The sequence below is a fragment of the Electrophorus electricus genome, chromosome 10 (assembly GCF_041902795.1).
Source record: "Electrophorus electricus isolate QZ-2024a chromosome 10, ASM4190279v1, whole genome shotgun sequence".
Lineage (NCBI taxonomy): Eukaryota > Metazoa > Chordata > Actinopteri > Gymnotiformes > Gymnotidae > Electrophorus > Electrophorus electricus.
The window spans coordinates 15,870,936-15,992,831 of record NC_137506.1 but is presented as its reverse complement, the minus strand read 5'-3'; the positions used below and the strand labels follow the sequence as shown (position 1 = coordinate 15,992,831).

Here is a 121,896-nt window from a genome sequence, read left to right as displayed (position 1 = left end):
TAACACTGTGTGTTTTTTTTTTTTCGATATTTAGGTGAAATTTCCAGAGCTCTTGTGAGGCGAAGGTAAAAATACAGGAACCACCTGGTTTACTGTTTTGCCCTCTTGTTGATATTCATCAGTAGGGACCCATGTAAAGTTCTAACATTTCGAACTGCATCTTTTATTGAGATGTTGCCCGACAAGACAGTGTTACTCTAATGTTACGGAGCATGCTGTCTCTGTTACTACTTTTCATTGTTTTCTTCTTTCTTGGTTATCTGTTTCTCATAGATCAAAGACTAAAAACAACCACAATAACAAGAAAAAACCCCATCAAATCAGTATTGTATCACCAGTATTCTCTCTCTTGGCCCAGGCAATGATTTCAATTATAGAGTCTGTTCTGAGTAGTTTATATTAACAGAATAGAACAGTGGGTGTACCAGCCAGACAAACAAAGTCTCCATATACAGAGGCAAGCTCCCAGATGAGCAATACATGCCAGGTTTAGCAGGTAAACTGCTCATACAGAACAGTTCTACTCAGCCTGCCCAGTCTGAAATATTTAGAATGGAAAAGCTTTTTTCCTGAGCATTTTCAGACTTGACAGCTCAGATGGAGTATGCATACCAGTATTAGCTCAGGCTTGCTATTATTGTTATAACTTTAACTGAATAGAATGCAATTTTGTGAACTATTCATTGAACAATAAGGGCATATTTCATGCATATTCCATAAAAGTTGGGGAAAGGGATCTTTTGTACTCTGGCAATGTTGCAGAACTTTGTTGTTCACTGTAGCTCAGTGATGCGACTTACTGTTTCAGTAAATTACTCCATTGCAGCATAAACAAAGTTAGGTTCTGGAAGGACTGACAGCATGACACCAAAGCATTGCAGTTTGCACCAGAAATAGTGCAGCAGTCTTTTAATATTGTAGATCTTCTCCAAAGTTTCAGAAACAGGTTCCCCACCCACTCCACTGTATGAAATCAAAACCAGCTTTTTACTTGCTTAATGAAATATTTCTCATATTTTCTGAATTCAATGAGAGATTGAATCCGAATGCAGAGAGGGATCAAAAGACTTGAAGTCATTGAGAACTTGAAGTCATTGTGGTTTATCTCCGGTCATCATTTCACTGGAAGATACCACAGAGCAGAATGTGGACTAAGTAGACATACGTTGCTTTGTTTCTACAATGATCAGGTTCTACTTTCAAATGACAAAAAGAATCAAAACAAGCAGAAAGGTTTGGGTCTCAGGAGGTGTGCTCAGGTGTGCTCAGGTGGTTCAGGTGCAGAAACGGACTTGGAGCTGCAGATTTGTCATTTGTCAGATTTGTCACTGTGATTTCTAAGGCTGTTAACTTGAATCCTACCTGCTCGACAGCACTGCTGCCCCCTCCATCACGCTTGTTAGACTGTGTGAAAGAGAATGATAATGTCAAGAAGAGAGAGAGAAGGCAAAAGAGTAAGGGAAGGAGGAGAAAGAAGTGCCTCTTGTGCATGGCAATATAGAAGCCTCAGTAATGTATAATGTTTTCCAGTGCCACCCTTGTCAAGGTCTGCTGGATATGTCAACAAGATAACTCCGCACCCGGTAGGGAGCCAAGGCCTGCAACAGGCAGATAAAAGACGATTCTGAGGCACAGCATCAGTGACTGTTCATGTTCTTTTGCTTGATTTGAAGCCCTCCCCCGCACTTGGCAGGCTCCCTCCTGGGCGTGTAACCAAGGTCTGGGTCTGCTCCGAATGCCTCGGCCCATCCAATCAGACTGCATTGCCCATCCCAACCCCCACTCTCTCTTTCTTCTTCTCAGGCAGCCGGATAAGTAAGCTGCGGCTCTCACTCTCCACGCTGCCGCGCATTTCAGCCGATGTCGCTTAAACCCGCTTCAAAGGAGTCTGGAGAGCACCAGTGCTCTTTATGTAAGTTGTTGGGCTTTTCTAGTCATGAGCTCACTTTCCTGCTCATGCATGGGACTGCATCGAACCTGAAAGGGATTGCCTCACTTCCTGCAAATGGCACCTGTCTGGATTTACGCATCTGAAGAAGGTTGGAAGTAGAAAGGGAATGAAATGACAAGCTTTTGGTTTTTGTCTGTGTGTGTATGCGAGCTTTGATCTTGTAGGCTCACAATTCAGGGTGCAGTACCGAATGCTTGGATTGTCCTGCTGTGACAGAGACCGTCATCCCCAGAAACAGAAGACAGTGACGTAGACTGTCACTCAGGAAGGTAAAGGTGTGTCAAGGCTCACATGTCAGTGTAGGTATGTCAGACTGTAAGTTTGTGATAGTGAAGCGCAGGAGTTCATACTCAGCATGGGACATTTGAAAGAGTGAGAATGTTTGCAATGAAATCTGTAATAATTAACAGAAGGTTCTTTGAGGTGGTCCATAGTCATGCAAGTCCACACTGCGAAATCACATACACAGTGCTGATAAGACCTGGGTTGTCTGTATGTTTGTCTGTTTCTGAAAGCCTGTAGGTTTGAAGCTGTAGAGCAGTATTCAAACACTATTCAAACACTATTCAGTGTTACTTTTTGCACACTTTACTGTGTTGTGGATTTGATTTTGAATGGATATAATTGTCATTTTTACTCATCAATCTACAATCAATCACCCATAATAATGAAGTTAAACATTTTTAGATTTGAAAATTAATTAAAAATCTAACGCTGAAATCTCCTTTTCACAAAAGTATTCAGATCCTTTTATCAATACTCTGTGGAAGCCTCTTTGCCAGCAATTATAGTTGTAGGTCTCCTTGAACACGTCTCTACAAGCTTTGCACACCTGGATTTTAGCAGTTTATCCCATTCTCCATGGCAGATCCGCTCTATCAGGTTGGATTTCAAGCGTCTGTGAACTGCCACCTTCAGGTCTCTCCACAGATATTTGATGGGGTGTAAATCTGGGTTTTGGCTGGGCCACTCAAGGATGCATGCTTCAGGTCATTTTCGTGATGACAAGTGAACTGTTGCCATGTGCTCTGGAGATTTTCTTCAATGATGTTCCAGTATTTGGCTGCATTCATTCGTTCCTCAATTGTGACTACTTACCACTGTCCCTGCTATTGAGAAGCACCCACATAGCATGATGCTGCCACCACTATATTTCACAATAGGAATAAAGCCAGTCATAAGAATTTGCCAGATGATGTCCAGTAACTGTCTACCACCAGATATTGTGTGGTTCTGCCCAAAGAGTTCCGTTTTCTGCTCATCAGTCTTTTACACACAGTTTAACTCCAAGCAGGTGGTCATATGCCTTTTTTTAAATCAACAATGGCCTCCATGTTGCCACTGTGCAATAATTGCCTGATTTATGGAGTGCTGCAGAGATGGTTGTCCATCCAAATTTCTTTAGGTTCTTATATCTCTGCACAGCTCTTTTTTTTTTTTATGTCTGTAGGGCTCTTTTTTTATCTACCTGACCAAGGCCCTTCTCATCTGGATGCCCAATTTAGTCATACAGCTAACCCTAGGAAGGTTCAAGGTTGTGCCAAACTTTTTCCATTCTTACATCATTTCCTGGGGCTACTGTGGTCCTTGGAAAACTCAATGCCTCAGATATAGTTTTATATCATATCCTGAATGATCCCTTGCCCCAATCTGATTGAGATAATCCACGGACAGTTCCTTGAAGGGACTACAAAATGTAAAATCCACTGTCCAGGATGAGACACAAAGCAATAGATACCTAGAATGAGCTAAAGAGAGCGTATCTAAAACAAAATTGAGTCATGGTCATCATGGAAGCAGAGGAGGTGCACAGCACTATAAGCCCTTCCATGGAAGGTACCACTGACAGAAAGAAGGGGTAGCTAAGACAGTCCTACTACAGAAGGTGGCTGGAAAAAGGTGAGACTGAAGGACATCACAGTGGTACTAATGCTGGCAGCACAGGAACAAGCAGTAAGCACTATGTCAATCAAAGCAGGAGTTTCAAACCAAACAAGATCAAAGATGCACACTGTGCCAAGGAGCCCTTGAACACAATCCAGCGTCTAGGAGGAGGGAGATGCAAGATGCCAGCAGGGAAAGTATACATTGAAAGACAAGAACACATGCAAGATATATGAGCTGGACAACCCCAAGTCCAAATGGGAGGAGTCACAGAGAATAGTGGAAAACAATGAAGCTAAGATTCTGTAGCTACCTCCAGGTCCAGACGAACCAGCAAACAATGGCAAACCAAACAGACGTTGTGTCTAGGATAAGATGCCGAACAGCAGTGGTGATATACGTGACAATCACAAGTGATAGAAACAATGAAAGAATATGAAATGTTGGGGAAATACCAGGGACTGAAAGAGGAAATAAAGTGTGACAGTGACAGAGACATGCACACAGAGACACAAACATACATATATGTACACACACACACACCCACACACACACACACACACACACACACACACATATATATATATATGCAGTTCACAACAGTATGTGATGTAACAACATGACATATGGATTCTCACCACATTCTATTTTACTGTTTCTTTCTCTCCCTATCTGTTTGTTTTTTGTTTTCCTCCTTCTCTCTCTGCCTCTCTCTCTTCCCATTTTACTACACTGTATCCCACCGATAAGGAGATTTGTTAACATATAGCTCAGCTCAAGCCTGCAGAAAACCAGATAATGCAGATGAGGAGGTTATAAATCATTGTGGCTATTATCTTTTCCATGCTTGCTAAGGATGTGTGGTGCTCTACCTCTCTTCTGCCCATCCATCATGCAGGTGAAGAATGGGCACCACATTTATATCCCTGTCATAGGAGAGGTTCTGTTTGCTTTGCCCTGGCATGTGTGTGTGAGATCTACTTGGTAGACACTCTCTTCACATGTCAGTGGCATTAGACAAAGTGCTGGTGTGATGAATTGTCTGTTTCCTTGTATCCTAACACCTTTCCTGAACACGATTTATTGTTTTAACCTTAACATTTTCACACTTCCTCTGTACCTGTCACGAATAATGAAGGACTATATTGATTGTATTGAGTGAACCTATAAATATCCCACAACATATGCATAATAACCACAACATGCTGTTATTATCATTTTAGTTTAATGACTATATGGTCAGATTCAGTGTCTCATGAATGTAAAATAAACTGCATGAAATTTTAATGTGATGATATATTAAAGCCATATTTCTGTGGCATTTGGCGATCACAGATGGAAGTTTAATATAGCTAATATTATTGTGAGAGTGCTTCACCCATTGTACTTGGGTGTTGGAACCTGATGTTTCTCTATGTAGTCTGAAAAAGGAAATATTCAATTTGCCAGTGCAATCAGTGGTCACTTTATTAGGTAATTTATACTTTGAAGATCTAATTTATAAAAATTATGTATTAAGATAATTATAATAAGATAATGCAGAAATATTATAAAATGTAACCACATCTCTATTCTTATGTCTAACCTTGTTATAAATTTGGCTGTTTGTTGTCTTGACAAATCCTAGCATTTGCAACTGATTTGGAAAAACTGCAACAGATCCTAACAAAGACATCCTGGAATTTAAGAGATCCAAATACTGATTGGACACAGATTGGGATTGATTCAAGAGAATGCTGAGGGGAGTCTATTCTCCTCTGGGTGAGACTAGCAGGTCAGATTTTATATTAACCTCATGATGAATTATAAAAGCAATTATAAAAGCATTTATGGAGGAGTACTGATAAAGTTATAAGGGATGTTAATTGTGAAAACATTGTTAATATGAAACGCTTACAGGAAATGGCAGACTTATATTTAAACATAGAAATGCCTGGCTTGTATTTGAAAAAATACACAAATGGGACAATTGATTTCATAGCTAGGACTTGCTTGTGCCAGGTTACCTAGAAATCTTCTTGTTACTGTGACAGGACAAGTAAGGCCAGACGCTCGCGGATGTAGAGAGATAGATTTATTTTGTTCCAACTTCATGATGGGTGAACAAGCCAGGGTCGAAACCAGGAAAGCCAAGACAGGGGTAATCCAAATCATATAGGTAAACAGTCCAAGTCCAAAAACCAAAGAGCAATAACAAACCAGGCAAACTATACAAAAGGGGTAGGCAAAAATCAGTAGTCTGTAGAGCAAAAAACACAATCGAAACACGGGAAAGCAATCAAGGAAATAATGCTCGGTATGCACAGTCGAAACTAGTGGCAATACTTTGCAATGCTGGTGAGGTCTAAACAGGTTTATATACAAGAGGGAAGTAGAACACAGGTGCTGTCAATATTCCGGTGATAAGGATCTGAATGAATGTGTATGATGGGATGAGTCCTTGGCCTTGTGACAAACAGCATGTTGGGTGTTATAGTGTGCTTGGAGTTCAGTCGACGTGACAGTTACCTAGAAGCCAAGGCCATTGAGCCCAGAACATCATTAGGTAAAATGTAATTATGAGCTCATGTTAGACAGTGATTCAATGATCAATGAGTACCATTGATGATATACATTATCTCAACCTTGCCTGCCTCTGGTTTCATAGTGTTATAATGTGGCCCAGGAAAGCAAGAAAAAAGAATGGTCAGTAGACACACACGTGAACACACATACACTCACAAAACACAAACTTGCGGGAAAGGAAGGACAGCAGCCTGTAATTAATATAGTGGCAGTTTGGTGAATACAATTGTGGCGAGGTGGGTGTTATGGCCTCTGGGGCTCATCTGTAGCCCTGTAGCGTCTCCTCAGTAAACAACATCTCAGCCTGGCCCCGCTCCGTGTCTCCTCAGTGAACGACATCTCAGCCCGGCACACCTCCTCCATGCTTGCAGAACAGCAGCTATCCGTTCCTGATCTCTGGGGCTCGCACCTGCTGAAGAGGTAAATGAGCCCCACTGACAGCCATAACACAAAACGAAAGGTTAAACATGTGCTTCTGGCCAAGTATGAACACAAGGAAACCTGCTGGAAGCTTGTGCTTGCCCGCTGTAATATAACACAAAATGCAGCTCAACCCTGGCACAAATGTGTTTATCAACCCCACTGCTATGGGGGAAACATTTGTGACTGCAAACACAGCCCGGCCTTTGGATGCCTGCTGGCCCTCTGGGCCGGGTAGACCCAGCTCTTAGATGCACTCACTCTTGTGGAATGATAATACAGGGCACAGAACTTGGTAATGCTGCAGTGCTTAAAAGCAGAGCAGTATTGTATGTGGGTTAGCTGCAGAGATGCTAAGTTCTTTGCCCTGTGGGCTGGATGTTTTGGTACACCGCCCAAACAGCTTCTCAGATCTCCTGTGCTGCAAGGCGGTTTTGCCTTTTCTGAGCTGCAGCCAACTCCAAAATGAGGTGACGTGGAACTCTGATGACCCTTTGGTGGACAAATGTCTTGAACAGTGTTTTATTCATCCATGCAAACGGCATCATGAGTATGCAAAGATGGGCTCTCAATATAAAACTTTATGGATTATGCATATATTTTATCATCAAAATAAAAATGTAGGCCGGGCCTTTCAGAATTTGCAAGATAAGATTTAAGGGCTGGAAAAAAAAAAGATCTTGGGTCAGTGTCCACCTGCTCTTTGCTTGCCTTGTTTGAACATCTTCACATATGAATTGCCCTGCAGCTTTCTCTTAAAGCCACTGCTTTTTAGCTCATGATAAGAGCCGGGAAGGCACTGTAACATTCATGAATCTGGCCTAAGAAGGGGGTGTGTGTGTACACCCACACACACACACACTCTCTCTCTCTCTCTCTCTCTCTCTCTCTCTCGCTCTCTCTCTCTCTCTCTTTCACACACACACACACACACACACTCCAAGCACATACCACTCACTTGTTGCAGTCAGCCTTCTTGCATCCATTGAGGCCATGTGCTAGAAGAGTGTTCAAGAGTAAACAAGAAGCAGATTACAACTGAAAAACTGATGAACAGATGTGAAAGCATCACCTAGAGAAGATGGGAAATGAGAGAGAGAATGAGGCAATGCTGCTGTGACACCTAGGGGTGTAACCAGCATGAACAGCACATAAGGCTATATTAGACGTGGCCATGGGACATATTATCTCCTAATAAGCAAATGTTTATGAAAGTGACATTACTATATCATTATTGCAATATGTGCACTTTTAATGTCTTTCGGTAAAAAGCCAAAATAATAAAAATAAAGATATTTACTTTATTAACGAATTAGACTAAAAACAGTAGTTGTGTGGCTTGTTGAATGGATCAGTTTAAACTTCCTTGTTCTGATCATGAAAATAAAGAAAAGATCCTGGCTCTCTCATGCCAGGTCTTGATGATCATCTAATGCCATTTCAAAATAACATGTCGGTTACTTTTTTTGCTGTCATCCCAGTATAGTCAAGAGTCTAGCAGAAGTCAGTGATATCGATGGTCTGAGGTGTTTTCTTGAAATTACTCTGAACTGCATACCACAGGGCTGCACTGAACATGTTTTGTGCTATTAGCCTAGAGTGCTGCTCCCATTAGTCAGACAGCAGAAATGTCCACTAGAGATTTATTTATTGATCCACTTACAGACCTTTTGGCTTTTTCAAAGTAAACTTTAGGGGGAAATGTTATTCACTGTTGAGAGAGACACTTGCTAGCTAGAAGTCATTGATTAATGCAAAACTATGTGATGTACATTCAGTGGGGCTCCTATGTTTTATCTGAACAGGGACAGTGTGCTAACTATCAATAACTATGGAATATTCATAATTACCTTCTGTCTGCATCATTCTGGAGCCATTAGTGTACATTCTAGCATTAAAGTACATGCACCACATTGTCTAGGTCATCCCACAAACATAAGGATGTTTTTATCGTCAAGTTGAGCATGTAGGTGCAGACTGTTCACTGCAGGGCTCTATATAGACCTAGTATTTATGTTAAATTATATCATATTCCATCTGTTTTGGTACAAAAATCATAATTTGTGGTCTTTTGCACCTTTGAAAGTGTCTTCTGAGATTGATCTCAGCTCCCTCTTCAACGTCAGGCAGAAAATTTTACATCTTGTAAGACAGAGCATAATTAAAATATGTTTCTGTGAAAGGGGACTGTCCAAAAATACAGTACTATAATGATGATGCAAGTAATAAATTGTTCGGAAGCCAAGAGAATGCAACACACCTAGCCGAACTATTTCTTTGTAAAAGTCCTCCCCTTCATCTTTTAATAAATGAAATGATGGAGTCAATCTACTAAGTGCATGGTAGCTCAGTGGTTAAGGTACTTGATTTGTAATTGGATGGTTGCTAATTCAAGCCCCACCACTGCCAAGTTGCCACTGTTGGGCCCCTGAGCAAGACCTGCAGTTAACCTGCAGTTTCTCAAGTTATACTCAGTCAAAATTGTAAAAAAACGTTTTTGATAAAAGCAGCTAAATGCCATAAATGTACTGTTACTTTTACATAAATGTAAAAGTAAAAAGTAATTTTATCATCTACTAAGCTGTGTAATAAAGTTTCTTTCAAATATAAGTGTACTTTTTAAAATTAGATTCTTGAGGAGTATTTTGTGTTTTAGATGTAGAAATTGTAATGACTGTGTTTCATAGAGTTCACCTTGTTCCATACAGGTGCTGTATACTTCAAATTAAAATTTAATACTATATTTTTCAGTGTCGTTGACAAAGAACTATCTGACTCAAAAGATTACCTCTTTCACTAAGTTCTTTTTTAGCTTTACAAAACACTCTACTTAAACAGTTCTATTTAAAAATAAAACAAAACAAAATCTTGAGCAAGGACGCTAGCTCTGGAACCTGGAATCTATGGCCTGACATCTCAGAGTGCAGCGGTATCAACTGAGCCTCAGGCGCTTTTTGTATTTCGATCTCCTTTATTCTCAGAGCCTCTGAGAGGGGCAGTTAACTCTGTGACCTGCGCCGCCATCTCCAGCCTGCGCTCTAGTCCGACCGCTTTTCTCATAAAGCCGGTCTGTCAAGACTAGCTAGGACCGTGTTGGAATCAAAGAGCAATGTAAAGCGGAGCCGGAGCAACAGGAAGCGTGCTCTCTGCCATTCCCAAGAATTCCCTCACTGCATGTAGGCTGATGAAAACACATCCGCTGAACTGACACTGTTCGCGGGCGTTCCAGCTCTTGCAGTCGTCTGTGCTGTGGTGAATCAGAAAGACATGCATGCACACGCGTTCTAAGCCTATTGCTATTGCGTGTCAGTAGTTTAAGCCCTGTGGATGTAGCTTTAGCTATTTTTTTTTTTTTTTTTTTTTTTTTTTTTTTACTGTTGCAATAGATGTGCAAAAGGGAAAAAAAGTGAAGTTATAGATAAATTGTGTGTGTGTTGGGGGGTGGGGGTGGGGGCAGTGTTGCCTCATTGAAGACCCTCATGAATTATTTAGAATGCATTCTCTGTCATGAGCTAGTGGGACTAGGTACAGTTGTGATGTGTGATGTGTGCTGTGCCTGTGTGACAAGCTTGACATAGTGACATGCATGACCTGCTGCGAGCTCAAATATAACCTAAATGCATTTCAGATTTTCCTTCCTGTCAGTCTAAGTAAAATTTTAAGTGATTTAGGTGGTTTCATAAATTCAGATATTGAAGACTCGGACAGGGTCGTGTCACCCTGCTTGAGACAGAACAGAGCGTACGTAACACACTTGGAGTCCAACAGAGAGAGTACCTAGTGGACACGATACATGACCATACCCTTTCAGTCTCTCTATAGCTCTACTTTCACAAAGCTAAATAGTCCTGATTTAAAGAATTCAGGCTCATCTGAGATACAACATAGATACATTTTCATACTCACCAGAGTATTATAAGACAGCAGGAGGATTTCATGGATTTGTTAAATACCCATCTAACATTATAGCCCTACTGTATTATTATTATTGCCCACAGTTGATGTAGTCTGTTGTTGTTTTTTCAGTAATGCCTTGTTTATTTGACTAATGTGCTGGTTCCACCGGGTCTTGGTTTCTGGAGCTGTGGTCCCCGTTTAAATTCCATATGCTACTACACCTGGCCGCCTCTGTTGATGTACATCAGCATGAACCGATGACATGCTCTGGTTTGCGTAGCTCAGGTTGCATACTAAAGTGTTCAGGGGTAGGAACGGCTCTAAGTGTCCCACTCTCTTTAGCTTTATTTTTTTCTGTGTGAAACATTTCACCTATGAAAGGCTACATTCATATTACCAGCCCGAAAATAATCAAATCCGATTTTGTACCTCAAATCTGACTCAAATCTGATTTTTTTCCCCCCCCAGGGCAGTGTGGACACACAATCCGATCTTTTCAAAACATATTTGAGTTACTTTCATGGCCATGCGACTTGAAGGAGAACGGGTAGATCTGTTTCATGTGGCTTTTCGCCCATTCGCTTAGCACTGTCGTCAAAACAACAATGGAGGGGAGCTACGACGGTGGCATTAGCAGCTGCTAAAACAGCTAGTTAGACGTCTGGCTTTTTTTCGCTTGCTGGACCTGGTAACCTAGGCTATAGCTGACCGTTTGCCATCCTCCAGAGCAAAATGCAATGCATATATGAGCTACTAGCACATCAATTTTGTCAGTTTTGTAGTTTTATTAGTAATAGAGTCATGTCACAAAGATGACATTTTCTTGCTGGCGGTGACACAGGTAACATTTGCAAAAACGTGTCAGTCTGCGCGTGCGTCCCATTTCAGAGGACAGATGCATCCAACATACAGACAGACAGAAGCCACTTGCAATTATTAATGTGAATTGTCAAGATAGGCAAATCGGATGTGAGCAAATAAGCGTAATTAAACACTTGTTTATAATGTGAACGTAGGCAAATTCGCACAAAGTAATGTTATAGTGTTCTGATCAATCCAGTTAGAACTTAAGTTCACTTGATCTCAAAACAACCTGATAACTGGTTCTTGTATATTTTAAATTTGCTGATGATTTTATTGTACTGTTTCCAGATAAGGAGGTTCTGGGTCCATTTCAATAAACTAGTTTCTAATTTAGTTCAATGGGTTGATGAAAACGCACTAATTATTAATGCATCATTAATAAATTACTGTCTTCTTGTAAGTCTGTTGTCTTATTGTCTTATCATCTGTTCATACAACTGCACTGTAGTATAGCCCTACAGTGTCTCGTATTGGTATAATGACAATAAAGTCAAATTAAATTGAATAAATCATTTTTGTATTATGCTGTTTTAGCTTTGAGATTGTATTTTGTAAAACTGCCCGGGTGTAATTTCAGAAAAAATCTGATAAAGTTAATCTTATCATATCATCTCGTATTGGATCCTATTACTTAATTATAGCATTAGTAAAGCTGAATTGACTTAGCAGTTCAGCAGTAATTTGATAGTGTAGGAAATTACAGCACCCCTGCTGGTAAATATATAGCAGTTTTGCTTGTCCTTGCTTGTCTTGTTTATTGCCATGAGATTGTGCCCAGATGAATTACATCATGTGTTAATAGGTACTGGAGTATAGTACATCACAGCTAATATGATCTTGCTCCACTCTGGCTTTGTCAGTTTGCACAGGGGTGTTTGATACCTCCAGGCACCAGGACTTCTGTGTCATATTAAACTATGCCCTGCTGGGCACGGATTGCTTCTGGAAATTCATTTACCTGCGCTTCAGTTGCTTAGCGATTCACACGCTGCCATTTTGTGAACTTCATTTGAGGCTGCCTTTGTTTCGTTCACTGCAGGCTGTGGAAGCAGAGCTTTAGCAGGGTGCCATAATGAAGGCCTTGCACTTTTCCCTGTGCTCCTGTCCTTTTAGTTTGAGTTCCACTCTGATACTAATGCTACTTTGCTCTGGCCCATTAAAGCCTGACCTTATGGAGCTGTTTGGATGAAGTGGGGGATGGCTGGGTGGTGCGCAGGGCTCGGGGGTGGGTGGGTGGGTGTGGGGGTGTTTAGGCCAGAGGGGCGATGCTGCTCTACTTGACCTACTCCCTATACACATGGAGCCTGAGCAGGATGTAGTGAGAGTGCAGGGCCAGAGCTGAGGCAAGGAGAGTGCCCAGAGCCCTGCCTGACCCTGGAATGGCCAGAGTCAGTGAACCTCTTTAGCAGAGTGCTAACGAGGACATGTCATAGATAGAGGCACATTCTCTGACCCTATGTAACCCTTCCCAGGGCTCAGGGACTCTCTGCAGACCCATATACAGGAGGGGTACACAAACGTATAAATCTTGCAGTTCAGTGGGGGTTGGTTTGGCACAGAATAAGCAAAGAATTTAAATAAATGGAACAGTAAGTCCTGTTCACCTTTGCATTCTGGGCTGCATGTGTTTTTGGCCCAGGGTGTTTTTTGACTTTTAAGCAAACAGTGCAGCAAGGCAGTCAGCCCCAGCAGTGTCTCATTTCAAAGGGAAATTTTGCAAGCTAATCCATCTCCTGAATCTGCCAGAGCTAGGCAGGTATTTTCCTGGAAGCTTAGAGCTTCTCACTAAGAACTGGAACACGACAAATGGTTCATGGTTCGATTCCTTGTTTAACATGATGTGTTGTAATGTTAATGCATTGCATGGCATATTGGGGGTGCAAACTTTATTTGGCACAAGGCTCTCCTTCTGTCAGAATACGGCCAGGTGTGTTGTGCTTACTGAGGTTCCCTGTTTTGCAAGTGTTTTATATATTTTATTATTATGGGATGCTGTTTTCTTCTATAAAGAGTTTTTCACTGTATACACTGGATCATGTTTTTTTTCTTACATGTGTAAGTAGAGAGAGACTTTCTGTCCCAGTGGTAATTATAGGCAACATTTTGGACCTAGTTTACATTGTGCCTGAAATAATGCTTTGGGATATGGTAATAAAGGCAGTATCTCAGAAAATCAGTCCATAATTTATGAGGAGTTTATAAATCATTAACCATTATTCTACTGAAGATGCAAATGGGGAGAGTGGTGGTGGAGTAATGAGGTGGATCTGCATTGGTGGTAAGTCAGACTCTGCATTCATGCTGATTGTTTGTGCATATGTGCCTTGCCCAGCTGACTGCAATGTTGCCCCTTGCTGTATATACCTTCTTCACTACACTACACACTTCCACCCAGCTCAGCATGTTCTGCTGCTCTCCTAATGTACCCCCCCATCTTGGCCACCCCGCCCTCTCTTGGCCCACCCCATCTCTCCATCTCTTTCCACTGTTGAAATCAGAAGCATAGCACCCTGGGTTGGTGCCCTTTTGCCTGAGGCTAACTCAGGGAGATCAGCAGGCTGAAGAGAGACGGCTCTTGTGCATCAAGATGGATAGAGAGAGAGAAAGAGAGAGAGAGTTCTGCTAGCTCTGCTGGCACCATAACAATTTTGCATTTTGTAGACAGGTCTCAGCTAGAAGAAGATAGTTTTCTTGAAGAACAATTACAATGAGATATAATTGTTTCCTACATTTTCTAAACCCAATTAATCCAATGCAAGGTCCCGGTGGGCTGAGTTTATCAAGCCAGCACAGGGAGCAAGGCAGGAAACAACGCCGGTCAGGGTGCCAATTCATTGCATTACAGAAATAATTTAATTCACTTCAGTTTAAGGATCCCAAACAGGAGTATTCGAAATGGATGAAATGAAATGCCATCAAAAGAAACTCTTTCTCTTATTGTATTTGCATTTTTCTTCATCTTTTTTTTTTCCAGGTAAATGTATGAACCCCATTAGGAAGAAAAATAGTCGAATATATAGAGAAAACTGTTCAATATTTGAAAAAGCGAGACACTTTTGCGTGAGTTAAAGATAAAATGGTTTGATGCACATAATGGCGCACTTATTTCGTGACAGTCGTTCAGAGTTGCCAGGAAGCTGAACGGCAGGACACAAATGCGCTACTGAGCCAGAGCGTAATGTTTCATTTTTAATGAGAATAGAGGCTTCGGCGAGTCAGCACTTTCATTTTGACTCTCAGCTTTTGGAAGCTGAGATAAAGCTGAAATAAAGCAGATCAAATCAACCGAATCCACTCTGAAGCTCGTCAAGAGAACGGACCCTTTTTCGGAGCTGTTATGTCTGTACATTTTCGTCTTTTCCAGGCTTCAAATGTACTTGACTAAACTCATCAGATAAATAACAAACCCTTTAATAGTTTTAAATGACCATATAAGAGCACGGAGAAACCCGCAGTGCAGTGTATCGAAAGCTTTACTGTAGACTATTTGGAACACCGTTTCTTTCTTAACTACATAACACGCAGACTGACACTGCGTACGAGATCAAGGTTATTTACCCAGAAAAAAAAAACCGCATGAGGGTAATTACAACATATGTGGAAGCTATGAAAAAAAAAGAGATTCCTTGTCCTCTCTTTGAGTAGCCTGTGGCCCTTTACTGTATTGGTGCTTGTGTGCCAACGTCAGGCATTTTTTAGCAAGGTATGTAGGTAGGAGAGCCTTGGATCGCATTCTGTGTGCGAGGAACATAAAATAATTAACATCAATTCTTTACAGTGCTCTTTAATGCTGCAATTATGAACCATCTGTCCTTCCTACATTTTTCATGAACCAACAGCTGCTGCTTTTCTCTATTTCTGTATCACATTCTTCATCTGTCTCTTTCTCTTGCTCTCTTTCTCTCTGTCTTTCTTTTCTTCTGTCCTCTCATTCTCCCTGTACCGCCCTTCCCCTTCCTGTATCTCTCTCGCTCTCTAATCACATTTGTTTGCTGTGCTCCAGTAACGTCTGGCACTCAAACCACTGTGTCCTTAAAAACATCCTGCTCTTTCAGAGGACAAATGTCACAGTGCAGAGAGACCTTTTAAAAATGCTTTGCATCGTGTTGGTAATGAGGCGGAAATTCAGCTGTTCACCCAATTTATAGAACAGCGTGAGACACCACCATGCACACACTTCTATCCACAACCACACCCAGATGCTTACTCACTGTGTGGGCTGCAGAGAGACTGGTAGCATATTTCATTCAGAAGTGTGATAATGCATGTGTGATGTCAGGGGCAGGCAAGTATGGGGTTTATGGCTGGCTCCGTCTCCACTGCATCTGGCTGGTGCAGTGGGGCTTGATCTGAGACTGAGGATGGCCTTCTTATTAGCGATGTAGGGGAAGACATGCTGGATGAGCTGCTGGAAAGAGAAAGAAAGAGAGAGGGGGGGGAGAGAGAGAGTCAGGGAGAAAGGGTGAAACAAGGAAGATTAACACAGAAATGTCACTCTCAAATCCAAGAGGGCCACAGTCATTACAATACATGTAGCATTTTCCCTGCAGTTTAAGTCATGAAGAGGATGAGTCATTCTGGAAAATATGCAGCTCTGCACTTCACTGCTCTACACTACTCTACACAGCGTTACTTTACACTACTCTACACTGCTCTACTCTGCACTACTCGACACAGCTTTACTCTACTCTGGTCTACTTTACACTGCTCTACTCTTCTCTGCTCTACTCTACATTGCTCTGACTCTTTGGATCTAGGTTAAAGAGTCACAGTATGTATCTTCTGTGTAGAGAGGGTTCACAGGTGGACAGGATCTGCAGCTGCCACCATCTTCTCACCTTCTCAGAGTGCAGTGAGGGCTCATGGGAGCCTCCCAGGGTCATATGGGTCCCTGCACCACTGGTAGGCGTGTCTCACGGAGAGTGTATATCATTAATGTACTATCCACTGCTATCACCTCAGAGAGCTTTTCCCCTGAGGCAGCAGGTGCCTTCTAGAGTAACCCTGAGACCAGGGGAGTCATGCCATTTCTGACCACCTTTGCTTACAATCCCTTAAAGGAAGAGAATAGAGCTACCCAATAGCAGTGGGGTAGAGGAGGAAAAAAAGTTCCAGTATTCTTTCAGACTCCTGCATTCTCTGTGTGCTGTCTTGTGTCCCCTCACACACAACAGTTTTGCATGGAAGCCCATGTCCCTGGGGGGAATTGGGAAGAGAGCACTGTATGTGGAAGACAGCTCATGCCTGTGCCTCTCCTCTCCTCTCCTATCCAGCTGTTCCTGACTCAGTCAGTGATCCCAGCAAGGCAGAGGTCTGTGGAGCTAAGGGCCAAGTGAATGGTACACCTGCATTGCTTGGTGCCTGTTCTTGAACTTGCCGCCCCACTTCGGCCTCCCACCTGACTCATCACCCCATTAAGGCTCACGGCAGGTCTTCTCTTCTCCTCTTAATGCTCGGAATCATCATCTTTACCTGCACCGTGCTCCTGCCATCCGACACTCTCTCAGCACCCAGATGAGATACAAGGCTCCCGCCTGGCGAATGCATCACCGTACATCATTGTACTTGAAGAATCATCCGTTTCTGTCTCCCATTTACAAGAAGAAAGCATTAGATTGCATTGCTCACTGAAATGGGAGACACGTCATCAATTATTCATCGATAACTACGTTCATTTATTCTCTTTCTGCTTAGGCACTCTGGGCTAGAGCTGAAAGATCGAGACAGTATCAGCAGCTATTTTTAAAGCCCTCTGTTACTGATGGCTTCGGGTTCCAGGGAGCATGGTCATGTCTCTGTTTCCATGTTAAATGTATATTGAGCAATTTGTGGGCCATTGTGCCCTGACAAAGATTAATCCCAGTGTTGTACTAAATTACACTGTCAATGTAATGGAATTCTCTACAGAAAGGCGTCTTTAGGGCTGGCTTCAGTCTGGGGGAGCAAGCCCAAAATGGTCTGCCTGAGGTGTGCATCCCATTAGCTATAAAAGAGTTAATTACCTTGCTTTTGGATTCTTCAGGTGGCATAAAAATAATGTTTGTAATGGTCTGGTCTTCTAAAATATGACCTAATTCACCAAGGTGCTTATGTTAACCTGGCGCTTCATTGGTCTTTAAGAGTAGCAAATGCGCATACGTGATTAATGACAACTGTGGGTACTGGAGAAGAACCCCCCCCAAAAATATATGGACCTATATGAGAAAGGCTGTATGAAAAGAACTATACAGGCTGGTCTGTATGAGAAGATTTATATGAGAAGGACTATACAAGAAAGTCTATATGAGAAGGTCTATACGACAAGGACTATACAGGCTGGTCTGTATGAGAAGATCTATATGAAGAGGACTATAAAAGAAAATCTAAATGAGATGGCCTCTATGAGATTGTGGTACTATATTTAGCCTCTCATAAAACATCTACATCCGGGGAAGTAGCAGGACTGCTCTGTTTGATACACTGCTATTTCCTCTGTACACTTCCGCAGTTGAGAGGCAGGAGCTGCCACCTGGTGGGAATGCCTTCCTGCTGTGGGGATGGAGCTGCAGGGATGTGGGCCTGTCCTCTTTTAAACCTGATTTGATGGAATATGATGCTGAACTGGAAAGAACAGGTGCTGTATTTAATTTGCACTTTGGAATTATTATTGTTTATTACTTTTCCCCCTCCTGTTTATCCCAAATCAAGCATATGGATCTTGGTTCATTTTAAGGTTCTTATTAAACGTCTGCAGACTGGTCTAGGAGAAAAGTAAAACTGTCACTTCGATTGTTCCGTCAAACTGGTTGGTCAGTGCTCTTTGACATAATGCGCTGCTGTTATCTAAGATAACAGCTGTCTGTTTATTGAATTGACATTTGCAAGGTAACTTTAGATGATTATATATTTGATTAAAGCTAACTCAGGGAGAGAGAAGTGGTGCAAAATCCTAACTTTAAATGCTGGCAGTGTGCAAAAAATTCCCATATGGCGAAATCACACATTAGATATCAGTAACAAACAGCTCCAGAACAGAACACACACACAAACACACACACCCTAATATACGTGCTCACACACACACACACACACACACACACACACACACACACACACACACACACACACACACACACACACACACACACACACACACACACACAGAGTCTCTCTCTTAGTAGTAAAGATGCTGTTATTGACTCTGAAGAGTCTGTGTTGATCAGAAGATCCAGCTTTTGCATCTGTGAAATCTAAAGGTGATGTCTAAGAGTAGTGGATAGTAGTGAGAGCTTCTGTGTACTCAGTGTTGTACAAAGCCTATAAAGAGGACCAGCTGACTCTGTCTGCCGATGGTATCAGTAAGCATGTTGCCATGTTTTCACACGTTTCTCCTGCCAACTTTCACTTTATATAAACTGATTTGAAAATTAAACTAATGTCTGTGATGAAAAGTTTTCGAATATAAGATCATGTTGCTTTGTTTTGAGTATGAGGAATATTGCCCACAAGCTTTTTCAGTGTCGTGCATGACTGATATTTTAGATTGGCTAGGAAACTTAATAGGTTGACCTTGAGCTTGCAGTTCAAATGGACTCATACAAAACTCATTATTGTAGGAATTCCTGAGTTGCTTCATGCTGCTTCCATGAAAAGATGAAGCAGTAGGTGAAAATCCAGCCCCTCTCTACCCCAGCTCCCAGCCGCTCTGCTATCTGCTCCTCTAGCAGAATAACCATCCTTTGCCAGAGGAAAAAGGGGGACAAAGAGGACCCAGATTTCACTTGCTCTGGGTCCCCAGGCAGCTGGGGACCTGCTTTTGTTAATGAAAGTCACACGACAATTCCAGTGTCCAGTGAGTGAACTTGTGTTTGTGTGCTAGTTTCACAGGCTTCTGCCATGTAGTGCTGGGCCCTGGTGCTGGGAAGGGGTTGACTATTGTGTGTGGCTGAGACAGAATGTAGCTGTCTGCGGTAGGCACTGTGGACGTGGGGACCCTGCCTGTTCATGTTGCTGCAGAGAGATGTAGACAGAGAACCTCAATCGAAACAGATGAGCGTGTTTTTCTGAACCCAAAAAGGGCAGCAGAACACATTATTCCTTTGGGAACAACTGGGAAAATAAGGATGAGGGCAGGGAGAGAAAGGGAGAGAATGTGAATGGGTGAAAGAGAGATTATGAGGAAAGGATGCTTGTGGGCACAGGGGAGAGGGCACTGCAGATGAGAACGGAACCTCTAAGTATGATGGAGCAGGGCAGTTTGTAAAGCACACTGCAGTCTGGGTAATTTATCGGGCTGATAATGCTCAAACAAACACAGTGAGCCCACGGGTCAGCCTGCTAAACCACACAGCCTCTCACACAGTCTGCTCATAAATCGCTCCCATTAAACTCCCCTCCCTCGGCTAACATATGACTCTCTGCTCGTCTCATGGCATCGACTCATTCTTGGCCTTCTCTCACACACCTATTGCCAAACACTTTTGGTTTGTGGAGCTTTGTTTGAGCCCAAAAGGCCACCTTTTGAGCCCAAAAGGCCATGAAAATGTAATTTTCATTAACAGCATGAGCATGAGCATACAAAAGAGTTGCTAAAGGCAGAGTGTGATGGAATATTCAGCAGCTGAATTCTGTTAATATGAGTGAAATGCTAATTTGTATTTTAAGAGTTTCCATACATGTACTTCATATTTTTGAGCTCATGGGCTCAAAACTGTAAAAGTGAAGGAGCTGGATTAAAATCCAGTCAAAGATCAGAAGTACTGATATACTTCACCAGCGAGATCATGAAAAAACTCAGAGTATATGGTATCCTTGCTTCCTGAACTGTTTAGAGAAAGGTTACATCTGTGTACATTGTGCTAATCATCTCTGTATTGATCCCATTCCCATATGTGCACAGTTTAGCCAAAACTGAAAGGACAGTCCTTATCATTTGTTTAATAAGAAGGGATGTTCTCTGAGGTGCATTTCTAAACCATTATTTTTCTGACCTTAATCAAGTGTCAGATCATGCTCTCTTGTAAGACACAACACAGGAATATCACACAGGTGATTAAAAACCTGTTTTATTGACAACCATAAAAACGACCACTGTTACCATAATTTTTTTTGTGGAGAACACTTTTATAAGATATTTTTTAAAAGATCTAATTAATGCAATGGCTAGACTAAGTTGTCTGTGTTCTTAAATAATGCCTTTCGTAACACAATGTTTGGTAAAAGAAAGTATCATGTGTTGGGCCATGTTTTCTGGATGTTTGCGCTTGTTTAACAGCAGAGAGCCTTGAACACTTTGTCCTATTAGAGGATTAAGTTGTCTGAAGCACAGATTTGGCAGAAGTGACAGCAGGCCTAAGATAAGAGATGTGAGATGCCCTGGAGATGCCCTGGAGATGTCCTGGAGATGTCCTGGAGATGTCTTGGAGCTGCTTGGTTCAGTGTGAGCTCCCGGCCCCACTATTGGAAGGGGTTCGGATATTAGCCTTCCTCTGCAGTGGTTCCAAGAGTTGGTCTTGGCCTAATGATGAAGCATTATGGTATGTAAGACCACAGTCAATTTGCTCTTCCTCAAAGTCATGTCACTGACTCCTTAGAACTCCATGGCACTGACTCTTTAGAACTTCATGGCATTGACTCCTTAAAACTTCAGGGCACTGACTCCTTTGAACTCCAGGGCATTGATTCCTTAGAACCCCATGGTATTGATTCCTTCGAACTCAAATTAATTTCTGAATCTCATAACCGATGTGCTTACCTCTGGGCACAATAACAATGAATCCTGAATAAAAAGTTTTAATTATCTTTGTGTTGTCTGTGTAATATTTTAGTATGAATTTCATTTCTTTATTCTGAATTGATTTTTTGTGATCCCAACAGGAAAACCTTGGCGGAATATAAAAATGACCTTAATACTGATGTTGAGAAAAAGGGTATTGAGAAAAGCCTGCTGGACAGAGCATTCACACCAGTGAAAGCTTTATGCAGATATGAGTTATTGATCTGACTCTTGTTTATAGAGCACAAAGCTGATATGAGTACAGGAAGAGATAGCTGGGGTAATAGCTGGGGTAATCCAATATTCACACATATGGATAAAAGGGTTCCACCAAACATACAAAACAAATCATAGCAATAACTTCTTAAGCTTCTTTGTTGTTTTTTCCCCTTGCTCCCCAACCCCCAGGCCTCCAAAACACAATGCATTTGTCTGAGAAACAGAAAAAGCAATGCGATCCAATGTAATTCCGAACAAAATATTGATATGACCGGATATGAAAGCATTTTGCTCACATTACTACTAACACTACCTTGCCAGAAAACAGAGGGGATCAGTAGACAAGAAGAAACATATACACTATCACTTCCTGGATGATACTATGTGAATGTTATCAGAGAGAGAGAGAGAGAGAGAGAGAGAGAGAGAGAAAATTGAAGACAAAAATCCCCCCAAATATCCCACCAAAACAAATGGAAAAATGGTTTGACAATGAATGTTTAACATCCAAGAAAGTATTATGAAAACTGTTCAACAGAAAACATAGAAATCCAAATAACACAGACAATTATAATAACTCCAAGTACTGAAACAAAATAAAAATTAATTAGATAAAAATCAGTATATAGAAAATATATTAAACATAATGGAAACGCAATTAATAAAAATTCTCTTTTAAATGTATGGAAAAACACGTTACAACAACTTCAAAACTACCCCAAATAAAAATGGAAAAATCCAGAAAACATCTTTTGAAGATCTTTATAAAAATGCACTATATTATTCTTTGAATTCAGATCAGACCAAACTCATAGAAAAATCTAGAAATTAGCATCAAAATCAAAGATAACCAGTGTCCTCTAGACTACCCTGTTAATGTTAAAGAATTCAAGGAAAGCTCAAAAATCCCCAGAAACACTAAATAAATGGTAAAATATAGCGACCTCAAAATACAACTGGCCATTCTAAAGTTATTTAACTTAATACTACCAGGTGGAATTTTCCTGGTGAGTTGGAACAGAGGCCTCACTACCCTGACATATAAAAACTGATTGATTGGAGACAAGTATCTACAGGGATATTTGTGTAAAAAGCAATCTAGACAAGATTTTCTGTAGCATCATGAATACTAGACTATTAATAAACTTTATAATTAAACATCAAACTATCAATGAAACTATCAAAAAGATCAGATACTTAGCAAAACACTGAACAACAGATCATATTTAAACCTAGCATGCACTCATACAAAAGCATGTCCAGCAACAATGCAAAATTCTAATATTCGCTTCTTTTACAGACCTAAAACAAAACTGATCAAGTTAAGCATAATACACTATTCTTCCAGGCAATTCAAAGTGATATATGAGGAAAAGGTTATGATTTCATTGACAATAAATGTGCAATTATAACTGAGAACAGAAGAACTGATTTTTTTTTTCTGCACAGGGACACAGAGTTAACCATGGTTGTTACCTATCCCGCACACTCTTCAATATTTACATCAATAAATTGGCCACAACCCTTGAGCAATCAACAAATGTAAGATTAGAATTAAATGAAAAAGAAATAAAATTCCTTTCATTTACAGATAATTTGGTACTGCTAGCTCCTACAGCACAAGATCTGCAACAAAGGTTACACATACTACAACAATAATGTGACAACTGTACATTAGATATTAATGTCAATAAAGAAAATTATGATTTGATATGAAAAAAGCCAGGTCACAGAAAACAAAATTCCAGTTTACTTTCAATGGACCACATTTCAGTTACCAAGGAATATAATATTTATTTATTTATTTATTTATTTATTTATTTATTTATTTATTTATTTGTGTGTGGGGGGGGGGGGGGGTATTAATTAGTGCATCTGACACCTTCAACAAGACCATGAAACGCTCTGGCAGGGATCCTAACATGGTTGCAGCTGTGGGGCTACTTCCATTTGAACACTTGCTCTGCATGGCCCTCAATCTACAAAGAACAGTCATAGTTCACTTCACTTAGAAAGGGTTCAGGCTAAACGGTGCAACACTTTAAGCATCGTCTATCTAACACACCTGAATTAAGAAAACAGCAAGAGACAAGAGACAATGGGCCAAAGGAGGATGCCCCCCCCCTTGAGTCTTGGTTCCTTTCAAGGTTTGTTTCTCATGCTCAAAAGAGTTTTTCCTTGCCACTGTTGCCCTTGGCTTACTCACTGGGGCCTTGGACTTGAGCATTTGTTAAGCTGCTTTGTGACAACAGCTATTGTAAAAGTACTATATAAATAAATTTGACTTTGACTTTGAAAATCTGTGTTCAAAGTATAAAAGATACAATTAAACAGAATTATTTGAATATAAATTTAATTCAGTTGTGTTAATCTTACAATAATTATTTTATTTTACATTTAAATATCCATTATTAAAAGATTCAGCCATTAAAAGTAAAAATCAATTAATCACAACAAATTTTGTGATTAAATAGTTGAATCTTTTTTTTTTTTTTTTTGTAAATCAACAACAGAAAGGGACAGTTCCATCAAGCTACTTGCCGATAACCTGGCATCATTGTGGCTAATGTAGGCTCAATACATGTGTGGGGCCCAGAAAGGCATTAGCAAGAACATCAGAGGAGCCAAGCACCAGCTATTGGTGGATAACAGACACTTGAGACTGTAAGACCAGATTTACCAACCTGTTCACTGCCTGGATTGAGTACAAGAAGGTATACTGTATGTTTCAATGCCCCACACATGTATTCTGGAATGCTTGAGACTATATAACATCAACAGGACTCCAAGAGCCTTCATCAGGAACTCAGTGGGGCTGTTGAAGATGACCCTGGAGGCCAACTTCAAGCCAATAGCATGAGTCACCATCGAGTGCGGGATTTACCAAGGAGATGCCCTGTCCCTGCTGCTGTTCTGCATAGGCCTGAACCCCCTCAGTGAAATCACCACAGAGTGGCAACGTGTACCTGCTACAGAATGGAGCAATCATCAGCCACCTCCTCTACATGGATGACATCAAGCTGTATCCTAGAATTGAACGAGACATCAACTCACTAATCCACCTCACCAGGATATATAGCAACGACATCAGAATATCCTTCATACCGGATAAGTGTGGTCAGATGGCCACGAGGAAAGGGAAACTAGCTAGAACAAAGGGGATCATACAACCAGAAGGTAACAACAGATGTTGAGGACAGCTGCAAATACCTTGGAATTCCACAGGCAAATGGGAATCATGAACCAGCCACATGGAAAGCAGCTACAGCCAAATGATTACAAAGAGTGAGGCAGGTCATGAGAAGTCAGCTGAATTGGAGGAACAAGATCAACACCTATGCTCTACCAGTCATCAGATACCCCACTGGCATAATTAGCTGACCTAAGGAGGAGACAGAAGCCACTGACATCAAGACAAGGAAAATCCTCACAATGCATGGAGGGTTTAATCCCAAATTCAGCACTCTGAGACTGTACACTAAGCAGAAGGAGGGGGACAAGGACTAGTGAGCATCAGAGCCACTATTGAGGATGAAACAGCCAAGAGCCAGGAGTTCATCAGGATGATGGCCCCAAGTGATGAAGTGCTTAGTGAGTACCTCAGACAGCAAAAACCTGAGAAGAATGTAAATGAGGGACCATCAGGGAGGATAAACTCCTGCACAGTACAAATAGTGGAAGTGGCTGTAAAGGAGAAATCATACCAATGGCTGAAGCTGGGTTGAAAGACAGCACAGAGGCACTAATCATGGCAGCACAGGAACAAGCTTTGAATACAAGATCAATAGAGGCTGGGATCTACTACACCACGCAGGAGCCCAGACGCATGCTATGCAAATAATCCCCTGATCCAGCACATAACAGTGGGATGCAAGATGCTAGCAGGCAAAGCGTATATGGAATGCCATAAGCAAGTGACAGGCATAGTATATAGAAACATCTGTGTCCAGTACAGGCTGGACATTCCAAGGTCAAAGAGGGATACATCCCCAAAGGTGGTAAAAAATGACCATGCTAAGATCCTGCGGAACTTCCAGATACAGACAGACAAGATGATAATGGCTAAACAACCAGACACAGTAGCAGTGGATAAACAGTAGAAGAGGGCTGTAGTGATAGATGTGGTGATCCCATGTGATAGCAAAATAAGGAACAAGGAACATGAAAGGAACATGAAAACTTGAGATATACCAAGGGCTTCCAGGGTTAATCAGAGCACTAGGGGCTGTGACACCCAAACTGGGAGGATGGCTCCAGCAGATTCCAGGAACTACATCTGAAATCTCCACCCAGAAGAGTTCAGTCCTGAATCAGCTAAGATACTATGCAGTATTAGAAGTAAAAGAAGGAAAAAGACCTCCTGGGGAGGGCGTTTGGGGAATTTTTATGTTAAAGACAAGATTTCTTAAACTCATAAAAAAAATTACATCTTTTCAAGAGAGTATAAGAAATACAAATATCTTTCATGTGTGTTTAAGAGAAATAGCTGAATGTGTTAAATAGCACAATATATTTTTAACTGCCACACTCAGTGAAAACAATCAACCTGTATCTTAAACTAATACAATATTTATTTAATTGTATGTGTGTTTGTCATATGTATTACAGTGTGTTTGTGTGTTTACATTAAGTCTATATTCAAAGCTTTATTCTATATTTTTAAATTATTTTTCTTTTCCCTCTTTACATATTTATCACTTTTAATATTAATAATTCTGTTACTTGCTTTGACAACAGATGCTATTCATTCAACAGGTGTTCTTTACAGTCCATTTGAATTAATTTGAGAGAGAGTGAGAAATACATGCAGTGAGAGAAAATGTTAATTTTAGAGGTCTCTCTAGATTCCTGTACTAGTAATGGGTACCCCCTCAGGAAAGACAATTCTTTCACTCTGACTATTAACCAGAGTCAGGATACCTTTAAAAAAAAATTAAATTTTACACAAAAATTAAACACAATTTTCTCCCACTGTTAGTAAGTTCCAATTCCACTCACCAGATAACTAAGTATCCCTCATCACACAATGCCACCAAGCCAAGGGGGAGAAGGCTAGCATGTGCTTCCTCCAATACACATGTAGCCAGCCATCTTTTTGAGCTACTATCAGCACAACATCGCCATATAGTTCAACATGCTTGGAGAGCACCAACAACAAGCTCCACCCACACCAGTAAGCAGATGTCTGGATTGGGTGGTGCCGTGTTGAGGGATGGGTGAGGGGAAACAATCTGGCCCAACCAGTAAGTGAGGCCAATTACACTGTCTTGCACTCCCAGCTAGATCTATACAAATATTTACAGGTTGCGTAAGCTGATATTGATCGGTTTCTCTTAGAGGTTATTTTAGCTTTTTAATCATATATTTATAACTGGAATTTAGTAGCAATAATAATTTCTGTTGGAGCCAATATTAATAATCACACTGTCATTAATATAAGCCTTAATAAACTGCCATACAAAAGGAATGATTATTTTTCAGCAAGTGGGCTGGAACAGAATACTATGAAAAAGATGTCATTGTCAGTAGTGGGGGATTAAAGATTTTTAAGAGTGCAGGGAGCTCCACTGCGGCATACAGGTAATGAATGTCAGAAGAAGCCAACAAATAGTAATCAAAAACTTTATACAGCGCATTTCACCTTAAACAGAGTTTGTTATTAAGGCAACAGAGCAGAAGCTAATTACCGAACCCTGTATATTTGCTTAAAGTGTCATTGTCGAGGCAGATCACCCTATGTAATGTGAATTTCATCTTTAATTTATACCAGTGGTACATGGCGTACACATTTCCCTTTAGGGAATCTGTAGTCATTCTCAGCATTCTATACATTTTAAGGGTTGACGTCAGACTACACTTGTATACACTAAAGACCCCATGTGTACATGAGCAAACACACACACACACACACACACACACACACACACACACACACACACACACACACACACACACACCTGATAAAAATATAACATTTTATTTATTTTTATTGCTTTTAAATCTTGTGACTATAAGTTTTATATAAGAAGTATGTCTCATAAATGAAGGAATTTAAAACAGTAAATCTTCAACCATCTTTGTTGATAGGGGTTTACTATCACTTATTAAGTTTTATATATCAGAATGACTCTTTGGCATTGAGTTGCAGTGACTGCTTTAGTGGAATTATTTTATAATTAGTTTTTCAGGTTATTAAAGACCTTCTCTTGTGAAAATCATGAAAATCATGTTTAACTTTGTTAACATGTCCGCGTGATGTTTTCATATGCTAGAAGAGAAATCATGAGCAAAATAAGCAGTCAGAACCATGGCTGAGCATTTAATCTCTGTGCCAGTGACAGTCTCAAAAAAGCCAGGGTTTCATACATAACAAACCTAAGAAACCATCCACTATTTATGTCTTTCGTGGTGGGGCTTTCCATATCATTACCATACTTCTTTGGTGAAATGAGCGTAGAGAAGCCAGGTATTATAAGTTTCACTAGTTTCAAAGTGATAGCAGAGACGTGTTCGGATGCAAAGTTATAAAAGGAAAATGTGAGCCTTCATGTATTTCCAAACAATCTGAAAATCAGAGAGAAGTGGGTGCAGTTAATTTAGAATAATTGAACTGTCCCAGCCAAACTTTGGTTTGCAGTACCCATTTTACAGAAAACAGTTTGGAATATGTTATTCAAAAATAGGTTTTGTCATAAAACTTAAACTGAAGCCCAATACTGTTCTATCCATTTATATTGGTTCACAGCAAGTATCAGCCAACATGTTGGTTAGTTCATTTTTCTTGTGTTTTATCTGCCTTTGTACAACAAATCTGCAGTGTGCTAGATAATGTTACAGAGTTTTAGCTTGCCAAGTTACACAATGATTCATGTCAAATGCTGACAGCACCTTTTATACAGCTTGGAAATGTTGGCAAAGAACATTAGGACAAATGTTACTTAAAATAATTTGTCCAGTAGCTAAGCTGTTGAATTAGATGATAGTTATATTTACTTCACATAACTTTAGGGTTGTTCATGAAGAAAGCTTATCATGATAAAGGTTGTCCTCACAAGCTGCTTGTATAGGGTTAGTAAGATAAAGTTAATTCAAGTGCATATAACATGGAGAAAGATGCTTTCTGGCAGAAAGTGCTAAAGGCAAACCTCTCCCACATGCAGTCATATAAAAGATCTGTGGTCATATCCCATGACATGGATATGAGGTTGTTTGTTTTGAAATATGTTTTCAGTATGGAATTCTAAAATGTGTCTTGTTATATGTACATATCATGCAGTCACTGTGAATAGAGTTCCTGCATGCTGTATACAGTATATTGTATATAGTCTGTATATTAGTTATGAATTAGATTACTTACTAGTCTCTCCAGAGACCTTTAAAGGCAAAAGTGAAAAATGCAAAAGTGTAGAGTTACATCTAAGCCACTTTTAGGACATTATGGCATTTCTGCCCCATTTTATTTCCAAATATGTCATTTTTAACAGAGATGAGTCTTTTGGGGTTTAACTGATGACAGGAGAGGGTTTTTAATTCAAAATTAGTTTAGCTGTTAATACTTCAGTTAGAATAAACCAAACAAATTATTTCTAGAACCTTCCACCAAGGGTGCATACTTTTTGTCTTGAGACACAGAGCCTGCTCTATAGACTACATGTGCTCCATGAGAACTGTTTAGGCTGGAGTTCAGTAATATATTTTGCCAGTTGAACACTCTCACTGGCACTCTAAAAAGTCAATTTGCGAACTCTCTGGGAGCAATACTTCCTTCAAATATGTTCTGTAGTGTCTTTTCTACCATCTTTGGCTAATTGTGCTGCAGTATATGACCCAGTAGTGTATTGTGGTGTGAGAGGCATGTTTGTTTGTGAATACTGTGTCCATGATACCCATTCCTCTGTACTGGCCATTAATTCCTCTTATTTGCTCTTGGTCCCAGCTATGCACAAACTGGGCTTCAGTTGATTTACCCTGTGATAAATGGTGGTTATGTGGTAGTTATGGGGATGTACAGAATGCTGTCTGTCAGTGTGTAAAAAAAAAGTGGAAGTGAAGGCATTGGGTTTTGTAACATGAAGTGCACCGAAACCCCATGAAGAATTAATGACCATCCATTTCTTTTCTGATTATCAATTTACTTAACATTATTATTATTATTATTATTATTTTTATTATTATTTATTTTTTTTAATACTTCTTATTTTTAATTAGTTTATAATATAAAACAGACATCTTCTGGTTAATTGCTTCACTTTATTTGTATTTTGAAGATTTGGTTTTAATGCTTCTTTCTGCCCAACCACTCACTCACATACATTAACCCTTATATGCTAATACAGGCAGGAAGTATAGAAGCATAGCCAGTGTCACAAAGTTTCAGTGACGCCCTGCAGTTTTTTTGACACATGCCAGTGTCAAAAGGTGGAATGAAAGCCACACATGAAAGCTGCTTCTGCCCATCGTCGCTGCGGCAACCATGAGAGGAAACCAGCTTGCTCGTCGGCTCGGAGAGAAGCAGCAGGAGAGGGGGGAGGGAGCAGAGACAATGAGAGGGACTTAATTGGATAATGACAGGCTGCCGTGATGTCTCTGCCACCGGTCCCTCTGTTGGCTGGTGGCGGGCAGTAGTGGGGCGGAGCTCAGCCCTGTCGTACAAGCGGCCCAGGAAGCATGCCAAATTACATTAGCCAGCCGCTCTGTGATCAGCGTTAAGCAGAGGGGGCAGGACAACGTGGCGGAGCAGTGCTCTCAGATTACAAAAAAAAAAAGAAGGTCAGAGCGGACGGCTACCGATCTGCTCATGCCTGATTGGTAATCTCTTGCTCTCACTCTCTCTGTTCTTCTCTCTCTCTGTCTTTCCCTTCTCCTCTTTCTCTCTCTCCCTGCCAGAGATGCTCTGACTGACCTGCCCTTCTGCCTAATCACGGCCTGCATCTGTGGGTGGAACGCCTTGTTTCCTGCCAGCCTGCCACAAGGGCATGGCACATACACACAATCTGGCCTCCAGAGCAGGTTTGACCTCTTTTTGAAGGACTGGCTCCAGATTGTTTGTTTGTTTGTGTGTGTGAGTATGTGTGTGTCTGTGTGTGCATGTGATGTTTGCATGTGGTGCGGGCACTTGTGTGTGCACATTTGTGCACACACATGTGTGGGTTGTACATGCGTGCATGTGGTGTGTGTGTGCTAATTGCAATAGATACATGAATGCCTCTGCAAGGCATGTGAGAAGCCATATGAAAATTCCCACTCCATTATTCATCCATAAATCTTAATGTGTTAATCTTTCTCTATCTCTCTCTCTCTCTCTCTCACACACACACACACACACACACACACACACACACACTGTCACTAACACTCAGATACACAGATGAAAGAGAATGAGTAGAGTACACTACCCCAGAGACATGGGTGGCAAGCTCTCTTCATACTCCCCTCTGGAGATGTGTAATTTGTCACATTATCATTTATGCGTTTATATCAACCCTGATGTATGGGTCACATGTTAGACAAATATATTTTTAATCTCTTCTGGATCCATCTGATCAAACCCTGTGTATTCTGCATGGTTAGAATATTTTTTGTTACAACTTAATATTTAATGTAAGTACGTGTGCATTTGGCTCTTTATAATTTAAAATAAGGAAAAAAACAACAACATTCTTATAATCTATGTAGTGAATAAGAGTGTGTGTGTGTGGGTGGGGGGGGGGGGGGGGGGCATTAGTAACTACCCTATCACCTCTACAACATTTAGATTGGTTTACTTGTGCTGAGATGTGAGGTTTTCAACAATCTGTTAGTATTTCCACAGGCGATGTTACTGGACCTCTGTTTAATGTAGGCTAGGTGTTTGCTTATGTGTAATTAGATTCAGGCTTAGGTTTATATGAATAAACACAGCTACACTAATAATTTTATTTGGTGCCGATTACACATTTAGACTCAATGTAGCTTTGCATTTACACATATTCCAAAGCTACAATCCCAATCATGTCTTGCCCAAGCACTCTTACTGGTATAACATGGAGAGGCAATTGAACCCCAGTCCCCCATGGGAAATGTGCATTAGCCAAAGTTAACTGTTAACTTTAACTGAGGTCAAAGTGAGGTGGCAAAGACAGTCTTTATCCAGTAAATTGGCACTGTGCTTTAGCACTATGCTTACTGTGATAATCTTGAGTCAGTGTGACATGTTGGTTTGGTAAGGGGACACACACACACACACACACACACACACACACACACACACACACACACACACACAAACAAACCGTGCCTCAAACTAAATGAAATTTAAATACATCACTCACCATTTTGTTGTAAGAGGCCAGCTATAATTGCTATAATTTGTTTTATCAGCATTCATTTTGATAAGTGTAATGCTTCAGTTGGAGATAGTATTGGCTATAGGACAGTATCTTTGACATTCAGGGTTATTGTTCTTGTCAATGTCTGTGGCATATTGCTGTGTAAAGGTGGAGACAGTGGTGGTTGTTATGGGTCGAGGCCTAGCTGTCTGAGGCAAGGAGACTTTCTCCTGGTGGTGGAGTGAGACTTATCTGTTACTACAGCCCCTTCTGTGTCTTAGACATGGAAAGGTCAGCTTCGTTATATTTACTCATCTACACTGCTGACAGCATGGGCCTGACCAGTAATGGATCTCAGAGTGAATTTTGGTGATGACACTCGGACTGACAGGCATAATTAGGGCTGAAAGGCTCTTTCGGAGGAGACAACAAAATACATGAGATAAGGGTTGAAAATGAGGGTTAATGTCCAGTGTCACTAAAGGTTCCACTGGTACAGAGGCATAAAATCACTACCCACACTCCTGAATATCACGTAAGAATAATGAATAGTTTGTGTACGAATATTTGAACATTGTGAACACAGGCCTGAAAGACAACAGATTCCTTTCTAATATTATTTCTTTTGTGACCAGTTATTTTGCTTAATGCAATTCTCAGATGAGTAGATAGGGCAGTCTTAAGTGACTGCTGTAGTCAGCATTATGGCCTGTTTACAGTTAAATTGCAGTGTGTGGTTGTGTGTGTGCAACACACATGCAAGTGTGTGTGGTTCTTTATGGAGCTGGAGATGTCTCTAGAAATTGTTATAGAGGAAAAAATGGTTAATTGGAGTGGAATATTTGCCAGTTTGCACTTTGTCTGAAGAAGACTGTACATATGTCACCCTTGTTCAGCAATAATTGTGTTTGTGCATGTAAATCTCTAATTATAATCTAATTATGTTGCAGTTCCCAAAACTGCTCTGCTTTCCTGTTTGTAGATGTGCCATTTCCTCGATGTGCACTCATTCTTAAAGCAGTATGGTTACAGTAAGAATAAGCATCTTTTTATGTTTATTTTGAGTGTAAGTGCTTTGGGAAAATAAAGAATCATCCTGTGAAGAGAAAAGAGAAAAGTTCAAATGTTGCAAATCAGCTTTTGAACTCTAGCCTGTAGGGCAGAGCCTGCACACTGGCAGTGTTGCAGTTTTTATCACAAAGGAAATTCACAACTTTGGACAGAGACTCTATTCAGTTGGGATGCTACAGCTGTTGAACAGGTTGCTTTTGCTACTTTTCTGCAGCTGCCTTTGGGTATGCAGAAGCATCAAAGGTATGCTTTTTATGCAGAAGAACTGGCTGCAGAAAGCCTGGCTGTTTTTTTTTCAATCAGTCTATCCATTTTTTGATAGCTTAATTTGCCTCTTTGAAGTAACCGCCTAACCTGCTTCTTTGTCTGTGCTGTATCATCTTTCCACCAATTATATGTTCAGGGCCAAGTGGTGAGCAGATTCATCTGACTTGCTGTATGTATGATTTGGCTTATGTAAATTTAGTGTGGGCCTTTCCAAAATGAGTTAAGTGATGTTTATTTTCTAGCCCATATGTACACGGTGCACCACAAGGTGGCAATGATATACATATTTATGCCATTATATTTAGTGTGCATAATATGTTATTGGGATTTGCACTATAAATAATGAATAAAACAATAAAGGATCATTGTAACAGTGATTGGTAAGGAGGCAGACGCATGTGTGGAGAAGAATGAGATTTAAAGGCAAATCCAGAGTTGTAGTCGCAAGGGTAGTCTAGGGTCAGCGCGCCAATACGGAGATTACGGGGATGCATGATCAAACAAACAAAACACACAAAGGCAAACAGGGGAAGCAGGCTATAACAAAGGCTAGCAAACAAAGGCACACAGTACAAACTTAAATACATGCTTAAATACATGTTTTTAAAAAAACAAACAAACATTCACCAAGCAAACGCAATGAAGCTCATCACCCACACTGAATGTATAAACGCAATGAAGCAAACACAAATGCAATGAACAGCAAAAGACACAGGGACCAAGACAGGGTTTAAATACCTGAACTAAACAAGGGACAGGTGTGGAAAATCACATGAGGGGCGGAGAAAATGAAACTATGGTATGGAACTAAAACGCAGAACATGGAAGCTAGGACGGACTGATCGTGACAGTACCCCACCCCAAAGCGTGCAATACCGAGGCGTGCGCAAACAGGAACCACCAAAACCAAAAACAAAACAGGACTAGGACGAGACACCAACAGGAACAGAACGGGCAAGATGCAGAGCAGGGACAGGACCCAGACGAGATACAGGAGCAGAAACAGGAGCCAAACAAGGGGCATGACGAGGAACAGGCCCTGGAACAGAAGCAGACACAGAAACTTGGGCAACAGGAGAAGACCGAACAGGACAAGAACATACACAGGAACTGAAGGAACAGGAATGACCAGAAAAGATGTAGAAGCAGGAACAGAACGCACAACAGAAACACACTGCGGACGACAAAAGTGTCGGGAGGGAGGACAAGGAGTACAAAAACAGACATGGGCACAGGGACAGACAACACAACAGAAGCAAAAACAAAACCAGGCAACGGAGGGAATATGAAGGGAACATGAAGCCTTCAAGCCAGGAGGCAGGTTGAGAACACGGAAAAGACTGGAGAAATGGCAGTGGCAGCCTTTTGGGGCACAGGAGAGCTTAGAGAAGCAACCACTGGGACAAGTCTAACACGGGGACAAGCCTGGCATGAGAGCTCATGGAGTGGCTTCTTCCACTCCAGGAACAGGAACTTGCGGGTCCGGGGGTGCGGCGAGTACAGATGTTTGGCCACAGGAACAGACCTGCTAACAGGATAGGCGGCGTCTCTCACGCCGGGAACCGGATCAGGATGGGCAGTGTCTCACGCTGGGAACCAGAACAGACTGGGTGGCTTGCAGGATAGCCACAGGCACTGGTGCGGTGACCCTGGAGGAACACACAGACACAGAACCTTCTCGGCAGCTCCCAAGGCTCACGCGAGCGATCGGGAGCTCACAGTTGTGCTTTAGTGCACACCGAGTGCCTAGCCATGAATTGTCTATGCATTCACTCCACCTACTCACGTCTTGCGCTGCAGGATGCCCCCCCTGCAGCATTGGTCAAGACGGGCAGACTCTTGGCGCTTACCCGGGATCTCATCATCAAAATAAGCGTGATCCTGCTTTTTCCGGGAATGACGAGATGCCCGTGTACCTGCAGCGACAGGGGATTTGCTGTCTCTGGTTTGGTGACGCTGAGACGTAACGAACTTGGACTGTGTGGAAACAGCCGGAGTTTCGTCCCAGAGGAACAACCACCTACTAGAGTCTCGCTCTCTTGCTGCGTCCTTGTTTGGCTGTTCATTCTGTAATGGTGAGTGGTAAGGAGGCGGACGCATGTGCGGAGAAGAGCGAGATTTATTAAGGACAAATCCAGAGTCATAGAGCCAATACGGAGATTGCGGGGATGCATAATCAAACAAACAAAACATATGAAGGCAAACAGGGGAAGCAGGCTATAACAGAAGGCTATCATAAACACAAAGATACGCAGTACAAACTTAAATACATGCATATACGGGCTTTCAAAAACAGTCACCAAACACAATGAAACCCATCAACCACAATGTACATATAAATACCATTAAGTAAACACAAATGCAATGAACAGCAAAAGACACAGGGCTCAAGACAGGGTTTAAATACCTGAACTAAACAAGGGACAGGTGTGGAAAATCAAACAAGGGGCAGAGAAAACCAAACTATGCATTGGAACTAAAATACACAAGACAGGGAAATCACAGAACATGGAAGCTGCGAGGGACTAATCGTGACAATAATTTCTGTACAATTCCATAAAACACAATTAAAGGACAATGCACACCAATCAAATATTATGTGTGATTCCTAATTCATGATTAATGTTATAGGGTAGTAGCTCACACTCAGTAGGTATTCTCAGCTGGAGAAGCTGGGTTATAATTGAACTTGCCATGTCAGTTGTTTACTGTGAGATATACAGTGAATGACTGCTTTGAGGGTTCTGAGTGGATTTAATAAATAAAATGGAAAACAAAGGTTAAAGATCAAGAGAGTTGTAGATAAGCTGCAAGGTTTAAATATCAAGGTTTATTCTTGAAACACATGTTTCTGCAGTTGGTAGCCATTTGTGTTAATAACGTCTGATATTTGTCAGCTTGCGAGACAGTAGCATACTGCTATTTAAGGATTTGTCTGTTTCTTCCCTCTTAGCTATCCCAGGGCTTTCTCTGTGCGACACCTGCTTGTATCTGCAAGCAACAATGCATGTGTGTTTATGCTGGCAAAATCTTTTGCTGCAGCAACCTGAGAGCTTTCAGTACTAAAGCTCAGTTGCTAATTTCAAAGATGCTACTGCATTTCCTACATGACTTCAGATGTCACAAGTTCTGAGTGTCCATTTGCTTTCTATCATTGTTCTATGCTCATGTTTTTATTACTGCCCATAATGCAGCACCTTACACAGACATGTGGACACAGCTACCACAAATCACACTAACTCACTTGTAATGCATTGACTTTTCCTGACTCCCATGCAATTCAGGTTTCCATACAGAAGTTGCAAAAGGATGCTTAGCAAAAGTTTGAAGTGGTTTTATCAGTATTCGCTGCAGGATATGCCTAGCACAAGTGATCCTTGGTATATGTTAAGATAGCTTGGTCAGATTTGTCTGAAAATATTTTGCTATGTTAAGAATTCTAGATTGATACTGCAGAAACAATATAGTAATATTTTCAGATTCTGTACAAAACTAGGCCTACAACAGATCGATTACTCTTCCTGGATTACCTTGTAAAGTTACTGAACATCCTTTAATGAACCATAAATGATATGAGTCAGCAATTAAAAGTCATGCATCATATATTGCTTTATTTTTCAATTGGTAATCCTGTGAAGGTATGTGGCATAGCAAGGTCCACTTTTACGTTGAGTGGTAATTATGGGCAATTCCAAAATCAGAGTTGTTAGAATTGTCCAGAGTCATAGAACCGATATGGAAAGTACGGGAATACATGACTACAAGACAAGGGCTAGGATAAATGAAGGCAAACAGGAAAACTACAAACTAACACAACCATACAAAATAAATATACAACCATTCAAATGAACAGCAAAAACACAGGGCTCAAGACAGGGTATAAATGCATGAATTAAATGAGGGACAGGTGTTAAAAATCAAACGTGGGGAGGAGAAAACGAAACTATGGAACGGAGCTAAAAAAAAACAAAACAGGGAAAATACGGAACACAGAACCTGGGAGGGACTGATCGTGACAGCCACAGACAGGGCCTCTCCACATGATTATTTAATTAAATGATTTAATGTTGTTAATGTGATTTTATTGTAATTAAAAGAGCCTTGAAAATAAAATTGTTTTCCTTAGAGCAGCAATGGCAGTTCCTAAGTCTGCTTCTTCAGCGACACTACAGTATTTTCAAACAGTTAGTCATTACAACTTGAATTTTTTCATAGTAGTTAAAGAAATTCAGCTTGAAGCTAAAATATGTCTCAGACTAAAAGAAAACTACTGATTATTTGCTTTCTGATCAAGTCCAAAAGGAGCAGGGCTAGATTAAATGGTAGTTCAGAAAGTGCATCTCTTAAAACAAGCATCACAGATAGCACTGTCTCTGTGACCTGGTTGCCATAGAAACTTTCTCTGACTAAACAGCTTGCATTGTTCACCACCCATATTTTTTCTGTTCATGTTTTACAGAGACAACAAACAAACAAAAACAAAGTTGGGTAATGCACATCTCACACATGCATGCCACGGTATTCAAATCCTATTTATGGTCCTGATTTTTTTTAATGAGGGTAATTCATTGAACAGTTAATGTAACTGATGGGTCATGCTGTCATTATTACACTGGCTCCTAGCTAAATGTAGGGTGGAAAATCAGCAGTTCCTAGACCTTGATGGCACTTAATATGAATTGACATAAATTAAACATCACTTGACTTAAAGAATTAACACAGCAGTAAATTATACATCACAGTTATATATGGTACATGGACAGAATCTAGAGAAAAAAAGTTTACGTTATGCTGATCACTGATTATGAGCGCACTTTCCTTGGCTGGTGGTCAGAGCTCATCGAGACTGCTGGATTATCTCCAACATTGCTTGTTTCTTTTGACTATGCTTGCCATTTAATTTTTTTTTTACACCTTTGTGTTTTAGAAGCATTTGGCTTCTTGGCCTGACAGATTAAGAGTGTGTTTTATTTGCTCTGAAATTGGTTGGAGAAATGAATTCTGGCAGCATGTGTGTAGTGTGGCTAATTGTATAGGCTCAGATCTCTGGTTTTGATTAAGCTCTGGTTTTGATTATTTCTCAACTCAGATAAATGATGAAATTGCCTCTTCTGGATCTGATTAAGATCAATGTGGATTATATCTGAAAAACACAGTTTATTGTGTTGAAGTTTATTGAAGTTGGAATTTAGCAACCAATTGCAATAGAATGTGTATTAGATGTATTTATGTCTCTGAATAAACTGTTTTGACTGCAAAAGATTTTTTATCACAGAAAATCATTGCATCATTGAATAATTGAGTGAAATGATGAATGGTTATATAAAAGGCATTTCAATCAAAATACTTGAAATGCCTATTCTTGTGCATTCATTTCTATGATTTGTTGCTCGTTAAGATTTTGTATCATTTATTGTCAGCTCATATTTTGGCTTCATTCAATTCAAACTCCATTCAATTCCAACCTCATTGAATTCAGATATGAAAATATCAGCTACAATAGGATGAGGAGTGTTGGATTGCACAGCCTGGCGAACAGCCACTGAGCTGTGATGCATTGCTCTTCCTGTCGAGGTCAGAGTGACCTTGCCGTTTGAATCCTGTTGCAGCTGCATAGTGTCTCTGAGATTGCAAAGCACATCTCCACTGCCTGGCTGAATGTATCCTACCAAGTGAAACAGCAGCATTGAATAATTGTGTTAACTCATTGGTTCTGTTATTGTTTTGCATGTTTAAATCAGACTCCGTTTCTGCCGGTGTGTCACGGAGATGCTGCTCTTGGGCACAGCTGTTGATATATTCACTTGCATGTGAGTTCATCTCAATAGATTACCCTGACATATACTGAAATCTGGTCATTAACGACACACAGTATCACTCAGTCACAACTTCAGCTTGGATCGTAAAATCTCTCTCCTATATATCACTTTCTGTGCTATTAATCTACACAGGTGTGAGTCACCTCTACTTTCTATCTGCATTGTACTCCCTGATTAACTCTGCCAGTGTGTCATGAAGAAACACAAACACCAAAGCCCAGCCCTGACCTTCCTGCTCTGGTCTAAGAAAGTGATGCTGTAATTCTACTAATTTTTCACTTGTTTACATCCTGTAAGGCCCAGAGTCTTGGATTTGTTAAAGAGTAAAGAGTGTTTCTAAGTAGAATATCTGTGAGTTGAGCCAGAATACCCGTAGGAGAAGGAGTCTTGTAATAAGGATAGTGTGTTGATTTCAGCTGAAGCGGAGCATAGCTTCTCTTTGCAGTCTTGTAACTTGCAACTGGGGGCAGGGCCTGGAGAAAGACACTGGAGGTCTTTTGTTGGGTTCTAGTGGTGCAAGGGAGTCTTGCATCCCTTCAGTTTTACTGATGGGACAGTGAAAAGCTTACTATAAGCACAGCCAACACATGTTCCTCTCTGCTTGGTACAGAAATCCAATGTGGAAATAAGCAGAGTCAATGCTAAAAAAGTCAGTGTCATTCAATGGTTTACATGTAAACTATGTTTCTCTTTTGCCACTCTCTTTGTGGCAAAATGAAAAAAAGATGATTCTCTGACAACTGAAGGATGACGTACTTTTGTAAAAATACTATAAAGTCCAGCTATTCTGGTCAGAGTAATATGTTAAAAATAATTCAAGTTTGTCAAGTCCCTGTAATTTATGGTAAGTAGTTTTATGCAAATTAAATTAAATGACCCACCATGCCAGTGGTCAGTGTAACATAATTTTACCACTAGCTAAAAAGTCTACTCAGTATCTCTCTTTACTGATTATTATTTTGTGGTCTGCTTTCTCATTTCATTTACTGTATCTCTGTCATAGATAAAGGTTTGTTATGCCCATGCTGTGAGTTGATTGAACTTGCTTGAACGTAGCTACTGATTTGGTGTGATTTCTCATCACCATACTCGAAACTTGATTCAAGATTTGAGTCTCCAAATGTGCAAAATTCCACAACTTCTTAGGGCCACTGAAATATTTTGTAAGCAGAGTATAACTAGTCAACACACACTAAGTATGTGGAAGGAAACAAACAATTCATATGGCATCTGGGTAATTACAGAAATTAAATACATGTAGGTAATTAACTGAAAAAGTGCAGGTAACTTATGCCACACAAATTCAAGAAATCTGATTATGGTATGTTTCTATTTAAGGGAGTTGTTAATGTTCCCTAATCATGTCTATTCGACTGTAATAATGAGAGAATTTAATTAGTTGCCTTATATGGTGTGTGGTATGTGTTCCTACAGAGACCGCACATTTCTGAATCATGGGAATTCTTTAGTAATTACACCCCCTCTGTTTCTCTTCTACCCCATACTGAGTTCATTACATTTGATTGGCACATTCACTTCTTGGTTGGATTAAAGCATCTTTTTTTTTTTTTTTTTTTTTCCTTTCCCACTATTCATAGCTTTCATTTGTGTTAATTTATTCATAGCATTTCAGAAAATGAGGTTTTGAATGAAAGAGAATTGGCTAAAGGTGATGCTTTCGACATAAATAAATGTATGTCTAAATATGGCATTCACAAAGTCATCCTGTATACATCTGCACTAAAAGCAAAGCCCTTTCCCTCATATGCTGAACTTTGCTGTGATGTGTGCTTCACAATCTCCCCTGTCAGCCTCGCTGAGTGATTTTCTTGCGAAGATGAACACCGTGCCCCTGTCTTCTGGCTACTGCCACACAGTACATTTTGGGCATTGTTTACTGAGCAATTAGCTTAGGCTTTTCTGCTCTGACAGGTGCGAAAGCTTTGAGGGGGATCCCTGAAGGGATCTAGTCTGAACTGTCCCTGCCGCAGCGGGGATGGGGAAAGTCAATGTGGAACTAAACTCCTTTTTTCTGGTTTGCCACTCTCAAATGTCAGCAGGTTGTTAATACAGCAACTCCCTTTAATTCCAGGTGGTCCCAGAATACCCGGAGGATAAGCCTCGGAGGTGCTGATGCTCTGAATGCGCTCCACAGTGGGAGCCATGCACATGATAACACAGGCTCCCATTTACACTGAGCGCTCAGCCTAAAGCTCAGGTATACTAAGTAATTACATTGGTGAAATGACTAATTAGCACAGCAGGCTTCACTCTCTGGACCTCACTCACTCCATCATGTCATCTGATAATTGTGTGATCTGTATTCTGCTGTACTACTGGCACTTTTCAGGGGTGTTTATCTGACCCCAGCGGCTGGGCTGTTTCAGGGCCTAGGCCAAGTTCATGATAAATATGCAGCCTTTTATCTGCGGGATTGGGAGACTGCACTGTTCAATAGGGCCCAGTTTACTGTGGTCAAGAGACAAATCCTATACGACTTTCTCCTATGCTACTGCTCGGGACAACACACTTTTACTGAGACAATATGTTTTATTTTTTTGTGCGGTCCAGGGAAATGTCTGTGTCCCCAGTGTGAGTACATTGTGGCATTTTGCTACTTTTTTTTTTTTTTATTGTGTTTTGGTGTGTTTTCTCTGGCATTGGAAGAGTCACACACACAATTCTGCTTTTGGTACTTTATCAGTCTGATAAAAGTATGATATCAAACTGCCCGAGGCAGCCACACTAAATAAAAAGAAAACAAACAGTCATATAGATGAGCTGATTTATGAGGTGGAAAGGAGAGAGAGAAAGAGAGTGACTGAGAGAGGGCTAAAAGGGAACATGATTTTGATGATGCTGATGCAGTCTAACATGAAACAGATCTAAATCATCAAATCACAACAGCAGGAAGATGTTTGCCTGTTTAAAGAGAACCTCTCCCATCCTGTTAGCGCTATTCTGTTATGGGGCCTTTCTTAATGGCTTTAATACATAAAATATGGCTGGAAATACAGCTGATGGGAGGAGACTTAGCTTTACTTATCAAGCTCAGTAATACCTTAAAGAACAAACATTAAAGCCTCTTTTTCCCATTGCTGCACAGGATTGAGTGTGTTCACATCCTGCAGGGAAGCTGATTTGTACCAACAGAGTGCTAAGCCAGGGCTTCACTGGTGGCAGTACCACGTGGCCCTTGCGGCTGGGTGGCATTTCTTGCTCACTGGCTTCTTAATTAGTGTCCAGAGGAAACGGAAAGAGAATGCAATGCGCTGAATGTTAAGTATGGGATTTTGCATTTGAGCTCAGTGAATGGTTTTGTGCTGCACTACAATTAAAGGCCTTTTTGAGTCCATCGACTGTTCCGGGCACAGATGGCAGTCACTGGCACCACAGTGTGCTCCCGCCGCACCACGCACAGTAAATGTGCTTAGCGTCGGCACTAGATAGGTCCTCCCAGACCTTGCCAGAGTCTTTTTACAACACACAGAAGAGTACAATGTCTGTAAAGTGTATCTTAAGAGTAGGAAAGTGCCTAGACCAGATCAAAGGTGGAAATGATCCATTGATGATCCGTTGGTCTGTTTCTGTGAACTGATACGTTTCTGTGAATGTGTCGCAAAGCCTTATTGTCAATGTTGCTTGGTTAAACATGTTGCTTAATTTTTATTATTCTTAAACATGTTTCTCCAGATATTTTGTGTGATATATAACCATACATATGTTCTGTGTACACAACACTACACTGATACTAATCACTATTACCACTGGGAGCAGCATAGGGCAGAGAACTTCTACTCAGCCTACAGTCCTCACTCTCGCTGAAATGTTCTGTGCATGTATGCGCTTAATGCAACACATCAATCTCTGTTGTGCCATATTATTACAGGATAGAGAGATTTCCTGACACAGAGAGGCCCTCTCAACAGCATCTTTAATGGTGAGTCAAAAGCCAATGAAGAGAGCAACCCAAGAGGAACAGATGCTGCACAGTGCTAGTGGTTCAGACCCCCAGATGGAATTTAATCACGGCTCTGAGTGCAGCTCTGCAGCAAAGCAGAGACCCGGCCACTTATTTATGTGACACCAGGCGGTGAGGCCGTGACATCTGCTAGCTTGAGCATGGGTATCTCAGGCTGTGGTTGCCTTGCACTTCTGTTCCTTTTACTCTGGTGACACTAATAAGGCTTTGGACTGTCCCTGATCAGGCATCACTTAGGGCTTATTTTGTATATCTCTGTGCTTCTGCTAGTTGTTATGTGCGGCATGGGTCACGGCACCAGATCCTCTACTTCAAGCATTGCCATGGAGATTGTTGATCTTCAGATATCACAGGTCAAAAGCAGTTGTGGGGGTTTCGCTTGATTGTAATTCTGCTCGTCACAGATGAGTGGGTACATTAAGAATGTGTCTGGATGGTCTGATGAAATGACTGACTATATACAATGATTTTTTTATACCTGTTAGTTTTTATATATTGAATAAAATATTTTTTCAGGGTCACATGAGTTAAAACAATGATTTTCCCAGAAGATATTTATTTAAAAAACAACAGATTTATGCATTCACTGTGACTTATTTAAATTAAACAAACAATACTCTAGCATCCTCCTTTGAATTATGACAACAGGAGAAATGCCCTGAATGCATTGTTATTGGCAGCTTTGATTGGATTTCTCTGTATAAAAGAAAACAGTTCCTCTAACAATTTATTTGCTCAAACTATGAACATATTTTTGTATTATTGCAGAGGAATAGCGAGTGATATTCCTAGCAACTATGTTTCCAAGGTAACTGAAATGAAATAAGTGCATTAGTGAATGAAGTCTCTTAAATGTGGCATAACTGGCACTTTTGTGGGGCCCCACAAATTGAGGCAGAGAACAATACAATTTGTCCCTGATGCTGTAGAAGAATGTCCCTTTTGATAGCTTGTGAAAGAATCTTTGGCCCAACAAATGTTTGCCCAGAACAACAGTTGTGTCGTTATACATAACATGCCACTCGGTATTAAAGCTGGGTAATGTGTTTATGCTGAAATTGAGCCCAAACAAACTCCTGTCCATATATACATTTGGATGCTGCCCAAGTGTTTCTAATGCAGCATCATTATCATAACTATTCAGAGCACTGGGCAATTGGTCTGCCTGGGTGTGTTGGGTGTGGTAGTTATATACCTGGCTTCTGCGGACACCACATGGTGTTCGAGGGAAAGACCATAAGCCTGAAGGTATGGAATTTATTAGTGTCCATAAACTGTGCTCACACCATCTGGCAAAAATATGGAAAGTGTTTGGTCTGCCGTGGCTGCTATTGCCCAGAGACAGGTTTAGGGACTGCTGCGTTTGAGCATTGGGACATTACCGGTAGGCAGTTCTGACCTGACTAGTGCCCCATCCCACTCCACCGCTTCTAGCTTCTGCTTCACCAGGTCGGAGAGGGTCTTCTGAAACCCAGAGCCTCCTGCCTGCCTCTTTGCCGCCAACACGTTGTTGCCATGGTGACTGCTCACCGGTCGTCGGGTGCAGGATGTGGCTCGTGGGCAGCCCGCCGTCACTGGCATGATGAGGATGTTGTCAGTTCGATTGCGGCGTGTATTCATTCATAAGGTGTCCTCCTTAGAAAGAGAGTGGGGCTACCTCATGTGGCTGCAGCGACACTTTAGGCAGACACATCACACCAGGGCAGTGCTCACAAACTTTTGGTAGACTTTTGAGATGATGATTCGGAGGAGTTGCAGCTCAAAGAAAGAGCCGCATTGCTGTTTGCTTTTGATGTAATGAAGCGTCCCCGTATTTGTCTAAGCAGAGTGCCTGAACACAAAATGACCCAGTCTTGCTGCAGATAAGCATGAGAACAGAAATTCTTTTCTTCTATGTACCGGAGCACTCCCAGTGGCTTATAGAAAGACTATTGATCTTCCCCCTTCCCCCCTGGAATTATCCCAGTCCATAACTCCCCTTGGAAAAATGTGACTACTGATCAATTAATAATTACTAGCCTTTTAGCAAAAACTAAATTTGCCACTCTGGGCTGAACAAACTCTCCAAGCTTTGTAGGACAACACTTGGCAGCTAAGGAAAAAAAATCCATCTAGAATAATTGCTGTTAGTATACTTGAATGTACTCCCCACTGGTCTGTAAAAGACCAGCTTAACCATATCATTATGATTAAAATTCTCTTTGGGTTGACTTTCCTTACTTAAAACTGATTTTGTTTTAAAACAATGAGGGTAACATGAAATGTAATAGCATATACGTTGTTTCCTGGTGCACCACACAAATGGCTTGAGGCATTATTTGCTTATTTTTAAGCCAGGGGGTGTACTGAGGCTAGGTATACATCATAGAGGATGAAAAAGCAAACAAAATTAAAGCAACAACTCCAGGAAATGTTGGCTGTAGTGCCTTGAGGTAACTACCAGAGGAGGTGTGTCTCATTGAGGACTATAACAAATAGAAGGACCCAGTGTTTGGCTATAGGGGACATCACCTAAACTAGCGCATAGAGAAATCAGCACATACAAAAGAAGTCTATGGATCATCTCTGTTCATAAAGTCTCCACAGTCCCCTGTAGCTGGACCATGTGGACCAAAATCTTTTTCCTTCCATCTGTGTGTAGGACCAAATGTCAAGGGCTCGTTTAAAAGTAACAAGAGAGGAAAAAGCTATACTTTTGGCTTCCTTCACTGGACACAGTAATCCTTATGATTAGATGCTACTGCAGGGCACTCTGGCTGTGAGCATTTTGCCTGGGTGCCCAGTGATCTCTGACTCCAGCACCTTCTGCTTTTCCTGATGGGCTTTATTCTCTCAGTTTGATCTTCGTCCAGCTCACTGCTTTCATGCCTCAGGGAGCAGTCTGTGAACATTCATAACCACACCACATATTTCCTACAGTCAGGAATCTAGTGAGAGCTTCCTTAAAACTGGCTCTATGGTCTAATTCAAATAAATCAATTGGCAGTTCTCGGCACTGCAGAGAGGTATTTTAAAAGACACAAATGTAAAGTACGCATTATTATGGAAAACATACCTGGGGACACCTGTGTGTTTCAGATACGCTGTAACAGTGATGAAGGCCTGAAAAGCCCTCCAGTGGGGGCTTCCTTTGGCAGAACACCTGGGTCTGTCGGATATTCCGGAACACTGAGAAAGAAAAATGCTTTCCCTTGGGGCCGAAGCTAGAGGAGAATGTGGGCCCAAGAAAAAGAGCAGTGCTGGATAAGGACTTAATGCACTCTCAAGTAAATACACAGGATTAACTCATTGTTTCACCAAGGACACTGCCTTCTGCCTCTTTCATCCAGTTAAAGTGTTAAACTCAAAGGGAATCTTAATATAAAGCTAGTATCCAAATTATATGCTCAGCAGGCTGCCTTAGGCACTCTGCCATGCTAATGTACTGAATGTATGTATAGTTGGATAGCTTCTGCTACACATCTGTATTCAGTAGAGGTGCACCTACAAGGGAAGCAGAAAGTTCTGGAACAGTGAACAGTGTGAGGATCAGTCTGTAATTAGGCTGTAATTAGACTGGATTGAGTGACCTTTGATTAAAGTGCAGAAGACCACTCTTTCCTGGAGAGTGGAGGATGCTGTGAAGGCCATCTCCGCTCTGTATTATAAACATAAGTTAGGCTTAGGGTGTGTGTGTGTGTGTGTGTGTGTGGGGGGGGGGGGTACTGTTCTGTAATTAGTAGAGAGTGCCTGTAGTGCATTGGGATGGCAGGCTACTTCACTGACCCGTCCACAGAGAGTGGGCAAGGGACTCAAATCTCCAGCTCTCTCTCTCTTTATCAGAATCTGTTGCTCCTTTTTCTCTTTTTCACTCTGGCCTCTTTTGTCACTGCATCCCACAATCTCTCCTTCCTTTTCTCTCTTTTTCTCTCTCTCCCCTCTTTCCCTTTCACTCTCTCTGCCTCTCCTCTTCCTCTTCCCTTTCTCTTGCTCTCTGTCCCCCTGTTCAGTCTGCCAAACTGTGGGACTGAACAGACCCTCTGACCTTATCACCAAGCCCTGTTCTGCCTTTAACTCCACAAAACAGCTGGACCTAGCTTTATCCCATTCACACCAGCTCTCCCTAATGAACAGCTGCATTCACTAGTGTTTGGGAAAACTTTGCAGAGGCTTAACAGCAATGAAAATTATAGGTTAGTGATGATACTAGCAGGTCGTTTTGAGGTTTTAACATTGGCCAGAGAGTGTTTGTACAACTCAGATAAAGAATTTGGAAGTGGTATATTGCAATATTTCTGAATTCTTTCAGAAGAGTTTAATAACATTTTGCTGTGAATCCAAACAAATCTTCTAGGGAAAATGGGAAACTATTAAATGAAAAATGTATTACACTTTTTTTACACTTTTTTTTCCTTGTCAGTACTCTACAGATGCACAAATTGTTAAACTATCATTTGAATCTCAATTGATTCTCAACACAGTTAATGATAGCGGTTCAGAGATTTAGGTTTCAGTGTAGGTTTATGTTTTGGGTTAACGATAAGGTAAGGGCTAGGGTTATATTTAATATATAAGAATCTGTTGCGTTTCATTTATATTTCAATTGCATTTAACATTCAGGTGAATGTTAGTTAATCATCTACAAACGTACAGCAGACCATTAAAATAAAGCGAAAAGTGAATAAACAAAAAATTTTTACACTCAAAAACTTTACAGGCTCTTCCACTCAAATGAGTAGTCTCTACTTAGCTGTGAATAAGTCAGTTATGAGTGTGATTATGAGTGTGAAATATCAGTGATTACTTCTGTTCTACTAATGGGAAATTCCAGCCTTGCAATTTTTGTTTCCCCCCATTGTTATTTGTTCATTGCGACTGTTACAGAATTTGTTTGCAATGGGGAACATTAGCGAGACGCAGAAATAAATACAGGCCAAAATAAATTCCACAATGACCTCTGGTGTTAAAACAATGTCGGTCTGAGATTTGAATTGGCTGTAGGAAACTCTCAAGATGGGGGGCGGGTGTTTGAGTGAGAGCAGCATGACTTGTGGTCCATGTTTGCTGATTTAAGGTTAGACCAGTGTTTTAAATCTATTGTGTCCCCTTCTTTTATAAGAAGGTCTGATTCTGGTTTGAGAGGGCTATAAGGTACAGTTGTTCTGTGCCAACACATGCATATAGGAGGGTTTATCATTTTGTATACTATTTTTTTGACGATGCTAGCTCTTCAGTCTCAGAAATAAGAAATTATTCTAATTCACTGTGTGCTCAATGTAAGCAGACTGATGACTTATCAAGTAGTAACAGACACATGGTTGAAATCCATCCGTATTTAAACTAAACTATCAGGAGAAAAAGAAACAAAATAATTTCTGATTTTCATTAAACAATTGGTTAACAACTGGTAATAGGAACTATAGCACTATAGAACTTTGAGGTCAGTACATGTAATTTGGCTATTAATTTTGCATCAAGTTTCAGATGAGATATTCTTTGTCCTGTACATAATTATGTGGTAGTTCCCCTTATCATGCTGACAAACCCCACTTTTACCTCCCCATGTCTAGAATCTGGATACTCCAGTGGACTGCAGTGCCTGTCAGACTGCAGTGCCTGTCAGATTACAGTGCTTGTCAGACTACAGTGCCTGTCAGACTACAGTGCCTGTCAGACTACAGTGCCTGTCAGACTACAGTGCCTGTCAGAGTTTTCAGAAGGTGCCACAAGTTTGAGGGCACAAACCAGACACTTATTATTTGGTGTGTCACATAATCAGGGATATGTGACATTAGACACATTTGCAGCACATACTTCTAATTGAAAATGATTTGTATTAAGCCACCTCATATGAAAAGTTACATTTAAGGTTAGATGTAGGTGTGGGTGTACCGGTCATATCTTTCCTGGATCTTTTGCATGAAATCCAGTATGAAATCCTTAACCATCACATATCCTGTGAATTTTTTAGGAACTCTTCAGCCAAAAAAGTGCCAGTATCTCATATATATATATATATATGGGTGGTCTATTTCCTTCAAGCTCAGGTCCTCTACGAGAGGCCTGGGAGCTTAAGGGTCCTGCATAGAGCTTAAGGGTTCTTTACCTGATGTTGCAATCACTTGGGATAGTTACATCTATCACTACAGCCCTCTTCTGCTCTTTGTACATCACTACTATGGAGTTTCAACACCTATCCCTCATTTAGTTCGTGCATTTAAACCCCATCTTGAGCCCTGTGTTTTGGGATGTTCATTGTGAATGTGTTTAGTTCATTGTGTTTGCATGTTTATTTCGTGTGGTTGTTTATTGACTCAGTGCGTGCATTTATATTTGAATCATTGTGTTTGTTAAGTTTGTACTCCGTGCCTTTGTGATTCCTAGCCCAGAGTTCTCTTAGCATCTTTTGTTTTAGCCTGCTTCCTGTGTGCCTTCGTGTGTTTTTGTTTGTTAATCATGTATCCCCGTACTCTCCGTGTTGGTAATATGACCCTGGACCATTATATACACTCTGATTCTGGATTTGCCCCTATTAAATCTCGCTCTTCTCCACACATGCATTCACCTCCTTACTGCTGACTGTTACAGAATGAACAGCCAAAACTTAGGGAACAAGATAGGGTTTAAATACAAATCAATTAAATCAGGGACAAGGGTTGAAAAGGGGAGGAGAAAATGAAACTATGGAACTATGGAACGGAACTAAAAAACACAAGACAGGGAAAACACAGAACACGGAAGCTGGGAGGGACTAATCGTGACACTACATCTATCATTACAGCCCACCACTACTATGTCCAGTTGGTTATCCATTACCATTTTGTCTTTCTGTATCGGGAAGTGTCCACAGGATATTAGCGTGGTCATTCTCCACCACCTTCAGGGGTGTATTCCACTCTGACCTCGGAACTTCCAGCCTATACTCAGCACAGATATTTCTGTATACTATGCCAGCCTCTTGGTTATGGTGTTCCATGTACAGTCTGTCTGCTAGTGTCTTGCATCCCACTGTTATGTGCTGGACTGTCTCAGGGGCATCATTGTACTGCCTGCATCTGGGGTCCTGTCTGGTGTACTAGATCCAAGCATATACTAATATTGTATTCAGAGCTTGTTTCTGTGCTGTCTTTTAGTCCAGCATTTTCCAGCCAATGGTATGATTTCTCCATATCAGCCACTTCCACAGTTTGTCAGTGGTACATACCGTGCAGGAGTTTATCCTCTCATGATGGGTCCTGCTCCTCCTCATTCCCATCTTCCATGGGTTTCACTTGGAGCCATCTTCCTAGCATACTCTTGGATCTTTAATGCTTCATCCTGGATAGTTGCACTGATACTCATTAATCCTTGGCCCCCCTCCTTCTGCTTAGTGTACAGTCTTAGAATGCTGGATTTCAGATGAAACTCTGTATATTGTGAGGAGTTTCCTTGTCTTGATATCAGTGGCTTGTGTATCCTCTTTTGGCCAGCTATGGCTCCTTTGCTTGTGGTTTCTTCATGGTTCTCATTTGCTTGTGGGATTCTGAGGTACTTGTAGATGTCCTTAACATCTGCTATGTTGCCTTCTAGTAGCACGATCCCCCCACCTCCCACCACCTTTCTTCTCATTTTAACCAGCTGACCAAACAGTATATGTATATGACAGATGCACCTCAAGTATATAATCTGGGGTGAAGTAATAGAGTGGTTTGTTTGGTCCATTTGGTCATTTGTTGACTTTATTGTTTGTCACTGTTTATATGTCTGTGTTCAACAAAGCCATCATATATCTTAAAGCACAATACTCAAAGGACTTCATTATTTATTCACTAATGCCAGTGTTTGTCAATTAATAATTTAGCAGCTCACTGTTATGGCTACTCAGACATGCAGATGTAAGATCTATTTCTGCATTCTCTCTTGTTGACAAGAACACTCTGGATGTGAATGAAAACAAAGAAGCTATAAGTTCAAGTTTGGTTTATTTGTCACATACATAGTCATACACAGTATAACTCGCAGTGAAATAGTTTGAGAGTGCTCTGTCCAAACTGACAGCTCAAAGTCAAATGTTCATCTATTTTGCAAGCTTTAAGTAATCCTTGTATGATTTGCTGTACTTTAATTGTATTCTAAATTGTCTGCATGACAGACCCATGGGTCTGAATGCTCTGAACCGATGTCAAAGCCCCATGTTGTGGCTGTAAGTGGATAATTTTGCAGAGCTAAGCTAAGTGTGGTTGTTCATGCACTGTATGAACGCAGCCATTCAGGTGACACACAAACACACCTGCACTGAACCCAAGATCCCCAGTGCTTAATTAACAACTACAGTTTTTAAATAACATCGTCGTGAGCTGGAGAAATGAATAAAGCAATAGTTAATTCAAAATTGAAAATTTTACTGTGTATTAAGAGGAATGAGCATAAAAAAAGACTCCAGACACTGTATTTCTCTGTAGTCAGATTGACATGCCTTGTTTTATGTAGACAAAGAAGGGAGGGGTAAATACTGTTGGACTATCATATTCTGAGGGCTTGTTTATGGGAGTGTGGTAAATATTGCTGTTTTTCTTAGTTCTTTTCTCTCTGCGCAAACTAAAGCACAAAAGGGAACAAGGAAAAAATACAGTATTATACTAATTAATGGAGCATTTAATTCCACTCTGTCTCCAAGCCACTATGTGTGTGTGTGTGGTCTTTTCTGGCTGTCTCCTTACCAATAATATCCACTTCCAAAGCATGTTCAGATGGAACATTGCATCTCAAGAGCACTTAGGCTGGGTTTGAACCTGAAGTACTACTGCACTAAAACCCTCAGAATGAAGACTTGAATTGGTCTGTGTAGAGGTTCACAAAGAACCCAGGCTCTGTATCCAAATGTGAAGTCAGTATGGTAATGGCCTTGCATGTGCCTGTTAGCCTCCACCAACACGAGGCTGGCAGTTCGGCGAGGACCTGGCTGAGCATCTGCATTACACCGTAACAGCAAGTCCTAATTGGAACAGCTATCACACTCAAGGCTTTCAAGTTTCCCCCTCTGGCAGATTCGCTCACCATACCACCCACATCATTTGCTTTTTATGAAACTAAAACCCAGAAAACCTTATAAATAGTTATTGCACATGCAGTGATGTAACACAAGAGCTAAGATTCCGGTGTCGCCAAACCTATTTAAAGAATTCATTACACAGAGTCTTGGCTGGACAGGAAGAGAACTTTGGCTACTGAGCAGGGGAGAACATAGGTTTTCTGGATTGTTTCCTGTCATGAGGGCCTTAACAGAACTAAAATGAGAAGTGGCTTATTTGAAATCTGAAGCTGAGACATGAAATAAGTGTTCTCTCCAATATGTCTCACACAGCTCTTATTTTATACCACATATTTAGTTTCAGAAACTGAGTCTATGATACCCTTCCCCTCACATCCCTTATAGCTTCTCATGTTGACTCTAATCTTTTACACTAATGATCTGTATTTAACCCGTTGGATCGTTTTTATACCAAACAGACGACCCAGTGTTATTTGTGGGTCAGAGCCATTTACACCAAGACCTGGGTCAGACATATTTTTAATTACCGTTCATTGTGTACATTATTGGAAGGGGTAGTTGGCTGCTAACAATAACTGCAAGCTGCTAGCATATAATGTTAGCCTTGTTACACCCAGGTTGACGGTTTTATATCTAGTAACGGAAGCCATCTCTAGTGTTTAAAATAAGGGTTTTAAAAACTTTGACAGTAACTGGAAGATCAAGTTTTCAGTGACTCAGGTTGTGGCAATGAGCTTATTATTTAAACCCTACAGCACAAGTTTAAATTAATAGACTTTATACTGAAAATAGACTTTAAACTAGCTAAGATTTGCACCCTACATACAACACATTATTCAACTACCTCAATCTTTGGAGCCTGTTGTCATCACATGAAACAATTTTAACATAACTTATATTCTAATAATATTAAATAATTAATTGTAATTAATATTTTTTATATATATAAATATATATTTATATATAATCCGCTGAGTACATTTCAGCTGTTAAATATATATATATATATATATATATATATATATATATATATATATATATATATAATATATAAAAAATATATATATATATAAAATAACTTTTGCTTGTATGGCCAACCTCTGTCCGAAACGTTGTTTCTCTGTATTGTACTGTACAACTGTACTTTGCTACAATTTTGAATCTCTCTCTCTCTCTCTCTCTCTCTCTCTCTCTCTCTCTCTCTCTTTCTCTCTCTCTCTTTCTCTCACACACACACACACACACACACACACACACATACACACACACACACACACACACACACATATATTGTGTAATGTGCTTACCTGTCTCTGACTTTTTATTTCATCTGTCCTGTCTTCATCTTTCCTCTCTTCTGCTATTGTCCTGTTGCTTTTTATCCTCTACACAAGTCCTCAGTTGTGGTATCTCTCCACCTTTTGCTGCTCTTCTCGTCTTTTGTGCAGCTGCATCTGTATCTTGTTTACTGCCAGATCTTCTTCCCTCTTTTCTCTCTGCTAATTTACACATTCTCTCTCCGGCTTTGTTATTTGTGTGTCTCTTCTCGTTTGTTGGTCTTGACTTTTTCTCCACATGGCACTCCTCTGAAATGTTTTACTGCTACTTTTTACCTTTTCTCTCCTTTCCTGTTTCTTATATCTCGCTTTTTGTCTTGGGCTGGTTTCTTAAAGTAGGCTAAATATCATTGTTCACAATCCAGCACATTGAGGCCACCTACTTTGTACATTTTTGTGTTTCCCTGCTTTAACACACCAATTTCAACTCAGGAATGGGGCTTACTGATGAGGTAATACTTAAAAGAAAAAAAAAAAAAGGTGTGTTAGAGCAGGGGCTACACTAAATGTGCAGAGCAGTGCCCTACACAGTTAAGTGTTTTCCTACTCTAACGCATTCACTTCAACTCAGGAAAAACTGTTTAATTAGTTGAGTGGTTGGATCAGGTGTGTTGCAGGAGAATACCGAAATATGCAAACAGTAGTATGCCAGGACCAGGGAGGTGTTGCAGACAGCGGGTTTAGCAACTAATCCGGATCTGTAGACTTTTCTAGCCTGTTTGCTTGCGTAAATATGTGCTTTATATCATGTGCTTACTTTCCTAAAAAAGCACACCAACCCACAAATCATTTCTGTTTTAATAACTGAAACCAATGGGCTATTACCAGTGTATTATATGCTGATAAATACAGGCATAAACTACAACAGGCAACGAAGCATCTGCTTCGACTCAGGAAAGGTTTTGTTTGGCAACTGCTGTAACTTCTGCAGTAGACGCATTTCTGCTTGAGTAACTGTATGCGAATACAGAATTATACAGATACAGATCCATTTACACTTGTTTTAAATTTTTAAAAAGATCTATTTCTGACCACCTCTGAATGTGGTTAGAGTGGTCCGATTGCAGGTCATCTTGGCTCGAGACAGAGGTATAGATGAGTGGACTTGGGTCACCCATGAGAAAGCATTAGGTTTTAATGTGAACTGTTTGGTAGTATAAATATCTTTCTATACCGCACAATAACCCACAATAAGGAAAAACTACAGCTATGGCATGGATGGTAAAGTCCTAAAGATTAATTCTCACTAAATACTCAAAATCACTTCGGTTAAGTTAAATTTTCTCAGTTGACTGAGTGAAATTTTAACCAGCTGTTGTGGAACCAGTACATCTGAGTGTGTTAGGTCGAGTAAGGTCAACCTAGAGTTCAAAGTTAAGTATAAGGTTTGTGAAGCTCGCTTTCTGCAATACTCTCTAGGACCGGGAAAGACAAAAACACTCTTATGTCTTGTCTATTGTCAATGATTCTCTGCTCTCCTACTTTTCTGAAAAAAGTGTCAATTATTTTAGCAATACTTTACCATACTTTAGCAAACTTTACCATTATTTTACCATTACTTTACAACACTGCCAGTTCACTGAGACTTTCCTGGTTTATAGTGCTCCTTAGTGAAGTATGTAACTGAAGGATCGTTCACAGCAGCAGGGATGGGCTGTGCCAGCTGGAACACTCCCTTCAAGGATAGAAACATGTCAGCATCAAGAAGATTGCACATGCTAAGAATATCAAGAATATCTTCCTTCCCCTTTCCAAATAAGAAGTGTTTTGCAACTTCAAAATGTAGCTAAATACTGTAACTAACTTTCCAAGAGATTCCACAGAAAGGAACTATTCTAAGGCTGGGTTCCCAGATTCCCATTATTATGTCTACTCCATCAGCCAAAAATTGATTGTCCAGTCATTCTGTCTAGGGTAGAACAACTTCTGTTTGAGATGGTCTGAAGTACTTTGTAAATCTGAGCTTGAGCCAAGTGACACATCCACCACAAAATCTATCCTTTTCTGTTTTCTTCTGGGGCCAACATTGGGCTCTTGGATGTTACTTGATGTTCACATAAGGCCTTTGCACTTACATATCTAGTGGCTTTTCAGAGTGTCATAAATTGCATTTTAAAGTGCACTGCCTGGGCCAATTCCACAGCTTCCATCTGAAAGAGCAATTTGTAGCCCCTCTGTGACATTGTGGAACTTTTAAACATGACCACTATGTAAACCACTGAGCACTTTGATGATTTAGACAGATTCCTACTGCTGTTTCTATTTTGAAAGCACTGAATGACAGCAAGAAAGTTGTTCAGCATAGTGCTGACTGAATGCCTTTGACATGACCATCAAGTTTTTGAAAGCTGGACAAGCTCTCCTTTCTCCACCTCAGGCTCTTTCTGGAGTGCAGACAACTTGTCATGATTTACAACAGACAAACTGAAAAACAAATATACGTTTTCCAATAAATTGAAGAACTCACTGTGTTTTGGAACTGCCTTCCAGGTATGGCAGAGGGCTGGCATTAAAACATTTGGGGCTTTAGCACCGAAGGCCCACCCCTAATGAACCCCTGAATTTGCCCATCAGATGGGAGAAACTATGCAAATTTTGATCACCTTAATGGATTAAAAACATAAATAAAAGAAGTTTGTATGTTACATGAGTCAAATGGTAAGAGAAGTTTCTAAATAATTTTTCTGTAGGCTCTTCTTTAAGGTATGAACAATTATTTATCTCTTCTGCTATCTTTTTATCTCTTTTATCTTAAGGAGAAGTAAAAGAGGCTCTGTTGCATTGCCAGATGTGTTCTGTTTGTATTTTTATTGAAAGCAGTAAGATTTCAGATCCATTAGCCTGGCAAATGAAGAGTTCACTCCATATTTCTGCTGGCAATTCTCATTAGGTTCACTTTTCAATCCAATCTTTATGAATTTTGAATTTCTCATGACTGAAAATCAGCTAAATATAGTAACATATAATCGTTTGAGCTTCTAGAAAGAAATATCTAGAAAAGTCAAATCAGTTTAATTGCCCTCACATTGTACTTACACAAGAGTAAGGTGAAAGTACTTGTGTGTGTGTGTGTGTGTGTGTGTGTGTGTGTGTGTGTGTGTGTGTGTGTGTGTGTGTGTGTGTATATATATATATATATATATATATATATATATATATATATATATATATATATATATATAGAGAGAGAGAGAGAGAGAGCGAGCGAGAGAGAGAGAGAGAGTGAGAGAGAGCAGTGGTAAATGGATGAACTTCTATCTGAAATTTCCTTAGTGTTTATTATTTACTCTTTCCTTAGTGTTTATTTCCTTTGTTACTTAGCTCTCGCCCTCACCCAGTTAGCCTGTTTGTTCGTCGTTCTATTTTGTATTGCTAGTCTGTTTCTTTTATTAAACTTATTATTTATTTATTCTATTTGACCCATCCCATTCCTTATGGCTTCCTCATTTAGTTCCATTTCTTATCATGTCCAAGGCGCCGGCACTTTGCAAGTGTGTTCGTCCCCTTCACCTCCTCAACATTACATTACCCCTCATACTCCTCTGGCTGGTTTCCTTTTTTCTTCAAGCTCCGGTCTTCTACCAGAGGCCTGGGAGCCTAAGGGTCCTGCATAGAATCTTAGCTGTTTTCAGGACTACCCTCTTCTGTGTGGAGATCTTGGATGTTGTTCCTGGGATATGCTGCAGGAACTTAGCCACTTTGGGGGTCACAACCCCTAGTGCTCTGATTACCATGGGAACCACTTTTGCCTTCACCTTCCACATCATTCCAAGCTCTTCTCTCAGCCCTTGGTATTTTGCATGTTCTTTGATCCTGATGTTGCAGTCACTTGGGATTGGTACATCTATCACTACAGCCCTCTTCTGCTCTTTGCTCTTTGCCCATCAGTACTATATTTGGTTTGCTAGCTATTTTGTCAGTTTGGATCTTGAAGTCCCAACAAATCTTTGCTGAGTTATTCTCCATCACTTTCAGGGGTGTGTCTCACTTTGACCTTGGAACTTCCAGACTGTACTCAGCGCAGATGTTTCTGTATACTATGCCAGCCACTTGGTTATGACGTTCCATGTACACTCTGCCTGCTAGCATCTTGCACCTTGCTGTTATGTGCTCGATTGTCTCAGGGGCATCTTTGCAGTCTACATCTGGAGTCCTGCCTGGTGTGGTAGATCCCAGTCTCTATTGATCTGGTATACAGAGCTTGTACTGCCATGATTAGTGCTTCTGTGTTGTCTTAGAATCCTCCTCATTTTGCATCCTCCTCTGGTTTCTACTGTCTGACGTACTCACTAAGCACTCAATCGCTTAAGGCCATCATCCTGGGGTACCCCTGGAACTGTTTCATTATGGATAGTAGCTCTGATGTTCACTAAATATAATAAATATTACAGTAAATATTCCAGCTAATTCATCTGCTCACTCTATAGGCACATTTCCAGGAATGCTATCTGATCTGGCTGCTTTGTGGGTGTTTTTTGCTCAGCCACAGAGGCAGCAGAATTTTCCTCAGTGTGGGTGGAGTCTCTTTCAATGGTGTGAGCATGATAGGCCTCAAGACATGTGTAAAAACACATGTGTAGCTTGTCTGGGAATGAGGTGGTGGTGGTAGTTATGAGGCATGGTTTCCCCTTGAAATCTGTTAAATTGTTCAGCCCCCAACACATACTCTGCATACTGGTGGTGTTAAATTGTGTAGCTATTCATGTATGAATGAAAAAGTACTGGTAAAGATTCAGTTTAGTGTATGCCTTTTCTTTCTCTAGTCCTATACTATAGTATTAATCTTCATGTTTTCTGCACAGTAGCACAAAGTTCATGTTTAAACAAATAATCAAAGAGGCTGGATAGTTACTAACATGCTGGCTCATTCCTTTTTGCCAATTCACATATTTGAGAATATCTATTTTTTCATATCACATTCATTGTCTTTTAACCAGCTACATGCCAAAATATAGAGGTCTTCTGAGATTCGAAACAAAACAAATGTAACCCCAAATTACCTGTTTTTAGATTGCCTTGATGTGATTTCAAGTTTGATAGGTTACATCGAAGATAAAACATAGGCATAATCTTTGGCTGAACAGTATATAATAAAAAATAGCTCAGTGAAGCATGTGGGTTATTCTGGCTTTTGGTAGATTGACACATAGGTGGAAACACAAGGTGATGTTATTTCTTTTCCTTTATGGTTTTTCCATCTCTGAAGAAAGCCTGGTATGACTGCCTGATGAGATCAGCCTGCCTTCCTCTGGTGAATAATCTGTCCACTAACCCATCTTTGGATAAACAGGCACACATTCCCTGTCTGGTCTTTGGAGGTGCCTCCCTGTGCTCTGCAACGACCCGTAGGCCCCATCACTGTGTATGAGTGAAACCTGCATGTGGTTTTAAGTCTGCGTGTTTGCACGGCTTTACCCGCCAGCCATGGCAGGATAGAGGAGGCGATGCAGGGTGACCAGAGGAGCCCAAGGGGAACAGTAGAGGCTCAGCAGGGCAGATGGCATGTGCTGGGGCATGTTTGGGGGCATGTGTGGGGGCAAGGCCAAGCTTACTGTGAAAGAGAGTTAGATTTTCCATGGGCTTAGGGCAGTCTCGCACAGCTACTGCCGCTGAGTCGCAGTCAACAGCCACACAGCTGAGCCTACAGACTGGGAAAGGTCACAAAAGAGTGGCAAATAACTGATAAAAAAGAATGATATTGAATATGAGATAGACATAGAAGGAAAAGAAGATGGCAAAATTTTGGAGAGTGTGACAAAGATTTTCTTCTTTGAGCAGGGGCCAATAGCAGATGTCAGATTTTGAAATTCAGTCTGATACTCAAGTTCAAGTTCAAGTTCAAGTTCGGTTTATTCGTCACATACAGTCATACACAGTATAACACGCAGTGAAATGGTGGAGAGTGCTCTGTCCAAACTGAGGAAGAGAACCAGGGGTGCATAGAGAAAAAAATATATATACAGATAAATATATATATATATTCTATGTATGTACAAAAATATATTAACAATGTATGTACAATATATGTATATTATGATTATATATACAATGTACAATGTATATGGTTGGGTATATATGTACACAATCTACAGAATGTACAGATCCATTTTGTATAATACCATATCTACAGTTGTTGTGTAACAGGTTAATTGAGTATAAATCTAAATCTATATATACAGATGTACAGATATACAGTCATGTTACGTGGTGGTGGTGGTGGTGGTCCCCACAGTTTATCAGTTTCCCTGATTCAGGGCCCGAATGGCCTGTGGGAAGAAGCTCCTCTTCAGCCTCTCTGTCTTGGCCTTCAGGGAGCGGAAGCGCCTCCCTGACCTCAACAGAGAGAAGAGTCTATTGTTGGGATGGGTGGGGTCCTTCACAATTTTCCTGGCCTTGGTCTGGCACCGCTTGTAGTAGGTGGTCTGCAGGTCAGGAAGTTCCGAGTGAGTGATGCGCTCTGCTGAACGCACTACCCTTTGGAGTGCTTGTCTGTCCTGCTTGGTGCTATTCCCAAACCAGACTGTGATGTTCCCCGTGAGGATGCTCTTGATAGTGCAGGTGTAGAAGTTCCGCAGTACCTTGGAGGGCAGTCTGAAGTCCCTTAGGCGTCTGAGGTGGTAAAGACGCTGACGAGCCTTCTTTGCCAGGGAGCTGGTATGGCGGGACCAGGACAGGTCCTGCGAGATGTGAACACCAAGGTACCTGAAACTATCTACTCTCTCCACCGTGGTTCCACTGATCCTCACAGGTTGGTAGTGCTGCTCCTGCTTCTTGCTGCAATCCACGATCATCTCCTTTGTCTTACTGACGTTTAGGAGGAGATTATTTTCCTGGCACCAGTTTTCCAGGTGTTTAATCTCCTCCAGGTAGGCCCTCTCGTCATTGTCCGAGATCAGACCCATGACAACGGTGTCGTCAGCACTCTTAGGTTCTACTAGTGCCTTAGCAGAGGTGATATCAGCCAATGCATTCAAGACAATTTGTATGTATGGGATATATAAGCAAAGCTCACAAACGAGAGCTTATTGACTATTATCCAGTTTATACCGAATAGGTGTAATGAACATGATTCAGTGGAATTCATTGTTATTCAAAATTACCCCCCCCCCCCAAAATAAAAGAATGCTGGAGAATGGGTGTATATGCCAAACTGCTGTGTCTTCTTCCAATACTGCTGTACAGCACTGGTGATATTGATTGTACCCACATGAGCTCCTCTTTCACAGAGCTCAATCTAATTACCACCATTTAAGGCAGGACATTAAACAGGCTGTGGACTTGAACAGGAAATCCATGTGATTAGAAATCAGCTATAAAATGCTAGTGTACAGTTGTGGTTAAAGAGTTTGCAATTAAAGAGAAGCCCACATAACATTTCCCAAGACAAGGCAGTTAAAAAAGTAGGGCTACACAGCAAAACTCTCTTTTTCCCTGCATGAGTTTTGGAACTCATGTAAAAGTGCACATGCTTGCAGCATACTATTGGCCCATCACTGCAGGAGACTACAGGGAGGTTTGCCTGTGAGCATTCACCTGTGGATATGATAATACACTTTGATAGGTTCTGCTTCTCCAGGACGTGGCCACTGGCTTCTCCAGTGAGGTGATGGGCAGTGAACTGGAGCTGCTTTAGCAGAGCAGATGTGATCATTTTCCTTCCCTGCCTTGAAGCAGACCAAAGTGCAGCTCCTGAGGTTTGCTCACTAAGTCTGAGTTGCATCTGTCTTTGTAGCCAAAGGGAATAGGTATTCACTTTGCAGATGCTAACCGTTCGCCAGCTGCCGTCGGCCTGGCAATGTACCTGTCTGCCTCCCGAAGGGCAAAGTGATGGGAAGAGTGCACTGAAGAGACCCCATCACTCTGCTCCTGATTACAGTAATAGAAATGCTCTCAGTAGCCTTCTGCAGTACATCATAAGTTTTTCCTCTATCCATCTTGGAAGTGGCTTCATCCGAGCAAGAGAAAAGGAGAAAGTTGCATGTTTACACTGGCAGGGTCCGAGAGCTGTCATGCAGCTCCTTGTCGACTGGGCAAAGCAGGTTGAGTGGACTCGTCTCAGGCAATGATGGACGGACATGTGATGTCTCGGCTGAGAGGCAGGTGCCACTATTCTTGATAGTGACTGTCGGCCTTACTCAAGGCAGGATGTCAGTGTGACCAAATGTATCCTGCTAAATGAACAAGACACACCCACACACACCACATGGCATAATCAGATCTGCTGAGACACCGACACTCATGAGTAATACTTTTTTTTTTTTTTTTTTATAACTTTTAGAACTTTTGGGACAATACATTTGGCTTTCTTTTCCTCTGGTTTGATGGTAGGTGGGGAAATGTTTGCTTTTGGTGATCACATCATTGCATCAGCTCTCTGTGGCTTAAATAATTTACAGTCTGAGAGCAAGCAAGCTAAATCTGATATATGTGATGTGATATTGGAGTCTGGAGGCTTACTGACTAAGTGAGGGACTGTAGTCAGAGAGAAAAGAATGACTAAGAGGGAGAAAGAGAGACAGAGAGGGTGAGAAAGAATGAGAGAAAGCTTTCATGACATTCCTACCCCTTCAGTAGCCTGAGCCCGTGCACCATGAAAAAGGCCATTTTTGGTTGAGATGTTTTGGACAAGTCCTTGTAAGCTAAAAACCTCTGTCCTCTGAGCTACAGCATTACAGTGAATAAAGATGGCCAGGAAGTACACCAAAGTCCTTGCCATTGTGAGTGTGTTTTTATGATTGCACTAAATGACTGGAATTATTTTTAAATTGATCTTCTCTTTGGCATGGTTAACCACAGGGCATTGGCAGATCACTCCTGTCCTCATGAAATTTTGACAGAAGGTTTCGTGTCTGACTGCAGGTTTGGACTTGGCTATTAGTAAGTCGGTGAGCTGGTGGCACTGAAGTGCAACTCAGCACTTTCATGGATGAGTGGCTCCTAGGACTGAACGGTTTGAAGGTGCCCTGCTCGGATGACAGATGAATCCTCTGCTTTTGTGTTCAAGAGTAGACAGGAAACCTCTGATTTTTAAGGAAAGGAGAAAGCATCACCGTTAAATTCAAACACATGACATTACTGTCTGTGTGGTATAGCTAGAGGAAATGTTGGAGCCTAAGGGGGATGGGAGGTGGGAATGACACACATTCTCTTCTCAAAATGAAAGCTGAGTGGATTGTTTTGGAGGTGTAAGAAAAGTGTTAATTTAGCTGTAAATAAAATCTAGAATTTTTTTTTACAGAAAGTTTTCTTTAGAGTTCTCAAAAACATTGAAAAAGTAAAGAGCATTATTTAAAAGTATACAGTATATATTACCTTTTTTGTGAAACAGGTTTTGGTTTGTACCTTCTCTTATGTGGACTGTAAATTAATCAGTCAATTCATTGTACTCTTTTCTTGGTGTACTTGTACAAAACAAACATAACCTTCGAAGCAAAAGTAAATAACAAAAATTGAAACAACAGAAACCTGCTGAGTATATTTATGAGTGAAATTTACTTCCAGAAATCTGCTTTCGGCATGGAAGAGAAAGAAGGAAAAGAGAAGATCCCACTACAGAGAAACTGCAGTTTTGTTTCTTCTGCCACTATCCTAATATCTGATTTTAGTCCTCATAAGCCAGTGGTGACCTGAAAAAAAAAGGATATTCTCAATGGTGTCATCCAAAATGCTGGTTAAAGGTGTTGGTGCAGCCTGTGAAACCAAGCAGGACCATATACTGCCAGGACGACTGCTAGGTGTCCTGCCCCAGATAGTAGGAGAAGATGGGAGCTAAGCGTGGCACAGAGGGGGAAAGGTTCAGCCTCCCATAATACATCTGCGGTTTATGAGAAGAAAAAAAAAAGGCTTAAACTCTGAAAAGGTCAACAGTCAAAAGTATATAACTGGCTGTTGGATGAATCTCTAAGTAGAATGCAATTTAATTAATAAGGCTTATCTTGACTGGCTTTGTGCTGTGAACCCATAATCCCTCACATTTATCAGATGGCTATCAAGTAGATCGTGGTCAGATTCACCTGACGGTTATGATCACAGCTGAGCAGGGTTGATAACAGAGGTGACCACTGTAATGACACACCGCCATGCCTACTTTTAAAACCTGATCAAAGTGAGGCACTAAATGCTCAATGCTTATTTATCATGACCAATAGATATCTGACAATATCTGCTCCATAATACATAATAGGCTCTATTGTAATTTTACATTCTTGTGGTAGTAAAAAAATTAGATCTGTTGCAATGGTATAATGACCATATATTATTTTTGTGACATTCAGAGGCTTAAACAAGATGCAGGGACAAGACACGTTGAAACAGTCATTTCTTGACACTCTTAACAAAAAGGACGTAGCACTCAGGCTATCATGGTCAAACACTACCAACATCCACGATCAGACAAGAGACTTTTCTACATGCATGACAATGACACAAACAAGGATCAGGTGTGAAACATGAGGGCATGGCAAAACAGATGAACACACACACACACACACACACAAACACACACAGAGATGTTTGCGGGAGGGGGTGCCGTACCGTAACAGAGCCCCATCCCCAATGGCGTGACTCCCGGCACGCCAGCCTATTGGGCTGCGGCCCTAGACCAATGCCAAACGGCGAGGCAAGAGGACCAGACAACCTGCCACGGGCCGGTGTGAGCAGGACAGCGGGGGAAAAGACAGGGACCAGGACGATGACAAACACAGGGATGCACACACTAACGGGGACAGGCAAAGACACAAATGGGAACAAAGTGATCGGTACATTTAATGTAATCGGAACAGGCACGGTGACGTGGACAGGCACATGAACAATACACAAAGGATTGGCTAACAGCCTGGAAAAGGGGGAAGAAGCCCCAGCCAGTCCCCCAGTCATCAGCTGGGTCGGAGATCGATCAGCCTGGGGGGGATTCTCTTTTACTGTCTTGGGTAGCGGTGGCTGTTCTGGTTTTGGCGCATGCGTCTCGGGAAGTGCACCGGATTTATTGTCCTTTTCCGGAGCAGGCACTGGTGCTGCTGCCTTTTTGCCTCTACGAGGCTTAGGTGTAGGCGCATGCGCCCTGGGGCTGTTCGCCTTAGGGGGAGGAGTGACCTCCTCTTGCAACGACACCTCCTTCCAAGTCACCTGGAGCAGCTTGCTTGCTCCGGGGCGGCGTGCCCTGGGCAGAGCCTTGGATGCTGGGGGCTCATCATTCTCGGAGCCTGTAATGTCGCTTTGAGTGGGAAGATCCCCATGAGGGACCTCCTCCACCTCCATTGCAGGGTCCTCCTCACGATTGGACCCCCTGTCCGACCGCAGAATGACATCGCTATACTCCCCACACCATATATGGGACCCCCCCCCAAAAACATCCAGTGGGTTCTTCCCCTGTTGTGGACCCATGGAGTGAGGCCAGGATGAGTGAAGGTCTCTCCAGCAAAGGGGAGGAGTCCACAGAGTCAGACTTCGAGGATTGGAAATCATTATACCAGTCTTCGTAGCCAGACATGGTTCCGCACAACTTCCCCGCTTCCGCTCCTGGACCAATCTCCCCTGGACCACTCTCCCATATTGTGGGAGTCTGGAGGGTGCCCAAGAACACGAGAGGGGGTTCCCTGCAAGGGCTGTAGGAGGGTGTTTACTACCCTTCTTTCCCTTCCTCTTTTTGCCTTTCCCAGGCATGCTTCATCGGTTGGTGTTTTTGTGACGTTCGGAGGCTTAAGCAGGATGCAGGGACAAGACACGTTGAAACAGACATTTATTAACACACTTAGTAACAAGGACGTAGCATGCAGGCTATCATGGTCAAACACAGACAACATCCACGATCAGACAAGACACTTTTATACACTTGCGACAATGACACACAGCAAGCATCAGGTGTGAAACACAAGGGCATGGCAATACAGACGAACACACACACACACACACACACACACACACACACACACACACACACACACACACACACATACACACACACACAGATATTTGAGGGGGTGGAGGGGCCGTACCGTGACAATTATTTCTCAGTTTCTTTATTAAGATGAAAACAGAAAATACAGGAAATATATACTCAAAATAATAAAAAAAAAACCCCTCCCCTACAGGCACAACAAAAAGATTCCTACAGGCAAAAGTCAGTATTTAGTATGGACCTTGGCACTAAGTACATCTTGAATTTTTCTAAAGTAATATTCTGGTTCCATTCCATTATGGTACCATTCTATTTATGTTAAAGAGAGCCAGGTTCTTACTATTGTTCATGTGTAGGGGGAGGTCACACTAAATACTTGCCACTGTAGTCTACAGAAGCTTTTTTTTCCAGATTGTTTTATTTTTATTTTTTAATTTTTGTTATTTAATACACCCTACAAATGTACTGTATTTTCTAATTTTATTTTAATGAAGAGACTGAGAAATAACCATAAATGGTCATTATACCATTGCTAAAACAACAAATCTAATAGTGGCCTAAGACTTTTGCACAGTACCTTTTTGGGCTTTTAGAATCAGGGAGTGTGACCGAGACCATCACTTAGGAAGGTTAAATGTGTGCTCTGGCTGCTATGCCTCTGGATCTTTGGACTGGTGGTCAGAGCTCATGTTTACCTCCTGTCTTCAGCCTTTTTTACAGGCAGGGGCAGGATCCCTCTAAGACTTCCTCTAAGTCTCAGCCTGCGTTTAGATTCAAGCTATAGCAACGCCTTGCTCTTCTTGACTGTTGGGCACTACAGGAGGCCAAGGCCTGGGTGAAAGCTCCTGGCCTACTTTTCTGACCTTTGCATCTAAGTGGTATGACAATAAAACACTCGAACCATGCTAACAGAAACCCAGCGTCGACTGCAGTCAATTGGTGTATTGGTGTAATGCTCCATTGACCTAATTATAATCAAACTGCTGCATGCAAGGCAGCCCGCTCGGTTGGTTTGGTTTAAACACAATATCGTTACATCCATCCAGTGTGATTGTTTTGTTTCACACATATCTTGCATTAGACAGCAGTCAAAACCAGCATGTAACATGCTTAGTATGGAGTACATAATCTGTTTGTAAGCAGTACAAACAACAGCGGTGGGTGCTGTCTGTGCTTCTTAGCAAATCTGCTGGAGTTGTCAGACAGTGCCAGAGCTGAGTGGCACTGAGGTGTATGGGAGAGAGGCACTTCATCCATTTTTAAATAGAGATGGAAACTGGCTGAATGGTTCGCAATTGAAGGTTACTGCTGACAGGTGGGATCGTATTTCAGAGCAGGGCTGGGGTGGGGTGGGGTGGGGTTGTAGTTTAGCCTTTATGCACTGGCTGCTTATTAGAGTAATAGGGGTGGGCATTTCCTTTCCATTGTCTTTGCATTTCAGATCCTTGTGGTCACTACAAGTGACCCCCCCCCCCCAAAGCCCGTGTGCCCCAAAAATTCTACTGATCAATACTACACAATACTACTGATCAATAATAAATCTTTCCCAGCTCTCATAGCCTGGAAAGCATTATTGTCAGCTTCAGGTTCACCTTGGCCCTCTGCCACATGCAGTTACCCTGACTATGTGATCTTGCCTGCATGATCCATTTCCTAATTAGCCTCATTATCGATGCTGAAAAGCCGCTCAGCTTTATGAATGTATTTCTCCAAAGTTCACAACCAGGCCTGCAGGACCAGCTGAGACAGACATGGTCTTCTTCTACTGCATATCCTCACCACTAACTGTATCAGGAACAAATTAGTAATATATTACCTTTAAAATTTTATTTTGCAGTTTTTAAGCTGCAGCAAATTAAGATGGGTCCTTCTGGCCCTTTAAAAATTAGTGGATTATCCTTGGTGCTCTCTCTTGACCTCTGCTCATAAAGAGCTCCTGGAAACTGCAGGGAGAGAACAGAGCTGCTTTGGAGACACAGTCCTCTGCATCTTATAGTTAGCATACATTTAATTTAATTTTGTACTGAAGCTCAGTATAAAAATCATGGCAGACAAGATGTTATGGTAAATGTATTGCTTAAAGTTAATACGAAAACAGTAATATGCACTACTGCATAAGGCTGGTGAGAATTGTGAGGGACATTGATAAACACTTCCGGTGTGATGAAGTTGGATAAAGTTAGTTTTGCTTTAATATAATCTGTGAGTCACACTTAGTGATACTGTAGACTTTCCTTACTCTGACTTCTCTTCAAACGATTTGTGAGGTCAGTCAGAACACACAAACAAGTGCACTGTCCCAGAAGTCTTCCTGTTACAGCTATCTTCACAGCTTCACTTTTTTTTCTGGGACCTGGGAAATCAGACCTAGACAATTTGATCAGAGAGATATATATCTAACAGACAGAACTCCCTGGGCTAAAGCGGGTTGCTGCTGATGGCATGTACTGCCAACCCTCATTTGTGCAGCAATATCCCTACACTGCACCACCCTGAGTCTGCAATCTCTTCACAGGAATAAAAAATGACATTTCAATTTACCTTTGTTGTTGTGATTCAGCTCTTGCATACTGATTTCTTTTTTTTTTTTTTTCATGTTTCGGAGAAGATGAAGAGATGTGAAAACAGATTGGTATCCACCGTGGATCACACTCACCATTCTTGAATGGGAACCAAATGTTAATGTACCAGCCAGAAGGAGGAAATGCTGCTTTTTCAGTCCACAGGCAGAGTATCAGAGATAAGACCGGGTGAATGTTGGGTTTTACCATGCATGAAAACGAAATATGTCAGAAGTTACAAGCGCACACTAGTGGATGAAATGCTTGAAGCCCATAATGAAAAGCGTTACATCCTCATACTGCGCCCATGAATTTTTCATTGCTTGTTTGTCATTCTCAAGGCTTGTGAGGTCTTCTCCTCTCTTATCTATCCCTTTATCGAGGAAAATCACACGTATAGATGAAATCCTCTCAAAGGAGCACGGCCATCCCTGCACTGCTAGTTATGGATTCAGGGTGAATGCGCAGGGTAGGCTGCAAGTGAAAAGAGAGATGGACTCAACACAAAGAGGCTGGGTTCCCTGGAAACTGATTCAGGAGGGTTCTTTGCATTTCCTACACAACCTCATTAATCACAGTAATGTATCAGCGTCATGAGTGCTGTCATGTGCGCACATCCATTCTCCTCTTGCAAACAACAGATAATACACATCGTTTCTAAATTGTGGACATGACATGCAATATATATGCACACAAAACCATTATCCAAGCTCATTTGCATCTCATTAGCATTTTAAACGATCAATTCATTTTAACAGGCCATTCACTAAAATGGTAAAAGAGTAATTTAAATGAATGTGCGGGCAGAAAAGCTAAATGTTTCAGGCCATACTCCTGTGCACATAATGTTATAGACCTTACCTCTCTCTAAATTACAATACCTCACACTCCTGCATTCAGGAATTAACTGTAATATTTTTTGTGGGTTGAGCTGACATGAAATAATTGCACTCCTAGAATAATATTGAACCAAACAAAACAAAAGTACAGACTACTTCATGATGGTTTCTCTTATTCTCCCAGTGTTGTTCATCATGGCTTTCATGCTTTTATAAGCTCCCTTTGTGCATGAATATCATACCAGAGCATGTTGGCAAGATGGACAACATGAAACAGCATTGTGAGAACGGTGGAATCCTAGAATTTGAGGTCTGAAAAGCATTGAAGTAGCACTTTGTTTGCTACACAATGTTTTGTGGTCTTTGAGATTTAAGCATGTCGGTTTGACTGAATGCTCTGAGGTCACTCACAATCTACTGTAGCTAATAAGACATAAAGTTAACCCTTGCTTCCAAATTTCAATCATGACGCGCACACACACACACACACACACACACACACACACACACACACACACACACACACACACACACACACACACACACACACATACACACACACACACACCCATGCAGTGATGTGTGAGTGACACAGGGCCCACAACACACACCCCTCCCCTTGACATCCCAAAAGTCAAACCAGCATGTTTAGAGTCTCCTGGGATCAGACTACAGCTACGTCGGCAATGTCATATGGCATCAGGGGCAGTCATGGTTTTAATATCTGAGGCTATGATATAAGGCTTCAATGTCAGGTACTGTCATATGATGTTAAACAAAGTGGATTTAATGCCACTGTGATTCGACATATCTTATGATGTAAGTGGAGCAAATGATTTGCTTTTGGCCTGTCTATGTATGTCACTTTTGAGGATGGTAATATTTAGCCTTTCAACTTGTGTTTGTGGAGCCCAGCCTCATAGATAATGTTTCTAGAACCTTGTCTAACATTGTGTGAGAGTTCATAATTATAGCATGAAGGAGGAAACAGTTTATAGAACATTCTGCTAACAAGAAAAATATTTTTTAAATATCTTCTCTTTGACATGTAATAAAATGGACACAATGAACATTTACAGAACATACAAAATAATGATCAAATAATCTAAGAAGAATATTAGAGAAACATGTTTAGAACATATATTTGTTAGCTGGGTTGGTTATGATTATGATAGCCGAGAAGGATACGATTTAATGAAACAGTCATAAGATTTTTGACCATTCAGGACAGAAGCTGCTTGTGCTTCTACACTGACCCCAGTGTTGTCTGAGACTGAAGTCTATTTTATTGGAAACAAAGTTTGAATGATAATAGACTGTATACTAGACACTCTTATGTCTACATACTTAAACACAATGGCAGATATATCTTGTATCTTTCTTGTTTTCTGTTTCTGTTTCTGTTTTCTGAAGCATTTTCCTGAAGGATATGCTCCTGCTGTCAGTTTAAAATACTGTTGAGAGCACAGGCCTGGCCAGACATTATGAATTATGCACCATTAGCAGTCTAACTGTAAACAAAAATATTTTATTTGCCCCAGCACCATGTCGTGACAAAGGACAGCACACTCTTCATCACAGGGAATGTGCTACAGAGGCAGGAGAAAAGTGTTTACAGATAAACAGAACAAGGATTATTTACCAAATGGTCTTGAAACGTTGCAATGCTGACCATGTTGTTGTTGTTGTTGTTGTTGTTGTTGTTTTTCTGAATACACACAAGAAAAAATGTATTGTTTTACACAATGCCCCATCAGGGTGTGTGAGGGAGGAATTCTTCCGTTGCTGATTACACTTGTTTTCTTTGATATCCTCACACATCATTACCCATTTTGGTTATGTAAACATGAAGTGTTTTTTTTTTTAGGGTGCAGGGTGTCTATGGAAACAGTCTTTCAATGAGAATTTATAAGCAGTTGCTACTTTAGCACCATGGGCTGGCCCTCCTTGTTTGGGGGAAACAGGGGTTTATTTGAAGTGCAGGGCCATAACTCTTGTTACATGGGCTCTTTTCTCACATTAGCCCAATGCAGGTCACTCAGGATTTGCAGAATCTTGGCTGGCAGGGTGGGATGGTGGTGGAGGTGTAGATGTAGATTTAGCAGGTTTCACGCTACCTTCACTCATATGCTGTGTCGACGCCCTGACACATTTTTTGTCACAGGGCATGAATGAGATGCACACATGTCAGAATGCGGGAAGAGAAACATTTGTTGTGAATCTGAATTAAAATTTATCACTTTCCACAGCTCTAGGGGTGTCACAGAGTAAATTTGTGTGGTGTGACATCTGTATTGTAGAACAGCAGTGGTTAGAACTCATGGAATAAACAGTGTATTTGAATGTAAGAAATGTTAGCACAATGGCAACATTTGACAGCCTACAACAGTTAGAATAACCATGAACAATGCTGATGTGATTAGAAGCTTAATTAAAAATGTTAAGTGTTTCCAGAACAGCTTGTTCTTGTAATTAGCTAACAGTGCCATTAGTTCCGTTGTTCTTTATATGGTTTGCCATTTCTGCATTATATATTAATTATGCACGCACACAGACACACACACACACACACACACACACACACACATACATATATATATATATATGCTTTTTGTGCTCCTTGTTCCTGATGTTGCTACTACCACTTGGGACTGCTACATCTATCATTACGGCCCACCAATGCTATGTAATGATTGCCTGGACACACAGACTCCCTTGACCTTGTGAAACATTTAATAACATGGAACGTAAAAGACAATGGTGGCACTCACACATAACATTAACAGTGAACATAAACACACTTAACGCTAACGATAAAGACTATAACATTAACACAGGCTAGACAAACATGGATACTTATATTATACTCAGATGCTAACAAACAATGACCAGCAGTGAGCCATGCACTGACAGGGGTTTAAATAGACTGACAAACACTAAACGATAAACTCCGTACAGGTGCATGCCATCACGGGGGTGTGGCTACAAACATGAGTGAACCCCCCCTGCACATGGCAGGCCGTACCATGTAACTTGTGTGTGTGTGTGGGGGGAACGTCCCGTGACAATGTCCAGTTGATTATCCATTACCATTTTGTCTTTCTGTATCGGGAAGTGTCCACAGGATAATATCTGCATCTGGAAACATCCACAGGATATTAGTGTGGTCATTCTCCACGTCCTTCAGGGGTGTATCCCACTTTGACCTCGGAACTTGCAGCCCATACTCGGCACAGATGTTTCTGTATACTATGCCAGCCTCTTGGTTATGATGTTCCATGTACACTCTAGCTGCTAGCATCTTGCACCCTGCTGCTATATGTTGGCTTGTCTCAGGGGAATCTTCGTATCTTCTCCTGGTGTGGTATATCCCAGCCTCTATTAATCTCATATTCAGAGCTTGTTCATCTTCTGCCATGATTAGTGCCTCTATGCTGTCTTTCAATCCAGCCTTTTCCAGTCAATGGTAGGATATTTCTCCATATCAGTCACTTCCACTATTTGTCAGTGGTACATACCGTGCAGAGGTTTATCTTCCCATGATGGTTTCTTTTCCTCTTCATTTCCAACCTCCTCGGGTTTCTTCTGTCTGAGGTACTTACTAAGTGCTTTATCACTTGGGACCATCATTCTGGTGTACTCCTGGATCTTGGTTGTTTCATCCTGGATAGTGGCTCTGATGCTCACTAGTGCTCAGCCCCCCCTCCTTCTTCTTAGTGTACAGTCTCAAAGTGCTGGATTACACCACTGACAGTACAGGAGGTTGGGGGATTGAATCCCAACCAGAGTATTTACTGTGTGGTCCCTTAGGCAAGGTCCTTAACACTACCTGTCTACCTCAATAGCAATGAGGGCTTGAAATGAGAGTCACACACACACAGGATGTTTCAGACAGAAGTCAATCAGCAACTATTCAAGCAGTGCTTCTAAATGAGTAGGAGAAAGAACCAGTTTATATTTGAAAAAGTAGATGTTAATAGATATCTAAAAGGCAACAATGATGCATTTAAATAATTTAGCTGTTTTTATGTATTTAGAGTTGTATTATTTCAACAACATCTGTAACCATGATAGAATGATCAGCTGACATTACATGTAAATAACAGACCTAAGCACATGGGTTAATTAAAAATATGAAATAACATAAGCATGGAGGATTAAAAATGAAACAAAAATAATTTCATAAATATTTGTATGTAAACAAATAAAACATTGCAAAAGACATCATTCTAAACATCTGAGAACTGAATTACTCCAGCATTTATGCATTTTCATGGATGGACTTGTGTTAGAAGACATTTCCAAAAACACACATCACCAACTCTCTTCAACCAGGGCAACAATGACGTTGATGTGTAGTCTCACACAAAGCTTGCCTGTCGTTCTCTGTCCCATACTGTTAATCTCCCTCTGTGCTGATTTTATTTACTGTATTCAGTATGATGTTACTTTCACCACATTGAGGATCTAGTGTATGTATAAAACAATGCATGAATAATGGGACTTAATGATCCTATAAGGAATTGTAAGAATTTTATTTTTTAATATTTGATGATCCTACATTATGAGTGGCAAAAACTAGTAACAACAACATTAGTCTGTGTGCAGCAACTGACTGTAGATTTGAGAAAGAACTTTTGTGTGCTTAATCTTAACCACACTGCACTTGCGTCCACTGAGAAGAGTCCTTATCATAGATTACTTGATTTAAAATAAAACATATTCTCTCTGGGGTATGATAGAAACAATGTAGTCATTAACTGTCCATCTATTGGGGTTCTATCTGCACACTATTTTATGGGATAAAAATGATAAGCTAAGGGCAAATGTGGTTGTTTATTCACCTCCTGGGAGCTTTTTGGTTTTTAATTACCTAAGAAAGCTGTTTACTTGTGCTCTTTAATAGAGGAGAAACATGGACATATTGTACATTCCTGTTGCCAGATGTCATTGCTTTCGGCAAGGACTCACTCCCTTGCTCTCTTTCTCTCTCTCACTTTGTCTCTTTCTCTCTCACTCTGTCTCTTTGTTTCTCATTCTGTATCTCTCCTCCTCCCTCAGTCTCATGATCATGTTGATAGGTAGAAATAGATGTTTTCCTCAGCAAATACTGACATTTCAAGAAGGACAGTGGTTCCTGCATCTGAAGAGCAATTTCGCATGTCTGCATCTGATGCTGAGCACATTTTCTCGGTTTGAGGGAGGTGCTGCTCCTATTCACTGGCTGTCTGTCTGCAGTAATAGGTCTGGATGTGTGACTTGGGAGTTCCCCTCATCTGATTTGCCTTTATGAGAGTGCTCCTGTGAGGAACAGAGGATTGTGGGTAATCAGTGTCCTACTGACCCCTCTGCTTCACCCCACATTATAACTTGTCCATGTCCCACCCACACTGCATTTCTGTGCTCCCTGTTTAAAGATAAATGTTTAAAATAAAACTTGTATTTGACTGTTCTGACAAAACAACACTTTAATTTCCATACCAAAAATGTAATGCTTCTTAAAATACAAATGTAGCTTTTTGGTGGGTTATTAGTTTTGTCTTGCAAGTCTTCATCTCCAAAGAAATATCCTTCTTGGCTTTAAATCAATGTTTCTATATATCTATATTATATATGTGTGCAGTAAATAATGTATGAGGCTGGTATACATTTGTGTTCAAAGTGCATATATCATCTTAGGGTGCTGACAGTGCACCTTCATCAGGCCTTGATCACCTTCAAAATGCAGTGCAGCTACTTGCTTTTAACAAGTCAGCATGTACCAAAGCTTCAAATACAATAGAGCATGCTGCACATTAAGTTGTTCATCCAATAGACTGACAGCACCAAGCATATAGTCACCATTACTGTAAACTGTGTTCATTGATGCCTGTCTCCCTGGGCCAGAACCTCTTCCGTCAATACTGACACAGTCTCATCTCTCTTAACAGAGCCTTTTCCTTCTGCTTGGCTAGTGAAGCTGACAGCATTAGGTCCATAACTAGAAACCTTCACAAGGGCTTGCTCAAGTTTCATCTTCAGTGGACTGGCATTTCTATCAAATGGTGTGGGGAGGGTCAGATCCAGGGGTTAAATTGGGCAGGAGTGGACTGAAGCAGAGCTCTTAATGGCCATGATAAAATTGACTCAAAAGGTACACTAGCAAATATCTAGCTAGCTAATAGTGTTTGTAGATTAATGTTGCTAATCTGTAATACAAGAAAGTTAGATCTGAGCTGGATCTGGGTGATCTGACAGACTATAAAAATAACTAAGGTGCTGATTTTACAGGAATGCAGTCAGAAAAGTATCATATGTGATCCTGATATCACCTTTAAGCCAAAACCCAATGGTAGTCAAAAGAAAGGCTTTAAAACAGAAACATATATATCAAAGCCTGATGAGTCTTATGTCCATTATATTTTTGCTGAGAAGTGCACATAAAACTGAATGATATTGTTATAACCCCTAGACCCCCCCCAACACCTCCTAAATCATAATTTAACTTATTGGTGTCTCACTTTCTCACCTTCTCAGACCTTTTGCTTTCTGTTCTTATGGCCCTTTTTTTCAGGAAGATCTTAATTTAGGAAGATTAAACCTCAAGACAGGCTTCCCCTACTTTTGTCATCACATCTTTTTTTTTTCCTCGAACACTGGATTTATGGGTTGACAAAAAACATAATTTGTTTTGTTTATTTGCAAGTACAAATCCCCTGGAGGTGACTAATATTAACTGCCCCATGTTGCAACAGCTAGAAACTGACCTTGAATTATCAGGGAAGACAGACAGGATCGCGCGGAGCAGATTCCATTTTAGCTCTGCCCAGAACCCCCAGCCTAGGGCTCTCATACCCTGCACCTTCACCTCTCACTTGCATGGGGGTGCATTTCATCGACGAGGGCAATACAAACAGCCAAAGTCATTCACAGGCCTTTGCGCTTGTGTATTGAGTTTATTTTAGGAGTTAGAGAGGCCTGGTTAGTGCACAGAATGTTGGTGCCCATAAGTCTGGGTTTTTGTCCCAGCAGATTCATGGGTGTACTCCTTGAAATACATCAAAGTTGAATTCATTTCGCAGACAAAAAGGCAGTTGTCAAATATCTTTCAAGGCTCAAGGAATGGATGAAACTGTAGGAGTTCCTATGTATGCTTTTCAGTCAGTTGAGTTCAGTTGAGTTCTTAATAGGTCCTCAGATATAATGGGATAACAAATATTACAGTTGGTTTGCAGATACTTAATTTGCCAGCTTGCATATTGCACAGAATAGTGGTGCTAATGGGTGCTTAATAGATCCACAAAAAATAAGCAGGGTAGAAAACACAGCTGCTTACTGGTATTAATGCTTCACATAAAATTAAGTACCTCTGTGCTGTGCTCTAGGTCAGCTACTAAAAGCATGTTTTTTTTTTTTTCCTGGAATGTTTGGTCACAGTGTGTAGAATTCTTTCTGTTAGAGAGAAGCTACATGTTAAGCAACATATTATGTACAAGCATTCAGAAGTAGCTTTTTTGTTGAAAGAAGTACTTAAGATGTGATTTTTGGTTTGTTCAGCATTGGGGTCTTTTTATCAATAGGACGCTGAACTCTCCCCCTGATGTACAGTCATTCACTTTAATCAAGCAAGAAGATTTTATATTTGCACTGTCTTGTCTAAACATAGCACTTGAATAATTTTGTATTCTATATCTTTGTATAGAATTTGTCAATCTAAGTTTCAGCACTGACTCCTGGTTCTGGCAGTGTCTCAAGTTAAGAGCATTTTTGGGCTATAACCTATTTGTGCTAGCTAGGGATACTTTTCCCAATAATTTTTTTGAGTTTGAGAAAGGCGCTATATGTCACAAACTCCAGGAACGGCGCTCATCCCTACATTGCCACGCCTTCCACTTTCCACTGACTTCCCTGATCTGGTTCACCAGAGTACTAATTACACTATTACACTGAGGACTATTCTCCTCAATACTACCCTCCTATTTAAGGTCCCCTCCCTTGCACTCTTTTTGTAATGTATTACCATTCTCATGTTGCATACTGAGCCTTCCATGTACATGTTTGTGTGTCTGGTTTCTGAATCCTTCCTGTGTTACAGACCTCGTATTCTGCCTAACCCATGGATGCCTTCTGGAGTTTGCCTTGCGTTTCCGACCTCGGACTGAGCTGACCATGATTACCCACCTAGCTCCTCTTACCTAACTAGGAAAACTCCAAGCCCTACCTACTACCTCTCCCTACAGTTCCTACCTGTCCCATAACTTAAATAAAACCTCTAGCAGTTGGATCCTCTCCCTCATGTGTGTGTTCCTTCATTACACTATATAAATGTAACCAAAAAAGGAAACAACAAAAAAAATTAATTACATTGCAGTAGTGTTTCTGAGATTATTATATTAACATTTTATTAAGCATATAACTTGAATGCCCTGCAAATATCTATTGTATGTGACAGTTTACCAGTAGTTATCATGAATACATTTTATACTGAACCACCAAGTCAGCGATTATTAACACCACTTGAACTCCACTGAAGAGAAACATAGAACCCTTGCAATTTTTTGAAAAGCTGGTGGTCCACTGTGACTTATTGACTGTGCTTGATCCATCACCCGCGCCACACTGCATGTGGACTGACTGAAAGCTAAATTCCAAACCGTGGTTCTCCTGCAAAAGTGGGAGTGTGTGTGAACTAGGGCCCAGCCTGCTTAAGTGCTAGCAGCTGTGTAGTGGGCAGACTGTGTGGCATTTGGCTTGACAGCAGGTGCAACCACAGCATTTTGGCTTGGGGCAAGTACCTCACACCTTTGGAGGTGTTCAGAAGCCCCGGTGTTACCTGCCGTTGTTCACCTCGACATGTGATTTGGAGCGAGGCAGCTGTACTTTTCAAGACATCATCCATGAAAAGGTTACACAATTACTCCAAAAGAGAGAGAGAAAGAGAGAGAGGGAGAAATAGAGAGAGATAGGGAGAGAGTGGGGAGAAAATGCCTAACCTTTCTCACCAACTTGTTGACACTTTTAGAGGTGTTGCATAACACCTATGCATCTGTATTTTTCCCCATTGAATTTAATTAATTTGTGTTGTTATAATGATACAAGTATTGTTTTTATGAGTGTTTATGAATATTATTTTTACTTCCTTTCTAATTAACTGGGATGATCAACAATCTCTTGTTTAATTGGCAGCATACTTCACACATTTTGCACAATAAAGCTCCGCTTTGCAGCATTGGAACAAAAAGTGATGCTTCAGTAGAATTAAAAGTACCACTCCAGTTGTGTTCGAAGGAGCATAGTTGCGTAATGCTGTGCACTGATGTAAAGGCAAAGTTGTCAGAATTCTGGCACTTGTGCACCTTCAATACAACATTTAAGGTTAACACCGACACTTAGAGCTAATCCCATAACTCAGCATGACATGATTTCTGTACCACTGCTTTTCATCAGCATGACCACAAAACCTGAGCAGTATGACTTCTATTAACCACAGTAACCGCTGTGAACCATGGTAACCTGCATCCTTTATAGTAACCGTGTCTCATTTATCCTCCACATAGACTTGCCAGGGCTTCACTTATGCACTCATGTTGTCTTCAGGTCAGAATTATTACCAAGACAACAAAGTGCTAGCACATCTGAAAGGTAAAGAACTAAGACAGAAAGAAAGAAAAAAACCTTGTCTGCTGCCTTTCAGCAGATGATATTAAAGGTCTTGAGTTTTCACATATGTCCTCACAAAGGATATCCTCATTTGCTGTGGAAGAGACAAAGCAGGGGAAAGGTGTAGAAGTTTAAAAGCATGACAGTTTTGATTCTTTCAGAGTTGATCCCCGTAAGCCCAACCTGACCCAAGCAGAGCAAAAAGCTGAACCTGTCGCACTAGGCCCACAGAAAGGGCCATAACAGGATTTCCATAGAAGCAGCCAGGTTGTTTCAAATTTGAGAGTTGCACACTTTGTATGTCCCCCGGGTGCCTGAACGCACTGCCATTGTTCAGAATTTATGCAGTACACCAAAAAAGCCTGTATCTCTGACAAACACCGGGCTTGGATTTGCCTGCAGGGAGCAAATGGATTATGTCTATATTGCCACTGAATGCAGAAGAAGGTATAGACTCGTGTGTCCTTGCCTTTTATATATCTCTTCAGTTTTTTTTTTTTAACAACAAATAGAATGGTGGAATGAACACAGGTAACTCTACCATGGTAACCAAGCCATCTTTGGTGCCGTTCTTCCTCACAGATGCTGAGATAATCAAGCACTGGGTGATTATATTAGTCTGTTGCAGTGTGTTTTGTCAGTGTGTCAGTGAACTCAGAGCTGAACCATGGCACAGTAATGGTGTGAAAGTATCAAGAATTTAGATTCATTCCACTGCAGTAATTCAAAAATGTTTTATGACTTATTTTTTTCTATTTTAATTCAAACAAAAATGCATTCACCATAGACATACTGCCCTTTAGATTTTCTATGTTACCTGTGAAAATGTTGAAATTTTGCACCTTAAAGCATGGTTTAACTACACTACGATTCACAGCACTCACCCACCACAGTCCCTAAGTGTCTATTTAGGGCCTTTTTTATTTGAGCTGGAGATTGTTCTACATATTCAGCACCGATTGGTGACAGAAAAATGGTATATAAAGTGCTCCTTATTATGTCAAGTAACCTTGGAATAAATTAGAGATAAAACTACACTCACGAAAGAAAAAACTCTCAATGTTGAACCTTTTAGATTTGGGTGGCAAGTCCCTGTCCCTAGGAAACCATCATGGAAATAGTTCAGAATACTTGCTGGTACATGTGTGCAAACTTTTTTTTTGGAGGAGGGGCTGTAGTTAGGTAACATTAAACATGCAAAAGTTCATTGATTGCTGTGCTGTTCCATTGTAACAAACCTCAACGAAATGGATTCAGAATAAAATTTTCAGAGGTTTAGGCAAGATTCACTACCAAGTCATAGGTTCATAATAGACTATTACAGACATAATAGACTATTAAGGCTGCGTATAATTGTCTTTTACCAATTCATAATAATTTACAAACTAATAAACACTTTGTAAATAGAGTGGTAGAAAATGGACCTCCAATTAAAACTTTTAATATCAATTCTGAAATATACTATTCGCTTGTAGTAGTAGTAGTAGTAGTAGTAGTGGTAGTAGTATTTCGTTATTCCTAAGTGTTTCATTATTCAAACTGGGGGAGTTATTAATGCCTATGAAACAATTATTCAATTACTGATAATCAATAACACACTAGTAGATAATGATTAGACCACTATTAATTATATGCTATTACAAAGTGTTAGTATTACTGTCAGCTGGACTGAAATACTCTACATGACTTGCAAATATCTTAATTAGATGATGTTTTACATAAAACCCATCAAGCATAGGTCCTGGCTAGCACTGGTTGGTCTTTAAACTGCAATCCAAATGGGGGAAGTGATGTCTTATTCATCTTTGTTCATGGATGAGATGTTTTTTTCTGTGGTTTGTAATTTCAGCTACAGCACTGAATGGTGGAGTAACTGAGGTATTAGAACCTACAGATTTCAAACATTCTTCACATATTATAGCTTTTAGCTCTTCAAATGTGGCTCTTAGTTTTGTGGTAATCCTTCCCTTAGTTGTTTGGCGTCACAACCAAATAATCACAACAGATCTAGAAATGTTCTAAGAAGATAAGCAGGTGAATTTACCGTAAACAAAACATTAGTAAGAAGAACAGATGTGCAGATTTTTGTGAGGTATCAAATTAATATCATTCTTTTTTATATGGGATATGGCTCCCTGAAAATTATGTAGGATCATATTCCTCACTAGTGTAGCAATCAGCATTTTCAAGCACTAATTTTTTCTCTTTCTTTATTAGATTGGATGGATAGCTATAGTGAATACATGAAAATTAGTGGAGATTAAGATTGTAAATAGGCAAATATCATTGTCACAGAGAACAATGTTTGCTATCCTGATTTGTGGCCAGAATCAATACTGAGGTGTTTAACATATTAATAGGAAATTAATCTGATAAAGACACCATTAGGAAAATACTCCACATCAAGGATTGAAGACAAACAAGTAAAAAAACATCAACAATCATGTTTAAACAGATATAATAAAGATCAGGTATTTACTTAACTGAGGACATCACTCTGGTGCATGGCTCTCAGGTGATGTTCTGACCTAGATGCTTTATACACTTTTTTCAAACATTAAAATTAATTAATACAAATATATGAATATAAGTAAATACATAAAGTGGTTAATATTTTGAATGTATTAAAAGTATTATTACCCATTTTATATTTAATTTAAAGTTCTTCAGTGATGTGACAAATTTTCTTTTTCATTCTCTGTATATGTTATGAAGGTGTGTTTTGTCAGTCTGTATAGCAGGTCACTGCACATATGCCCATCCTCAAGCCATGCGTTCTTTTTTTTTTTTTTTTTTTTGGTTTTGTTCTTGTTTAGCCTCTTGTTTCATTTTGTGTTTTGTGTTTCGCTAGTCTTTGTTAGCTTGTGCATTTGAGCCCTGTGTTTTCCCTGTCTTGTTTTCTTGTCATTGCACTAAGCCTGTGTTCTATGTGCTACATTATTGCCTGCTTCATTACTAGCCTATTCTGTGTTTGGTTCACTCTATTAGCCTGTCAGTTTCTTCCTCTAGTTTTCATGTTTTCATTTTGCTTTATTTTCTTTAGTGATATATACTGGTTTTGTATCATTGTCCCCTGTCTTTTTTGACCCTTGACCATTCGTCTGGCAATGATTATGGATTTGCCCCCCCCAAAAATTGCCCATCTCAGCACTCATGTCTGGCCTCCACTTTGAGCATTACAATAAGATTAGGGACAGGTCATATTATTTCAGTCATAAGACAGCAATCTTTTTAACCTTTGCTGTGTGAAACCATACCTCCATTCACTGTCTAAACAGTAAAGAATGATCACTGCTTTCCTAATTCTAGCATGTGAGATTAATTTATTTATCTGGAAAATGAAAGCTCATCTAAATATAATTTACCCAGATGGTAAATTAATCAGTAATTGTAAGGTAACCAATAATTATTCAGTCAAGAAGCAGTTAAATATTTAATGAATAATCACAACTTGTATTCAGCTGAGAAATGGCAAATAATAATAGATCGGATTTAGACAAACGCATTTATAAAGAGCAGTTTTGACAGTGATGATTGGAACCTATGGTCACCACATCTGTCTAATCAGAGCCATTGTTTCCAAAGCAGATATCGATTCACTTCTAAATTAGAATCAAAGTGTGACGTCTTCCTGTGCTGTTCTCTCTCTAGCAGCTGGCTCACTCAATGTGAAACAATCCTCGATATCTCAGTACTTTAATTAAAATAAATAATTGGTACCTCTCCTTTAGTTTAAATTTTGATCAGATAACACAATCCTCCCCCTAATCACAGAGAGCAAACACTCCATGCTGACGTGCTCTGTCAGGCCGCAAACAACAGACCAAGCCATTCTAACCAAAAACATTGGCTATTATTAGCTGCCTTACACATATGCCAGCCCTGTAACAAGTGCTAACGACAGTGTTACGGGCTGGCACCAGATGGAGGCGCAGGGAGTTTGGGAGCGTTGAAGCTCGTAATGGTGGGACTGCTCCATCTGCTTCTCCGGTGCTGCTGATAGAGAACATCAGTTGCCAGATGACCGCAGGAGCTTCTTTGGGCTACATGACTATTTCCTGCTCTCTGCTGAGGAAAGATGGCAGAAATGAGAAACTGGGCTCTCATTTGAGCCAAAGAAGTTCTAGTGTGTTTTCTGGATAGTCTGGCCTTCAGTCATGCAGGGTGCTGGTGCAGGAAGGTTGCCTGGGGTGGATTGAGAAGGGTGTGTGAAAGGTTATTGGGAGTGTTTCCATACCACTGTTGCCTTTGGCTTGCTCACTTGGGGCTTGGATTTGGACATGTGTAAAACTGTTTTGCTACAATGGCTGTTGTAAAAATTGCTATATAAATACATTTGACTTTATGGCCAGAATTCACTGACTTGTAATGGAAGGCTACTGGAGAGTAGACAGGAAGTCTGGAAACTAAAATAAAGACACTGCCAATGAATAAAGCAAAAGTGACCAAGTGTCCTGTAAACTCATATAAAATGCTTTCATAGGATTGGCTTTAATCTTGTTGGGGGATATTATTTTAAAAAAATGTTCTCCATTGATCACTCAATAAATATTGAGTGAAAAGAATATATAATTTTGTTCAGCAGTCATGTAAACAAATGACTAAAGTTATTTCTGCATAGCATACATTTAAATAATGCATAAATTAGCATGCTTCCTTGGCCAAATTGATCTTCGGAAATTTCTCAAAGCACTATCCCTCATTGTTAGGCCTGTGCTTGTTTGAGGTCATTGATTTCTCTGCTGGAGTCTGGAGGCTGAAAACCGTCGGTACTCCAGTGACATCATAACACTGGTCAATTGATTGTCTGACAAAAGTTTTACTCTCCTGATCGCCACCACCTTTAGTCTGCAGACAGGCAGACGCAGTGACAGTAAATAAGCCCTGGAGGGAGAATGTAATGTAATGTAATGGCCTGTAGAGCCATTCGTGATACACTTCCTGAGGCCTGAAAACTCTCCGCCACCAGGTGAGGGCCACAGTGTTGACACGTGTCTCTGACGGTTTCCTTTTTTCCCCCTTGCTTGCGTCGTGCTTCATATCTCTGTGAATGACCCCGTTGGATCCCCACCACATGCTCAAATTGCTGGGAGTGAAGTGAGAATTTAGTGCTTGTATTTTAACTGTGCTCTCCGGACTGAGCAAATGGAGCGGATTTTCCGGATGTCAGCACCACCTGCTGCAGAGTTTCACTTTAGATGGGCGACTGTAATTAGCAAACAGAACACGCGGCAGAAGAGGTGCGCGTGCCCCACTTACACAAAACAAATTTAAACTCAGCTCAGCTGTGCTGCATCTGGGATATAAAATTTCTTTCAGATTTAAGATGCTATTAACCTGAAATATATTGAATGGCTATAGCGAATTACAGCGTAATTCACAGACCTCAAGTGAGTTATTAAGTAAACATTTGATAACATCTTTTGAGACAGGTTTTCTTTTTCGTGAATGGGCCAATGTGTCTTACAGTAATGATTACATAAGTAGGTCTGCTTTATCCTACATACTGCAGCACTTCAGGGCTATATTAGGAAGGATCTCTACATAGCTTGTCCAGTAGTTATAGCCTTGAAAAGGTTTATTTATTCAAATAAAGCATGGTAAAATGATAAAATTGTTATATCTTCATGCAATGCCATAAACAAACATATGATTCTAAATGCCACCAGACCTTAGTAAGAACAGCCATCAGAAATAAATGGTTTTCATTTCTTCTCGATCTTTTTACTGGTAATCCTTCGTGGGTCTCCCGGCACTTTGTCTTCATTACATTGCCGTTATGGAAAATTAAAATGCTGCCAAATGAATAGCTTCTGACAGACCTAGGCTGTGCTGTTTGTACTGCTCCCCTTTCCCTAATAATGGTGCTAGATGTAGCATATGAAATGATATTTTTGTGTTGACGTGATTAATTGAGGGTGCAGCTTATGAGGTGTGGATGGCTGTTAAACTCACATGGGTATGTTTCTTTTTTACTAATCAGATGGAATGGCATGTAAATATTTTATGACTGTATAAATTACACAAGAATGCCCTGATAATTGGTATATAGGAAATATTATTTATGGACATTTATGCATATAGTTGATAGCAGAACTGACAGTATAATTATTTTCAGTTGAGTGTTATTGTTATTGAACCTAGAAAGTTTACTTGTAGTACACAATACTGTTTTATATATATTTTTAAAAAGGGAGTGCTTTGTTAAATTTGTGATATTAAAAATGTATTAATTGCAAGTACATAAACATTACTTAAAAGAACTTTCAACTTATCTTCTATAAGAGTTGCCTAGGCAAATGTAAGCATGCATGTTACTTCTAGGGATTTTCAGAGAGGGCAATAAATGTGTGTGGGTTTTTTTGTACAAACTGGCAAAGCCTCAAAGTTCATCAAATGAATGTCAAAGAAATTAGACAGTGTTTCTAATGGTTAGCTCTAATAAGGATATGAAATGATAGAACAGATCCCCTATATTCAGCTAAATTAATGTCCCTTATTTACCAAAGAGTTTAGACTCCTTCCAAACTACTTAAATGGATCAGTAGATACATAATGGAGGGGGGAAATGGTAAATGGTCTAGATAACTAACAAAACTAGATAACTAAGCACCTTTACCAAATGCAGCAGAATTGATTGTTCTCCAAGTGCTTATGGCTCATTTGATAGCTCTTTTTTTAAAAGGGGCAAAGTACAATAGTTCCCAGGTACAGCATTATGAATGCATTCCCACCCTCCTCTGGCAGCAGCCTTTGTGCTTCAGTGTCAAATCTGAGAGTAGAATCCATTATGGCATATAAGGAAAGGAGCCAAGGATTAAATGTGCTTAGAAGTATGTCTTACAAGCAAATAGTCTACATATTATCTGTATGCATTCAGATTCTAAGTCGAGACAGATGAAAAGTTATGTTTGAATTTGAAATATAAGTGCTTAATTTTAAAGGGTGGTTTATGCTTATTTTTATGTAAGTACATAGTGTTTGTCATGTTTCTGATAAAAATAAATTCTAAAAAAAAAAATTACTATTACATTTAGAGAATTTAACAGGAGTTCTCATTTAGAGCAATTTATAAAACCATAATCCAGTTTGTAATAGAGAACACCTGACTGAAGAGGTGGGCATGTAAAAGGTTTTAACAAGATTCCTAACAGCATCATATAATGTTACTAAACCATCTGTTTGACCATTTGGCCATCCAAAATAAAAATAAAAAATAAAAAATACACCCCCATTTCCTTCCCATTTTGCCCTCCACATGAATTCAAAATTATTATATGCTATTATGATAAATTCCTGTTGTGAATTATAACAACACAAAATTTATTTTAGTATCCATTTACTACCTGGGTATCTGTAAAACTTTGCATGCAGTTGCTGAAAATTACCCCGACACCATTTGTGGTGGCACTGCATATGTTACTAAAGTTTAAGACTTAGAAGAAACAGTTCAAGACCATACTGATAAAGACCATACTGTTTTTGTCAAAGTGGAGAGAGGCTACATATTAGAGCATTCTTAAGACTTCCTGTCCACACTTCATTAAAAGTCTGGTTGAGTGTCATGTAGTGACTGTGGTGTAATGAGAAACTGACAGGAAGCACTCGCGTAGTAATCAGAAAGCCCAGGCCCAACTGGTAACCAGGGCAACTGGAGATCAGAAAAGGACATTTTTTTCACCTTCAGACTTTTTCATGGGGTAGTCGGTTTCTATGGAATACTAATAACATTTCTTCAGTCTTGCTTGCTGTCTCTATAACTGATTGCACTACACATCAAATGCTCTATCAACAGTGACATGTGCTCACAAGATGGCGGAAGACCACATTGAAATAGATTAATCAAATTGCAAGTTGCTTTCCTCAGAATCCACCAAAACAAAAACTTTCAGATGCCACCAAACATTGTGGATTAGGATTCCTTATTTTTGTAGGAGAAAATCTTCTGCTAATCTCTGTGAATTATGTAGGTCAATCAAGAGAAATAGGGGATTAGAAATCAATCAATCTTAAAATGGAACTGGAAATGCATGGACCTAGATGTAGGTCCCCATAACATCCTCTATTTTCTCTCCTTTCTGTAATGTCATCAGACCTGCAGTCACTGCAGATGCAGCATAAACACTGCACACACACACACACACACACACACACACACACACATGCACACACGCACGCACACATGTGTGCACACCCACACCTACCTCCCCCACTACACACACGCATTTATTTGTCAGATTACCGTGTTGCATCAGGGAATGTATTGGGGCCCTAGAAAAGGATGATACATGTCAGTAAAACCTGAGATGGCTGCCCTGACTTTCATCATCTTTCCGTCAGTTACTGTCATGCTCTGTTTATGATTTTCATCTAATGCCTTTAAGACACTGGATGGTCCCATAGCTCTCACTCACTACAACCATAGGTCTCTCCAAACTGTGGCCAGTTAAATGTTCAGCTCTCCTTTTGCAACAAGCTTCTGTATTATATTTATTTTTATTATCCCATTCTGGAATGGTATCTAAAATTATTGTTTCAGGCATTTATGAAGGAAAAACCATAGAAAACCTTTGCTTGAATCAAGTATTATTATTCAACCCTCAAAATATAATAAATTAAAAGGCAAGTTTGTTATATTAGTATCTAAAATGTAAATCAGTTGTGAACAGACCTGCAACAATATCATTACACTTTTGAATGGAGTGCTAAGTTTGAAGGCTCTGTTGAAGCCTCTGAACTCATAAGAAAGTAGCAAATGCTTTGAGCTTATCAAGTCAACTCAATTAAAGTCAAACCTCTCTACAGAGGATCAGAGGATCAGACATATTTCTTTGGCCCTGCAGTAACACATGGATATCTATTAAATTTATTCACCTATAAGTTGTCATTTATTGACATAAAATACAAAATGATATTAATGTTTTGGACTAGTGGATGTAACTGCATTATACAGATCAATTTCAAATTCTTAGACAGACACATTGAACAGGTGGCTTCTATTTAATTCCAATTCTAGTTAAATTATTAATTTAAATAATTATTATCTAAAATGAAGTTTTCCAGTCTGGCTTTTTTTACTCATCAGAGCACAGAAGGAGCACTTCTCTATGATCTTAGTAAATAAAGTTGCAGGTAACCCATCTATACTGTTTCTCTTGGCATCATTGGCAACTGACCACAAGAGACTACTTTGTTGGCTAAAGAAACTATTTGGTCCCTGCAGCTGTGATATAAATTGGTTCCAATTTTACCTGAGCATTTATGAATATTGTTGTATTTGGAAATTGTCCATCCAAGGATCTTGTTCTGTCTTGTGTGAAGTCCATGAAGGATCAATCCACCTCTGCTTAATCTATGCATTCTTCCATTAGCCAGAATAATTATGAATATAATATTGCTTTCTATCAGTATACAGTATTTCTATCAGTATACAGTATACAGTGTACATGTACCCAGCTTTTGATCCCCAAAGATCTATCAGCTCCTTGTTTGATTGTCTTGAAGACATATACTACTGCACATGTTATGATGATCATTCCAAGATAATATTAGTGATGATCTTTCCCAGATGCTATTTTAGTAAGATACTCAGTCCTATGACTCAATAGTACTATATCGTTGACATGGTCAGCATGAAACAGTTAAATCATGTGTGTGCAACTCAATGCTTGTTGAGAGATGAGTTCACATAAACTGGATAGATCTGTCAAACTCTTCATTTTCAACTACCCCAGTTAGTCATGCACTTTTAAAAATTATTTATTTAAAATTTGATGTGTCTCCACTTGTGTTGAGGGTAACAATCTGTTTGTTTTAGTTAAGTAAACTATTTGTTTTATTGCTCAAAATGTATTATCTACCATTATGCTTAAGTTTATTGATTTGTTTCCAGGAATAATTATGTAGATTGTCATACTTAATGTTTGGTCAAGAAATGGTTTTCCTCTCCATTATTATCAATAGAAACTGCTTAAAATGTATTTGCATTAGACACACACCACTTACTTTATTAGAAAGATCGATATCAGCCACAATACTGTTCATCATGAGTCAGTTTCTGATCACAGGAATAGACATTATTTGCAGACTATTCTTATCACTGGAGTAACATTGACATGGTAGTGAAATGGTGGTGCTGGGAGAGATTGATCAAGTCAACGTCTATTTTTGCCAATTCATCCATTTGTGAGGTCAGTCGCTGATGTTGGATGAGAGGGTCTGACTAATGATTTTCGTTCTAGTTCATCTTAAAGGTGTTCAGTGGAGTTCAGGTCATAGCTCTGTGTGGGACATTCCAGTTCTGTCCAGTTCATGCCTTTTAGGACCTTGCTTTGTGCTCTGGGGCACAGTCATGCTGGAACAGAAAAGGGCCATCATCAAACTGTTCCCACAAAATTGGAAGCATGCAATTGTCCAAAATGTTTTGGTATGTTAAAGCATAACGATTTCCCTTCACTGGAACTAAGGGGCCTAGGCCAACCCCTGAAAAACAACCCCACAGCATTATCCCTCCTCCACCAAACTTTACAGTTGGCACAGTGCTGTCAGGCAGGTAATTTGCCAAACCCAGACTCGCTCACCAGACTGCCAGATAGAAAAGTATGATTAATCACTCCACAGAACACATTTCCACTGCTCCAGAGTCCAGTGTTGGCCTGCTTTACACCACTCGATCCGACACTTGGCCTTATGCTTGGTGATGTAAGGCTTGCATACAGCTGCTCAACCATGGAAGCCCTTGCCATGAAGCTCCCAGCACAGTTTTTTGTGCTGATGTTAATGCCCGAGGTGGAACTCTGCAGTTATTGAGTCAGCAGAGCCTCGGCGACTTTTACGCACTATGTGCCTCAGCACTTAGCGACACCTTTTACATCCTACTACAGTACCACACTCGAATCCAGTGAGCTCTGTAGAACAACCTGTTCTGTCACAAATGTGTGTAAAGACAGACTACATGGTTAAGTGCTTGATTTTATACACCTGTGGCAATGGGACTGAACAATACACATGAATTCCGTGATTAAGAGGTGCATCCCAATACTTTTGTGCATGTAGTGTATATAGGACAGTTATCTGCCATTACTCATAAAAAGCACATGGAAAATGCCCTCAGTACTGCATATGACTGACTAAATATATGGCATAAAGTCATTTAAAGTATTCATTTAAAGCGAATATGTGTCACATGAAAATACATTTCATGTGACAGGCATGACTATTAATAATTCATTATTATTATTTTTATTATTATCCACAACAACAGCAACAATAATAGTAATAGCAGCAGTATGATTTTGCTAGGTTTCTTATGAATTAAATCATGTAAGAAGCCAAATCTAGTCCTATCCTTGCTCATATATAGAACTGACCTTGCTCATATAAACTGAAACTCTTCATCTGGAATTTATTACATAATATGATCTAAAGACAGCTGGTTTTAGCATGCTATTTTTATTTTATTTTGTACTGTCATGCCAAAAGGATCACAAACAAAACCTAATAAGGCAAATGAAAAAGTTAATAAGTATTTATAAACCTATCTCCTAGAAAGTGTTTTTCTCTAGGCTGAATAATGGCATTGGTTAGACTCCCATAAGGCCTTTCAGGGGTTTTTATGGGTCTTGTATTGCCTTTCTGATGTGGAACGTGTCTTGATGGTGTAAGGAGGCTGAAAATATCGAACATTTCTTCATTTACATTAACAGAATATCTTCATACTGAGTTTCTTTCTTTAAATTTTCTTGATACTTTATGTGGTGTACATGCGCTGAATGATTGATTAAACCAAGGTAAACTCACAAGCAGTGTCTGCACATCAACAGTCGAAATGTATTATACCTGTCTGTTTTTGTTTTTTTTTCCACTTGAGGTTAATGAGTAAAGCTTTGAGATTATATCTTAATAAAGTTGTTTCTCTTCATCTCACAACACGAATCTGCCACCTCTGTATGCACAGACTGACCTGTATGTTTCTAAGCATGATGAATTATAGCATGCTCATTGAGAATATGATTTAATTGTGAACAGCTGTGCTGGTAGTCAGTCTTTGGTGGTGGATCTTAGTTCTAATTCCAGCAATATGGACCAGGAAAAAACATTGTGAGGCTTATGAGATCCCAAAGAACCACTGGAAAACATTGATCTCTGATGATCTTTAACAACTGCCTCCCAGTTCAACACCTGTTCACACAGATGGTGGTTTTGCATGTTATATATGTTAAATATGTCTGTGTAAGTTCATTTTGAGAGACATTCAGATAATAAAATGTTTTAAATGTTTAATAAAATCACACAGCTTTATAGGCTGGGGACAGGTGGGGTCTCAGGCCTCCTCTGCTATTCAGTGAGGGCTGCTCCACTTTGATGTAGATGGCTTGATGACCTCAGCAATTTATGGAAGAAATAGGGGAGGATAGGAGCAACCATAAATTGCTGGGAATACCATCTTCTCTGGCAAGCACATTTAAGAGAAAATTGTCATGAGTCATGAGGCTTTAACATGTCATGTTATATGCTGATCATGTGATATCTTTTATGCATATTTGTGCCAGAGTTACTTCCTGTCACCTTTACAACTGATGATGGTGTTTGGTTGAACACTGAAACTTGCACTGAAACAAAACATTGTTTAATCAACAGGTACTAATTTTCCGGATTTCTTGGTTAAATATTTAAACATTAAAACAATCTTATATTTTCATCTGGCATATCTTTATAATACTGATAAATCGGTGGGAATGTGTACAGATAACAATATACATTTTTTTTTCTTACTACAGCATGTTCACAGCTTTGTATACATAATGGAGTTATACTTTCTCAAGTTGGTTAAAGGGCTTTTGTAAAATGTTTGAACATTGTGTAACCCAGTGCTTAAAGATTCTTATATAGGTGTTCCGAATGATGACCAGTAGAAGAGACTGTGCTGTACCGTTTGTCCTGAACAGATGGCCAAAGCAGCATGCCTGTTTTTGCTCCAACATATAGAAGATCCATATAGAATATATGGTGTCTCTCAGGCCTTACACTCAGTGTTGTGTGTTTTAGATAAGACATGTTCAGGACCAGAAGTTGGACTAATATTTCAGTTAGATTTAATTTACGACTACAACTACTATTACTACTACTAATAAAAAATGTATAAGTGTCATGCCTTGAGCCTCAGACCAGCCTCTTACGAACTACATACCCCATAATCATCCTGTTTGTTTCCAGTCCCCTGATTTAGGTTCACCTGTTACTGGTTATACCCCATGTCTATAAATACCCTTCCCTTCGTGTTGGTTGTTGTGAGGTCTCGTATGTTTCTGAGCTGTTCTGAGCTGTGTACTTACCTGTTGTTTCTCAGTGTTTTTGACTTATGCCTGACATCCTGGGTTTTGCCATTTTGCCTGTTGTTTGTTTCCTTGGACTGATACCCGATTTGTTACTGATCTTCACTTGTTTTGGATATATATATATTTTTTTACTTTGAGCTTGGCCTGCCATTTGTCCATGCAAACGACTCTGTCTGTTTCCCGAGCATCACAATAAGAAAGGCTAGTATGTCTAAATGCATCTCTAACCCTAACCAAAACTTCTTATACAAGTTGACTTATATTTGTAAACCTAAAATTTTGCGGCCTTATTATACAAATGAATGTTATGTATCTTTGTATGGAGGAGTACTTTAGTAAATTTAACAGATGTAACACCCATCCACATACAGTATAACATACATATATCTAATTATTGAGATTGGGAATATCATGCATTCTTCAAAGCACAAATGTTGTGCATTGTTTTTTGTTTATTACTTAGCCAATAGTTCTCTTTTCAGCCTCAAATGCATCTCTTTATACTTTTGGTGCACTGAACATACAGTAAATAGGCCTGAAAACTGGAAAGTTGAATGAAAGCGAATCTTAATGCTTTCTGCAAAATCAAATGACAATTCCTTGAATCATTAAACAGAATTTTCCATTAAAGAACAGTATATGTTCTGTGTATATACAAAACAAGTCGCTCATTTATATACGGAATACTCTGTAAATGGTCCCTTTTCCCCCTGTAAAAAATCTAGTTTATACAGTAAAAAAAATCCATTATACAATAAATGCACTGGCAGTTTATTACTTTTCCATTATTTTCCAATCTTCCTTCATAAGTTAAACAAATAAACTTTTGCATATAAAACACAGACCTTAAAAAAAAATAAACAAACAAACACACACACACACACACACACACACACACACACACACACACACCCATACCCATATCATAGAGAGTTTGCTGGTTCGAACCCAGATGATTCCACAGCCATCTGTAGCCAGGAGCCCAAGAGAGCACAACTGGCACTGCTTTCTGGGGTTAGGGCTGACATTACTCTGTCCGTGTCAATCACAGTGACACTAGCCAATCATGGATGTCTGTGTACTTGCGGTTACTGACTAGGGTAGTTAATGCTTTTCACTGAGTGCATTCAGCTGCCCTGCATGGGCAGCAGTTCTAAAAAGATGTGGTGCTTGGCTTCATGTGTCCTGGAGAAAGAAGAGTATATGTGCTGTGTATATATAGGACAAGTCCCTCATTTATATACTTTATACTCTATAAATGTACCTTATTCCCCTGTAAAAATCAAGTTTATATAGTAAAACAAACTATAAAAAAAATAGAAAATGTACTAGCAGTTTATTATTCCATTATTTTACAATCTTTTTTCATCAATTAAACAAATAAACATTTGCATATAAAATAAAGACCATAACATTATATCCTAATACCAGATATTCATTAAAACATGGCTTTAAAATGATCAAGTTCAATAACAGATCATCTCAAAAAAGTTAAAACCCAAACATTTTAAAGGTGCTTGGAGCAAGCATGGCATTCATGGGTAATTACAATAACATTGCAACAGTGCATTTACACTGCTTGTTTTGAATTAAACCAACCAAATTGGCAAAAGAACTATACTGGTCAGTGTTTAATATAAAAGTCAGCAACACATTCACTATGAACACTACACAAAATCCATACTTCCTGCACCATATGAAAACATTTACATGGGTTCATGACTGCTACCATGGGTGGTGGCGCTGCCCTTAAAATTTGTTATAGTATGAACACAAAATATAGCTCATCCAAACAGTTGTCAAGGTTAGTTCCTCCCAGCTTCCATGTTCCATGTTTTCCCTGTCTTGTGTATTTTAGTTCCATTAGTTTAATTTTCTCTGCCCCTTGTTTGATTGCTCACACCTGTGTCTCATTTCTACCTTGTTAAGTTCATGTATTTAAACCCTGTCTGAGGGCCTGTGTGTTTTGCTGTTCATTGTTGTTGTACTGAATGTATATCTGACTATCTGTAAACCTGTGTCTGCCTGAATGCATGTAAGTCGTGTCCATTTTCCCTAGCCTGTATGTTAATTTTTGTCTTTGATTATTCAAACTTTATATGCTTAGTCCATCATTTATCCTAGGCCTTGTCTAGTTTAATCATGTATTCTAAGACTCTGTGTTGGTAATATGACCCTAGACTACTCTGATGACTCTGGATTTTCCCTTAATAAATCTCTCTTCTCTGCACATGCATCCACCTCCTTACCGCTCAACTTTACAGAATGAACAGCCTTACAAGGACGCAGAGAGAGAGCGAGACTCTGGGAGGTGGTTGTTCCGCTGGGACGAAACTCAAGCTGTTTCCACAAAGTCCGGGTTTGTCTCAGCGTAACCAAAGCAGAGACAGGAAATCCCCTGGTGCTGTGGGTACAAAAAACAGGTTCCCTTGTTTTGATGCGTTCCCAGGTAAGTGCCACCAGTCTACCCGTCTTGACCAATGCTGCAGGGGGGGGTGGCCTGCAGTGCAAGACGTGAGTAGGTGGAGTGACTGCACAGAGAACCTAATGTCACTTGGTGGATGCTCAAGTGCAAATGTGAGCTCTCCATAGTCCATATGCGCCTTGAGAACTCCCGAGAGGGTTCTGTATCTGTGTTCCTCCAGGCTCACCCAACCTGTACCTGTGGCTATCCCACAAGCTACCCAATCTGATCCTGTTCCCGGCGTTGGAGATGACACCCGTCCTGATCCGGTTCCTGGTGTGATGCTGCCCATCCTGCCCTGTTTCCCAGCATAGTGGATGCCAACTGTCCTGTTACAGGTCTGTTCCTGTAGCCAAACATTCCATCCCCCTAGACCCACCACCGCTGAATGCCGCAGCTGCCCCACCAGACCCGCTATCGCTGAACGCTGCAGCTGGGCCTCGACCTGCCAGTTCCTGTACCTGGAGTGGAAGAAGCCACTCTGCAAATACCTGTGCCTTGTGCCAAGCCTGTCCCCTAGCCTTGTGCCTGGCCTGTCCCAGGGATTGCTCTTCAAAGCTCTCCTGTGTCCCAAAAGGCTGCCACTGCCAAGTTACTGGTCTCCAAGTCTGCAGACCTGCCTCCTGATTCAGACCTCATGTTCCCTGCCCGTCCCTTGGCCTGTGTCTCCTTTTCCCCATGCGTCTCCATTGTTGCCTGCTCTTGCTGCCCTGTTTTTGCCTTCTCCACTGCCTGGTTTTGTTTTTGCTCCTGTTGTCAGTCCCTGTGCCTGTTCTGGTGCCTGTCGTTGTTCCTGTCCCTGGCCTGGTGCATTTTGCGTTTTTGTAGTCTGTCCTCCCTCCTGGCACTTCTCATCCTCGGTCAGTTTCTGTTGGTTCTGCTGCTACGTCTGTTTCGGCTTCAGTTCCTGCTTCTGCTCCTGGTTCTTGTCCTGTGTTGTCTGCTCCTGTTGCCCTGGGGTGGGTTGTGTGGGGTTTTTAAATGGTTCCTGTTTGTGTGTGTGCTTTGGGGGGGGCATATTGTCATGGCTTTCTCCACCCCTCATTTAATCACACCTGTCCCTTGTTTCTACCTTAAGTTCATGTATTTAAACTGTGCATGGCCACTTTTTTTCCCTTACCTCTGTTACTACTTAGGGAAAGCAGGCTAAAACAGAAACTGTTTTGCCTTTGTGTGCTCTTTGATTTGTTTCCTAGCCTTTTTTTATCATGCATTCTCAAAACTCTTGGCTCTGACACTAGACTACCCTAACGATTCTGGATTTGCCCTTAAATCTTGTTCTCCATACATGCATCTGCCTCCTTACCACTCATTGCAACAGTTCCCTGTAAAACATGTTGCAAAATTTTAGTGTAGCATCAGCCATCTGAGAAGGGCTCCAGATACATGAAAATATACATTAACTTCACAATGAAGCTATTCTCAAGTAATTTTATTTTGGAGTGTTATGAAATGCAGGTATGCATTTAAATTTTTATATTCATGGTCTAGTGCTGTGGTTGCTGGGGTCTGCAATACAGGGGAACACAGAGAAAGCAAAGCCCCTGCACAGTCCCTCAGGCCCATGGTTCTCCACATGTTCAATGGGACAGGCCTGCTGAGCCCTGAGAGCCTGCTGCTAGGGCATAGTCCACCCCCCCCCACCCTCAAATATACTTGGATGCTTCCACATTGGAGGTCATGGTCTAGGGGTGAGGGGCAAGAACTAGCCAGGACTCCAATAGAGAAACCTCCAAAACAGAATTCAGTCTGGCCCTTAGACTGCTTTTTCTTGTGCCTTTTCCAGCTGGGCTTAGCCTGAGCTGTTTCAGAATCCAGGCAAAAGTTGGCTGGAGGCTGGATAGATATATTCCACTGCTGAACCCTACAATATGTCTTCAAGAGGGCCCTAGCACCAGCAGTGATGCAGCGAATCCAGCTGTCCCCCAACCTGGAAGTATTGTGTTCGAAGAGCCAGTCCAGGGTGTCTGCCAGCCCATGTACTGCCAATCTCCAAAGACATTTCTCTTCTGTAGTTTGGTTGGGAAGCATGAAGTCAGACACTTCCTTAAGGTTCTCTAAATCTCTGTTGCCTCTTTTAGAGGTTGGGTATTAAGTACCAACCGACTCCAATAGTGGCAAAGTCTTATGTCAGGTTCTGGCAGTGAACAAAGACAGAGTTGAATGCAGTATGATGGATGCAGTTTAATAGAGAACAGGGGCTGTCCAAAGACAGTCTATACACATACAAAAGTAATATCTACAGGTAGTATGATAAGTAAATACAGGCAGTAATCCAATAAACCAGGAGAAATATACAGCAATGGACAAATGGCTCAGTAAAGCAAGGCAGGTTGAAGAGACTTTGCATACATTGAATGAAACATGAAGGGGTTATATACAGATACTAATGAGGCTATCAAGACACAGATGATTACAATAACAAGCGGGGATACAGACAAGGGAGCAGAACCAAACGAAACCAACAATAAGAAAGCACCAGGAAACAAAACCAGGAAGTAAACAAAACAGAGTTGCTATGGGAACTGGTTTTGCATGATGCTCTCAGAGAATTAAATATATTCAAAATATACTTTTTTTTTTTTTTTTTTTTTTTCCACCAAATCTGGAATGGTTCAATAAATCTCCACACTGAGACATGCTTACAATGTTGTGAAAGTGTTTGCCCTGTTCCTGATATCTTATGTTTGTCACATTTACATGTTTCAGATCATCAAACAAATTAAAATATTAGACAAAGATAACAAGTAAACACAAAATACAGTTTTTAAATGAAGGTTTTTATTATTAAGGGGAAAAAAAAATCCAAATCTACATGGCCCTATGTGAAAGTGATTGCCCCCTAAACCTAATAACTGGTTGGGCCACCCTTAGCAGCAACAACTGCAATCAAGCATTTGCATTACTGGCCATGAGTCTTTTACAGTGCTGTGGAGGAATTTTGGCCCATTCATCTTTGCTGAATTGTTGCAATTGTTTTCGAGCATGAACCACCGTTTTAAGGTCATGCCAAAGCATCTCCATTGGATTCAGGTCAGGACTTTGACTAGGCCAGTCCAAAGTCTTCATTTTGTTTTTCTTAAGTCATTCAGAGGTGGACTTGCTGTGTTTTGGATCATTGTCCTGCTGCAGAACCCAATTGTGCTTCAGCTTGCGGTCACAAACAGATGGTTGGATATTCTCCTTCAGGATTTTTTGGTAGACAGCAGAATTCATGGTTCCATTTACCACAGCAAGTCTTCCAGGTCCTGAAGCAACAAAACAGCCCCAGACCATCACACTACCACCACCATATTTTACTGTTGGTATGATATTCCTTTTCTGAAATGCTGTTACTTTTATGCCAAATGTAATGGGACATAGACCAAAAAGTTCAACTTTTGTTTCGTCAGTCCACAGAGTATTTTCCCAAAAGTCTTGGTGATCAAGATGTTTTCTGGCAAAACTGAAACAAGCCTTATGTTCTTTTTGCTCAGCAGTGGTTTTCATTTTGGAACTCTGCCATGCAGGTCATTTTTGCCCAGTCTCTTTCTTTTGGTGGAGTCATGAACACTGACCTTAACTGAGGCAAGTGAGGCCTGCAGTTCTTTGGATGTTGTTGTGGGGTCATGGGCCATGTAGGTTTGGATTTCTTTTCCCTTAATAAAAAAACCTTCATTTAAAAACTGCATTTTGTGTTTACTTGTTATCTTTGTCTAATATTTTAATTTGTTTGATGATATGAAACATGGAAAAAAAAAAGATATCAGGAAGAGGGCAAACACTTTTTCACACCACTGTATTTTATACTTACCCATAACAGTGATGCAAGGAGGAGTAAAAAGTTATTTTTTGGCCATTCTATAAAGGCACCATAAATCATAACTTATATTGTTTTACTTGTATATGTTTTTGAAATGTGTTTGAACTGCTAGCTATGATACAATTTTAGCCAAATTAAAATGAATTACTTCAATACAAAAAAAATCAAGTTTATTTGGTCCAAATTTTATTCACAGTTCAATGAACAGCTATAAGCCAAATGCACATATGGTGTCTAGGCATTCATATGTAGATTTACCTTGTTTACAACCAACAGGTCCCCTGTTCCTAGAAGTAGCTGGTGAAGCATCTTAACATGTCCAAAGGTTCTTTTGTCAAATTGTCTTTTCACATGTGAAGTTCCTCTGACATAACAGAAAATAAGGTGTTGTGCACCTTATTTTCAATAATAAAAAAAAATAATTTTCAACCCAGCTACAATGGTAGCCTACTCTTTTTTTTGTGGAGTTTGGAAAAAAACAACAAACACTTGCTTTCAGTTTGTCACTTCATTAGCTAGTAACCTAGCATTAGAGCTATATTATAGCTACATTTTTGGTAGATGTATTTAGCTATCTAGCTAATTAATGCATACATTTTGCACTGCTGAAAACTAAACTTAGCTATAAGACATCGACAGACAATGACAGCTGATTTAAATCAGCTATGCTATCTAGCTAAGTTAGTTAACTAGCTAAGCATTATGCTGATCCAGACTTTTTAAAAAATTCTGGCCAGAGAGCTGGCTCTTGAGTCTGGTGATCAGAACACATTTACCACCAGGAGGTGGTATCACTAGTTCCTCCATAAATTGCTGAGGTTTTCAAGACCATCTATATCAAAGTTAAATGCTTTATTATGTTATCAGAAGTGAGAGTTTAATATGATCATCATGAGCCCCCCTGTGAAATGTGAATGAAAGGTAGATGCATGAGGTACTTCATGGAAGGGTGTGAATCGCAGGGGTATGCTCCTCAAAGGAGGATGGAGTGTGATGGAGACCACCACCCCTTGAAGGAGAGTGCAGTTTGATGGAGACCACCACCCCCTGAAGGAGAGGACAGTGTGATGGAGACCACCACCCCCTGAAGGAGAGGACAGTGGGGTGGAGTCCATCACCATTGAAGGATGGACTGTAATTATCCATCTCTAAGGGAGGAGTATCTAATAAATTGGATAGCGGTTGTATGTTCAGGGTCAGTGTTTCTGAGTGGGTGGTGAGTACATATAGCTTGCATTCAGCAAACATTTGCACATTTCTGTCAATTTATCAGCCATACACATCCAAGAGCGCATAGCAGCAGAAACAGGAGGAATGGTACACTGTTAAAATGAATGAACATTAAGATTGTTCAGGACATCACAGAGGCAGCAATTTAAATCATAACGATAAACAAGCTATTTTTATACTAGAAAATAAAAGTTTTTAAAAAGTTTGTATTATTACTAAACCCACTATGTAGTGTTTCCAGTAAGCATAACAATTAGATAAGGTGTGGGAAATATATATTCCTTGTTTACCAAGCTTTGACAGAATGAGATATTTTTCAATGTCAAGGGTGCCTGTGCACAGTCCTACAAAGAAGTGCCACTTGATGAAGGATACTGCAGTAAGAGTAACCTTGCACACTGTTAATTAACACAGATTATTTGCGTAAGCTTCTTAATATACAGAGCACACCTCTCTCCAGGCACACGTCTCTCCAGTGCTGATTCAGTGTTTCCTATTCCACCTTGGAATAAAATACACAGGAATCCACCACTAAGAAATTACATGTGTTAGCTCTCTCTCTCTCTCTCTCTCTCTCTCTCTCTCTCTCTCTCTCTCTCTCTCTCTCTCTCTCCCCTCTAAGATTTAAGATCTATAAAGCATTCTAAATAAATAAAGCCACCTAAATTTCATAGAAATTTTTAGTAGGTAGGAGACAATGACATTTTGGCTGGTGCAGGTTTAGTTTTGGAGCAATTCAGCTTTAATGATTCATCCCACATAGCCCACTGAATCACCTAAAGAATTTAATTTGAATGATGTACAAACATTTGGAATTGCCACGGTAGACAATATGATAGCTGTACAGGCTAGCACTGTGCAATGAAAAATCTTTTTGTCCAAGAAATGTAAGGTAGATTCTGAATGCTGAGTGTTCCAGGAGAAATGAACAATGGGATATTTCTTCTCCAAAATAACCCAGTGAGCAAATTAAACAGTTTCCTCACTGCTAGTGGCTATGCCCATAGAACTAACATTCAAAAGCACTATAAAACCAATCATGGTAAAAAGCATGACAATTGTACTGGGCAGCTACAGGCCAAAAATGTAAACAAGCTAATTGAAGCCCTAAAAAAGCAACAGTCTGTGTTCAGTTATAGTCATGAGATGAATGATGGTGTTATGAAGGCTAGTTTTATCTTCAATCAAGAAATTAGCATCAAGGTCATATTCTGAAGAGGAGTTCATTAAAACATGTTGAAGGCAGCTAAAATAGTATAAGTTTGTTGAGACAAACTGTAGCAGACAGAGTTGCAGAAGACCTGGACAGAAAGTTGTCAACAAGAGGTTAACAATTTATTTTCACTATATTTATTGTTCTTGGCCTATAGTTTTCATACAAATAGGCCAGTCATTGATGCTAACTTGATTAAATATATGAAATTAATTAGGCACATGTAACTATTGAAAGATGATTGGATGCATTGGTATGGGCCCTTTAATGTGACATTGCAGCCTATGTGGCCATCCCAGAACTAATTACATTATTCCATAATTTTAAGGGCCTTATCTTCCATTTACAGCATTTAGCTGATGCTTTTATCCAAAGCAACTTACAATTATGAGTGAGCACAACTTGAGCAATTGAGGGTTAAGGGCCTTGCTCAAGGGCCAAACAGTGGCAACTTGGGAGTAGTGGGGCTTGAACCCTTCCAATTACAAGTCAAGTACCTTAACCACTGTGCTACCACTGCCCCATGAGTTCTCAGGAGCTGCAAAATCATAGTTTGTATTTAATCTCTTTTAAGGCATTTCACGGTACTCATTTGAAAAGTCTTAACAAAACATGTTTTAATATATCATTAGTGATAATAGAATGAATCAAATAGATAATAGATTATTAATAAATAAAATATTAATGCTTCTTGTAGTCTTCAGGAACTAATGTGTTTACTTTAGTGACTTTTGTGACTTCCTAAAAGGTGAGTGGGAAGCACCTATATGCCTAAGAGCCTGTTCTGTGCTCTGTCTCACTACGCATCAGGCTACAGGGATGCTAGTAGCAGCCGGTCTGCCCTAAAACAAGGTCCGCTCCATCCATCCAGCACTTACTTCACCAAGGACGACATAAAGGGCCCACAGAGAAAATCCCTGGTGAACTAGCACCAATAAATTAGTCTTGAAGGGTACTGAACTGTCCACCAGTGTTTGTGTTTTTGCTCTCGCCAGTGTGAGTGTCTCACAAGCAGCTACATTTATATCTGCCCATTCTCTTTTCTATAAAAGTCATTCTCTCAGTCTGTAACTGGTATGAAATATGTGGACACCTTTTTAATTGTAATAACCATTAGAAGTTCCCTAGAAGTACCAGGATGGTTTGTTCTAACATGTGATCTTGGAAAGCCAGAACTTATCATTTTACATTTAAATAATTTCTACACAATTTCTGGTCATGCTTCCTCCAGTACATGTGAAGCCAAGCACCACATCTTTTTAGAACTTCTTCCCATGCTCTGACACAGGGCAGCTGAATGCACTCAGTGGAAAACACCAACTATCCTGGTCAGCAACTGTATGTACACAGATATCCATGGTTGGCTAGTGCTACTGTGACTGACAGGGACAGAGTAATGTCAGCCCTTCTACCCTAAAAGCAGTGCCAATTGTGCTGTCTTCAACTCCTGACTACAGATGGCTGTGGAATAATCTGGGTTTGAACCAGCAAACTCCCGATGGTAGGGTGAACACTTGCAGCTTGATTGCAACTTGGAAGTAATGTAAAAGATTGTAAAGAATAAAAATTGGCCAATTCTTCCTTAAAAGTTTTTCCTAATGAATAGTGTTTTAAAGCCAAATACATAATGGATCAGTGGTAAAGCGTTTCTATTTGTTTTCTCTATAGAATGCAACACCATGTTCAATTTTACCTTAATTCATGGGTTATTCAGCACCTTTTGAGAATACAGAAATGTAAGTTAAAGCACAAACCACAGTTGTCATATGCTACACTTATATAATGTTAACACGCATATGACTTGTTTTAAAAATACCATTAAATGAAACTGAAAACAATGAAAGACTACAAGCCAAAAATGTGTATTTTGTAGTCTCCCAGAACATTCTGCTCACTTCCAATTTCACTACTCTAAACACATCTGAGTGAGGTAATAAAAGCTGTAGGTGCATTTGGTTGCAAACTCAAGAATGCAATGGCTGGAAGGATTAAATATTATATATGTGTGTGCTTGTGGGGATTAAATATTTTTTGTATACAAGTGTAGCAATTTTTAAAAATAATTTGATCAATTATTGAAAGGGGGCACCTCTGTAAAATATAAGGAAAAACCAACTAGTATTTGTGAAGTTCACTCTCATTTCTAAATTAGTTCATATTTTGTGCAGTGACCGAATGCCATTGCTTCAAATATATTTGCCACAGAAACCAACTTGAAGAATAAATGTGAAGTTTATTGATTAAATAATTATTGACATGTTAATGACAGTTTAATTTCAACTTAACTATTCTTTCTTGAGCTTCGATATTTGTAACCCTAACTCGTGGGAGGGGGAATGAGGATATTATTTCTACGTTCACTCATACATATTCATGCTTCTTTGTCTTGTCTACGGCTTTGGTGGGATGATAAAAAAAATGTACAAAAAAAGAGAAAGAGGGGAATAAAACAACTAGGTAGTGATATTTGGTTATGAGATATATGTCTAACTATAAAAAACTATAAAAGATCAGTTATCCTAATTCACCTGAGCCATTTCGTCCACATATTTATAGATAGCGGGGCAAAAGTTCTTATAAGCAATATAAAGCACATAATTTTATATATAAGAAAGCAATTACACTTTTGTCAAGAAACACACTAGTTAGAGACAGAGTGACTTACAGAGATAGGGGAGGATAGAAGATAAAGATAAAGATAGAGAACATGACTATTACACATGTAATTCAAATAATCTTCCTCTGTCTATTATACTTGAGATGAGGAGGTAGTCACTAAGTAATACAAGTATAAAGGTTAATATGCAAACACTAGATTAATAGGGTTAAGGCGCAGATATAATAATTTCCTGAATGACTGAAGTACCAAGGCAGTAGGGTTGAGACTGGTTCTCTGCGAGGGGTGTTGGGGTTACTGTAGAGATACCATAGGAGCGGGGACTATAGCTTCCACTACAACATTCCTCTTGTACATGGACCTCTGTCCAAAATGTCCAGTTTCTATTGCTTATATCATATATATATATATATATATATATATATATATATATATATATATATATATATATATATATGATGCGATGTACGTCTTTTATAAATTATTTATATAATACGTATCCTCTTGGTTCCCAGAGGGTCCCACTCTTGGGGCCCACTCTTGGAGTTTTTGCAAAAGTACTTGTTCTGATACCTGAATGCATAGCGAGGCACATGTCACCAAACAGCTAAACACTAGTGAATGATTGATAAGAATAGTATTCCAGAATTTCAAATTTACACATGCATGTAATATTGATGTAACACTTCTATGAGATCATTCGTCATAGTGTGAAAAAAACAAAGCTTTGCCAAGGATTACAATGTCAAATGAAGTTTGATGGAATTGTAATTACTCTGCTCCCTAGTTCATTTACAGGGGAAAGGCCAACTAAATAAGTAACTAGCTCATGCTGCTAACAAACACCGTGACTACCCACAACCAATAAGTTAGCAACATTTACAAAATGGCAATGAAAAAGTCTTTTAAATAACTGAAGAGAATGCTACATAAACAGGAGAAATTAATGTTACATTACAGTGCTGTTACTTTAAAATAATAATAACTCAGGTAGAAGTAAAAGAAGTCATTTAAATTATTAATTAAGTAAAAGTAAGAATGTACTCTATGTGATAAACGTAATGGCCTGAGTGCTGCATGGCACAGAGCAGGATGCACAGACTCCCTCAACAGTGACAAATGTTTAACAACACACAACAGTGGCACTCACACATAACGTAAACGGTGAACACTAAAATTGACACTGAACAAAGGCACAAACAAAGGTAACATGAACAGACGCAAACATGAACAATGAACGACAATACTATACACACGAGCCTGTGTTTAAATACATAGACATAACGAGACTAAACCAGGTGCAGGTGTGGTTACAAACATGATAAACAAAGAAGACCCTCCCACTGCACGTGACGGGCCAAACCACATGACTCGTTGGTGGACAGCGTTCCGTGACAATAAAAATTACTCAAGTAGTGAGTTACTTCATAGGATTTCATGTAATAATATGGGGCAACAAAATATTTACATTGTTGTCCCATAAACTAAATTATCTAGACCTTATACTTCTTAAGGATGTTTTTCTCAGGTTTGGTTTTAAGTGAATTTTACAATAAGTATATATTACTAAGTATATATTACTAATAAATAAGACTGTTATTACACTTAAAATATGTACAGTATAATCTTGTACATGCATATAATTTTTGCCAGTGGTGGCTGGTGAAAAAATTCTAGGTGGGGCTGGTTGTGACAGCCCAATGCAAGTTAATACAAACTACTAGTTCTCTGTGAAATAGCCAGTAATTATTTAATTAGCATTAAGAAATCAAGACTAAAAATCAATGACAATTATTATTAGTTGCAGTTGTAATGGTGAGTAGTAAGGAGGTGGACACGTGTGGAGAAGAACAAGATTTATTAGGGGCAAATCCAAATTCAGAGTTTCTATAATGATCCAGCGTCATAAACAAACCAAAGCTTGCGAAAGCAAACAGGGGACACAGGCTATAGCAGAGACTAGGAAATAACACACAGAGGTAAGGAAAAACAAATGGTTAGAATAACACATGGGCTAACAAATTAAGGCTTCCAAAAACAGATGGGCTTTCAAACACATCCATACATACATTCAACGAACAGCAAACACACAGGGAATCAGACAGGGTTTAAATGCATGAACTTAACAAGACTAGAAATGAGAAACAGGTGTGGAAAACCAAACGAGGGGTGGAGAAACTATGGAATGGATCCAAAACACACAAGACAGGGACACCATTGAACATGGAAGCAAGGAAAGACTCACCATGGCAGCAGCTCTAAGGTACTCAGATAGAAGGTGCCGTGTGTATCATTAGATTATGTACTGTCTTGTTCAGAAACATATACAATAATATTAGCAAACCCCCTATTAACACAAAAATGTCTAGAGATCCAAATTTTAAATCAAATCAAATATATTTATATATCTCTTTTTACAACAGTAGTTGTCACAAAGCAGCTTTAGAAACATCTGAGTCCAAGTCCCCAGTGAGCAAGCCAAGGGTGACAGTGGCAAGGAAAAAATGCATGAGGAAGAAACCTTGAGAGGAACCAAGACTCAAAGGGGTCACATTTTTAAGAGAAAAAAAAAAAAAAGAAGCAATTAATGCCTAATTTTTCAGTTTTCTAGAAGTCCTTGTCTGGTCCTGATGGTGTGCATGTGACCAAAACCCATCCCACACAAGAACGTCCATCAAGGGCAATGGAGAAGTAGTTGGCTGAGGTGGAGGTGTGGTGGGCTACAGCAGGAGACATCACCCCACATCACCCCACAAGAGCCTGCACCTTTTGATCTGTGCAGACGTGGTGGGTCATAATGCTCTAGGAGTTCTCTAAGGTACTGTGCGGCAAGACCATTCAGTGCTTTGTAGGTCATTAGAAGTATTTGAAATCAATATGAAATTTGACTGGGCGCCAATGTAAAGTAGCTAAGATAGAAGTGATGTGATCAAATTTTCTAGTTCTAGTAAGAATTCTGGCTGATGCATTTTGAACAAGCTGGAGCTTGTATACGTACTTATTTGTACAGCTAGATAGTAAGGCATTACAGTAGTCACATCTTGAAGTGATAAATGCATGGACTAGCTTTTCTGCATCTTGGGAGGAGAGTTTGTTCATAATGTTTGCAATATTCTTGAGGTGGAGAAAGGCAGTCCTAGAAAAATAATTTACATGAGCTTTGAACGAGAGACTGGGATCCATACTTACTCCAAGATCTTTAACTGTTAAAGAAGATGTGATTGGGAGACCATTGAGGTTCATTGAGTAATTTGAGATCTGGGAACTAGCTGTCTCTGGGCCTAATAAAAGCACCATTGTTTTGTCAGGATTAAGTGAGAGAAAGTTCCTCAACATCCAGTGCCTTTATCCTCTGGATAAACTGAGAGATATAGCTAAGAATAATCAGCATAGCAATGAAAACTAGCAGACTGTTTACGTATAATGTCACTTAGAGGTAGCATATATAAATAAAAAAGCAAAGTCCCTAGAACAGATCCTTTTGGGACACCATAGCTAACCTTGTTGTATGCTGAAAGGTCTCCATTCATGTTAACAAACTGGTAGTGACTAGCTTGATAAGATTTAAACCAGGAAAGTGGTATTCCCCTAATCCCAACAACATTTTCGAGTCTATCTAGTAGTAATTAGTAATTAGTGCTGTCTCTGTACTATTATGAGGCCTAAACCCTGACTGAAAGACTTCATGTATCTTCTGATTCATGTATGAGCTTAGCTTCTGAGCTATAGCTTTTTCTAGGATCTTGGAAATAGGTTAGAAGGGTGAATATATTGGTCACTGATTTTTTTATGTCAGAAATGTTTATTTCTACATTCTGAGTTATTTGTTTATTGTTCTCTTTTTAACAGTTGAAAATAAACAAGTGAGATGGGAACATTTCCATGTTTCATTTAGTTGCATAGTAATCTGCACACTAATTGTCACGGGATGCCTATGGCTATCGGGGGATCAAACACTGACAATCCTAACGTTTACACAAAGGACTTATACACGCTCACAATAAGAACACAACGAGGAGCAGGTGTGAAACACATGGGGGCATGGCCACACACACACACACACACAGGTAGATGTTTGGGGGGAGGGGCTGTACCATGACAATATCTCTTAAATTCTTTTCCCCCAATCATGAACAGAGGTTATTGAATTTGCATGACCTAGGCAGGCCTCATTTCTTCCAAAAGATAACTTACAAATTCTACCCCCTAAATTGGGTTGAGTTGAGTTGAGAAGTTGGGAGAAATTGAGAGGTGAGGAGTGAATTCTGTTGAATCTAGCAGTCAAGTCCGGTCAGAAGTGTGAACTGTGACTTCGGTGGAGACATTTTTTTTCTTTTTTTGTTTGTTAAACAAGTCAATAACCTCTCAATAAGCAGCTAGAAATATTAGGTTGTCTTAGTTTACCATATTTTAACTGGATGTCATTAGTCTCTATTGTTATTATCTTATTAATTTAATTTCATTAGTATGTATTCATCAGAATTGACCCATAACGGCTCTTACTGATAGTGTTTGGCCCTTGTTAGGGATATTCATGTACAGTACTCTTCTGCTTTGTGTTAGCCTGAATAGGAGGTGGTAATTAGCAGCTGGTTCATTTGTTTGGCAAGATGGCAGAGCTGTTCGTTTTTTTTAGCCCATAGGCAAGGATCATGTCAGAGCCGTGGGCTGCCCAGTTCCTCATGTTGGACATCTGCGTCCAGTGAGATTGTGCTGCTCTGCATTCATATTTCTTAACCACTGTGCAATGGTGTTATATACCTTTAAACTCTTCTAGAACAGATCCATTTCAGATGGGTGGATCCACAGTCAGGGTTCTGTTGCACTGTAACTGAGAGTATATTTTGGATGTTACTTTGCTGTAGTGTTTTTCCTGTTTCTCGGTGTTACTTGCCTCCCTTGTTTAGTTTTCCCTCGTTTATTAACGAACCTCTTGCATCTACATTCTTCCTCTTGCCACATCCTGTTCCTGTTCCTGGCCTGTTCTCATCACCTGAGATGTCACTCAACCTGTTCCTGTTTCCTGTATCGGGTCTGTTCCTGTAGCCATGCCTCCGGACCTCCTGGACCCATGCCTCCGGACGTCCCGGACTGGCTGCGGTGCGCCACCGGGCCCACCGTTGACCGCCATGGCCGTGCCCCCAGACCTGCCGCTGAATGCCATGGCCACACCCCCGGACCACCCCAATCCTGGTCCTGGTGTGAAGGACACCTCACAGCTGGTCTCTGGAATGGAGGAAGCCACTCCACAAGTTCCCATGCCTTGTGCCAAGCCTGGTCACCTCACGCCAAACCTATCCCTGGGATTGTTCCTCATGGCTCTCCTGTGCCCAAGGCTGCTACTGGTGGACTCCCTGAGATGCTTAGAACTCCTTAGGTTACACCTCACAGTCTGCCAGTGACTCCTATGACCTCTCGGTCTCATGTGACTCCTCTGCTCCCTGAGACTGTTGCACCAGTCCCCATTTTTGCCCCAGTGACTACTTTGGCTGTTACTTCAGCTCCTATGTTGCCTGCTCCTGTTCCTGGTTTTGTCCTTGTTCCTGTCCAAGTATCTATACCCGTTTGTGTGAATATTGTAAAACCTGTTACCCTACCTAGTGGCATTAGTGTTCCCTTGTCCGTTCCAGTACCTGTACCATGTTCTCTGTCTTTGCTTCTGTCCCTGTCCCCTTGCTTGCACCTGTGCCTGATGCCAGTTTTTCTCCTCTTCTCTCTCCGCTTGTCTCTGTGCCCATCTCCAGCCCCAGCCATGTCTCTGTGTCCGTCTCCAGCCCCAGCCATGTCTCTGTGTCCGTCTCCAGCCCCAGCCATGTCTCTGTGTCCGTCTCCAGCCACAGCCATGTCTCTGTGTCCGTCTCCAGCCCCAGCCAGGTCTCTGTGCCCTTCTCCAAGCCCAACCAGTTCTCCAGTTCCTCATCTGGCTTCTGTCCTTCAATCTGTCCCAACTCCACTACCTGTCCAGGGTTTAGCCCCGAGTCCCATGCATGCCCCTGGTCTTGTCATAATCCCTGTTTGTAGTCCTGCCCCTGGTCCTGTTCCTACTACTTTGTTTACTTCATGTGTCCTCTCATCTGTTTCTGCTCCTCAACCAGGCCCTTTTTCTGTACCTGCTTGTGTCCCTTGTATTCCTGTGTCCAGATTGGCTTCCTCAATGTCCCCAGGTTCCGCTTCTTGTCTTGCCTCATCGTCCCTAGCTCTCCCTTTAGGTCCCGTCTCTGCTTCATATGTTCCTACTCCCTGTCTTGCCTGACCTCCTGCCTCTGTTCCTACATCTGTTCCTGGTCCTTATCCTGTTCCCTGGGATTTTGTATCCGTTCCCTTGTCTGCTCCTGTTGTGTCTCCTGTTTCTGTCTGTTGTTGTGTGTTGTCTGGGTCCTGTCCCTGCTCTGTGTCTTGCCTGTTCCACTTGTTTGTGTTTCATCCTAGTCCTGTGTTCTGTTTTTGCACGCCCCAGTGTTGCACCTATAAGTGGGGGGTTCTGTCACGAATGGCCACCCTCCTGGCATCCCTGTTTCCATGGTTTCTCTGTCACGTCTGTTTTCCTTTACTTCCTTGTTCCGTTCCTTGGTTTCATTTTCTCCGCCCCATGTCTGTTCCTTAATTCCAGTCCTTGTTTTGTTTTTTCCTGCTCTTATGTTCACCTGTGTCTGGTTAGTACTTAATTGTCTTGGTTATTTAAGCCCTGTGTTTGGTTTCCCATGTTGTCAGTTATTTTGGTAAGTTTGGTCATGTGTGGAGTCGTTGTTGTTATTGTCCTTATCTCTGTTTTACTTTCCTCCCTTGTTTAGTTTCCCTCGTTTATCAAAGAACCTCCTGCATGTGCATTCTGTCTCTCGCCTTGTCCTTGCAAAAATGTTACAGGTGCTTCTTTGGTGTTTTTCATCTACAGGTTCCTCTACAAGAGCATATGCAATGTATATGAGCTGGACATCCCAAAATCCAAATGGGATAAACAACAGACAGTGGGTGAAAACTACAAATTAAGATCCTGTGGGACTTCCAGACTCACAAGCAAATAATGGTGAACTTGCCAAGTATGGTGGGTGATCTTTGACAATGTGTGCCCATTTTTCTTGCAAAGCCCATGGGATGCTTATCAGGATAAATGGTATCATGTACACCTTTAAACTGAAATCTGGTTACTTCCACCAGGAAGGTAAAACTGGGCCATTGTTTAATTTTCCAGCAGGAAACTTATCCAAAGCATGCTCACAAAGCCACACAAGTAGATTGATGATCACAGAATCAAGCTTTTGCAGTTTTCACAGTATAATAAACTACTTTATCAGTTTCATGGTCTCACTGTATTAATTGATCATTAAAAATACCCAAGCTGATGGTAAAAATTGATGAAATAATTTATTATGAAAACATTTTACAAAAGTCATTATGTACATCAATGTACCTGAAACCATAACAACATAAGAACCCCAATCCCCTCAAAACCCATTTAAAACCTGTTGGGTAAGCTTAAGAGGAGTCTCTACAAGCACATTCTGCATGACTTAGTGGATTATGTATTAAGGAAATGTTTCAGATCCTACTCAGATCAGGTCTTGGTCTCTGGTGTCCTACCTTTTCAAGCATTATAGGAAAAAGATAAAGGGCCTGTAGAAAAAGACTGCTCTTATTTTGAGAAAGGGTGGGTTCACAAAGTATGAAATGTAGGAGTGTCAATAAATGTAATAGCTTTTTAGTAATGCCATGAGCATTTTATATTGCTAACCATGGGAAAAAATTCACATTTTTATTCAGCTTGTTTTATTCATAATAATTGAGATTACTAATATTTAGGCTCCATATATGCTGTTCTTAAAAATTCTTAAAATGGGTGAACATTTCCTTTCTTTTTGGAATTTCTAAAGTGTGAAACTACACACACACACAAGCCCATTAAACAATATTAACCCAGCTGACTCATGCTGGGGTGAAATGAGTAGAGGGTTAGAATGCTGCTATTGCAGTATTATAAGCTAGTGTATGACAAATGAACTTGACTGATTGGAGAGGCTCAATTCTATGAAGATCAGGGCTCTTACAAGGAAGAACTTTCTAATGGCAGAGAGATAAATCACTCCCTAGATGCCTTCCCAGTACTGGATGAGTCCTAAAGCATGTTAGCAGGTCTGTAAAAAGAGGGAAATGGCATCTGGATAGTGTGCAGTGAATCACAGGGGAAATGTGCTTGTTATTGTGGGTGGGAGGTTGGGGTCCACAGGAAGGAGCATGTATGATTCAGAGAAAATCAGATTTTCATATAGCTCAGAACGCAGCCCCTTGGTAACTGCATGGAAGAAAGAAGTTTGAGATGCCACTCAGTGAGAACATCTGCTGGTATAAATAATGCCCATGTGCTGGGGTGTCTTCTTTGATATGTGGGCTGTTTCTGATGATATGCCTCTTTTATTGAGGCAGGGAAATGTCAAAAGTAAGACATTCAGCGCCTGTTCCACTATGGACAAAAAAAATTGCTGGCCATTTAATTCCTTTCAATGTTTTTCTTCTTTTCTGAATTTTAGACATATAGCATGTTCTCTTATATATATTTTTTCTTGTTTTTCTTGTCATTCTTGTTGTCAATCACTTAAAGTCTTAAGCAAAAAGTAAACACAAGAACACTCTCTGCCTACGAGGTATCTTTAGTGAGCAGCTGTATGTGATGAATTTCTATTTACTAGATTTTGAGCAAATGAAACATGGCATAAAATATGTCCATACATCATGGCAGCTTGAACTGGTTTGTTGGAGGCGCAGTTAAAATGTGCAGGGTTTGTTCGTTTGGTGATAAATATGTTGCTTTCTCATGAGACACCATTATAACTGTGGTTGCTGTGGGATCTAGTTGAAGGCTGCAGCAGTAAATTACAATGGGAGAATATGATGAATATTCCTACTTCTGGTATAGGTCACTGAAGGACAGACGTACCAGAGCAGAGATCTTTGTCCTAGATCACAACAAATGACAAATGATTGTAACAAATTACTCCCCATCCTCAGTATAAATGCTGGTAGAGGAAATCGTAAGGTGTAATGGACACTGAAGCACTAGGTAAAGTATAAGTAGTATATTGTAACGTGTGTGTGCTAAAGGGTAAGGAGCAGGACCCACAGGCTCCAGCGATGTGGACAAGCATTTATTGTTACATAAAGACAGTGGCACTCACATATAACACAAGAAATGAACCTGAACATGAAAGCGTTAGCATTAAACAAAAACGATAAATATGAATACATGTAACAACGACGAGTGGAATAAGCATACAATGACAATGCTAACATATCAACACGCTACATCAAAAATGACCAATGACACTGCACACACTTATGCGGGTTTAAATACACAGACAAAACGAGGTGCAGATGTGTGCAGGTGTGGCTACAAACGAAGATTCTCTCACTGCACGTGGTGGGCCAAACCACGTGACTCGCGGGAGGCAAGCGTTCTGTGACACATATATTAGTGGCAGTTTAGTCTACTGTGTTTACACTATGGCAATGCATATTCAATGCTTATTCAATGCATATTGTTGTGGCACATAAGAAAAAACCAAGAGATTAGGGGTTTAATGCAATTTTTCTAAATGTTAAAAACACATATGGCAAACCACATATGAAATAATTCAGTTTTATAGCAGTGATCCTAAAATATATTTTAATACACATAAATCCAAATTAATAAAAGCCTGGTAGCATGTACTGTCTCACCTGGAACCTGGCCTTGTCAAACATTTCTGCTTTTCCTTCTTGGCTGCAAGGCCGAGTATAGTGTTAATTTTCCAAACACCTTCTACTTTCTTACTTTTACGTGGAGATATTATGACAGACTTTGTTGTACAAATCCAAAGTAAAGAATAACACAGCAAGCAGTTTATTTTAAATAACAGACTTTCTTCTTCCTCACAAGACTGAGTTGCCCTTTACAATAAAGGTTATTTTAAATAAGACTGATTGACATAAAGTCCATATCATGCTCTGCAATTAGTTGTGTAATCACCCTGACTGTGTTTTTGGACTTTTAACTTATTTTTTCCTTTTGGTATGCTTGTCTCAGAGCTGGTGCTATGAAGTAATGCACATCTAGTTCTTTTGCCAGGTCTCCTGCTTACTTTATTCTGATGCCCAAAGGAGTCCTATTGATGCCAAAATGCCATACCTGTTACACAGCTTTGCCGCAATGATCTAATTGTACCAGAGCATCATGTAGCGGCCCCAAACCTCTACTGGGATCCATGTGTGAAGTTTGGCAAACTGTTCTTCTGGGACTGCTTGCTTCTGGCACCATGGGGAAGGATAAACCATGATATCCTCCATGGCAACAACCCACGACTGGCATGTGCCATGCGTGTTTACCTCTAACCGCGCTATGGGGCTCTGCTCTGAGCTCCCTGCTTCTGTAAACTTAAAGTCATGATGGAAATGGGGAGGTAGTTTGTCACCCTCAGTGTGAGCTCGCTATCCTTTCCAAGTCTGCAAGCCAGATAACAGGAGCAGCAGAGTGTGGACATGCCGTCCTCCTCCTGATGGTCTGGCCTTTACCCAGGAAGTGCCCTCTGTCTGGACGTTCTGGGCACATAGCCCACTGCTGGCTGGCCACCAGGGTGTTGTAAATCCTGCTGCCACCAAAGCAGAGCTCTTTTTAATGATGGGAATGTATTTAATTACAGTGAGAGTACAGGACTCCGGCAAGGTCAATGTCAGATTTCTAATGACATTTTTCTTGGCATGTTCAGAGTTGTAGGACTACCAGGTTCATGAAAGGATCTTTGTATTTCTCTGTCCATCTCTGTTATTTAATTTTATATAGGCAAGAAGCAAGTTGGACTATCAAGTGTGTTGGACCATTAAACAGGGAGATGTTTTTGTTGATTTCCTGTTTAAAAATATTGCCCTATTATGCTCCTTTGTAGGTGGGTGAAAAGGTGTGTGAAAAAATGTTTGAGTGCACAATATGTAAGAGAAATCAATAAAACACATCTGCTCCAAACATGCAAAACATTCACATTTACATGCATTTATGCTGTGGAACAAGAGACTATTGAGAATTCATAGGTTTTTCTTTTGTTTTGAAAAGCTTACTCTGGAGTTGGGTATGTACCTTAAAATGCACGGCAATGTTCATATTGTTTGCTTATTTATTTGTCTGCAAAAAGCTGATTTGCAGCTGTGGTTTATTTATTTGCAAAAGCCTATTTGTGGCTGTGCTTAGATTCGTCTCTAGGGAAGAAAATGAACACTTTGAGCTCCATTTGAGAGCTGGCAGGTGGGGTGGCAGCTCCTCGGTCCGAGTGTTCAAATGTGTTCAGCTTATCTGTCGCATTACAGCCCAGAATTTTCAAGCACCTCAAAACAACTCAATATGGGGGTTTGGGCTAAACAGCCTAATACAGAAACCAAGAAAGCCATTTTATTTCTTATGCCATATGGAAAAATGCCATGTCTGGCTCCATGTGTAACTTCCATCTGCTGTAAGGGCAAATGGTTACAAGAGACTGTTCTCATTATATCTTCCATACAAGGGGTTCCAGTGTCTTACACTTTTAGATTTTCATTGCTCGAATACACCCACTGAAGGGCTTAATAATTAGCTGAGTTGTACCTGCGCTGTGTTGGAGAAAAGAAAACATAAAACCATGATGACCTCTGTTCTAAATGTTGTACTTCTGGGAGCTTAAAGTCTACTCTAAACCGTTTGGAGTGAGATGAAATTATTGGTCCGTTAAGTGCTGTGTCAAAAGATGGCCCTGAGGCTATGCATGAGGCAGTGTAGGTGAATTGGAGATGGACTCGTTTCTAGGCTTTGAAAACATCTGGGGTTTAGAACAAAACAACCTGCGCTAGAAATCTTCCTTGGGGAGGATGCCTTTGGATTCCTCCGAATTTTACCAGAAAGTGAATAAATAAAGACAGAAAACATTTCAGTTAAATATTTGACCACCCCATTATTTCTACACTTTCTTAAAACCAGAGTTGCACTTAATTACCACTGATACCCCAAATTGGGTCATTCCAGAAAAAAAAAAACAAATCTTTGAGGGACAAGCTTAAATCATTTGAGACTCAGGCACTAAAAGAAATCCCTAGCGATGACCCTGGTCAGAGAGACAACCCTAGCAATCTCACTCCCACATGTTGTCCATTGTGTAGCACAAAAGCTGATTTTCCTTTACACACATCAATTCCTCCAGACATCAAGTTTACGCTCTCACTCTCTCAGACACACTCTCACATACCTACACACAGACCACAGTTGACTTGGTGTCAGAATTTAGTCTTTCCTGATCAGACCCTGGCTCAGTGCAGTCCTAAGGCTACATAGCAGCTGATGGTGACTGGTATGTTAATGCATTTTATAAATTTACTACTCATGTCAGCAGGTGCTACCTGGCCCTATAGAGGTAGCAATGTACCCCTCCTTGGTTTATGTAAAAGAAAGTAGATTTCCCTGCCTTGCACTGAGCTGAGTGAGAATTGACTCCACATACCATGCCCATGTTGTATAATTATCTCTCCCATCCTGATCAGGACATCACAGCTCTCTTCCCAAAAACACTTGCGCTAGTGTCACGTGTGAGAACTACGTCATCTGGTGACCAGATTTAAAAATGGATTTCTTAGGGCTGTCACAGTCATTAGTTCGTGTTAATTATAAATGTACATGACACCCACAATCTAATTTAGAGTTAGATAAATGGAAAAATGGACCAGATTCTTAAACGTGAATAGTTACACTTAATCCACAGAATAATACATGATTAACTAGCCTAATTGTCTGTTACAACAAGTATATCTCATTTAGAATTATTCAGGCTCATCAGGAAAGAGACTTTTCCACTGAGACAACTGAGACAAATTATTCCAGTTTTTGTCAAAGCAGTGCTGTTACAATGGTTTTAATATGTCAAATTAATGTTTAATGTGATTCTTCTGTTGTTGTCGATAATTGGACATGGAATAGCAGCAAGAGGATTGCTGTTGGATTTGAACACATTTTACTAAACAGACCCCATTTTGGTATGCCGAGAATTTTATTCTTTATCCTTATTAGTGTCAATATCAATTCCTTTCATTAGGAAAATCAATATCTTTTCCTTTCATACATTATGGATATGTGTTCTAAGGCCTGTGTTTTGTATCTCTTGTTTGAACCATTTGTCCTCATAAGCTAATTTCCTGCTTATTTGCCATTGAGGATGTTGAATATGTGGTATAATTATCTGAAAAAGGGTGTCTATAAAGCCAAAATAAAGTAGTTGAAAATTTGTATACAAATGTGAATATTTAGGCTTATGTGGAGTCATGTGATCAGTTTCATGATTGCATCTGCAGCAGTTCAGTTAACCTAGCTAATGTTGCAACAGTAAACATAATAGAATGTAAAAGATGGTTTGTGTGAGCATCACATAATTATATCAAAACCTTGAATCTACAGCCCCCTTTAGGTTGGTATGCCCAACTGTTTTAAATAGTCCATAGAGTTACTGGCAGGTAGTGTGTTAAATGCAATAATTAATCTATCCAATACTCTGTTATTATTTTATTTCTTAGAACCTGTGAACTCACTAATTTAAAAGTAGTAACTTTTGATGTTGTTCTTGTTGTTTTGTGTTTATTGATTTAGGCTACTTAAGCTACAGCTGTTTTCACAGTTGTTCCCCACTTTACTCTGTTGGCTGGACAGTTTCACTGATCTAAAGTAGAGAAACATAGATAACACTATTCAGACAGGATTCATTGCTTAAAGAGAGGTAGAGTGCTAGCCTAACTGTTCCGAGTTTAGCCCCTTCCGAATTCGTCTTGTCAGAGTTTTTGTATGGACTGTGCATTTCCACGCTTGTAAAGATTTGCTGTGAAAATAACCCCAGATATTAGCACATATAGGCTTAGTATCTAAACTGTTTATATCACTCATTTTATCTTGATTACAAATCCAAACTTAGAGTTGGATATTTTTGTCTAGCGTGTTCATCGTTGCCATCTGTAACGCTCTAAAATACATAAGCCAAGGTCGCCAATCCAAAAAAGCAGTCAACAAGGTAAAACAAACAGTGAGGGAACAGACAAAGAAGGTAATCCAGAAAACAGGTGGATATCCAATAAACCAGAATAAATAGAGTAACCAATGACTCAGAAACCTAACAATTGACGCAGCTTCGCAAAGACTGATAACAAACATGGGGTTTAAATACAGAGACTAACAAGATACTAACAATGACTAACAAGATACAGTTGATTACAATAACAGGTATATTAATGGAAGTTACTAGGTGGTACAACCAAAAGAAACCAAAACAAGGAAACATGAGGATACAAACCCAAGAAGTAAACATACAGGTAGAGTTGGCATGGGAACCACGATGATAGGCAGGGGCGAATGTGACACTATCATTTAAAAGTGGCTAGTGAACGTTACACAATCTAGGATAAGCGAATGGTAATTAATATATCTGCTTCTTACATTGCCACAAATGAATGTATTGCTTTCAGCAAAGGAATAAGGTTAAATACTGAACAAGTTAATATACACAATGTACAACATACAGCAAAATGCATGTAAAAGAAAGTTTAATACTTAGCCATATGCAACAGTTCTGACTCTTCATTCAAAAACAGACCATTGGTGGGCTGTATCCCTGGGTAATTTAACCATTCGACAGTAGATTATTATGGCCTCAGCTATCCAGTTTGTAAAAAGATTAATGATGTTTAAAATTTAAAATTTAAATGTAAAAATTCTCAAAGTTTTGTTTCAAAATGTCTGACATCACAATATGTCTGATGGTATCATCTAATGTCATAACAGTATTCATTTGGGATATCCACTGCAAAACTCCACATCAAATCAGTCAGTGTAACTCAAATCCACATCAAATCAAATCAGTGTAGACACTGAAGACACTGAAGAGGACAGCTGCGAAAATGAAGCACCTCTGGTGCTATTGCATCAGTTGTGACATAGACAACTTTGAATAAATGAAGAGTAAAATAAAGCAGGAGAAATCCAGGAGAGATGAAATTCAGGAAAATAAAAGAGGAAAGAAGTGGGACACAAGAAAATGGAAGGCACTTTGGACACAAGGAAATAAGAAAGATGGAGAAAGTAAAGTCCACAATCAACCATAAAGCAAACCGAAAGCCAGTAAAAGAAGATGGAGAGGCAGAGGTTGGAGACCTGCTAGTAGGTCCTGAGATAGAGATGACCAGCCACCAGCCTCAGAGTGAGTAACTTTATACTCACACTACCCGCGCCCCCTTTTTAAACCAGGTTATTTATTAGAAAAGTCTTTCTTGTTTACAGAACAAAGATATTTGTTAGAAAAGTCTTTAGGGGCACTACTAGATACTATAGTTGGTCTGTTTCCATCCACGCTTTAATTTGGCTATCCTCCACCTCAGTGAAGGTTCTGATCACAGAACCATTATTAGTGGGATAAACAGCAGACAGAAATATAAAAATTTGATATTACTAAATGTTAAAACAAGAAACCACATGCTGAAGTGTGGCCTAATGGATGGTAAGGCTGAGGCTGAAGTCATTATCGAGCTCATGCGTGTTTTCCTGGATAAGATTGAGTGGAGCAAAAACCAACCTCTGGGTGAATAGTGGAGCTTCATATCTGATGAAATGAGATGCAAATGATGCAAATATTAAGCAATTACTAAAGTTTTTGATAAAGCTTAAATAGCTTGACAGAAATTACTTGAGATCACTGTGAAAGTTCACAAGTACCATATAATTATTTACAGTGACCACTCATATATTCACAGAAATAACAGAAACATTTAATCAGGTTTTACTGAAAATTGGTTCATATGTAGGTGGAATGGTGAAAGGAATTTTGAACTGGGAACTGGAAGTCACCTTTAAAGAAATGATGGAAGTTTTAATGGAAGATAGTGAAACCAACAGTGGTCCTCTGGATGAGGAAAAAACAACCACTATCAGGAAAATCAAACTGCTATAAAACTGACAATATATATTCATGTCAAAGCAGAATATGAGAACCTGAAAGTGATGGATGTGGAAACTGAAGCCATTAGAGAGCTCATGAACATCCACCTGGAGGAGATGGACACATGAACTGCTAACTCATCTCAAAATAGTAGGTATTAAAATATTCTGTGCCCTGCAAAGAAAACCTGAAAGCATCTTTACAAATCAACTAAAACCACATATTGCCCTTATATATGACAACAAATGTTTTCTTTTTTCCCCTGCTTAGAGCAAACCACGTGTTGGTTGATGCTCAGGCTGAAGTGATTGAACAGCCCATGCACATTGATCTGCACCCACCACCAGTCAGCCTTTGGGTGAGTAATGAAAAAATGAATAATCATGCCTTTATAAAGTTATTTCAGCTCAAAGTTAACTGGCTTAGCTAATAAAACATGTTTTAATGAGAAAATATGATTGAAACTATTAAGGAACTTTTAAAGGAAAAATTCAGTAGCGCATGAGCAAGAAACCTTAAGTGGACCCAAGACTCGGGGGGGGGGGGGGGGCGGGGCTCCTACTCTGGCTAACAACGGACACCACAATAGTAACAATATAGTCAATAAGGAACAGAATAAGTAGTGAAAGAGAAAAATAAAGAAAGTTTAAAATAAAGTCAAAGTTGTCTATATGAGAGTATCATAATCCATTAGCCTCTGGTTTAGCAAAGGAAAATAATACCAGATGAAATCATTTTGAAAGAACTGGTCAGTGGTTAAAATTTATTCATGTTTCAGCAGGAAAATACAAGCTGGAGCCATTGGATGCTAAAGTTGAGGCTGAAGTCCTTAAAGAGCTTATGACCATCCACCTAGAAGAGACAGAAACACCTAATGGCCAACCTCTGGGTCAGTAGAGGAAAAGAACTGCTAACTCCTCTCAAAGCAGTAATCATTAAAAACACACTGTGACCATTAAAGTACATGTGAAAGCATGTTCACTGCTCACCTAAAGCCTCGTTATTCCACATGCATAATATCAGATTTTTTTCATGGTACAGCAAACCTTGTGGTGGATGTCACTGATGAAACCCTTCGTGAGTTCATCAACTTCCTCTTGGAGGAAACTGAGAAATCCTCCCACCAGCCTCTTGGTAAGTGAAGGAAATGATCTGTCATGGTGATAGTAACACAACCCGAGAAATTCTGATAATGGTTCATGTTAAAACATGAACTGAACTCAGTATATGTATTAACCTTCCTTCATTAATAAATGACCAGAAAACCAAATGATGACTTTCGTGGACTTTAAAGCTCAGGCTGAAGCGATTAAAGAGCTCATGAACATCCACCTGGAGGAGATAGACACACCTAATGGCCAACCTCTGGGTGAGTAATGAAATGACCTGCTAACACATCTCAGAGCAGTAATTGCTAACAACACACTGCACTCCGAAGAACACCTGAAAGAATATTTACAACTTTTCTTTTTTCCCTGCTTATAGAACGTGTTGGTTGATAGTGGTGCTGAGGCTGAAGCCACGGAACAGCTCATGTGCATCGATCTGGATGCAGAGGAGCCAACTAGCAATCCCCCTCTAGTTGAGTAACAGGTTCAAAAGTAGGTTCAAAACCATTAAAGAATTCATGGATGTTTTCCTAGATGAGACTAACATGATCAGTAACTAACTTCTGGTTTAGCAACAGGAAATATTAACGGATAAAACCATGATGAAAGAACTGGTCAGTGGTTAATATTTATTTATGATTCAGCAGGAAAATACAAGCTGGAGCTGTCACTGATGAAGTCCTTCCTGATGTCATCAATGTCCTTCTGGAGGAGACTGAGAAATCCACCCACCAGCCTCTTGGTAAGTCTCAAAACCTTCCTAATTAAACAAACAAATAAAATACCATGAAAGTATTTAAAATTTCATAGCATTCACTGGCACCACATTCAAATCGTAAAGGAACTATTACTTAACATAGGAGAGGCAGTATTGGTGCTGAAAATCAGTTTCTAGAAATAAAAGAACTTACTGATGAGAGAACTAGACATGTTGATATTTATTACACATTTATTACACATGCTAGAGCTGAGGAATGCTGAAGTTGAAACTGAAGCTCTCATGCACATCCACTTGGAGGACACTGAAGACGAAAACAACCAACGTCTTGGAGAGAAAATATAATTTATCTCTATCAGAGTCCTGGATACTAACACAACTGCACATGTGAGACATTAGCACATACATAAACCATTGAAATCTCAAGAAAGGAAACCAGAAAGAAAAAAGCACTGCTCCAGAGAGGAGGCCTAGTGCTCCCGACCGGAGAAGCACAGCCCCAGAAAGGAGGAACATGAGAGAGAGAGTGCTCGCTTCCCCAGCAAAAGCAAAAATGCTCATTATGGGAGAGGGAGGTGCAGCGGAGAATGGAGAGAGAGGAGATCCCAGTGGTGGTAGCATGACGACCGTCTTTAAATGAGAGTGGTCTGGAAAATGAGGAAATAGGTCAGCAATAAAAAAAACAAAAAAACAATCAACAAAAGTACAGACACATGCACACTTCAAAAACAATAATAAACATTTACCATATACTTTTTTGAATTTTTTTTATTTTACATTAGTCAGCAACAAAAGTAGGCAACACAATGGCTCTCACAGAAAGGACTAGCTGAGATGAGTCAGCATGAAAGCAAGCAAGCAAACACACAGCCCAGTTGTGCTTTCAAATACAACATTCAGCCATTTAATTGAATAATCTAATAATAATAATTTAAAAATGTGAGATAAACATTCAGATAAATTATCAAAAAAAGATAAAAGTTAACTTTTTCTTTTCAAACGGTATACAAGAATCAATTCCAAATCTTAAGCGTACGAACCTCTGGCATGTGCTGAGTGCATCTTTCACAGCAGTCATGGCTGTTTGGGGTCAAAGGTCATTTCTGCCTTCATAACCAGGATGCTGCTGTATTCCATAGCATGATACACACTCACATTGTTATTCACAATA

At 40.2% G+C, this 121,896-nt stretch overlaps 1 long non-coding RNA gene across 7 annotated transcripts; it reads left to right on the top strand.

The window, feature by feature from the left end:
- The first annotated feature begins 1,779 nt into the window (after nucleotides 1-1,779).
- On the top strand, nucleotides 1,780-96,793 carry LOC113571131 (uncharacterized). Of its 7 annotated transcripts, none has more exons than XR_014125676.1 (5): nucleotides 1,780-2,220; nucleotides 6,730-6,820; nucleotides 18,069-18,194; nucleotides 30,441-30,563; nucleotides 93,884-96,793. It is a non-coding gene; the product is annotated as an uncharacterized LOC113571131 (long non-coding RNA). The 7 variants fall into 7 exon arrangements; XR_014125674.1 differs by lacking the exon at nucleotides 6,730-6,820 and having other exon boundaries at nucleotides 1,780-2,226; nucleotides 93,884-94,421; nucleotides 95,870-96,793; XR_014125675.1 differs by lacking the exon at nucleotides 6,730-6,820.
- Nucleotides 96,794-121,896: the final 25,103 nt, after the last annotated feature.